Source organism: Myotis myotis, unplaced genomic scaffold, assembly GCF_014108235.1.
Source record: "Myotis myotis isolate mMyoMyo1 unplaced genomic scaffold, mMyoMyo1.p scaffold_m19_p_7, whole genome shotgun sequence".
Taxonomy (NCBI): domain Eukaryota; kingdom Metazoa; phylum Chordata; class Mammalia; order Chiroptera; family Vespertilionidae; genus Myotis; species Myotis myotis.
The window spans coordinates 81859181-82003359 of NW_023416379.1; the positions used below are offsets into that span (position 1 = coordinate 81859181).

Below are 144179 nucleotides of genomic sequence, written 5' to 3' on the forward strand. Positions count from 1 at the left end.
ACACACTCCTGTCTCCCTGTCCTGGTGGTCACAGAGCAGACCTGGGCTGGCCTGGCCCTGGGCACCGGGCCACTCCTCCTAGAATCCTGCCCCAGGACCCCGCTCTGCCTTGTCTCTTCTCTGCCCAGGATGCCAGGCCCTGCATAGGCTTCTGGGATGGAGGTTTCACTGTGTCATTTCAAGTCTCCATGCCTCTGCACACAGTGTGCCTTATGCCTAGGACAACCTTTCATCTCATTTCATGGCCAACTCCTTGTCCTCAGTCATGGTTCAACCCAACTGTCTCTTGGGAAAGTCTCCTCCAAAGCCTGAGGTGAAACTGAACACCCCTCCTTTTGCACACATCCCCCTAGAGCTCATGCCGTAATGTTGGAATCTGAATCTTCCCCTCTGAAGTCTTCTTCACCAGGGTTGACATCTGCAGTGTCTTGTCCACCTGCTCTAGCCTGATGTCAAATTGGTTCACATCCCTTTTCTTTTCCTTTGGCCGTGACTGCAGCCTGAATGGACTCTGCCCACCTCTACCCAGAGCTTCACCTGGCTGACTCATCCTTATCTTCAAGTGTCCTCCACTGTCTCACCTTCTATGACCAACCACCCTGGCCCAGACCACCATGGTACATGGTACATGAGACTGACACCACCTCATCACTTATTTTTATTCCCTTCCCCCTATCCCCACCCCTTTAGCAACTATCAGCTCATCATTTAGATTTGAGTTCAAATGTCATCTCCTCAGAGAAGCATTCCCTGATTTGGCAGCCACCATTTACCTACCCATGGTCATTCTATCTTCTTTGTTGCCAAAAATCTACACTTGATGATTCATAATGATTTTTTTCACCCATTGTGGCCACTTTTCTGGTCATTGAATTAGATGTAGAAATGGGATCATTTGTGTTCGATGAATTTTAGGGAGAAGTTAGCTGGAGAGGACTGAGCTTCTAGGAAAAAATTTTTTCCTGATAAAATGAGAGAGCAACACTAGAAAAAAGGTTTCCTTGACCCTCTTCCCCCATTTCTTTCTCCCTCTGGCTTTCAAATCTGTAAAAGAATGTAATATCTGCAGCTACAGCAACCATCTTGCAACCATGAAACATCGAGCCTGAGGAAAATGCCAAAATGTTGAGGGGAGGGGAACAAAAGGATGAAAAGCCTTGGTCCTTAATGACACCACTGAACGACTAAGCCCACCTTGGGATCAATAACCTCTGGGGGCTTTTAAAATAAAAAAATAATGCTCCTAAGACTTGTGCTACAGTGAGATCTTCTATTACTTGTGGCCAAAGTAGCTTAATTGATACTTCTAACACCCTATCAATAGCAGCACCCCAATCATTCTCTCTCATATTTCACTTACTTTTTTTATCTATATACCTAGTCAAAATGATCATGTTTGGAAAGGTTATTGGTTAATTTTATTCCCCATGGATTATGGGGACAGGAATTTAGTCAATTTCATTACTGCTGCATTTCCAGGACCTAGGTTAATGCCTGACACCTTGTGGGAGCTCAATAAATATGTGCTAGACAAGTGCTCAGAGGAGTAAATGCCTCTTGTGACAACTCTGGTTCTTGTCCATCTCACAACGAATTGTGAGCTCCTATAGGTCAGATACCCAGATTTCATTATTTTATTTCCCCCAAACCTAACATACTGCTTGGAATATAGTAGGTAAATAATATTTTATGAATGGATACACATGCTCTCTGGATCCCTTCTTCAATAACCACCTTTCTACTTAAGATACAACTTCTGAACATCCAGTACTGAACACCTTGGCAAAGGGATTCTGAACTATCATTTCACGAGAGTTAAGCTTACAAGAAAATTTTATGATAGAGTCTTAAACTGGCAAATATCATAGAGATTGGCCTTGTAGACCAAACTTCTAGATGAAACACTTCCAGTAGTATAGAGCTGATCATCTCAGGAGAATGGGCTAATAATGAGGTTGGAATTACATAAAATGTGAGTGGGCTCAGAGAACCAAGATGGTAGCATAGCTAAACGCCTGTACTCACTGCCTCCCACAACCACATCAAAATTGCAACTAAAAAACAGAACAATCATCATCCAGAACCACCTCAAATCTGGCTGAATGGAAGTCCTACAACTAGAGAAGTAAAGAAGAAAGCATATTGAGACTGGTAGGAGGGGTAAAGACATGGAATGGGCTGGTCTGACACCCATATGTGACATTTTTTTAATTGGGAGGAATATCTCCAAAGCCCCCTGTGAGAATCAGGGGTCCCAGCTGCACACCAGACCCCCAGCCCAGGGTTCCAGAGCTGGAAAGAGAAGTCTCTGTAAATTTGGGTTGTAAAAACCAGCAGGGATTGTGGCTGAGTGACATGTAAACTGCTGGATACCCAAGTGTTGTTCTTAAAGGGTCCACATATGAACTTATACAGTTTCACTTCCCTTAAACTCCAGTACCAGTGGCAGCTTTGGGGGAATCCAGGGAAATACAGGCAGGAACTCAGGGGCAGCTTTCTCCCAGACAGGGATCTCATAGGGGTCATTTTTCCTGTGCTGGGACCTCCCCCATCACAGGGTTGACTGGTAGCCACATCTGAGTTTCCATCAGTGTGGCCCACTGATGATTCCCTGAGACCCTGTCCCATCCAATTTACAGCCCCACCCAAGCTGTTTGCAGCTGCTTTTCCATATGTATGGCCTGTCCTGGCTCAGGCTTCAGACTTTGCTAAATCTCCAAACAAGCAGCTGGAGTCAGCCTGCCCCAAAACTATCAATAAAAGGCCCAAGACCCAGCACTAGCTCCAGCCTGCCTTGCTTCACTGCTGGGCTTCACCTGGGTGCTTTCAAGTCCAATATAAGTAGCAGTGATCTGCAGATCTTGAGTTCCTGCCAAGTGGCCCCAGGCAGTGGCTGACTTTGCACCTCCTTGGAGGCCCCAGTGCACCCAGCAGATAGCTTCAGACCATAGCAGATTACAACTCTACACATCCACAAGCAACACACTTAAGGGGCAGATTCAATGAGCACCAACACCCCACTGAAGCAAGTCTTGCTCCATACCAGTGGACACAGCAATTCTTCCACTGTAGTCAAAGCTGGTCCTCACAGTCAATTGGCCTGGAGGTCAATTCCTCCCAGTGACACCAACAGCAATCAAGGCTCACCTACAACAAGACTATGCACACAGCCCACACAGGAGTGCACCTAGAGTGCCCAGCTCAGGTGACTGGGGAGTCTGAGTCACTGGGTCCTACAGGATACCTATTACACAAGACCACTCTACCTATTCCAGGAGACATAACAGCTCTACCTAATACATAGAAACAAACATAGGGAAGCAGCCAAAATGTGGAGACAAAGAAACATGTCACAAATGAAAGAAATGGAAGCAAGCAAACTATTGGTTACAGAGTTCAAAACAATTGTTATAGTGTTACTCAAGGATCTTAATGAGAGCTTCAAGGGACTTAGTAACTTTCAAGGATCTTATTGAGAATGTCAAAGACATAAAAAGGACCAGTCAGAAATTAAGCATGCACTAACTGAAAAAAAGAAAAATTTACAGGGATTCAACAGTAAAGTAGAGGATTCTGAAAATCAAATAAACAATTTGGAATATGAGGAAGCAAAAAACACCCAAGCAGAAGAGCAAAAGGAAAAAAGAATCCAAAAATATGAGATAGTGTAAGGAGCCTCTGGGACAACTTCAAGTGTACCAACACTCTCATTATGGGGGTGCCAGAAGAAGACAGACAGCACGATATTGAAAATCTATTTGAAGAAATAATGACAGAAAACTTCCCCTGCCTGGTGAAAGAAATAGACTTACAAGTCCAAGAAGCACAGAGAGTCACAAACAAGAGGGACCCAAAGAGGAACACACCAAGACACATCATAATTAAAATGCCAAAGAGAGAATCTTAAAAGCAGCAAGAGAAAAGCAGTTAGTTACCTACAAGAGAGTGCCCACATGACTTGAGCTGACTTCTCAACAGAAACTTTGCAAGCCAGAAGGGAGTGGCAAGAAATACTAAAAATGATGAATAGCAAGGACCTACAACCAAGATTACTCTACCCAGCAAAGCTCTCATTTAGAATTGAAGGTCAGATAAAGAGCTTCACAGATAAGAAAAAGCTAAAGGAGTTCATCACTACCAAACCAGTATTACATGAAATGTTGAAGGGTATTCTTTAAGAAGAAGAAGGAGGAGGAGGAGAAGAAAAATATGAACAATAAAATGGCAACAAATACATATCTATCAACAATTGAGTCTAAAAATAAAAATAAATGAACAAGGAATCTAATGAACAAAATAAACTAATGAATAAAATAGAATCAGAGGCATGGAAACATGGAAGGACTGACGAATCTCAGAGGGAAGGGGGTGGGGGAGGGTGGGAATAGATTAACCAAAGATCTTATATACATACATGCATTACCTATGGACACAGACAATAGGGTGGTGAAGGCCTGGGGAGGGTCAGGAATCGAGTAGAGGGGGGCAATTGAGGAAAAAAGGAGAATATCTGTAATACTTTCAACAATAAAGATTTTTTAAAAATGTAGCCGAAACCGGTTTGGCTCAGTGGATAGAGCGTCGGCCTGCGGACTGAGGGGTCCCGGGTTCGATTCCGGTCAAGGGCATGTGCCTGGGTTGCGGGCATATCCCCGGTGGGGGATGTGCAGGAGGCGGCTGATCGATGTTTCTCTCTCATCGATGTTTCTAACTCTCTATCCCTCTCCCTTCCTCTCTGTAAAAAATCAATAAAATATATTTAAAAAAAAAAAAAAATGTGAGTGGGCTCAAATAGGCCTCTTTGTGATAGGCAGCTATTGTCAAGCTGTTATCTATTCATCTTGTTTTTGAAACCTGACCCTGAAAGAAATGCCTTCTCCATGACTTCACACAGGCAGCTGCACTTGGCAAAGATACGATTACCAGATTTCACTGATTATAAGATGCTCATTGTTTTTGGACCATTGACTTAAAAAAATACTGACAATTAAACTCTGAAACAATGCTAGAAAACTATGGAACAATATTAGAAGGTATTCCAATTTCAGCCTACGTCTTAGATTTGACCAATATAAAACATGGACGTTTTGGTGTTTTTTAAAATTAATACAGAATTCCACAGCCCTTCATGCAGTTGGGCAATCCTCCTGTGATTCACTGGCAGGTTCGTTTTTCCACGATCCTGGATGACTAAAGACATACATTTGATCTCTTCAAAGTGCTGGTAGAACTTCTCCCCATTCCTCACATTATCAACGTCACTTGACATTTTGCAGAGAAAGTAAAAACCATCCGATGTAAACTCTATCCACTCTCACCTTCACTCCTGTCATCGTAGAGAAACTGTCTGTCTTCCTGTCAAAAGTTGTCCCTTCCCAGGAGCTGTCCCCTTCTCCTCACACTTCCTCAAAGACAGCATTCCTGAAGACTTTCTATTCCTTGCCTCATCACTTTCTCCCTCTACAAGGCATCATTCCATTAACATTCAAGTATGTTCAAATAGCTTCCTTCAAACCAAACCAAACCAAACCAAACCAAACCAAACCAAACCAAACCAAACCAAACCAAAAGTATCCCTTAGTTTCTACTGACTCTGCCCCAAGGCTTACTCCTTGCTAAGCTTTCCAATTCTAACCACCGTATCTTTTAATCGGATGCCACCTGCAAACATAGCAAATGTTTACCAGTTTATCAATTCCCAGATCAGCGATCAGAACGAGCCTCACAAGCCCATTACAGGGACTGAGACGACTCTCACTGACGACAGCTCTGGAGCCCTGGGCGTTATCGGTGGCGATGGTGTGGGCACTGGCGCAAACGCGCCCACCTGTGCTCTAAACATGGATGCGCATCACTGTGCGAATTCTACCTCAAATGTAACAAATAAATAAACAAATAATAAATGCCGGCTGTGTGATAAGAAAGCCGAAGGCAACGAGTATTTTCTGAAACAGAGTTAACAGAAGAGGTCCGCGGGAAGGTGTCACTGGAGAAGGGCCCCTCCCCAGGCCTCCTCCTCCCCAGGTGCCCCCACCTGGAAGCCCCTCCTCAGGCGTTGCCTAGCAACAGCTCATTGCAATCTGATCCTTAGCTCCGCCCACATAGTGATTCCTGGACAGTTGGCCAGGTTGTCTGGTGGGGCTGGACGTTTTGGGCAGAGCGACCAGGTCAGTTCTATGACCCCCAGTGATGGCCATTCCCTGGGGCAAGTGGGCGGCTGTGTGGCTTCACAGACACAGCTCTAACTTCACAGAAGAGGGGCTGCTGGAGGATCAGAAAAAGAGGAAGAGACACCTGACGCTGAGAGGAAGGAGGTGGGAGCCACTGGGGCAATGTTAAGAGCAGAGAATGAGAGACCCGAAACTCTCTGTGGTGACCTAGAACAGACGCATGAAGCGTCAGAGCTTCAAATGCAGCAGCAACTGCTCCTTGCTGACATCAACTACAACAGAAAGACTTGGAAGTCAAACTTCTGAGAGGAAGACAGACAGAGCTAAGGTGCAGAAGCTGCAGTCAGGCCTTAGTCAGGAAATTCTGGAGCTGGGTTGTACCATCAACCCCTGCATCGCCTTCACTGGTGATGACACCAACCCTCAAGCTACCGCTGCTTACAAAGACGTAGAAATTAAACTTCTGAGAAGACAGATCGCGCTAAAGAATAAGTTGCAGAAGCTGCAGGCAGCCACTTAGGAAACTGGCACGGCGTGGCTGGTGGGGGGCGGGGGCAATGTACCTTCTAGAGTGCTTGGCATGGAGGTGTTTATTTTTTAATGCAAGTTTGGTATCTCCCCCAAAGAAAGGCAGTACAGTGGGGCCTTGACTTATGAGTTTAATTCGTTCCGTGCTCATAACTCAAATTACTCGTATGTCAAATCTGGTACGTATGAGCACGTACCAGAGCAGGCACAGCACCGCACCCCAGAGCCGTCCCGTTCAGCGCTTCCACACCTGCACCTGCGTCCCCGCTTCCCTGTACCCCTGCCATCTGCCTGGTCATTGGCAGAGGTCGGGCAACGGTTGCTAGAGCAGGCATAGCGCCGCCACCCGCTGCACCCGCCCTGCTCCCGGCCATCCTGCCGGGGCCGCAGTAGCGGTTGGGCAGGGGCTGTCGCTGGCATGTGCCCGCCTGAGAGCAGTGGCTAGTGGGGTGGCAGGTCACGCGCCAGGCGCGCAGCAGCGGTGGGAGCCCCGCGCACAGCGCCAGGATGTGGCACAGAGAAGGCGGGCGGAACGCAGAGGCGCTCAGGATCAGCTCTCGACTTCGCTCAGCAGGTACCCGAGCAGGCACAGCACCGCCGACCCCCGCCCCGCTTCTACCGCAGCTGCCAGCCATTCCAGTGAGCTTGACTTTCCCCCCCAAACTGAGCTGAACTGTGTTGCGCCAGGCCCGAGAGCTTCAGTGGCGTCTGTTAACCCTTTTCTGTGATTCAGGTCTGAGTGGATTTCTAGAAAGCCTGGAGCCATGTACTGGCGTATTTTCAACAAGAGTGCATAGTCCTTGATGTCTCTCTTTGTCAGTTACAAGTTCAGAAACCCACGTTTACGAGCATGTTTACGCTTACGGAACCTAGCAATGCATGGGTAGCTGGGACTCAGGAATGATTCGTCATCAGTTTAAAAATCCTTGTGGATTGTTTGCATCTCTGTATGCTTTATTAAGTAGGTTCTTTCAAATCAGCTTTTTCCAGGTGGCAGAAGAATATAACTGCAGAGAGCTCCCATGCTGAGTCTAGCTCTTTATGTTTCAAATATTTTAAATCTCAAGGTCTCTAAGTCAATAACACCATTTGGGCACAGTACTCTCCCTTCTGCCAATCACTGGTGACCAGAGGCGGAATCTGTGAGATGGAAGCAGCTCTGTTGTGAATATAATACAAATGAAAGGGGTATCTCCCCCAAAGAAAGGCAGTACAGTGGGGCCTTGACTTATGAGTTTAATTCGTTCCGTGCTCATAACTCAAATTACTCGTACGTCAAATCAAAAAGTGAGACACGTGATGTTGTGGCGTTCACTGTGACGTTCGCTGTGCCAGCTATAGGTGGGGTATCTGAAGCTGGCTCTTAACCCGAATTTTAGCTCGCAACTCAAAGCAAAAAAATCGATGGAGACGGCTCATATCTCGAAAAACTCGTTGGTCGGGACACTCGTAAGTCAAGGCCCCACTGTACTAGGCCTCCACATCCACCTCTCTAAAATGCTTCTGAGAAGAGTTTGGGAGGCTCCCATTAAAAAACAAACACCTCCATGCCAAGCACTCTAGAAGGTACTTTATATAAATCATTCAAATTCCCCCAATATTCCTGTGACATAGAAAACGGACTCACAAATGTTTAGTAAACATCACACGGATCTAGAACTTTTAATGCTTTCATTTTACTATTTATAGTTTCTTTTATTTACAAAACTGAAAAATAAAATAATTTTCACTGTACTCTGCACTATAAGCATATGCTGAAGTTAATTTAAAAAATAACCAAGAGACTACACGACTGGCAATAGTATTTTTTATTATTAATTTTTCTTTTTAAAGGAGAAGCATGCTTTTTTTTTTTTACAGCACCTGTAAACAAGTCAGTGAGTGTTGAGTTTCTGAGTTTTTATATATATTTTTTCCCACCCACCACGGAATGTTAGCATACTACACCACCAAACTGCATTACATAACAGTTATGCAGGCAATAGTTACTAAAGGCAAGTTAGGCAAAAACAAGGGTAAAATTTCATGGCTAAGAATATAGCAGCAACTTCTAAAAGATGATTTTATTAAATCAAGTCATTGCACTTGGTCATTTTATTGCTATAGCAAAACAAGGCCATTAAGTTTGTAACACTTCTCATTTCTGGTTTCAACTGATTGTCTCCTCTGTTCATACATTTCAAGTTTAAATGCAAGCATAAAATGTTTACCAACACCTAGAGAGCACTTGGGTTTGGTTTCAATGATCACAGTAAGAAGCATATAAAAAAGAATCTGTTACTCCAGGCCCACTTTCCTTTCTCCCATCTTCAGACTTAGATTTTCTGAAGAAGCTTCAGAATTAAATTCTGTAAAGGAGCTTTGTGGTCACACATGTGTGCACACATGTACTACTTCTAATATTGAAGCACAATTTGGAAAATTAGTAATATTGTGTGCTTCAAAGAACAGCAACCTGAACGATACATTCACAAATAACTTGGCAATGACAGATTCCGTGCTACTCACCCGTCTGTCATTTATGTTCTCAGAGCAAATAATAATGATTTACCCCCAAGTAAAGGCTGTTACTGTTACACACCATTTTGTGTTATAAACTTTATGAATAGGAATTAACAAAATTCCCATATCAAGGACAAATACTGGTAAATTGCTAGATTTAAGTAACCAGTTTTCCCTTTGAGTATGAATTTGTTTGGTTTTCTCTACTTTTTGGTCAAAGGTAGAAAAATAGAGACAGTACTTTAATTACTTTTCTATTCTGATTGAAGAAGTTTATAAGCAAACACTTTAAATGTATTTCTGGACTCATGACCATCTTGCCTTTATGTGCTAGTGAGAAAATGACCAACAGAAACTAACAATAGCCTGAAGTCCGCTGGAAACTTCCCCACCCCATTATTAGGGGGAGGAGGGGCCACTTAAGAGATTTTTTTCAGACAGAAAGCTGAGGATGATTTCTAGGACACACTGTTTGTTTCTACTTGAGGACTTTCATTAAAAGAAAGTAAGGTCTAACTTATTTAACAAGAAGGAAGTCATTCATTTGACAAGTCATTTAAAAACATTAGGAGTAAACAATTTTGTTCAGTAATGACCTCATCAGAAGAGCCCAAGGCCTTTAAAGAGTTAAAACATACATATTCAACACAGTAAGTTTGCTCCAAACACTCATGTAAGTTGTGCATCTAACATGAAGTAATTATGAATTGGAATTTCTACTATTTTTGGCTTCAGTTATTTTATTTGAAATGTGACAAAATACAAGATTTCAGAATTATAAGATCAAAACTTTAAAGGAAAAATATTGGTTTGGTGCTTTAAAATAACATAAAAAGGAAGCATGATAGAGGGTACTCAAAATCTAAGTCATTTGCAATAAAAAAAAATCTTAAAATCTAAATTATTTTGCAAATGAAGAATGTCAAATTTCTACTTTTATTATAAAAACGGACATTTTCGGACTACACATATAACACTTTAAAATATCCAACTGTTCATAAATGACTCTGAAGGAACTGCTAATTCATCCATTTTGTGAAAATGCATTTTTAATATGGTCAACTATATTTGGTTTTAAATAAGCTACGATTTAATGATATATTAACACTCTTTATGAAGCTGCTTCCTAAATCACAGTCCAAAGTATCCCCACCACTTAGTTTGATCTATTAGGTCAATTAAACATTGTAAAATCTAGCATTTACACAATGATAACTTGTCCAAGTATGAAACCTCACACTGAACTTCTGAAAGTTTTGAGTTTTGTTTACAATTATTAAAAATCAGAGGAAGGGGCATAAAGGATTAAATCACAAGATTATGAAATGGGTAATAGAGAAGCCTGTAAAATAAGCAGAAAAGCACAGCAATAAGGCTGGTGTTTGCATATCATGTATGTGCTGTAGTTTTTAGGCACAACAAGTTAAGGGTTAAATTGACATTTTTAGTTCTTTATACCCAATGAATTTAAAATATAGCTCGTATTTTTCCAAATACATTTAACAATCCAATATATCTTAACTAAATTCCTTTTATAAATCCTATAGTGCAAGCAATATGAAATATTCTAAAAGCAGAAGAAATTATTCTGATTAATTCATGAGATATTCCTATATGCATGGGTGAGTAATCTGGATACAGCTAGAAAACTCCCATTACATCGCCCAGAATATAAACAGCACTGCAAACAAACAGGCACAACAGTGTCATCCTGGGTAAGAAGCTAAAAGTGAAAGAAAAAATACATATTTATATATATACACACAAAGTACATATCCCCTAAGTATAACGTAGTGACTATAGTTACTATAAAGCTAATTTGTCCCTCTCAAATAGTATATTTTACAGATTATTTGTAAAGATATCACCATATTTATAGTATAGATCTCTTTAAAAATAATACATTTCAATAAAAAAAACTATTGTGAATTTTCCTTTTTATACAGATTCAGTAGTATTTTCAAGCAAACTAAAAAAGAAGTTTGCAATCCCAGCACGTAAGAAATAAGGCCTCTTTTCCCCCTCATATTGGCAAAGCAAAATATATAAAAAAAATTCACCCTCCCCCTACTTTTCTATAGATATTATAGTTCATATACTCATATTTCTTTACCACAACATCAGCATTTGTTATTTTTAAGTAACAAGTCAATTGAAGTTCATAGTGTTGCCTCTGAATCCCCATTTCATTATAAATACTGGGTCTGTGCCTCTTCAAGAAGACAGGACAGCTTTTTTCAGCTTCTCGATTTCTACCTAAAATACAAAACATAAATTGAGCAGCAGAGACAATATCTTTACCCTAGTCAAGTTTTTATTTTATTTTATCATATGTCATTAAGATCTGGTCATACTTTCAAGCCTACAGATGCTGATTTCCAGTCTAAATCCAATTTCCAATGGTGTGTACAAAGTTCAACAGAAGAAAATGTCACCATGCAAGTTCCTAAATGGCAGGCAACAACAACACAAAGGCAACTACAGCTGTTTCAGCCAGGAAAAGGTTATGCCACGTAAGCGTTTGAAGAACTGTAAGAAAATCAGCCCCACAAAGAACGAGGATCTTTGAAACCAAATTAAGAATTTATACACAGACCTTTAACAAAAGGGACAGTACAGAACAGCAATAATAATAATAATAATAGTAATAATAATAAAAATATATACATAAAGTACCAGTTTAGTTCTCTTTTTCATGTACAACCAATGTGATATTGGTAAATCACTTAACCTCACTTGGTCTCAATTTCTGTATCTGCAAATAACATCTTCTAAATTGTTATCTTTAAATCCCAGAAATGCATTTAAGTTTCAATGTACTGGAAATATTTTGACCTGTAGGCAAACTCTATCCTTCAATTAACAGAAGTTGGCAATTCAGAAACTTAAGAAAATTTGAAAAATTCATTAAATTATCACAATAACTACAGTTATGTAATTTTGATATATTACAACTAAGTTGAGGCTCAAAGATATTAAATACCATGCCAATGGTTTCCTGCTAGTAAGTGGCAGAGAACTTGTACTGATAAAGTCTAAGGCCCTAAAACACTGTTTTTATAGTCACATTGATATATTTTGATCATCATTCCTTTCCTGGCATGTGGAAATATTTAGGCCTTACCATCTCCTGAAAGTATCATCCCTCTACCCAAAAGTCTATACGTGCAATGGCTAACCTCTGACAAATAGTTCATTATTAAACAACTAGAGGCCCAGTGCACGAATTCGTGCATCAGTGGGATCCCTTGGCTTGGCCTGAGGGATTGGGCTGAAACTGGCCTTCTGACATCCCCTGAGGGGTCCCGGATTGCGAGAGGGTGCAGGCCAGGCCAAGGGACCCCACCAGTGCACGATGGAGGCCAGGGAGGGACATGGGAGGTTGGCCAGCCGGGGAGGGACCACGGGAGGGCTCCAGGGCGTGTCTGGCCCATCTTGCTCAGTCCCGATTGGCTGGACCCCAGTGGAGTGTCTGCCCCCTGGTTGTCAGTGCACATCATAGTGAGCGGTTGGGCGGCCTTAGCATATCATTATTGTATTACACTTTGATTGGCTGAACAGCTGACCAGACAACCAGACACTTAGCATATTAGGCTTTTATTATATACAATGAGCATTTTTGTCAGTAAAAAACTGTAATTCAATATGCTCACAATTCTCTCCAAGGGATTCTAACCATTCAAGAATGGTCTGTTGCAAGCTGATGTGGCTCAGTGGTTGAGCATCAGGAGGTCACAGTGTGATTCCCGGTCAGGGCACATACCTGGGTAGTGGGCTCGATCTCCAGTAGGGTGGAGAGGGGCTGGGCAGGAGGCAGCCAATTGATGATTCTCTCTCATGATTGATGTTTCTATCTCTCTACCTCTCCCTTTCTCTCTGAAGTCAATATAAATACAGTGGGGCCTTGACTTATGAATTTAATTCATTCCGTGACGGAGCTCGTAACTCAAATTACTCATATGTCAAATCAAAAAGTGAACGAGTGAGACACGTGATGCTGGGCTGATGTTGTGGCGTTCACTATGACGTTCGCTGCGCCAACTAGCAGTGGGGTATCTGAAGTTGGCTCGTAACCCGAATTTTAGCTTGCAACTCAAAGCAAAAAATCGGCCAAGAGACGGCTCATATCTCAAAAAACTCGTTGGTTGGGACATTCGTAAGTCAAGGTCCCACTGTACATTTAAAAGAAGAAAAAAAAAAGAATGGTTTGTTAATTCCAGGATCTTTCTTGATATTATTATTTGACTAATATGACTATTAAACATTTTAGCAGCATTTGATTGAGACAATTCTTAGTCTTCAGACTGGATGAAGACAAAATTGCTCAATGGCCTGCCTACTGTGCTATTATTGTCTCTAGTCCAAAGATACATTGACCAACCGTACCAACTTTAATGGGAGAGGAAACACAGAAATAGAAAGAAAAAAACACTGATAGAAGAGAGAGTAGGGGGTAGAAAAAATAATCCCATATGCAGTCAGTAATACTCCTGACAGACTGCATAAATTTAGATATTAGGTAAATACTTATATTGCTGGAGTTTCTCTCACCTACTTCTTTTATGTTCATTATTCATATGTAATGCTATATAATGCTAACTTCATAGTAACTCAAAGTACTACTTTTAATTTTTGGGGAAATCTAATTTCTCCTCGCAGCAGATGATTCTAAAACTCAAATGCCTAAAGAAGAGTGCTTTTACAAATACAAGTGAAAACTTTCCCCATTAGGGAAAAAAAAAAATAGTACAAGTCACTGAGCAGCTAATAGCTGATTTGGCTAAAAATAATGAGTCAAACAACTTTCTTCAAAAACTAACAGTTCTGGCCCTGGCCAGGTAGCTCAGTTGGTTAGAGCGTCACTCCAATACACCAAGGTTGCAGGTTTGATTTCCGGTCAGGGCACATACAAGAAGCAACTAATGAATGCATAAATAAGTGAACAACAAATTAACATTTCTCTCTCTCTCAAATCAATTAAAAAAACCCCAACAGTTCATTTGATTCTTGTAATATTTAAATATTTTTTCCCTTTATTGAATAAGACATTATAAATGTGTCCTTATCCCCTCAATGTCCCCTCATCCCCCCAATCCTGAGACTCAACACTATTAGTTCCTCTTACCTATTATCATATATGAATATAAATGTGTATGTATAAAATGTAAGGAATAAAAATCAAGAAAACATTTTAAAATTTCTCAATTTCTACCATGTTACACACTGGGAATTTAAGACCTTTTTAGCATGTATCCTCTAACATTTATCAATTTGACAAAAGTTGACTAGCTATCTAATATGTACATAGCACTGTGTTAGAAGATATGGGCAAAGATGAAACAGACATAGATCCTGTCTCCAACAGTCTTATAGCTAAAAGGTAGGCAAAAAGAAGTACATAATGTAACAATGATAAGATAAAATTAATTTCTTACAAAACTAAAGTATATGAACTTGGAGAAACATAAATTAATCTTAATCAGAAAAGACTGGTACCAACTTAAGGTGACTGAGCTGGGCCCTGAGAATCTGTAGAACTTGGGCATGAGAAGATGAAACAAAAGGAAAATAAACAGGCATAGAAGTTCAGATGATTAACTGTAAGGGACAATGGAGGATCAGCAAGTGAGGAAAGAGAGATAAACTAGGATCAGGTCATAAAAGATATATGCCGAGTTGAGAAGGTTAAACTTTATTCGGCAATTAAGAGGAAGTTCTTAAAAGTACTGAATAAGGAAATTTGAGATAAGAATGAGAGAAATTTCACCAAGCCAAACAGAAGATAAAGAACATGAGAAATAGTGGGAATAAGGAGATAAATGTTAGGATGTGAAGCTAACAGGCCTGAATGGAATGGAATCAGAAGAGAACAGAAGTACCATGTCCAAATGCTAGAAGGGCAACAAAACCATTGACAGAAACAAAGAATCAGAAGAGCAGGAAAGGAAGATGATAAATTTCACAGGGGACATGCTAAGTCTACATTCAAGTGGAACACCCAGGAAAACTAATAGCTAGAAACACAAGATAGAAGATGGGACAAGAAGGCTTAGATTTAGATGGAGATGCACTAGAGCTAATCAAGATATTCATGGGCTCAGAGAAGAAGAGGGAATGCACAGAAAGAAGGATCAAGGACAGTACTGAGGGAGTACCTCACTTACGCCACAAGAAAGGAAGAAGAGATGGAAAAGTTAAAGATAAAAATGCAGGATCATAAAAACCAAGCAAATCTTTGAAAGAGTGGCAATGTCAAAATGTGAAATGCCGTGGTAACTGCAGACACTTTGGAGTTGCCATCAGTAAACTAAAAATGCCAGGGGTGAATTCAATGCCAGGACTGAATTAAAAGTGAAGAATTAGAGACTGCTAATATATGCTTTTTCTTCTTCTTCAACAGATGAATCCCAAATGAAAAGAGAAAACTACAGTAGATCCAGAGGGTATCTGGACATGAAAAGGGGCTTTTGTTTTATTTAGACTAAAAATAAAAAATTAAAAAAAGAGTGTTTTTATGCAAGAAGGAAAAGAGCCAGTAAAGGGAATATCTCTATATTTAAAAGCCTAATATGCTAAGTGTCCGACTGTTCGACCAGTCGCTATGATGCGCACTGACCACCAGAGGGCAGATGCTCTGACCAGTAGGTTAGCTTGCTGCTGGGGTCCAGCTGATCAGGACTGGGCAAGACAGGCTGGACATGCCCCGGAGCCCTCCCATGGTCCCAATCATGCACCGGTGGGGTCCCTCAGCCTGGCTTGCACCCTCTCACAATCCGGGACTCCTTGGGGGATGTCAGAGAACCAGTTTTGGCCCAATCCCCGCAGGCCAGGCCGAGGGACCCCATCAGTGCATGAATCCGTGCACCGGGCCTCTAGTGTCATATAAGGGTAAAAACAAAGTTTTGATAATTGACTAAATATCTTCACATATAACACCTCAACAACCGAAACCAAATAAGGCTAAGTGACTTACTCAAGTTCAAAATGTATAACTTAATCCCCATGAGCAAAGGTTCTGAAGTCTGGCTGCTTTTGTTAAAAATTTCAGCTCTACCGGTGACTTAATCATTCTAAACATGTTTCATCCTTAAAATGGGAATAATCCTACAAGTTGTTATGTGTGTCCAATGAGATAATGTACAGGAAGCATTAAGCCTGACTGACCCATTGTTTAGAACTGGAAGTCATGAGTAGAAGCCAGAAGAGGAGCTCAAGTTTTTAATGGCAAGTCCATGTCCTCTCCATGTCTCAGTGCTAACAGAAGAAATGGGTAAGTATAATGAGGCAAGGGAAAAGTTGGGGAAAGTATAAAATAAATAGAGAATGGAATGAGCCTCTGAAAAAAGGCAGGGCACACTTTCTCTGACATATGCAGAAAAAAAGACAAATGAAGGCCAAAAATCAGTGAGGATGGGGAAAAAGTTAAGGAAGACAAAGAAAACAAGTGAAATTGTCAGTCATCAGCACAATGAAGACGATGACATTACAGTTGTAAAGTAAACTCTCAGTGAGAGATTCAAGTCAGCAAATCTATAGCCATCCCATTACCACCACCACCACCAGCTTTGTTCCCAGCAAAAGTAAGTTGAAAAAAAGAGAGCTCAGCTCCAGTAAGAAGCCGGGTTGAGTGCAAAAGATCTAGAAGTACACTCTTAAGAGGAAAGAGCCATGCACCGCCAATGAGAGGTAGTGCATAAAGAACATGTGCTCAATTACACAATGGAATGTGACAGGGAGTCAACAAGAGGTTAATTAAATGGTTACAAGCAGCAAGGAGTGTCCAGCTGAAGTAGGATAGCATCATTTGTAGTGGAACCAATCACCAAGTTGGGATGGAAAAAACATGTCTAATTTATCCTGCCTGCAATCTCAATGCTGGCAGAAATGAGTTACCTCTAGATTACTTCTCAGCATCTTCTCTTCTTCCAAATCTTTTCGTAGTTTTTCCAGTTCTTTCCTAAAAACAAAGTCTTAATTACTGTTGAGGCTTAATTAAAATATACATTTGACTAACGTCACCAGTCTCTGGGTTGCCTGACATCCCAAAACATGGGGGAAACTTTTTAAAGGAAAGAGTCATGTTAATTGAGAAAAATTTCAAAATCTCTACATGGAATGGTTCAGTATAAGAGGTAACACTCAACAAAACATGGCACAAGTACCTGAGAATAAATTTTTTTTAAGTGAATACAGAACAGCTCATGACAAAATAAATAACAACTTGTTTTTAGAAGCAATTGCCCATCTTCAGTTACCATGCATTTCCCAGGCCTAAACAACTTGGTAAAACGAATGTCAAAATATGCCCCGTATAAGGCAAATTATAGTTTATTAAGTAAGATAATCATTTCTCTATTTTTTAAATTAAACGTTACATTAAAATCCCAAAACCAAACCAATATTCAAAATAACTTCAGCCACCAATCCCTCTTCTTTAACTCATGTGTTCGTTTTGTTATGTTCTATCTACCTCTTTATAGTCATTTTTCCTTCCACACATCTCAATATATATTGTATATGTGTCTTTTTCACAAAGTATTTTACACAACATTTCCATGTTGCTAAAATTTTCATATTTCTGATGACTGCTGTTTGGTATTCAAATATTCAGGTTTTTTGTTTGGTTATAGTTGGCTTTGGGGGGGCGGGCAAAGGAAATTGGAGGAATAGGAACTTTATTTAACATCATGAACACATCAATAGATCAAATTTCTAAAGCAAAAAGTGTGGACATTATCAGCCTCCTGATATACTAGGAAAATTATCTTCAAGAGTATTGTAGAAATAGCTTGAGAAAACTGTGAAAATTCTCATGAAGAATATATGAGAAAAAAAGGAAGTTTTAAATTATATAATATCAAAACTAATTTCTTCTGTGGTTTCAATGATTATAAAGCCATATTGTGATTAAATTTTCTACCGACTAATTTTTAAAATATTTAACTCATATTTATGTAGAGTTAAGTTTGATATGTGATATAAAATGTACTTCTAAGCTATTTAACTTCCTATTTTGATAAAGTTTTCATTAAATAAAATAATGCTTCTTTTGTCCAATTATTCTATTATTCTGAATTTATTATACATTTAATTCATATCTAAATCAGTATCTACTCCTAGAATATTTATCCTGTTCTCTATATCTATACTTATAATATTGTTACATTATTCTAAGTATTTGTTTTTTATTTTGATAATTTAGAACCACTTTCACAACTTTACTGCCTTTCAAAAACACATTTACAAATATAAGCTTTTAACATAGCATTGTTTTCTCTTTACAAGAATAAGATCAAGCTACACATCTTGTCCTGTAACTTTTCTACTAAAAATATAAATTACTGACTCCATCACTCTTTCCATGGCAATCTCCCTCAGTTTTTTAATGACTTGTTCTATGTATTTGAGGTTTTAATACTGAATGCATAAAGTCTATTTATGTTTTTATAAACTATAAAGATATAATAACAAAGCAAAAAGCTAAGAACTCCAAGTCAGCTTAGGAAGTAAAATATATAATACCAGTTACCTCTGATACCCAAAAGTGACCCCCTCTCCTCAATCCCATTTCTCCCGTCTCCTTCATAGGATGAGTTTTATAGTATTTATTGTTCTTTTTCTTCTTTTTAATTCTGTTATGCATACAAATGTATCATGAAACAAAATACTGTTTGCTGTTTTATGTTTTTCAACTTTATGTAAATAAAATAATACTGTATGTCTCTAATTTACTTTTCCTGCCCCCCCCAACATTTCTTAGATTAATTCATGTTGACACATGAAGCCATAATTCATTTATTTTTATCACTGTACACTGTACAGTATTTCTCTGTATCAATACACATACATATATGGAATATATATATACTAGAGGCTTGTTGCAGGAAGATTCCTGCAAGAATATGGCTTCCTGAGGCCGGAGTAAAGCAGAGAAGGGAGCGAAGCCCACCTTGGCAGGCTTCGCTCCCTTCTCGGCTGCTTCGGCTCCCTCCTGTCTCCGCTGCCTTGGCTCCCTCCTGTCTCTGCTGCTTGCTTCGCTCCCTCCCATCTCTGCTGCCTTGGCTCCCTGCTGTCTCTGCCGCTTCGCTCCCTCCCATCTCTGCTGCCTCGGCTCCCTGCTGTCTCTGCTGCTTCGCTCCCTCCCATCTCCGCTGCCTCAGCTCCACTCCCGTCTCTGCTGCCTCAGCTCCGTTCCCTTCTCCGCCGCTTTGCTTTACTCCCTTCTGCAGCGCTTGGCTTCCGTCTTTGCTCCATGCCTGTGTATGCAAATTAATTTGCATATCGCTCTGATTGGCTGGTGGGCAGAGTGGAGGGATGGTCAATTTGCATGTTTCTTTTATGTTTAAAAATATACATCATGCCCTAATTGGTTTGGCTCAGTGGATAGAGCGTCGGCCTGCAGACTGAAGGGTCCCAGGTTTGATTCCGGTCAAGGACATGCACCTTAGTTGTGGGCACATCCCCGGTGGGGGGTGTGCAGGAGGCAGCTGATCGATGTTTCTTTCTCATCGATGTTTCTAACTCTCTAACCCTCTCCCTTCCTCTCTGTAAAAAACCAATAAAATATATTAACAAATAAATAAATAAATAAATAAAAATATATTTAAAATATATTAAAAAAACACATCATAAATATTTTATTCATTTTACAGCTAATTTAAGAGCACCTACAGGAAATTTGTATATGTAATTATTAGTTCATTAAGCACACCTGGTATCAAAAATGTAAAGTGTCAAAATCAACAAATCAGGAGAATTCTTGGCTACATGCATGGTACTCAGTAAATATTTCCTATATGAAATAACTTACAGTTTATAATGCATATATTACAGAATCTGTGAAAAAGTAGCTGAACTCAGAAGAGAAAAACTAAAGGATTCAAGAAAGAGCCATTATATATCAAATTACAAATACTCTCCCTATATGATATATATGCATAAAATAATTTAAGTAGTCATTCCAGATAAATTTTTATTTGTATCCAAGGGATGTATATAAAAATGCTCTGCAAACAACAATACATTCAATTATTCATCTCAATATTGTTTTTATTAAAGAATCGAATGCCAACTGAGTATTGGGGGAGAAATGGTACATTCAAGCTCAGAGGTAACATGATATCTGGTACGGGCTTTTACATCAGATTCCAGGAAATACTTGTAGAGGTTATAGGAGACAGTGTGAAAGGAAAGAGCACCTGACCCTTCACCCTCACTTCAGTTAGACAGCTGATCTTTGATCTGTTTAACTACTGGGCTTTTGCAGAAAACGTTCTTAACATTCACTGAGGGTATGTGTCAACATACACCATTATCAAAAACTTTCAGGGGTGGAGGAGAAACCAAGATGGCGGCATAGGTTAACGCCGGAGATTGCTGCCTCGAACAACCACTTCAAAAAACAACTAAAAGATGGAACGAACATCATTCAGAACCACAGGAAGGCTGGCTGAGTGGAAATTCTACAACTAGGAGGAAAGAGAATATCATACCCAGACTCAGAGGAGGCGCAGTGCTGAAGTGAAATACTAAGGTGCGGAGTGCACGCGGAGCGGGCTGGAGGCGGAGGGTGCGGTTGTTGTTTTCAATCAGGAGGGAGCTTCAGACTCTGAGCTCCAGATCCGGGTGAGTCTCTAGGGACCCAGAGTCAAACGGGAGAAGCGGGACTGTCTGGCTTCGGTCGGAACTCGAAGGCAGCTTTCTCTCCGAGGTTTGCAGCGGTTGCTGGGGCTCTGTGAGGCAGAGCCCCTAGGGACGGAACTAAGAGCAGCCATAACTGCTCGCTCCGGCCCGCCCTGTAGATCCCCGGGGACCCGCCCTGCCCAAGCCCTGCACAGAGCCATTTGCTGGATAGCCTCAGGCAAACGCTAGATTAGCACTGCCCTAGAGATCCAGCACAGAAGCTCTCCCACTGCAGACACAGCTGACTCTCATAGCCAGTTAGCCTGGAGGTCAAATCACCCCCGGTATTGCCAACAACAATCAAGGCTTAAAGGCAACAAGACTGCGGACAAAGACCACTAGGGGGTGCACCAAGAAAGCATAAAAAATGCGGAGACAAAGAAACAGGACAAAACCGTCAATGGAGGATATTGAGTTCAGAACCACACTTTTAATGTCTCTCAAGAACTGTCTAGAAGCCGCCGATAAATGTAGTGAGATCCTCAAGAAATCTAATGAGACCCTTGATGTTATGATAAAGAACCAACTAGAAATTAAGCATACACGGATTGAAATAACGAATACTATACAGACTCCCAACAGCAGACCAGAGGAGCGCAAGAATCAAGGCAAAGATTTGAAATGCGAAGAAGCAAAAAACACCCAACCAGAAAAGCAAAATGAAAAAAAGAATACAAAAATAGTGTAAGGAGCCTCTGGGACAGCTTCAAGCGTACCAACATCATAATTATAGGGGTGCCAGAAGATGAGAGAGAGCAAGATAGTGAAAACCTATTTGAAGAAATAATGACAGAAAACTTCCCCCACCTGGTGAAAGAAATAGACTTACAGGTCCAGGAAGCTCAGAGAACCCCAAACAAAAGGAATCCAAAGAGGACCACACCAAGACACATCATAATTAAAATGCCAAGAGCAAAAGACAAAGAGAGAATCTTAAAAGCAGCAAGAGAAAGAAACTCAGTTACCTACAAGGGAATACCCATATGACTGTCAGCTGATTTCTCAACAGAAACTTTGAAGGCCAGAAGGGAATGGCAAGAAATATTCAAAGTGATGAATACCAAGAACCTACAACCAAGATTACTTTATCCAGCAAAGCTATCATTCAGAACTGAAGGTCAGATAAAGAGCTTCACAGATAAGGAAAAGCTAAAGGAGTTCATCACCACCAAACCAGGATTATATGAAATGCTGAAAGGTATCCTTTAAGAAGAGGAAGAGGAAGAAAAAGGTAAAGATACAAATTATGAATAACAAACATGCATCTATCAACAAGTGAATCTAAGAATCAAGTGAATAAATAATCTGGTGATTATAATAGAATCAGGGATATAGAAAGGGAATGGACTGACTATTCTTGGGGGGGAAAGGGGTGTGGGAGATGCTGGAAGAGACTGGACAAAAATCGTGCACCTATGGATGAGGACAGTGGGTGGGGAGTGAGGGCGGAGGGTGGGGCAGGAACTGGGAGGAGGGGAGTTATGGGGGGGGAAAAAGAGGAACAAATGTAATAATCTGAACAATAAAGATTTAATTAAAAAAAAAAAAACTTTTAGGGGTAACAGATGGGTCTTAGAAACCACCTATCCCAACCCATTTGTTTTATAAACATGCAGCTTGGCTCTAGCAGAAACAGTGATCTAAGTCCTCTGAGAAATAAACATATAAAAAGATATACCCAGATCCAATATACAATAAGGTTTTCCTAATTTTTTAAGTTTAATTAACTCCTGAGTTTGGCGAGTAAATGTCTAGCTTTAAATGATAGGTATGGCTGTACCTTTCCTATAACTGGGCTACTTGGACAAGTTTTCTAATTCAAGTTTTTGCCAAGAGGAGACAAGCACTACTGATGGAAATTTCTTTGAAAACATACTTGTTGATACCAATAACTTGGAATACTACATCTGTACTTCATATGATTTGGAAGAATTCTTTACACAAGTGTCAAGTAGTACTCCAGGAAGCAAACCAGGGCTCCTTACCCGTGCTCCTTTTTCAGTGCTTCCACAATGCACAGCAGTTCAATCATCTCAGCTTTAATTTCATCCAGGGAATTTTTTTTCCCATCGTCTGCTTCTAATTTAGCTTTGATTTCTAATGGAGTTAAAAAACTAGCCACATTTGGTTTTGAAGGACTTGAAGGTGTTGAAAGGTACAGAGATGGCTGAAAATATAATAGAAATCATTATAATTTTATTTGTATTTAGATTTAATATTATATTTAAGTCCAAAAGGTTTTTACCACAAGGTGATGAATAAAGCAGTATGTCAAGATAAATAGTAAATTTGGAATACTAAAAGCAGTCTGGTGTTCACAACTGGAAAACACCACACCAAAGAATGAACTTGCAAATCACTAAGGTATTTTTGTGAGAAATATCAAGGGTTTTGTTTTCTTTAAAAAAAAAAAAAGAACATAGGAAAAGAATATACATTAGATTTACCATTATGAATGGTTTGCCTAGTGGAATGTCTAGAAGCAAGAATATACAGTTCCTCCTTTATCTGCAGTTTCCCTTTATGCACTTTCAGTTACTTGGAGTTAACCTTGGGCTGAAAATATTCCTTTTCTGTCTTAAAATATTAAATAAACAATTCCAGAGATAAAAATTCCTGTTTTAAATTGCATGCCATTCTGAGTAGTGTGATTAAGTCTCGAGTTGTCTCGTTCTGTCCTGCCCAGAATGTGAATCATCTGTTTGTCCTGGTGTCCAAGCGGCGTATAGGCTACTTGACTGTTAGTGACTTAGTAGCCATCTTGGTTATCAGATCAACTGGTCCTGGCAATTGATACGCTAAAGAGAAGCCATTGATGCTTCCCAAAAGGAAAAAGGTATGTATGCATATACGTATTAAAAATAAAATTATATATACCGGGAGATCTGAAAACAGATCTGCCACAGATAACGGGAGAATACCGTATCACCATTACAATATTGTTTTGATCCTCCATATTAAAATTATTATTTAGAATATCCAAAGAGCTTCACTTACAAGTAATTACGAAGTGTATATAGAGGCATTAAAATGAATACATGGTCTGACAACCTATTTTTTACTATTTCACTAAAATAACAGCAAATAAAATTTCAATGGACTGCTAACAGCTCAGAGAATCTGATAACGTGTATCTGATAAACTGGAATAGCAGCCAAATGCCCTGGAATGAATGGAAGAAAGATGACCTTCTTAAATATGATTCCATTGTAGTAATACTCCTTTAAATAAAAATGGCAAGAGTTTAGAAAAGGGTCTTAACATCATAAAATAGATGGGAGGAACCATATATTCCACCACTCATTCCAGTGCTTATTATGGTACCAAGCATCAAGCTAGATAAGAAGTAAACATGTGAATGCTTCTGCCCTAATGAGTATATGGTTCATGAAAGTAAAATAAATGTATAGATCTATGCCTTAACAAATAGAAAACATATAACATTCTTCTATTACGCCTTTAAAATAATGTGAGGTCTTTAAAAAAAAATATCTGCAGAGAATAGTGTGACAGCTTTAACAATTCAATTTTTTAGCAGGTATTATTTTATTTCTTGGCAGAAGAGATATTTCTTAAAGGACACTTCAAATTACACAGCTTTGACGTTTAAAAAGAATCTTATACAGTATATAAATCTTAGACCACAGCGCACACCTTACCTTTGGCGAGTTGCAAGAATCCTTTTTAAATTCAGATGGCTTTATGTTGGCACTATCTTCTTCTTTGGGTGACTTCAAGATTTTTTCTGGGCTTTGAGTTGGCTAAATCATTTTTTTAAAATCAAGAAACAGAAAACACCAAAGCAGGAAAAGTTAGCACTTGATAATAAAATAAATAACTTTTATCTCTGTTCTCTGCACCTACTGTTCCATTATTATTAACAGGATGTTACATAATTTCAAGCTGAATAAGACATTTGCATAGCTTGAGGGAAAAACAAGTTCCCTCTCAGCAGTGAAAATTTTCTCTAGTTAGGTAATTTAAAAGCACCACAGTGCTTAAAAACGAACATATTAGCACTAAAGTATTACTAGTATCCCCGGCAATGTATAAAAAGCATAAAAGGAAGTTCCACATTTACATACCAGGATTTGTACTACATAAATCACTTCCTACTTCAAGGAGAAAGATGTTTTCCATCTTTCCTAAAATGTATATGTACCACTCAACTCTAATTATTGTTGTTGGTCAGGCAGATTATACAATACACCATGTCCTCTTTTGAGTGCTCTGTGGTTATGGTCTCAGGACACTCTATTTCTGATTCTGGAACCTTCCATTCCCAGCTCTTTAAATGAACAGGACACATTCCCACATCTCCTTAAATACAACCATGTACCACTTAAGTGCAACAGCTATCTTCCTGTTTTTAAACTTCAGTAAAGCTATAGAGCAGTGATTCTCAACCTTCCTAATGCCGCGACCCTTCAATACAGTTCCTCATGTTGTGGTGACCCCCAACCATAAAATTATTTTCGTTGCTACTTCATAACTGTAATTTTGCTACTGTTATGAATCGTAATGTAAATATCTGATATGCAGGATGTATTTTCATTGTTACAAATTGAACATAGTTAAAGCATAGTGATTAATCACAAAAACAATATGTAATTATATATGTGTTTTCCACTGGTCTTAGGCGACCCCCTGTGAAAGGGTCGTTTGACCCCCAAAGGGGTCGCAACCCACAGGTTGGAAACTGCTGCTATAGAGCCTCCCTCGATCTTATCTTCAGAAGGATTCTGGAGCTGCTAAAGTCCTCGTTTTACAACAGTAAGTGTAACTCACAGAATGCCCGCCATTGAAGCGGCCAGGCAACCTTCTTCCAGGCATCTTCGGTCTGTTTGCAGTGAGATGGAGTAAGTTTTCTGAGGAAGCTATGTCATCAAAATTCACAATATCTGGAGAATAAAATTCAATGTATACACTAAGAGATAACTGTGCATTTTGAAAGGTAAAAAATATTTCTGGATTTTTAGCAAGCTTTAAATTAAAGGACTCACAAGTTGACCTGTGCTTTTCATATGCATTTAGAAAACAACATTCACCCTTAGAAAACAAACTTCCTCTTCACCTGATACATTTTATAGCATAAGACTTTAGTAACAATATAAAGTTCACGCTTTTAATAGACTTAGACCAGAGCAAAAAGTTCTTGGAAGATACAAATCTGTACTTGTCACAAGCTGTTGTTGCATAAAAGAGCTGTCATCTTAAGTTCTTCCTTATAAAAAAATAATTTATTTCAACTCAATTAATTACTGTATCATATAATAAAAACAAAAACTTTGTTTTAAACTTCAGGTAGTACCCTGATATTCAAATTGTAAGGACTCTACTATATCTGGGACCCACACTGCTGCTTTCCAGGTGCTTTTCTCAATGTGAAGTGAAAGTACAATTTAATGTGTTTGATATACTGTATGTATGCATGTAACAGTATACTGTAGCTGGGATGCACACTGTTTATAGTTCACTGCACTTCTGCTGAGACATCACCATGTTTAGAAGTTATAAGGTAGTTATAAATCTAAGGCAGATGGGAGATCAAGGAAAAATCCTACATAGATCATCCACTTGTTTCCCAACCATCAAAGGCTGGCTGACCTTCGATCCAGTAACAGATGTAAAGAGAAACCTAGTAATTCATATCTCTGAAACAATAATGTATAATGCCTTTACTTTTTCTACATGATCCAGAAAACCTTTCTAAAGGAGTTGATCTTTAATTTTGAAGCACAGGTATCTATAAGTATACAAAAACCTTAAGGATAATTCCAGATACTTCCACTGTCACTATTATCTTCCTTAAGCCCAAATTAAAAACTAGGGATATTAATCATAGTCAAGATCCTTGAAATGGCAGATTTCTTTGGCCTAATCTTCCAGGTATCGAATCATTCTTCATGTTATCGTTACCTGAATGTTTATACACTTTCTGTCAACTATTTAGATGCCCACCTCAGTTATACTATTTTATAAAAAAGTCTAAAGATTCTAATCATTACTGCCCTCAGCTTATTCATCAATTTTCATAGTCAAAGTAATTCATTTATATATTTTTTAAAGGGATGAAGAAAAAAAAGGTAAGGCAGAGGAAGTTAGGTATCACTGTTTGGCAATATGCATTTTGTGACACCTTTAAATGTCTGTTGACCACTTAATTCCTCTTAACCTTCACATTTTGGATTATATTCTGGGTTCTATTTTATATCTAGTCACTAGGTTAATACATCACAATAGGCTATCCAATGTGCTTGGTTTAATTACTGTCTTGAGTCAAATAATTGTAAGTCTGTAAGTAATTATAAAATATAACAAATCATAATAAACAGTGGATTTAATGTATAAGTCATTATACAGTGTGAAAGGCCTTGAGAGTGTGTGTGTGTGTGTGTATACACACACACACACACACACACACACATGTATCACTTTATCTGCAAATGTCACCAATAAAGTAAATATTTTTTAAATGTTAAAAATATACTGTAGTTTAAAGGGTGAAAAATATTTTTTACACTGATGTTTATTGACAACCTAAAAAAAAACCTTAAAAAGTACAATCCAATCATTTTGGTCCCTGGAGATTATTTTCAAATGCATATTGAAGCAACTTGCAGAAAGAAAAAGAAATAAACAGAAAACCATAGAAAGGATAAATGAAGATAAATGAAACTGAAAGGGTAAATAAAGGTAAATTATACATCATGCTCATGTAAAAAAGGCCTTTTATGTGTCCAATTTTGGGCTACAACACCGAGATAAATGATTTTACTATTCTAAAACTCTCTCAGGTCCTCCACTGAAGGCATTAGGTTAGTAAAATGAAATAGTGCACATCTTGGACTCATGATATATTAAACACTTTTCAATTTCTCTGAGTAATAACAATAGATTTAGACTGTCCACGTGGCATAAAAGGCATGACAACCACTTAACTCTTGCAATCATAATGTCACTCTGCCAGCCATTTAAATTTTTAAATACTGCCTAAGACGACATGGAGTTTTTAAAAATCACAATGAAATATCACATTGGGGGAGAAAGTAAACTGATTTTTATTGTTTTCAAGTAAACACAAAACTTTTATCAAAAAATATCTTAAACTGACCAGGAAAATCTTCCCAACATGAATTTCATTTTATTTTAAAATGGAAAACCAAAGGGTTAGAATAGACAGACAAACATGTACACTTTTAGTAAAATTACAAAAAAAATCAATGTGCACCACCTATTTATACTGAATATAATATTTTGATTTCTTTTATAAATTGTTATCTTACCAAAATGGAGAAAGGTAGAATAATTTTCTGACACGTAAGAAGGGAAACATGGCAAACAGGCTAGGAAACAAAATCTGGAAAGAAAAGTCAAGGATAGAAATGTCTAGGAAAAAGACTAAACCAAAAAAATTATTTTACAAAGCAGGAAAAAGGAACAGTTGTAGAACGAATAGAAGCAGTTCAATGTTTAGCATATACCTATTACAAATAATCTAAATTTACATAAGATGTGTCCTGGATTTTAGATTTTTTCTTTCATTTTTCAAAGGGAAAATTATGATGGGTATAAATTTCAATAGATATTTTTTAAACAAGCATTTTTTTATTACTCACTGAACACTAAGACAGTTTCCAAAAGGATGTTTTAATACTAAAATTAGTGGTCAGAGTAATAAATCAATATATTAACAACTCAATACTAGTATAGCTGTTACTAAAATTAAACTACCTTTTGATCAAGTTTTAGTCTTCAGCATATAGTAAATATGAGAAAATTTTAATTCTATGATCTAATAAAAACTATATTATTCTTTTAAAATATTTCAGTATAAAAATGCAACTTACTATAACACTTGAAATCTCATATATATGTAAGTGAAAATTCATTAATATAATAACTCTCTAGAATGACATCGAGGAAATTATTAGAAAATACAAATTTTAACCCAAGAAGAATTTACCACAGAAAAACAATTTAAAAAGATAAAATACACCATGGCCCGTGTATCTCAGTGGTTAGAGAGTGGCCCTGCATACAAAAGGGTTGCAGTTTCGATCCCCAGCCCCAGTTGGGGCATGTGGAGGAGGCAACCAATCTCTCTCTCCCCCTCTCCCTCTCTTCCAGTCTATGGAAAAATCAATGAAAAAAAATATCGTCAGATGCGGATTAACAACAACAAAAGGAAATATGCTACACTCTAAGAATACTTCATCATCTGTGCTTTTGACATAATTACATTACCACTAAATTTTCTATTTTAAAACTAATTGTAAACTGTCTGGAAAATTAACTATTTAGACCACATAAAGTTTATAATTAACCAGTAGTGGCAGCGAGATTATCCTAACCAATTTTTTATGAAGTGTTTGAAAAAGCAATATTAACATGGTTGTAACAGCTCTACAACTTGTAATATAAGAGGATATTTATAAACTTTTCAAAAGAAAAATAAAACCAAATTGACTGTTCTAGGAATGTTTTTCTTATATGTACAAAAGTCAGAGTCTGTACTCATATACATACATGTGTTTTATATGCCTTTATATACAGGAAAATCCTATCTGAGAGGAGGATCAGGAATTTACATCCTTCCTAGATAGGAGCAGAAACAGAACGAGATGGGATTAACAATGGAGGGGGGAGCAGAAAGGAAATAACTTTATACCAACTTCCATGCCAGGCATTCTAATAAGTATCATAGAAATTTTGGGCTGTTCAATTGTTACTTAAGCAAGAAAATAGATTAATAGAAGAAACATGCCAATAATGACCACCAGCTAATAATTTACAACCCACATTTTTTAATAGCAAGGACAGTGTACTTTCTACTCTTCATTTCACTTGAAATTATTTACTACTTTACATCATAATGAAACTCTAAGAAACTTGTTAACACATTGCGTACCGCATAGAAATCTCTAAGACATACGCCAGGGACCGCACGTTTTTGGGCAAACTGCACGTTATTTAAATCATCATAATGCACTTTAGGTGTTGTTTTTCAATAATTATAACATTTTTATTTACAAAAACAATTAAACAATTAAAGATCCTAGTACTTTTTTAACGTATGGTACTGCGTAAAACATTTTCCTCTATGAAGAGGGACCAAACAAAACTTACATAAGTATCTAGATTCACTCCTTTTTCCATGGGCGTGAAAAACGAGAACACTCGTGAACGGTCCTTAACAGATGGCGCGCGAAACATGAGAAAACTCCTGAGCGGTACGAAATGTGTTAAAGGTCTAGCTGATATGCTGTTTAAAAAATGTAAAACCTGAGTCAAAAATATAATTTAAAATAAGCCAAATTTGAGGCTGTATTTGATGTAGAACACAGTTTCTGAAGAAGAGGTAAAACACCTTTCTACTACACATACTAAGATCATCTGATATTTTAATAAAAAGAAAATAAGGAATAACCTGAGTTATGGTCTGAGACATAAGCTACTGTCAGCAGCTATGTCTTTCACGTTGACACACTACTTATGCCTAAAACAGTACTGAAGAGAAAACACTTCTTACTTAGTAAATATTTGCTACTTAAAAAGAGCTCAATTTCCAAAATTTACATTTTCTGAACTTTACAGGGTATAAGTGTGGTACACCTGGGGCAGACTGATAGCTTTATTCCTGAAAGAATAAAGGACAGCAGCTTGAAAGTCAGCTGTTAGTTTCTTGACCATATATAAGTCTCAGCATCTTTAAGTTACTCTCTTATTCATTTGATAAAGAAAGAAATCAGAAAATTTCAAAACCCTGTTCCACAAAGCCTTTTTGGTTTTTAATGAAGACTGAATAATAGCTATGGATGTAAGATAAGAATTGGGACCAAAAACAAGGCAAAAAGTAGAACTTTTCAACCACCAATACTTTCACACTGTTACACATCATTTTTATTAGAAATGTAGCAAAGGAAATAAAATTTACTGGTGATCGTATATAGAAAAAGTTTGGAAAACTAAAAATGATTATTTATTTAAAAAATTTTTATTTTGTAATTTTCATGACCTTGAGACAACCAAATGATGAAAAATATGCAAGAATGATACAAAGTAACAGAAAAATACAGAATATAGAAGCTCTAAATATTACTTCTTCAGCTCCCAAAATGACTCATTAAAATTTAAGACTTCTGATAAAAACTGAAGATAATTGTGGAAATTAAAAAGGTAATGTCCATGGAGTTTTTATTTCTAGAGTTAAAACTGTGCACTTAATCTTTATTTCTCCAACTATGACTTTTGAAAACACATTTCTAGCTGTATTTTACATCAAAGAGAAAACAGTAAGAACTGACAGAATCATATTTTCACCACTAACCTCAACAGAAAGGAGTATTTTTAAAAACACAAAGAGAATTTTATTTTATTTAACAGTGAATATGAATAATTTTCATCAGATAAAACATACTGAACATATTTGAGTGAATGCCTCTAAAATACAACCAACATCTCAAATTCCAGAAATTATCAATGAATATGGCTTTATCCAGAGCAGGCAGGATCCAAAATACATGATAAAAGGATCTATAAAACACTTAAATTAAAAACCTGAGAGAGGCCATGTTTAGGTTAGAGGTTTGGTATTGGCAAACTGAAAAGAGGAAAGACAAATAAAATCATCTGAAGAATTTTGGAAGTTGATAAATAGTACTTTTTCCAATATAGTGACAAAAAAAAACCTAAGTGTAACTGACCTTGAGTTTACATCAACACTGAAACTAAAAATATATTTAAAATATTAAAAATTTAAAAAAATATTTCGTAGAGTGCTTAGTATAAAGGGGATTTAAAAAGTTCCCTTCTGGTTTATGTGATCTTGAACATCTGATGTACCTTTAGCTTTCTCTGTTTAGATGTAAAATAGAAAAATTAGTATTTGCCTCTTACAGTTACTGTAAAGATAAAATAAGAACATATATGAGAAAGTGCTTTGAAAATGTATAAAAACTAAAAACAAATTCTAAGTACTATACAATAACCATTACCACAAGTGTACAACGCTTTAATAGTGAGACCTTTGATTTGTATCAAGACTTTCTCTGTTTCAAGTGTTCCATTTTAGAACTAATATGGATAAAAGACTGGAAACTAATAAAGATGATTAACAGGCTGAAAAAATCAGTCTGAAACTTAATGGACAACATTTATCTAAAGAAGTAAAGCCTGCTGATATGTAGAAAGAGAGTAAGTCACAAAAAGCCTACTTGTCTGAATTGAAAAGTATATTGGTATTAAGTAGAAAATAAAAATATTCTTAAATGTAATCTAGTGCTGGCATTAAAGTCTACATCACCTCTTTCTTTTTAAACTTCTAAAACTAAAACATCCTCAGATCTGCCTGACTTAGGTGGTGTGGTCTTTCTATTCTGAAGAGACAGAACGATAAATGGATGAACTCTTAATAGCCACCTCAGTCCTCTGGCCAATAAGGAAGTTTATGTGAATCATAAATATTCTGCCTATTTATCTTCTTTTATGTTTTTCTATTTTGGCTTCATAGATTTAAAACAAATTTTAATTAAATTCCACTGTATCTATCCACACACAAATTGAATATACAAATTTATTTTAAATAGTTTCTGAAAACTATACTGGCAACTTTTAAAATGTACCACCTTTCTACACGTTAACTTACCTGTTTCTTTAAAGCTCCTAATTGTAAATGAATCTAGATCTACTGATTTTGGTCTAAGTGGTGACTGTTCAGAATCTAACTTTGGTTTTGATACTGGCTCAGTTTCAAATTTTGATGAAATGGCAGGCACTTCCCCATTAATCCTGAAATGAGAAAATCAAACAGAGGCAAAAATCACTTGTATGTGAAACATGACTATTTTGTAACATTTTAATTTAATGGCACTAAAGATGTTATAGCATAATACCGAGTTTTCTTTCTGTTCTATAAAATGATTTCCATAAACACTGACTTCTACCTTAAAACTATAATCCTAATAAAATCAGAAATGTAGCCCTAGCCGGTTTGGCTCGATGGATAGAGCGTCGGCCTGCAGTCTGAAGGGTCCCAGGTTCGATTCCGGTCAAGGGCACATGCCCGGGTTGCGGGCTCGATCCCCAGGGAGGGGGAGGGGGTGGGGTGGTGTGTGTGTGTGTGTGTGCAGGAGGCAGCCGATCAGTGATTCTCTCATCATTGATGTTTCTAACTCTCTCTCCCTTTTCCTTCCTCTCTGAAATCAATAAAAATATGTATTTTTTTAAAAATCAGAAATGTAAAAACAGCTTAATATGAGTATAGTCACTGAATATAAGTATGAATATAAGGTTAATATTTAACAGAGGAATTATTAAAATATATAGGAAAAACATGGAAACCAAATACTTTAAAATTTTCTTTGAGATTTACTAGTAGAAAGACATTGATGTCAAAGGCAGGTAAATTAATAAACTACTTAAAACTTACCTGGCTACAGGTGGTAGTGGAGGAACTGGTTTCTCAGGTCGCTTTGGGTATACTGTTCCAGAAGATCTCAATAAATTATTGGCTTTGGTGGGTGGAGTAGGCTTCTTGGGTGGAACTTGTGGAGCAGCTGGTTTAGAAGGTTTCTGGTCCAGCATGGATTTTTCATCTGATTATTTAAAAATAGTTAATAAGTTATTAACAACGGGAACTGTTTAGGTTTTTCTAGGGCTTAAAGCTAATGCCAGGCTGGAAAAGTGTGAAACAGAGAAGAGAGACATACTAGTAAGTGAGCGTGTGCACACTGTTTTATGTTTTAAAGTTATAATAAGCCTAAATGTCTAAAAAAGTTTACTTTGGTGGGGTGGGGGCCCCCAAATGAGCCCTGATGTACAAATAATGCCTGCTTTTTATTGTCTTCTCAGCATCCTTTGCTTTTAGGAGTGGTATTCCACTCAAATATAACCACTTGTAATTTTACTCTAAGCTGAGAACAAGATTATCTAGACTTAAGTCCATCAGATCACTTAGTAAAAATAAAATAGAGGGAGCTGAAAATGAGTAGGAATTCTAGTGCCATTTAACAATTATTTTGAAATAATCACAATGACAAAAAAAAAAAAATCAGATGTTAAGAGACATTTAAGAGAAACTGATGCTAGACTGATGAAGCAAAGGTAAGAAAATTATAGGCTTGTATTTGTAATTCTCACCTTGGTATTAGGAATTTTATTAACATTTAATTTACTTACTCTATAAAATAAATGTGAAAATATGTTGGACAAAACAATATTGAGGACATTTTTAAACAATGTTAAGAAAAACAATTTTATCACCGAAAGTGCATGGTAGTAACACACTTCCTTGGATCATATGAAATATAGCTTAGTCTTTAAAACTCTGGTCATCCAAACTTAAATTTCTATAAAACAGTTAAATAGATGTTTTATAAAAAATATGAGAAAAAATGTTAAAGGATAGCAAATAGAAGTTCACTGATTAATTGAATATACATTCTTCTTTTAACAGATAATATTCATGGAAAGCAAATGTATCAAAAATAAGATTCATCACCCCTGGTATATCTGTGATTAAATCACTATAGCATACTGATTTATTATACAGGACGTCCCAAAAAGTGTATATATAATTTGGATGATTATAAAGTCAGTGTTTATTAATATAGAGTCCATTTTCAAAACTTTAAAAAATCTACAGAAATTTTTTTGTCAATGCCTGTTTTCAAACTGATAACCATTCTGGTCCAGGCTCTGTTGATAACACAAAACAATGGAATTATAAACATTAAGAATCATTTCCTTTGGTATTTGTGCCCCCTCAATTCGTCGACTGTTCCTGGTTTTGTACCGTAAACTTTATCTTTTATGTATCCCCATAAAAAAAAAAGTCTAGTGGCACTTTAGGATAAATTTTTTGTTCAAAGCTTAGTCTGGCTTCACCCATTATTTCGAATTAGTTTAACCCTGAAAGGAATGAAAATTAAGTGAGTTAGCAACTTTTAAAATGTATATACATTTTTGGGGACACTCTATATAATTAATATATGATGGCAATGTATTTGTGTACTAGATTTTAATTCAGGTAAAACTTACATAAAATTAACCATTTTAAAGTGAACAAATCAGTGCCATTTAGTATATTCACAATGTTTTACAACCACCATGTCTACCTACCTCTAAAACCCTTTCGTCTCCCAAAAGAAAACTTTGTTCCCTTAATCATTTACTCCCTTTTCCCTCCTTTACCCAGCCCCTGGAAACTACCAAGCTGCCTTCTACCTCTATAGATTTATTTATTCTATATATACATGGAATTATACAGTATGTGAACTTTTTTGTCTGGCTTAGTTCATGTAGCATAATAATGTTTTTGAGGTTCATCCGCATTATAGCAGGTATCACTATTTTTTTTCTTTTTGTGACTGAATAGTATCCATGAATATAGCATAATCCGTTCACTTATTGAAGGACATTTGGTTGTTTCCACCTTTTGGCTATTGTGAACTGCGCTGCTATGAACATTTGTGTACAACTATTTGTTTGAATACCTGTTTCCAATTCTTTTTGGTATATATCTAAGAGGAATGGCTGAAACATATGGTAATTTAATGTTTAACTTTTTGAGGAACTACCAAAAATTTTCACAGCAACTGAAACATTTTATATTCGTATCAGCAATATACGAGGGGTTTAATTTCAGCACATCCTTGCTAATATTGCTATTTTCCATTTTTAATATTATAGCCATCCCAGTAAATGTGAAGCAGTAGCTCATTGTGGTTTGTTTTTCATTTCCCTAATGACTAATGACACTGAACATCTTGTCAGGTGCTTGTAAGCCATTTGTGTATCTCCTTTAGAAAAATGTCATGTTGCCCTGACTGTCACTGTCAACATTGTTGTAACCACACAAGGGGAACCAGTTTAGAAGATAAAGTAGACACTAGGCTGGCAGAATGAAGAGAGAAAGAGATAATCCAGGTCTATCATAAATTATAGAGTTTGGGGTGAGGGAGGTCGGATGACCCCTACTTCTGGACTTCTAATTACCTAAGACTGTTTCCCAATTGTTTAAGTAAGTTTGAATGAGTATTTTATTTTCTTTGCTTTTAAAACGTCCAACTTTTTTTTATCTATACCACCACTACATCTACCTAAATAGCATGAGAACAAAGTTTCAGAAAAACACATCTAAACAGGTCACACCAGTGTTTAAATTATACAATAAATATTGTACTGTGTATCCGTATGCATTATATACCTACTGTGCAAGGACCTACAGAACCAATGTCAAATAAGATTTAGACACACACACACACTCCCTACACCTGTGCCTTTACGAAGTTTAGTCACGTGAGAAAACAAAATAAATCTAAACTAATAGGTGACATATGACAATGAGTTATATCTATTTTTAGATAGAGTAATTAAAAAAACTAATTCAAGGAGGTGACATAAGCTGGATATTATAACTGAAACCTGAAAAATAAAAAGGAATTAGCCATAAAAAGTTTCTGAAAGGAGTATAAGAGAGAGAGGATTCCAGGGAAAGAGTACTATACCATGTAACTCTGGGAAAAAAAAAAAATACTGGTATTCTAAAAACATGATATAGTGGGGGAGTGTACTACACACAGTGAGCAAGAAAAGAAAATTATGAGAAATATTAGAAAAGTCAACAGAAGCCAGATCACTCAAAACTTGCAAGGCTAGGCTAAGGCTAAAGTGATCAAGAAAGTCTGCTTTAGAGAAAAAAATATTATAAACTGGATATTTCTTCCAAATGCAATAGGAAGCATTCAAACACATTAAGTTGATGTGTTATATATAACATACACATATTTGAGGGAAAATACACTATTTCCATAGTATAAATTCTGAAACACTTATCACTACTTTAAATCCTTTTTGGAGCAGGGCAAGATGTAAACAGACTAGAGGCCCAATGCACGAAATTTGTGCAAGGGGCATGGCCCTCGCAGCCCCAGCCTTGTCCGGAAGGTCGTCCAGCTGTCCAGTCTAATTAGCATATTACAATTTTATTATTATAGTTAAATACATGCTATATCCCATACCATTGAAAGGCCTATCATGAACTACACAAATAGTTCTCAATTTTGTCTTCAGATTAGAATCACGTTATATAGGCTAATACCTGAGCCCTACCCTATAAAATTCTGTACAGGAACCTAGGCATCGACATATTTTTTAGACACTCAAGTATTCTCACATGTGACCAGGATTGAGGACAACTGTACCAAGCTACCTTTCTAGCTTAGTTCCTCAAAACTCCTCCTAGGTGCCTGTAGCCATTTCCTGAATATGCTATGCTTTCTCTTATTCTTTTCATATTCTCTTTCTGTAGAATCATCTTTGCTTTTCTAGTCAACACATTCTGCTCATTTTCTAAGTCTCTGTATAACCACAATACAGTAGTTAATGTCTATTAACTATTCAACTAGCAATGGTCAGAATATTTTTTAAAATGAAAAAGAAACTTTTTAATCTTCCTAGTAATTAGCAGAAGCAAGCTGCCTCATACATAACTGACTGAATTTATGTTATATGTTTAGCATTTGTTAAGTCTGTTTCAGGTATGGTTATAAATAAATATAGTTTGTCACTTCTTAAGAGGTCAAGATTATTTTTAGGTTCAATCTGGAGAGAGAAATTAGAGATATCAAAATGTCCTTTGTAGAACATTAGAGATAAGTATCATTTCCTTTTTGGTAAGCATGCTAAATATAAAATACAATAGAATCCTGCCACAGCTCTCAACTCAATGTCTATGTACTACAGATTGTGTCACAGATTAAAAGACACCTCTAATAATAAATGATCTTAAATGAGCCTGGTTATGTTCTGTTTAGGAATCAACTGAAAAATAAGAAGGCTGACCCCAACTTCTCAAACAGAGAAGAAATGCTCCTCAAGGAAAAGTGAGCAGATTCACTGCCTCTAATAATTAAAATGTGGAACCAGGCGAGGCTTCAGCAGCCTATTCTGTTCTTGCTGTGGATGTGCCTGGGGCCTTGGGGAGGACATGTTAAAGGTTATCATTTAATTGATTTTTATAAGCCTGATAGAGCTTTTATTATATCCTATCCTACACCTCCCTGCCTGGCACCCCAAAATAAACATCAGTTCATCCCTTCCTGTCATACATATTTCATGCCAAGGATGAGAAAGTACACCAAAAATGAAATAAATTACTGATAGGTATGTCTAGGAAAGCTTTTCCAAAAAGCAAGAGAAAAACTTACACTCAAAGTGCTGATAGTGCCAGTCTTCTGAGGCACAGCATGGCTGGCATTCAAGGTACCTCTGAGAAAATCAGCGGCATAAAACTGCTAAGTAGATCTGAGAAGATACACATGGCGTCTTGGGGCAAGGAGTAGACAGTGAAGATTTAAACTCCATTCTTAAGATTTGAAAAAGTATCCCAAGGAAAAAAGCATCCTCACTTAAGTCAAATGTAGGATGATCAGATGCATGTCTTCCAGTGGCTCTTTTTCCTCCTCCCCAACACAGCAGAGCTTTTCAAAAAATACCTTCTGCGCAATTAGGATCATGACAGATAAAGTCATGAACACATGTACTGGTGAAATATGCTTTATTTCCTGTCAGAGAGCTAAGGCTCCTAACGTGGCACTTGACATGGCTTGAAAAGGCTTGCTCTATTGACTGTGGAACAAGGATAGAACTTTAACTTATGCCTATTTTTATTTAAAAAGGGTTAAATTAATCTGCACCAATATTTAGTATCAGATTGAAACTGGCTCTCTCCCCTAGTCCATTTTCCCTATTCCTTGCACCAGATCTATCAAAGTCATGTCAAGTTAATAAAAACTTTGAAAAATATTAAGAGTTTTGTCCCTTGTTATACATTAGTCTTGTTTCACTTATAAAACAACTAGAGGCCTGTTGCACGAAAAGATTCATGCGATAGGCCTTCCCTTCCCCTGGCTGCCAACACTGGTTTTCCTCCGGCACCTGGCACCCAGGCCTTCACTGCTCCAACTGGAGCCGCCTTCAGCGCCTTCACTGCTCCGCTTCGTGCCTACATATGCAAATTAACCGTGATCTTTGTTGGTGGTTAATTTGCATATCTCACTGATTAGCCAATGGGAGGCATAGCGAAGGTACGGTCAATTACCCTGTTTGTCTATTATTAGATTAGATTCTTATATTTGCACTTAAACTTTGAAACCAACACATCAATTTTAAAATCTTTTCAGTGAAGCCCTGACCAGTGTTGCACAGTGATTAGAGCATCGGCCTGCCCAACAATGAGCTGCAGGTTCGATTCCTAGTCAAGGACACGTGTTTTGGTTGTAGGTTTAATCCCAACACTGGTGGAGGTGTGTGCGAGAGGCAACCAATAAATGTATCTCTCACATAGATGTTTTTCTACCTCCCTCCCTCTCTCCCTTTTACTCTCTCTTAAAAAAGAAAAAATCTTTTCAGTGGAATTTTGGTATTCAGATTTAAAACTAAGAGAACAAATGTCTTTTCTATTTATTTACATACAGCGGGGCCTTGACTTACGAGTATCCCGACTAACGAGTTTTTCGAGATACGAGCTGTCTCTTGGCTGATTTTTTGCTTTGAGTTGCGAGCTAAAATTCAGGTTACGAGCCAGCTTCAGATACCCCACCGCTAGTTGGCGCAGCGAACGTCACAGTGAACGCCACAACATCAGCCCAGCATCACGTGTCTCACTCGTTCACAATTGATTTGACATATGAGTAACTTGAGTTACGAGCTCTGTCACGGAATGAATTAAACTCGTAAGTCAAGGCCCCACTGTATTTACCATTTCTGGCATCCCTCATTACTTGGTGTACATCCAAACACCTACATAGCATCATTTTCCTTCTCCAAAAAATAACTTTTAACATTTTCTATGTAGCATATAGTTTGTTGGGCATGTGTTTCCTCAGATTTTGTGCAAAAGTTTTTATTTTGCCTCCATTTCCTGAAAGGTATTTTTGCTGGATGACAACTCAAGGTTGACAGTTATTTTCTTTCCAACTTTATCCGCTCTTCTCTCTGTCACTGCTTTAGTCAAATGCATTATGATATGCCTTAAGGTGGCTTCTTTTATATTTCTTCTGCTTTGCATTCATTAAGCTTCTTGGATCTATAAGATTATAGTTTTCACCAGATCTGAAATCTTTTCAACTATTACTTCTTCAAATATTTTTTCCTGTCCCCATTACTTATTTTATCAATAAGTAAAACCAACTGATATTGTCTCTCAGGGCACTGATGCTCTGTTCATTTTTTTCCCTAGTCTTTTCTATACATTTTAGATAGTTTCTACTGCTTTATCTTCTAATTCATTAATATTTTCTTCTCTATTCTCCAATCTCCTGGTAATTCCATCCAGTGGTTTTCATTTCAGATATTGTATTCATCATCCACAAAGTTCAATTTGGAGCGTCTTTTTATATTTTCCATTTCTGACACCATCGTGTTCAAATTTCTTCCACTTTCTGGAATACTTGGGATACATTTACAATAGCTCTTTTAATGTCCTTGCTGTTACTTCCATTATGTCTTATCATTTTTGGGTCTCCTTAAATGGACTGATTTTTCTTTGAGTTATTGGTCACTATTTTCTCCTGTTTCCCCCTCCCTGATACCTGATAATTTTTTTTTAAATCAGATAAAGGACATTGTGAATTTTACACTCTTTGGTGATATTGTGGGTTCAGTTCCAAACTGCTACAATAAAGCAAGTACCACAATAAAGCAAGTTGTAATCTTTGCTGGTAGAAAGATTTTGCCTTCAATTTGTAAAAGAACACAACATCTGTGAAACACAATAAAGCCAAGCACAATAATAATAATAATAATAATAATAATAATAATAAAAAGGTATGCCTGTAGGTTGTTTTTTTGTGTTGTTTTTTTTTTAATTTTGTTCTAAGATTAGTTTCATTTGTTTCCAAGATAGCTGCAGAGCACCTACGGTGAGATACTTTATTAGAAATTCTATCTAATGCCTTGAGTTCTTTCCAAGATGGCTTGTAAGAACAAAATTTTTGTGAGTTCCAGAAATTGCTTCACCAAATGCTTTTCAGCACTTATTTCTCAAGCTATCCAAGTTCTCTTACACATGTGTGTAATTCAGTACTCAGCCAAAGAAAGCCTCATGGTAAGTTCCACAGGATCTCTGAGTGCTCTCTCCTGTGCAGTTACAGCCATTCTGGCACTCTGCCCCACACACTGTAGCTGCCTTGGCCTCCCTAAACCCCAATCTCCTCAACTCTGCACAAAAACTAAGCTCTGTCTGGCTTCCTCTTTTCTGTTGCTTATTAAATGCTTTTAGACAATAAGCTGGGAATCATTTCAGGGCTTGCCTTTCTTGTTTCAGTGAAAATTTCTCAGTATAACAATCCTATGCTATGTGTTGTTCAGTATCTGAAACTGTCAAACATTTTGTCATTTCCTAGTTGTTTGACTCAGGGGGGAAAATTCAGTCTTTGCTACTTCATCATGGCCAGGATTCTGAGGAAATAAATGTAAAAAAAGCAATTATCTTTGATTTTGTTTATAAGATCAACTCACAGAGCTCAGAAAATATGAGAAGTCAGCATCTGAATTTTAACAAACCACTATCTATTTGATGGAGAGGACTATAGGAGAAATATCATAATGTAGATGAAACCAGCAATACACTTCTACATACCTGTACATGAGTTTCACGAGGGACAGATATTATAACCAAGTACTATAATGAACTGATCCAAAAATCAGACCTAACAATAGCGATACCACAAAGGACTAATCTGAGATTAAGAAATGCTTTTATTAAGTACTAGAGGCCTGGTGCAGGAAATTCGGGCACTCAAGGTGTGTGTGGGGGGTCCCCTCAGCCTGTTCTGCGCTCTCTTGCAGGCCAAGAGCCCTCGGGGGGATGTCCAACTGACAGCTTAGGCCCACTCCTCTTAAGCCGCCAGTCGGACATCCTTAGCGCTGCTGGGAAGGTGGGAGAGGCTCCCACCACCACTGCTGCTCTCGCCAGTTGTGAGCCCAGCTTCTGGCTGAGATGTGCTCTCCCTATGGGAGCGCACTGAACACCAGATGGCAGCTCCTGCGTCGAGTGTCTGCCCTCTGGTGGTCAGTGTGCGTCATAGCAACCAGTAGTTCCACAGTTCGGTCGATTTGCATATTAGCCTATCATATAGGAGATAAATTACTTTTATATCATAAATAAAATTCTCAAATGTAAAAAAAAAAGGAATACGGAAATCTTCCATATTGTATGGTAAATGGGAACATGGGCCCCTTCCCATGCTCCCCCTCCTTCTCCCACCCTGTGGGGAATATAGTGAAGGCCATCAGTAAGTGGACTGTGAGACCTTGGGAGACGAGCCAGCTTCTCAATCAGAAAACAGCTAGTATTTTGATCTCACACAGCAGCTGTCCCCCTCCCCCTGTAGGCTCTGTTTTTCTCTGTTTTCTTTACTCTTTAAAATCTTGTGTTGGGAAAGTCTGGGTGGCAGCAAAACAATTGTACTGGCTGCCTGCCCCCTGTGTGGCCTATCTGTAGGCCAGATGGGAGTTAATAGCTCAACTTCAAAAGTGGTAGCCGGTGCAGCAGGAAAAACTTTACTGCATGGCCCTGGTGTGCATGTACCAGTAAGTCCTAATAAATCCATGCCTTTCACAGCCAGTTCTCCAGGTTATTTCTTTGGAATTGGCAAGCATTACCCTGAGGTTTTACCAAACCTCAGCGCTTTGCATTACACACGCAGAGCTCAATTACTGAATAAGAGATAAAGCTATGAAGGAGCATAACATATTCAGGGAAAAGACTGGTTGTTGCATTTAATGAGTGAAAACAGTAGAAGATGGTAACAAAAATATAATTTGGAATCAGTTCCCAACAATACCAAATACTGGACAGGATACTGAGCAATAGGAGCTCTCAATCACTGTTGGTGGGAATGCAAAATGGTACACACACTTTGGAAGACAGTTTGGTGGTTTCTTATAAAACTAAACATACTCTTACCATATGATCTAATAATAACACTCCTTGGTATTTAACCTGATGAAATGAAAACAGATATATAAAACCTGCATGGAGATGTGAAGAAAGCTTTATTCATAACTGCCAAAGCTGGAAACAACCCTTCAGTAGGTAAATGGCCCCAGATAATAGAATATTAATCAGCACTAAAAAGAAATGAGCAATTAAACTCTGAAAGACTTGAAGGAACTTTGAAGACATATTACAAAGTAAAAGAAACCAATGTGAAAAGCTACACACTGTATGATTATAACTATATGACATTCTGAAAAAGGTAAAACTATGGAGAAAATGAAAAGATCAGTGGTTGTCAGGAATTCGGAGCAGAAAGAAATGAAAAGTCCTCTCAGAGAGGAATTTTAGGACAGCGAGACTATTTTGTATGATATTATAAATGTACATTTACCAAATTACACATTTGTCCAAACTCGTGAAATGTACACCAGGAGTGAACCCTAATAAAAACTATCATCTTTGGATGACCATGATGTGGCAAATGGAGGTGAACTGATTATAACAAATGTAGTACTGGACCACCCTGGTGCAGATGTTGATAGTGGGGAAGTTTGTACATGTGTGCAGGTAATTAGTATATGGGAACTCTGTGCCTTCCATTCAATTTTGCTTAACTCTAAAACTGTTTTGAGCCCTGGATGGGTTGTTCAGTTGGTTAGAGCACTGCCCCAATAAAGTCAAGGTTTCAGGTTTGATCCCCAGTCAGGGCACATACAAGTATCAATCAATGAATGCATAAATAAGTAGAACAACAAATCAATTCTCTTTCTCCCTCTCTCTCAAATCAATTTTCTTTCTCTCTTTCAAATCAATAAATTTAAAAAAACCTCTTTTAAAAAATAGTCTATTAAAAAAATGAATTCTGTAAAGATGTAAAATATAAGCAAGACAAGGAACTAAAGTAGGGGAAATCAGTTAAGAGAGGTCAGTCACACGTTAGGTAAGAAACGAAGAAAGGCAGCAGAAACAAAACCATTCTAAAACAGTATTCATGTTTTTGCAGGTAAATATAGCCTCATCTACTAGATATAACCATTCCAGATCTTTCTGTACAAAGGAGGTATATTCTACAAACTAATAATAGCCACACAAAATAAGTAATGAAGTAATGTTTTTTCTTTGTTTTTAAATATATTTTTGACTTCAGAGAAGGAGGGAGAGGTAGAAACATCAATGATGAGAATCATTGATCGACTGCCTCCTGCATGCCCCGCACTGCAACCTGGACATGTGTCCTGATTGGGACCTCCTGGTTCATAGGTGGATGCTCAACCAGTGAGCCACACTGGCTGAGTTGAAGTAATGTTTTTTAACAAAATACATACAGGTATCCTGAATAATGTTCAAGTTTACATGATAAGTGAAGTGAAAATTGAACAATACATAATTAATCACTTCCATGTTTTAAATAACCCTATTTTAACAATGTTTCTCGACTGGGGTACTATAAAAATAATAAAAGTATGAATGTTTATGCTTAGTTTTCTTATACATTATTTGAAATAACTATGAATAAATACTAAACCCTTACTAAAAAAAATGGTTTAACATTTTAATGGATATAAATTGGTAAAATCTTAACTTCTTATGGATCTTGACAAACTATTCCTCCCAGAAAACACCAAACATTGCAAAGTAAATACTAAACATTTATTAAATGTCAGTATAAATGGCTCAGTGTGGCAAGACAACAAAAGAAAGTTATTTTTTTTTAAAGTGGAAAAATTAGGCATACCTCTTTCTTCAGGCTTTACAGGAAAATACTTTTTCTCTGTAGATATCGGCTCAGGCTTTGGGGCTAAGAAAAAAACAAAGTTCATACCTTAAAAAAATCATTTTAGAGCACAAAGACAATTTTAGTACAGGTTCATTTAAAAATAACATCAGATGAAAACATGGTCAACAAAAAGAATAAAGCAGAATCATTATGCTCAATTTAATGCTAAACCTCCCACTGTTAGCATGAGTAAGTAATAACTCGGTAATCTGAGTTTTTTGTTGTTGTTTTTTTGTCAAATGAAGGTATTCATGTCCTCTACACCACCACTGTCTAGAGAACTAACTACAGTGATGGAAATATTCTACTGCTGTGCTGTCTGATATTGACTGTTGAGACTTGAAATGCTGCTACAGCAACTGTGGAATTAAGTGTTTTATTTTATATAACTAGAGGCCAGGTGCACAAAATTTGTGCACAGGTAGGTTCCCTTGGCCTGGCCAGCGATCAGGGCCAATCAGGGCCTTCCGGCTGCTGGCTGGGCCCTTCCTTCATTCCGCACCTCCCCCTGGTGGTTAGTGCATGTCATAGGGAGCGGTCAAATTCCCAAGGGGACACTTTGCATATTAGCCTTTTATATATATATAGAAGATTTTAATTAACTTTGTAGGACCAATTTAACTAGTGTCTACAAAGCCTCCAAAACTATCTTATATAAAAGTTATTTTTAACTTTTTTCCATGGTCTGGGATTAGGTCAGCAGATACAAGGCTAAAACTATAGAGCAGGAAAGGACTTGCATTATTCTATAAAGAGCAAATCTTTCAGAAAAAATTGTACTGTATTTATAAACATCAGAAATTGGATGCTTTGAAATTCACAGACATAGACAAACAGCCAGATTATAAAACTCTGGAAAATTCTTCTAGGTTTGTTTAATTCAACTCTTTAAAAAAATAAACTCTTCTAGTTTCTTTAATCCCTAACACACTCCCTTAAGGAAGAGTACATAAAAAATCAGCGTTTGTTTGAGACATTAAAAAATGGATTTCACCTGTTAAGACAGAAAAAATAATTTGTCAGGTCAATATATTAAGTTTCTCAGCAGTTCTTAGTCAATTCTCTTAATAAAAATGACAACTAAAGTATATAAATTATTTTCAACATTCCTATTTCATACCTTGTATTAATTGATATCTGTTGAAAAACACTAACAGATATTAATGCATGTGAACACTCAGTTTCTATATATTTCTAAAAATTGATACATAGCACATACTTTTTTTGCTAATGAAAATAAATGGTGTACATAACACCAAATTTCACCATTTTAGAATTTAAAGATATAAAAACAGCAAACTGAAAAAACAGTTTTCTTACATACCTGGACCCTTAGCAGGAGGTGGTGGTTTCTTTGGTTTCTATTAAAATAATAATGGTGAAAACAGTTCAATACTTATATATTAAATATACTTAAAATAAATTCTGATCATTAAAAATCAAAATTATATGAACATCTCCCCTTAATCCCTACCAGCTAAAAATTATAAAATAAAATCCTAACAACTCCACAAAAGGTCATGAAGAAAATTTTATTCTATTAGAATACCTCCTTGACCAAAATTTATCAGTGTTAGATAAAACTACGAATTCTTGAAGAGCAAAACTGTTCTGTTCTGCCTCCCCTAGTTTAAGATTTCTATGTACCATTTCACTGTGTTTAGCAATTGACACTTGGGTGGGGAGGGGTAGGAGATAAAGGAAAAGAAATACTCATTGTTTAAACAACAAAAAGAGCAGCTAGTAAATATAGGTAGCTTTCATTCTTGATTCTTCAGAATGATCAAAAAGAAGATAAAAGCAAAGGTATGTGTTTCCTTAATTTATTCAAATTCTCTTAGGATTTATAAGGATTTACCTAATGAGTTAAAAAACTCGAGACACCTTTCTAAGTATGTGAATTTGGTTTTTCCAAATTTAAAATAATAATCAATAGGGTATAAGCATCCAATAAAAGACCAAAAAAAAAAAAAAGTATTCATTAAGAAAAAGCCCTGGCCAGGTAGTTCAGTGGATTAGAGCGCCATCTCCATACACTAAGGTTGCGAGTTCAATCCCCAGTCAGGGCACATACAAGAAATCAACCAATAAATGCATAAATTAATCGAACAACAAACTGATGTTTCTTTCTCTCTCTAAATTCAATAAGCAGAAAAAAAAAGTATAAAAATAAAGCACACTGGAGGCTGAATCAATAGTGAATCAAATCCAGCTAAGGAAGGGCCTCAAACAGTGTGAGCCTCCACAGAGTAACCTCTGGTAATTTACTTAACTAAATGCGAGACTGAGAAGATTAGAGAGTTTTGCATTGCCTAAGTCAAATGTGGTAGACTGTCTTGCTGTGTATCTGCAATCTAACTCCCTTTCCCTCTATATATTTTTAAAACTCAATTAGGTTCATCACTCCATGGGGGAAGAAGGGGTCAAGGTGCACAGAAACAAAAGATTACTGATGCAACTCAGATTTACTTTATTCACCGTGAGAAAATAGATACTAGTAGATTAAATCCTATAAGGAGGCAAAGACTGCCTTTTATCCTACCAAAGAATGAACTGACAGAGTAACAGTAAGATCTACATTGCCTTATTTTCAACAAATTAAATAAAAATATAATGTCTTCCAGCTAAGTGCTAATTTATCTAACTAGAATGGCCAGCTTTTTTTCTTTTTCCACTGCATGTAATATTTTATTTTTTTTGTAATTTATTAAGGGTATCTGTTCCCATATTAAAAGGTGTGTGTGTGTGTGTGTGTGTGTGTGTTGGTGTTTCTTTTCTTCCTTTAAAAAAAAAACTTTTAAAAAATATATTTTATTGATTTTTTACAGAGAGGAAGGGAGAGGGATAGAGAGTTAGAAACATTGATGAGAGACAAATATCAATCAGCTACCTCCTGCACACTCCCCACTGGGGACGTGCCCGCAACCAAGGTACATGCCCTTCACTGGAATCGAACCTGAGACCCTTGAGTCCGCAGGCTGACACTCTAGCCACTGAGCCAAACCAGTCATGCTGGGAGCCGGTCCATCCTTGCTGCTTGACACAGTCGCTGCAGGGAAGAAACATCTGCACAGCATATGTTTCAAGGGGCCTGGCGTATATGGCATACTGTTCTTAATATGTTTGCTCACCTTGGCGCTATGTGTTTTAACCAAGGTCACCTCTCCGAGAAAGGTTGTTTCCCCAGGTAGGGATTTTTCCCTGAAGTTAGAGAGGGGATAAAAACCCTTAACTAAGTGCCAGGTGGGTAGTTAATCACTTTAACTATGAACAATCATGCTTAAGCTACATAATCTTTACTCCCTGGAATGGAGATAAGAAACGCCCTAACCTTTGGAATAGAGATTGATAGGACTGGAATCAACTGGTATAAATACAGATGTAACAAGACAACAGGACACAGAAGCTGGCTACAGAACCTGGATAGAACATGGCAAGACAACCTGACTAGAACCTGGTGACTGAACCTGGCTGGAGAACATGGACACAGAACCTGGCTGGAGATCCTGACCAGAACTTGGCTAGAGATCCTGGCTAGGCTGCTGATCAACTGAACGCTGTCTCTGTGTCATTCCTTCTTCGCCGACTCTGTCCACACCTTTGGGGACCCCTGGACCTGCTGGGGTTGGACCCCAGCACAGTCAGGGCAAAAAACCCCAAAACTTTTAATGTTGACATTATTGCAGGTATCCCTCTCCCCCCACTGCTTTTCCCATCTCCACCACCTCTGACTCCCCTCCCACTTAATTAAATAAAGTAATGAGCCCAGCTGGTATGGCTCAGAGGTTGAGCATCCACCTATGAACGAGGAGGTCTCGGTTTGATTCCCAGTCAGGGCACATGCCTAGGTTGCAGGCTCGATCCCCAGTGGGGGGGCATGCAGGAGGCGGCCGATCAGTGATTCTCTCTCATCATTAATGTTTCTATCTCTCTCCCCCTCCGAAATCAATAAAAAATGTATTTTTTTAAAAAAGTAATGAGTCAAATGTTACTCTCCAATATTATCAGCAGGGAAAGAAAACCAGGAATAAAGGACAGAACTGAAATACTGTTTTGTTTTTACTATTATTCAAATAAGTTACTTGAAGACATGAGAATCTAAGACACCCTCATAACAGTATTCAGTAACAATGTAAACATTCTGTTTTTTAAAAAATATTGAAAAAAGGTTCTTTAAACTATTATCATCATTGAATAATAAAGCTTACTGGAAAGTCCTTATCCAGTTCATTTATCTGAACAGCAAAGTTGTCCGGAAATACTCCTTCTTTACCATTAAGTTCACCCTTCCACCAGCCAGTTTCTCCAGTCTCCTAAAATTCAACATGAAGAATAATTAAAATAAGTGTTATCTTTAAATAAGAAAAAATTATAGAAAATATTGAATTCCATTATTTTTTACAAGGAAAAAAAAATACCTAAACATATCATGAGATCCTCCTAATAAAAATATTTCTCACTATTGCTTCTAGCAGCAGTTAAAAAGTTGGGTTTATAAGTCAAGTGTTTTAAATTTAATTTATAAGGATAAAAAGTTCTTGGGGAGGAGAAAGGAAAAATAAAAGGAAGTAGGAGAGGAGGGTGAAAAGAGAATATGAATTTCCAAACTGTATCTTACTAAATATTCTTCCCAATATTTTAATACTCAATATTAATCACATTATTCACTTGGTTTAGAAATTAACACGTTCCTCAATTCCTTCCAAATGCCATCCTTCCATGAGAAATTAATCCAAACTGTATGAATATTAAAAAAGGCATACAGTGAATCATCTGATCATTAATTTAAAACAATAGAAATAAATTTCAAAAATGATTCAATGGGATTACACCAAAAACAAAATATTTATAATTTTGCTCTCTTACAAAGACTAATTATAGGATTTTGCCTACATACCAATAATACTGTTTAGCTGCATTACTTTCCACAGGATAATTTTACATGTTGAGGGACATTTAAATTGTTTCCTCATTATTCCTTGTGGGGTTTTTTGTTTTTTTTTTTTTTAAATATTAACATGTTAAGCACCCAGCCTGTTTTGTCTTCCGGACAGAAAGTATAGTGTCAGTCACTGGTGACTGACTGGGCGCTTAATGTATTAAAAACAAAACAACAAACAATAGGTTCAAATAAAATGGGATGAGGCAAAAGAGAAAGTAAGAACAGAAACCTGAAGGTGGGTTAAGGTTAAAGAAAAACGCAACATGACGGTAAAAATAATTCCCAATAAGATCAATTATAACAAAGTTTCCTAAACACACACACACACACACACACACACACACGCGCGCGCACACGCGCGCCACTCAATATGTGCCAGGTTCTCAGGACACAGAAACAAACATGACAAGTCCCAGCACTTCCAGGCTCAGATGCTAGGTGGAATATAAGAATACTGAAAAAATGTTTCTATGAATAAATTACATATGATTTTCAAACCAGAGAAAGATCTTACCTTACTTATCAAGTGGATTATGTCTCCCTCTTTAAAAGTAAGTTCATCTTCATTAGTACCTTCATAGGCAAATAACGCTCTACAATATTCCTTAGCTAAAATAAAGAATGTAAGTAATATAACTTATATACATTGATTCTTTCCATAAATACTTAAGTTTCTATCTAGTGCAAAGTAATGTATACTAGAAACTATTAAAATGAATTTAATAATTTCAGCTAATACCATATGTGAAATTAAGTAATAATTTCATTAATCATATCCATTCAACTGCTTACGAAGTTCCTGCTATGCTCTAGGCACAGTTCTAACTGTCAGGGTAGAACATTAGTGAACAAAGCATATTAAAATCTTTGACCTCATGATACCTATAGCTAGCAGGATTTAATACTCTGATCAAGTGGTATGGTGTTGACAAATGCCTTCAACAAATATAAATTTCTGAGCATGTTTCAATTTTAGTATGAAGATTTTATTGAAACACTTACCTTTTGTTTTACCTTCAGTGTCTGATTTTGTTATCTCCGTGTTCTGAGTTCTGGATCCTAGTGACTGTATGATTGAGGGCTACAATAGAAAAGGATGAGATCAACTATTTTAAGTTAGAATAAAGAAAATGCTGTTAAACAAAGTTTACATTTACAGGTATCCAGTTTTCCCTAATAGTACTTAGTAACGTGACTGAAAACTCTACCATAAGAAAGAGAAAGATTTCAAAAGTGAAATGATAGCTCAGAACATCTAACTTTTAAAACTTCCTGGTTTTATGATAAAAAATACTGATACCCATAATACATTACCCTAATTTTAGAACCTCTAAAATAACAATAGCATTTAAAAACTTACTATGGGCCAATCCCTGAGCTAAGAACTTTACATTCATTATAACTTAGTCTGCAGAACACCCTGCATAAGGCAGGCACTATCATTTGTTTCTTTTATAGACTAGGAAACATTTACATAATCCGACTATGAGAAGAGTAATTTAGTAGAACCCAGATTGAAAGTCAGAAAGTGAGCTCTTAAACATCATTAAACTTCCTTCAATGAGAGAGAGAGAGAGAGAGAGAGAGAGAGAGAGAGAGAGAGAGAGAGAGAGAGAGTCTTGTTACTTCATTGCTCCTATTGCAATGAAAATATCATTAAGGTCATTATAACTATAGTCTTATTATAACTATAGTCTAGTAGACAACTTTCCACTATAATTTACTACAGTTAGGTCCTTTGCCATTTTATACCATTTCCTTGAGTCCTATTCCCAGAAATAACATTCTATTTGACCTTAGATTTCATTGCTTTAGTTAAAAATCTGAACACACTGCTAACTTACCCACTGACTTTAAAGAGAGGAAAGGGAAGGGAGGCAGAGAGAGAAACATCTATGTGAGACAAAAACATCAATAGGTTTGCCTTGCCCTAGCTGGTTTTGCTCAGTGGAGAGAGCACCAGCCTGTGGACTGAAGGGTCCAGGTTCAAGTCCGGTCAAGGGCACATGTCTGGGTTGTGGGCTTGATCACCACTAGGGGATGAGCAGGAGGCAGCCAATCAATGACTCTCTCTCATCATTGATGTTTCTATCTCTCCCTCTCCCTTCCTCTCTGAAATCAATAAAGATATATTTTTTAAAATGTCCAAAAAAAAAAAAAAAGGTGTTTGCCTCCCATACATGCCCTGACCAGGGATCAAACCAACAATCTAGGTATGTGCCCTGAATAAAAATCGAACCCACCTGGCCAAGGTTGTTCTGTTTAAATTTTAAAACACTTTAATTCCTCCTAATTCTAACCACCTATCTTCCAATCTGGTGTCATCTACAAACATAGCAAATGTGCTCCCTACTTTATCAATTCCTAGGTCAGTGATCAAAGTAAGCCTCGCAAGTCCATCATGTAGGGTGACCCTGAAACTACTATCATAATCACAACTCTGGAATAGTGGACATTATAAATGGCAATCAAAAAATCACTAGTGTTGGAGTCAATACGCAGGCACAGATATCTACCAAATATCACCCATTTATGCTCTTAAGATGAATGTGTGTCACTGTGTGAATTCTACCCCAAATGTAAAAACAAAACAAAACAAAACAAAATGGTGGCGTGGAAATCAAAAACTGCAGGACAACATGAGCTGTGTGACAAAAAAGTCAAAGGGAATGTGTAGTTTCTGTTTGCCTGCGTGTAGGGAGTGTTTGAAGGCAATGCCTTCACAGTGGCCATAGTGGCAGTAGAGTTTATGTTGGTGGAGTGGAAACAGTCACTGGGACAGAGGAGCCCACCTTGTCAGGCCCAGGCCAGGCCTTTCAGCTCCCAGGTGTTCCCCACGTGGAAAGACCCTTCCACCACTCAGGTGTGGCCTAGAAATGGATCATTGTGATTTGATCCTTAGCCCTGCCCATGCAGCAATTCCTGGACAGTTGGTGGGATTGTCCCTGGGCACTGGACATTTTTGGCAGGCGGATCAGGTCAGTCCTATGACCCACAGCAATGGCCTCCTGGTTTGGTGGCCTTGGCTCTGGCTAAGGCCATTCTCTGGGGCAAGTGGGCAGCACTGTAGCTCCTTTCAGAGACATATCTCTAACTTCACAAAAGAGATGCTGATGAAATAATTAACAAAAAAAGAGGAAGAGCCTGGCCGGCATGGCTCAGTTGGTTGAATGTTAACCTATGAACCAGGAGGTCATGGTTCAATTCCCAGTCAGGGCACATGCCCAGGTTGCGGGCTAGATCCCCAGTGTGGGGCGTGCAGGAGGCAGCCAATAAATGATTCTCTCTTATCATTGATGTTTCCATCTCTCTCTTCCTCTCTGAAGTTAATAAAAAAATATTTTTAAATAAGAGAGGAAGAAACACTTGACTCTAAGAAGAAGGAGGTGGAAGCCACTCAGGCAATTTCAAAAGCAGAGAATGAGAAACCAGAAACTCTCTGTGGTGACCTAGAACAGAAGTATGAAACATCAGAGCTTCAAATAAAACAACAAAAATGCTCCTTTCTGACATCAACTACAACAAAAAGACTTGGAAATCAAACTTCTGGAAGGAAGACAGATTGTGCTAAAGAACAAGGTGCAGAAACTGCCGTCAGACAATCAGTGAGAAATTTTGGAGTTTGCCTTGTACCATCATTCCTGCATCACCTTCAGTGGTGATGACATCAACCTTCATGCTTCAGCTTGCAATGGAGATGACATGGACTTTCCCAACCTGATTTCATCACAAGGAAATAAACTGTCAAATACAACTGTAATACTGGAGGCTGAAGTTAGCCATGTGAGGTGTTTTGTTCAGACTTCCACAGCCAACAGCTGTGATCACCATGAGTTCTACAAATTCCAATAAACCATCAAGAAACTTAAACAGAAGCAAAACAAATATATTGGTAAACATCAATTTGAAATGGCAATGCTACAGAATGTTCACAATAAGTAAGGGGTAGGTATCTACACTAATAAAAGAGAAAGATGCAAATTGACTGTACCTTCACAACATCCACCAGCCAATCAGGAGTGAGTATGCAAATCAACCCAACAAAGATGCCAGGTTAATTTGCATACACAGGTGCCAAGCAGCTGGGTAGGGCAGGACACTTGCATCATAGCCATGGCGACTATGCAGGCATTCAGCACCGCCCCAGCCGCTTGGGGCCTCTGGGCAGCATGGGAAGGTGGAAAGGCGGCTCTGGGTCTGAAGGAAGGCAGAAAGGAGGCTCGGGGATGGAGCGAAGGCGCAAAGGTGGCTCCAGCTGGAGAGCCAGGGGAAGAAAGGCCCATTCTTGCACGAATCTTCGTGCATCGGGCCTCTAGTCATAAATAAATGAATATGAAGAAAAAATTGAATAACTTGAAAATCTGTTACAGCAGGGAATCTGAGAAAGTGACCTAAATATCACGAAATCTAAAATTCATGATATGCAAAAAGTCTATTCAAATTCTACAAACAGAAAAAACAACCAAAAAACCAGTTCACGAAAAGACCATAGGATTTTAAATCAGAATTAAATTCCTCAAGAAAAAATTACCATCTGTACAAAATGAGAGATGTTTCAAAAAGAGAACAAGATGAAAAGAATGAGGAAAAGGAAAACAGCTAAAGAATGTGAATTGAAGCCTGATGTTACAAAGCAAAATAGTGTGACAAGAAAGAAAAAAGTTCTTCCCCAAACTACATTCATGGAAGAATCACTGAGTGCAACAAGCACTGTCTGCTGCTGAAAATAAAATAATGAGATGGAGTAGCTTAAACCAAGGTAACAATCTCATTGAAAACAACCAACTTTTGGAGAAGGAACCAGCATTAATTCAGCTCAGTATAAGGCAGCTCTGCTGTTTTAGGTCAGTTGAGCTTATTTTACCACAGCCCTCCACCGGGTCAATGACCACAGAATGCACTCTCTCTGAAGGCAACGAAATCTGATGAACTCAGTGAGTCTTCTAAATTGTTCTCAGAAGGGCTACAAGGGCTGAGAAATCAATGCAGGAAAAAGGAGCAACAATTAGAACCCTCCAGGAAGAGAGAAAGATCACCAGAGATTGATTCAATTGCTGCCACCTCTGAACCAGAAAGAAAACAATGTGAACAAACTGATTCAGAAATTAAGCAGCTAAAGGAGAAACAAGATGTTTTACAAAATCTATTAAGGAAAAAAGAGCTCTTATTCAAAGCAAAATGTGATGAATTTCTTTCTTCAAGTGAAAATTTTACTAATTAAGTGAGTGAAAATAAACTTCTGAGGTAGATGGTAACCAACCTAAAGGAGGAGACTACTAAATTTTGAAGTCAACATATGGATAATCTAACAGGGAAATGAAACAATAGTAGAAACTTCACAGGAAAAGCAAACAGAAAATCAAGCACTACAAAAGACAAATGTGTGGCTTTCTATGGTGAAAAAAGAAAAAGAATTGAAATATGCTGCAATGACGAAAAAGACTCTTGTTTTAGAGTAATTACTGAAAAAAAAGAACAGGACAGGGCCAATTAAATCAGCTCTTAAAGGCAGTCACATCACTCCAGGAAGAGAAAGTTATGTTTCATCAGGAGGGAAATGAAGTCCTGTTTGCACTGAAACAGAAACAAATGGAAACCTGTGCCTTATGGGAAGGAGGTTCGGTATATATGTGACAAAGAATTACACTTAAAGCAGGAGCTGGAGAGATCCCTTAACCATGCTTTAGGATCACAAGATTTCCCTTTGCCAGAAGCCTGGGCTACAGAAGATGGAGCAGCTAATCTGAGAAGGAAAGTCACAGTGTTGAAGGAAAAGCCAGATTCACCTTCTAATGCAAGCCATCGAGTCAGTCAGTAGGTATAGTCATTGCAGGAACAATGGAATGTTGTCACCAAGGAGAAAGATGAAAGTGCATTACAGCTTTCTGTCTCAGGAACAAGAAAAGCAGTGTGCTCACACATTAGCTAACATAAAGCTGGTACTAGCTGAATTGATACAGAAGGCAGACAGTCTAGATCAGCGGTTCTCAACCTGTGGGTCGCGACCCCTTTGGGGGTTGAACGACCCTTTCACAGGGGTTGCCTAAGACCAATGGAAAACACATATATAATTACATATTGTTTTTGTGATTAATCACTATGCTTTAATAATGTTCAATTTGTAACAATGAAAATACATCCTGCATATCAGATATTTACATGACGATTCATAACAGTAGCAAAATTACAGTTATGAAGTAGCAATGAAAATAATTTTATGGTTGGGGGTCACCACAACATGAGGAACTGTATTAAAGGGTCGCGGCATTAGGAAGGTTGAGAACCACTGGTCTAGATGGAAAACTGGGGCGTTTGGTGTGGGTATCTAGATAAAATGAATACTGGCTTGTATCAGAACAAGAACAAATTAAAGAATTTAACAAAATGAGGGCCAACGGGAAGTACTGGATAACATAAAAAAGAAATTAACTTACTAAGTAGCACAGAAGGAAAGTCGACAGAGTCCAAATGAGAAATCTCTTTGCAGTGGTTCTCAACCTTCTGGCCCTTTATTTTTATCTATTTATTTATAAAAAAATATATTTTATTGATTTTTTACAGAGAGGAAGGGAAAGACAGAGTCAGAAACATCGATGAGAGAGAAACACCTATCAGCTGCCTCCTGCACATCTCCTACTGGGGATGTGCCCGCAACCCAGGTACATGCCCTTGACCGGAATCCAACCTGGGACCTTTCAGTCTGCAGGCTGACGCTCTATCCAATGAGTCAAACCAGTTTCAGCTTTCTGGCCCTTTAAATACAGTTCCTCATGTTGTGACCCAACCATAAAATTATTTTTGTTGCTACTTCATAACTGTAAAGTTGCTACTGTTATGAATTGTAATGTAAATATCTCATATACAGGATGGTCTTAGGCGACCCCTGCCAAAGAGGTCATGACCCACAGGTTGAGAACCGCTGCTTTAGAGGATATTTTCAAACATCTAAACATGAACATCATGAAATGTTACAACTGATGGGAAGCACCCTGCATATCAAAAGCAAGGAAATGGAACAGTTCAACAAAGAGCAAGGCAGTGTTACTAGGTGGGTGACCCAGTGGCTTAGATCAAAAAGTGTCCGCCACATAGCTCTGAGACCAATACAGCAGTTGTGCAAAGGGTTCTTTTTCAGAACTTTTTGTTAAATATCTAGAAGCAAAATTTCATTCAGCTTTTCCAGCAGCAAAACACTCCACTTCGTAATATGAAGCCTTGAGATTCAACAGGAAAGACAAAATGAGCTAAAAATGTGCCACTACGTCTTCAACCTTCCCGAGGATCCATACCCAAAAAACAGGTGTGAATCCCTGTTCCACAGCTGTGTCTTATTAATCCACCTGAACCTGCAACTGGTGGTCCTGGGCATCATCTTCTAAATGCCATTGCTAATATTTTGCACACATATTCACCTTTATTACTCCCACCTGACAAGAGCATTCAAGCTGTCCTGAAAGACCTTCCAAAGCAAAATAGATGATTCTCAAACCAGAGATAAAATGGCACTTTGAAACAGTGGCCTTTAGGAAAAAGGCACATATTTGTTTTTGCAGTTTTACTTTGTTTAATAAAAATATTCTTAATAATTAAAAAATGTTGGTGTCGTCATTAATCAAATGAAGTGTTTCAATATAGTCCTAAACTGTAGAGTTGAAAAGAGACCCCATATCATCTATTCTAATGGCTCTCCAATGCAGACATTGCCTCTCCAACATTCCTAGCTGTTATAGCTATAGCACCACTCCAAAATCCACAAGAATTCCAATCTTTATCTTGAAAACCAAGAATCAATTAGGCCCCAAAATCTTAAGGTAGAAGTCTTATAGCTAGGAGAAGATAAGATACAAAATACAAGTTTTCTTTCCCGAACCCAAATCACAATTACATGAGAAAATATGTAGCAAGCTAAGAAAGAAAGAAAAAAAGTTGAAACTAAACATGTTAGGAGAAAACTTAAATATATATTTCACCAACCAAAACAGTCCTAAAGTGAAATACAGCTAAACAAGGCAAGTAAATACTGAAATATTTTAAACTTTTAAGAGTTAAATAAAGACATACAAAGGAGAACTAAAAAGGAAACAATGCCATAAACATCACAGGAGAGCCTCCTATATGAAACAAGTACTTCATCTGAAGCTCCCAGATATTAATTAACACCAGGAACAACAGCTTTGAAATAAATGCCCTTCAGATTGTAGCTATTTTCCCCCCAAAATAAAAACTCACAAGATTTAGTTTTAAATCTCTTATTAGAGCTTAGAATGTATGGTACATTCACTTTGACCTATGTTACAATGCCAGAGAAAAGTTAAGCAGTGCCTAATACACTTCATATCTCATTTTTAAAGCCATTTAAAAATGGTCCATTTGAGACCTACTTCAAATTAAATATGTAATTTTAGTTTTAAAAGGAAAAAAAAGACTTGCCTTTTCTATTTTTAAACTGTGACAACTAAAACTCTAAGGCTTCCACTAAGGAGAGTTTGTGTTAAATTTTACCACAAAACATTCTAATTTTATAAAACTCAAATGTAAACATTAATCACTGTAAACTTGAAAAGAGTTTTCTCAGTCTTCTTAACCAATGATCAGCGATCTCAAAAAAGAACATTTAAGAGTTGCAAAGTGATTTTTACATTTTAAAAAATGCTTAATGAGAGAAATGGTGATATTAATCTAAGTAAAGTTTATCGATATTACCTTTTCTGATTTTTTCTCTTCTGTTTCACTACTGGATGCTCTTGTCCTAAGTTTCACAGAGCCTTCTTTAAAAATATCTCCAAATCCTATCCCTCGAATTTTCTTTGGCTGTGTCACAGATCCGGGTGCAGTTTCATTCCCATTCCCCTGAGAGGGGAAAGATAGGGTAGGCCCAGTCCAAACAGATTCTGAAAGAATAATTCGTTTTTGAAGAATGACATGAAAATCTTGATACTCCCCCCGCCTTCCATAGTGTTTACATTCTATGCCTCCTAATAAAAAATGTCAAATAAAAATAATAAATTAAATGACTGAGCACTAACATATCCAAAAGAATAAGATATACTTTATCCTGATGTTTTTCTGGATGTTATGTGAAACAATAACAATTTAGGTATTTTCTTTTTTAAAAATATATTTTATTGATTTTTTACAGAGAGGAAGGGAGAGGGACAGAGAGTTAGAAACATTGATGAGAGAGAAACATCGATCAGTTGCCTCCTGCACACTCCCCACTGGAGATGTGCCCGCAACCAAGGTACATGCCCTTGACCAGAATCGAACCTGGGACCCTTGAATCCGCAGGCAGATGCTCTCTCCACTGAGCCAAACCAGTTAGGGCAATTTAGATATTTTCAATTAGTAAAATGCTAATTAAGAAATCCAAAAAATCATAATATACAAAATCCTTAACAAGAGCATGTCAAATTTACAGCTTCTGTGCCCAGCCAGTGTGGCTCAGTAGTTGAGCATTAACCCAGCGGTTCTCAACCTTCCTAATGCCGCGACCCTTTTTAATACAGTTCCTCATGCTGTGGTGACCCCCAACCATAAAATTATTTTTGTTGCTACTTCATAACTGTAATTTTGTTACTGTTATGAATCGCCATGTAAATATCTGATATGTAGGATGTATTTTCATTGTTATAAATTGAACATAATTAAAGCATAGTGACTAATAACAAAAACAGTATGTGATTATATATGTGTTTTCCGATGGTCTTAGGTGACCCCTGTGAAAGGGTCGTTCAACCCCCAAAGAGGTCTCGACCCACAGGTTGAGAACCGCTGCATTAACCCATGAACCAGGAGGTCAGGGTTTGATTGCCAGGCAGGGCACATGTCAAAGTTACGGGCTCAATCCCCAGGGTGGGGTGTGCAGGAGGCAGTCAATTGATTCTCTCTCACTGTTAATGTTTCTATCTCTCCCTCTCCCTTCCTCTCTGAAATCAACAAAAATATGTATTTTTTAAAATTTACAGCTTTGGGCAAAGATATGAAATGTAAGTCTGAAGCATTAAAAGAGATAAAGTTAATCATTTTTAAAAGTGGTAGTTTCCAAATACAAAAACTGGTAATATTAAAAAAATTTTATCTTAAAAAGTCAACAGTTCAAGATCTGTCCTTTTAACTCATGGATAAAGTAACATAAGTCGATGAAATTTTACATTATAATGGTAAAAAAAATATTAAAGAAAGTCTAATGTTATATGAGTAAAAAAGTTGTTTCTACATTCTTGCTCAGTAGCAAAGGTTCTTATTCAGAGGCCTCAATGAGTCCATGACCAGCCCCAAGGAAAACTGGATATTTTTTCAGTTCATTTTTCTGGGCAAAAAAAGCACAGCTCATAACAAATTCTCACAGGCCCTATAATCTAAGAAATTAAGTTCTAGAGTAAATCATCAAAGAAAATTTAAGAATAATTTTCCTAAATATCCGTGATTATCAGGCTCATTGATATTTAACAGTAAGAAAGCAATGAGTAATAATTAAAATGGTAGTACCATTTATTCCGGGCTTATTCTGTACCAGGCATTTTCTAAGCACTATACATGAATTGTAGCTACTTTGTATAACTACCCATAGGCTTAACATTAGCATTATTACTCCTCATTTTGAAAATAAGTAAACTAGGCAAAGAGATGTTAAGAACTTTCCCAAGGCCACGGTAACAAAGCCAACATTTGAATGTAATTCTAGATGACCCCAAAACCATTTTAAACATTTTAGTGTAATGATTCAACAACAAAACTTCTTGAGCCAAAAACTTGGTAGCCACTGGCTCTTCCTTCTCAATCATTCACAGTTCCCATCATCACATGGTGCAGTTCTTTATATCACCTATTTAGCTCCTATTTTACCCATGCTGCTTCATTCCTATGATCACTCCTCTAGTTTAAACTGATACTATTTCTACCTTAATTATCAAAACATTCTCAGCTAATCTCCGTATCTACTTTTTACTCTTCTCCAAACTACTTTCAACAATGCAACCAAACCAATCTATCTAAAAACAATCTAATCATTTCACTCTTGGTGCCTGGATTTAGCATTTTTGCATTGCTTTCTTAAACCTGACCCAATAATTTCTCCAGCCTCAACATTCACCACATCCAAGTATATACTCTACAATCCCTCCGAATTGAATCTCTTTCAGGATCTTGAAAATACTATGCTCTTTCTTTATCTTCTGTCACAAACTTGCCTAGGGATCCCCTACCTATTTTGGGATCTCAATCTGTAACTTCCTCTAAGGCGCAGTCCCTCATACCCTGCTAAGTTTGGTTTCTCTAACATACATCTATAGCACCCTAAAGTTTCCTGTCACAAACATTTCTCATGTGGAATTATAATCACTTGTTTAAGTCTTTTCTTTCTCAAAGGACTAAAAGCTTCAAATATGGAGAAGAATCATGCCTATGTTGCTCACTACTGTATTCTCAGAACCTTGCATAATATGCTCACCAATAAGCACTCAATATATTAAACAAATATATGAATTTTGAATTAATTAATATGTGAACTAATATATGAATAAACAAATATATGAATTTTGAATTAATTAAATTTATATTAGGAATTTTCCTTCACTGGCATTGACTTTCAAATGCCACTGATATCACTGCTCATAACTTGCATAGGAATAAAAGTATATGAGAAGACAATTCTACAGGCATGATTTTTTAAAATTAAAAGACAACAGGCAAACAAAAGGGATAAAATAATGAGACTCATCTAATATCCATACCCCCACATGTTAAATAGCATAGTGAATTTAAAAGATCAGAACAGAATTCCAATTGTGACTTTTACCACTTCATGGATAAATAATCTCAGAGTTACAATTTCTTCACCTTTAAAACAGGAGTGAACTAATCTCCTCCAAAGTTATGAGACTTTAACATGACAAAATGTTTGAAAAGTTCTCTGTAAACCACAAAAACCATCCATTCATTCATTCGTTGAGCATCAATGTGCCAATGTTCTAGAAACTGGATATGCAGCAATGAACAAAACAAAATGTATATTTAACACAAGGGTACACAGTCAATAAGAAAATTAATAAGGACCAATAACAAATATGTCAAAGATCAAAGAATAAAAGGAAATTAGAGTGGAGGATGGGAGCTTTTGGCTGTTTTATCCAGAGCTATTAGGAAAGGCCTAACTGAAAAGGTGACTTCTGAGCAGACTATTGAAATCAGACCAAAAGCCATAGGGAGATCTCGAAGAACATTCCCAAAGATATACAGCAAGTACAAAGGCTGTGAGACTAAAATGTTCCTGATTTCTTAAAACGCGTAACTACTAGAAGTGAGCACTTGAACATTCAGAAGGAAAGTAATGGCAAATAACAGGCTGTTACAATTATACAGCAAAATAAAACTTACACCAGGGTAGCAGCAGTGGAGGTAGTAAAAGAAAACAGATTCTGCACATTTATTTAGTAGGTGACAAATACAGTGTAAGATTAAAAAGAAGAGTAAAAGGTGAATCCAAGTCTTTGATCTAAGTAAGAGAGAGATGGAGTTGTCATTAACTTGGATAAAAAGACTGTATAGAGCAGATTTGGGTGCCAAGAAAAGGACAGAAGATCAGTTTTGACCATCTTAAATTTAAGATACTTATTAGACATAAATGGAGATTTTGCAGAACAGAACAAATTATGAATTTACCACACTTCTATAAAAATGTAATAGTGGCTCTTATAACTCCTATTCTATGGTCCTTCAATAAAAACTGAGGGCATAAAAATAAGTTATCCATGAAGGATCAGGAAATATTGTCTAGCTTTTGTCTAGAATCAGAATTATCTTCTTAACAGTAATAGCTAGAGTTTAACTGGTGAAACCAAGAACATTATCCCATTTATTTCAGTTTATTGATTAAAAGAAAAAAACAGAAGAGCTCTACTAAATGAAAAAAGGGTAAGGAGAAACTATGTAAAACAATCAAATTGTGGTGGATATGGCATTACAATACTATAGGGAAAAAATAACATTTCATAATATATAGTCAACTATAATTCCTATAACAGCTACTAGAAATACACACTACTACCTAAAAAGACTGTTAAAATACCAATTATAAACAGAGGCTATTACACTTTGTTAGGACACAGGAAGAGTGAAGGTCAATTCTTTAATGTGTAAGATCAAACTCTTAAATTAAAACTTAAAGGATTATATACTTTTATCACTAAAGTTCTAAAATCTTTATAGCACACTCACTTCCTGGCATTCAAATCAATATTCAAATACTCTCTGCCTAAAACCTAGAGTTTAAAAAAAAAAGGAATTGTAGTGCACTTAAACCGCTGTCTTACCACCCCATAATCACAAAGCTCCACATTTAGAACGCTTGTTATTGTAAATGGGTTAAACAAGCAAGGAAGTGTATTTTTAACAGATATAACTGCAAGGTTACTAAAATTCAAATAAGGCTAAACAATGCGAGAAAAATGCCCAAAATATTCACAATTATAAAAATAATAATCTATATCCAAATTTAAATTTGATTTCTTTTGCTAGTGGTCCCACTTGGACTTTAAATTTTGTACATATTTTAAGGGCTCAATTTATATAGCATTAAAAAAATCATTTCAAGATAAGTTTTAATTAATACCAAATTCTAATGTTAAGAAAAAATATCAGAGGATCTAATACCTATAAAACATAAGATATAACAATATGGAGCAAAAGTAAATCAGGGGACAGTCTGCTATGGAGTAAGTGTACCATTAAATTTAAGCCAGATGTTTTCAGGACTTGTTTGTTCTCTAATGGTTACTATACATCCTTAAAACGTAAGTTTTGACTTCAGAACTGGTACCAATCATTCTCAAATAAGTGTAACGTAAAATACTAAGTCTATTTGTTATGAGTCCTCTATTTATTCCTATCTCAATGATTTTCTAGCTTTCAATGGAATCAGTATCTGCACTGAAGACTGACTTCAGCATCTTTGACTTGAGGAATTTCTAAAATTGTGAACAGGCTATTTGCAAAATCAGATCAAAACTGTATGTAAAGCCTGGCCAGTGTCAGTCAGTGGTTGAGCATCCACCAATGAACCAGGAGGTCATGGTTTGATTCATCCATCAGGGCACATGCTTGAGTTACAGGCTCGATCCCCAAAGGGGGGTGTATCATTGATGTTTCTATCTTTCTCTCCCTCTCCCTTCCTCTCTGAAATCAATAAAAATATGTATTTAAAAAAACTGTATGTAAGCATATCTTAAGTGGGAAGAAATAAGATAAGTATTATCACTTCACAATCAGAGTACAGTACTACAGGTTTACTTCAAGCTAAAGCAGACATCAGAGGAAAAAACATTGTTATTTTGCCTACTTAGTTCATTTTGAGACCCTGTCATAAGTTATTGTTGGTGGGTTTTTTTCTTAAAGTAGATAAACCAAAGCTCACAGTTCAAAAGTAAAAAAAAAGAGATTCAAAAAAATATAAAATAAACACTAATTGATATATAAGTTTATTTAAATCTATTAAAAATTTTTTGAGTTTACCTGAATCCTCCTGGGCTTCATGAGTTTCACCATCATCTGTTATCTCTAATTCTTTCACAAAATTTGAGGGAAACAGCCCCGACTTATTGTTCAGGGTTCCACTCCACCAGCCTTCTTCTACCTGAAAGAGTTCACAACTCAAAAATTAAAAAAAAATTTCTCCTAAATGAGAATCTTCCCCCTATGGAAAAATTTAAGTTACTGAAGTGCATGAGCACAAAGTTAGTAATGCAAAATAATTCCTTTAAACCTATAAGAAAATACAATGGGAAAATATATTCTACGTAGATTAAATCTAAATAGATTGGATTAACCACATCAACAGCACTCTGCAACATTTGCTGAGAACTTGTAATCTATAAAAGTATCAGATAACCAAGAATAATGTATTAATAGCAAGAAAATAGTTTTCTTCTGGAATGTTACTCTTTTAAAGACTACTGAGCCTTGGTTTGTAATTATGACATAATATTTCAGTATTTGTAAATTTTTGATTTGGAAAAAGTTTGATGAATATTAGAATATACCCTCCTAATAGACACATGAAATTCCTCAGCCTTTTACTTGAATAGCAAGTCTTAACCTAAGTATGAAAAAGAAACATTTACTTTTAAAAGTCAAGATTTCAGGCTCTACTAAACACTGCCTCCACCACAACCAGAAATATCCTCAGAAACCAAACTCTTTAGAAAAATCTATATTCACTAACAAGGATACTAAATTTTCATGAAGTTACTTAATAGTATTTTTTTTCAGGTTAATTTTTAATGTCATGTATAGAAACACATTAAAGGGAATATCACTAGTAAAAAGTCGATCCCTTATTAGGTTTTGAAACAAGCTGTTTGGTTAAAGTGAACCATTTCTTTACTATAATTAGATATTTTAAAAAGACTAGAAAAAAAATACCAATAATAAAGGCACTTGATTCTGTTGATGAATAATTTTGAGTAGCCGACCTCTTTACCTAGTTGTAGGAGTGGGTGCTCAAAGATTAACTTGAGATCCCTGCTCGAAGGCATCCATACACCCGAAAGGAGGGACAGTTGGCTTGGTGCATTATAACTACAAGGTACTAAGAGGCACATAAGGAGGAGAAAAAGCTCAGAAGTAAACCAAAATCTAAAACCTGAGCATTTTCAGGGGGACTCAATTGTGAAAGTAGACCAAACTGAACAGGCACAACAAAGAGGTAAACATCAAAAAATTTATTATCTACACCTGGAATCCCAAATTGGCAGCAACTGGGTACTTAAGTAACTAACCCTATAATAATTTCTATTAATTAAGGAATTCTTAAGAGGTAGGTAGTATGGTGGTAAAGAACACTGATTCAAAAGCAGACTGTGTGGATTCAGATTCCAGCTCCTCTGCATGCCAGGCATATGAACTTGGGCAAAGATGTCTGAAACAAAATCTATCCCATATGCTCACCTACAAAATAAACTTAACACACTCCTCCCACCAAGAAGTGGTGGCCTTTGTCCCTAACCCCTTCAATCTTGCTTGTAACCAACAGAATGTGGTGAAAGTTAGATTATAAAAGGTTATGTCTGCTGAAATGCTTACACTTTAAGAACTCTAAACTGCCATGTAATAAGTCCAACTATCATGAGCCCTCCCTCGACTACAGTAAAAAAGGCAATCCTGATGAAGAAGCTACATAAAGGCTCTCCACAGTCAGTCCTAACCTTCAAGTATTCTAAGCACCAGACATGTGAGTGAAAAGGCCTTCCCATCATTCCACAAGCACTCAATCTTGAATCTTTCCAGTGGAGGCCCCAAGACATCAAAGAACAGACACAAGTCATCCTTACTGTGCCCTATCTGAATTCCAGACCCACACACCCATGAACCTGTCTTTACCACAACAGTAAATGGAACAGCCAATCACTTATCTTCTATGACTCCATCTCTTCATATGTAAAACTAGGATAAAAATTCCTATCTCTAGGTTGTTTAAAAATTTAAAGGAAATAATACATGTAAAACATTTTTTCAGGCATAATATAGGCTCAATAAACATTATCATCATTGCCAACTAGTAGAAATAAAACAGAATTGCCCTTTGTATAAACACATTGAAGTTAACATAAACCTAAGTGATAAACTACATTACATGTTAGGACACAATATCAATCCTTGTGGCACTATATGATATCAAAACATATACACTGAAAATGAGAATTTCAACTGCCAAGTAAAACTTTAATATTCCATTAATGGTAAAAGCAGAGATGTGAAATTATTACTTTTGTCGTTGTCATTAATCCCCCCTGAGGATATTTTTCCATTGATTTTTAGACAGAGTGGAAGGGAGGGAGAAGAGACAGAGAGAGAAACATCAACGATAGACACATCAACTGGTTGCCTCCCGCACAATGCCCCTGACCAGGGCCAGGGATAGAGCCTGCAACAGAGGTATGTGCCTTTGATCGGAATCCAACCTGGGACCCTTCAGTCTGAGGGCCGAGGCTCTATCCACTGAGCCAAGCGGGCTAGGGCTAAAATATTTTTAAATATCATTCTAAAACATTAAAATGAGGGAAACATGTTTTTGGGCAATATTTCAATGTGATAATTCAAACCATGCAAAGCTTTATAAAGATTCTTTTTAAAGTATTCCTTTACTACGTAAAAGGTAAAATTTCTTCTATTTTACTGCTTTGTACCTAAAGCGAATTCAGAATCAAAGGAAAGGTTTATTTATATTCTTAACCACTTAGATTACATTAATTTTTAGTTTAACAAGGTTTTGTCTTCCTAAAGTCAACAAATACAGTACACAAATATTAGATATAGCAAGGATGAGTGAAATTTTATTTCTACATATAAGACAATGAGATAGTAAGTCATTAAAGATTAATCTTAAAGTCTGTATCTTAAAATTTTTATTAAAAAAGAAAACCAATAAACTTGCAAAAAATTGTAACAAAAAATTAATATCCTTACAAAGCATTTTTCTGATATCCAGAGCATTAATTCTAACTGCTGCTTAATCTCGAACACGTTTTCCTTACCTCATCATTAATATCAATAATATCTCCCACTTTCAACTCCAGTTCATCATCATTTTGTGGAATGTACTCAAACAGAACCTTACATTGCCGCTTCCTGATCTCTAAAAAAAGTAACATTAAAAAAGTCAGGTTAAGAAAGATCATTAAAATAAGCAATAGCACCTTTATTTACATACTTTACATACTATGTTTGTTGTCAGAGTATTTATATACAAAAACAGAACATGTGAGCATTCTAAGCAACTAACCACAATCAGTTCTTGTTGGCTTTCCAACTTGCCCCCACGTTACAATCTACTCAGCCCCAAATAAATTCAAACCAACTACAAAAAATGTATAAGGATCACAGCAATGAAATCATTTATACAATTGATCCCACCGATTACACAAAAGTAAAATGTCAACTGCCACTTTTGAGACTAAAAATATAGAGTATAAAAGACACTGTTGGCACAAAAAATGTATCACATACAAGTCCTCCACGCCAGTGATTTCCAGACTACATCCTGATCAAAGCCTAGGAATACTTAAAATGAACTAATTTAAGAGTATCTGTTTCAAGAGATAAAACGCACAAGTCTACAATGTACTTTATCTTCTTTAATAGCCCTGTATTCTGACAGATAAAAATCAAACTCATATAGGAAATGATAAAAATAGTTTTATTTTTAGCCTGGCTGGTGTTGCTCAGTGTTGGAGCATTGACCTATGAACCAAGAGGTCACTGGTTAATTCTGGTAGGGCACATGCAGGCTCGATCCCTGGTAGCGGGCATGCAGGAGGCAGCCGATCAATGATGTTTCTCTCTCATCAATGCTTTTATCTCTCCTTCTCACGTTCTCTCTCTACAAATCATTAAAAACATATATTTTTAAAATTTTTTTGCGTTAGCTTTTCAAACAAGGTTCATTTATTCAGATAAGTTATGATCACTATAACCATCCAGGTTTGTGGTTCTCAACTTCTTTGAAACTCTTAATAATTGGGAACTCAGAATCACTCCCATCTTTAAAAGTGAATCATTAAAGCAGCTATGGGTAGATGACCAAGTATGGTTAATTAAAGGATTGCTTCTTGCTACTCAAAGAAATCAAGAGGAGGCTAAGACTTGGAAGAGTAGTAATGGAAGAATTCGGAGAAATCATGAAAAACAAGTCGTAGTGAGGATGTGGAGAAAAGGGAACCCCAGTACACCACTGGTGGAAATGCAGACTGGTACAGCCACTATGGAAAACAATATGGAGTTTCCTCAAAAATTTAAAAATGAGACAGGCATTTGACCCAGTGGTCCTACTTCTAGGACTATATCCTAAGAAATCCGAAACACCAATCAGAAAGAATACATGCACCCCTATGTTCATAGCAGCGTAATTTGCAACAGTTAAGACCTGGAAACAGCCCGAGTGTCCATCAGCAGATGAGTGGATTAAAAAAGCTGTGGTACATTTACACCATGGAATACTATGCTGGAGGCAAAAATGACAAAGCTGAAGCTGTACTACCCTGGGCACATCATGAGAAGGCAGTTACTTCGGCTCTCACATTCTATATATCTATGAAATTATCAACACAAAAAATAAATCCAATTGGACCATCAAAACAACAGAAGAACATCATAACCAACATTGTGAAGAGGTGCAAAACAGACATGACAATCAGGTAGATAGAAGAATCTATAATCTCCAAATAAGAAGCAATTACAACAACTGTTGGCGAGAAAGCGGAGGAAAAGGAACCCACCCTCTTGCACTGCTGGTGGGAATGCAGAGTGGTGCAGCCACTGTGAAAAACAGTATGGTGTTTTCTCAGAAAATTAAAAATGAAACTTCCATTTTGACCCAGTAATCCCACTTCTAGGAATATATCCCAAGAAAACAGAAACACCAATCAGAAAGGATATATGCACCCCTATGTTCATAGCAGCACAATTTACAATAGCTAATTTTTGGAAACAACCTAAGTGCCCATCAGCAGATGAGTGGATTAGAAAACTGTGGTACATCTACACAATGGAATACAGACAGTCCTCGGGTTAGTACGTCATTTTGTGGTTATGTCACTATCTCCTATTTATTTATTTAAAAAAAAAGTTCCATCATTTCGACGTATGTACATATGTGCTTTATGTAAACGTCAGGAATTGTTATCTTTCTTTTAAATTTTTTTTTACTGTTTCACTTCATTACTGTTGTGTATGTGCTCCATGTGAGTGACGTAGGTGCTTATATAGGTGGGTTCCGACTTACAGTGAAAATCGCGTTACGTCACTCTGTAGGAACAGATCTCCAACGTAACCCGAGGACCTACTGTACTATGCTACTGTAAAAAAGAAGGAATTCTTACCATTTGCAACAGCATGGATGGAACTGAAAAGCATTATGCTAAGCAAAATAAGCCAGTCAGAGAGGGATAAATACCTCATAACCTCATTAATTTGTGGAATATAATGAACATAAACTGATGAACAAAAATAGAACCAGCATCACAGAAGCCTTGAACAGACTGTCCAACACATGAGGGAAGGTGGGGGATGAGGAGGTAAGAAAACAACCAAAGGACTTGTATGCATGCATATGAGCATAACCAATGGACACAGACAGTAGGGGGGAGAGAGCATGTGCTGGGGGTTGGGGACAACCAGGGAGAGGTCAATAGGGGAAAAAGGAGACTTATGTAATACTTTAAACCAGAGGTTCTCAACCTGTGGGTTGCAACCCCTTTGGGGGTCAAACGACCCTTTCACAGGGGTCGCCTAAAACCATCGGAAAACACATATATAATTACATACTGTTTTGTGATTAATCACTATGCTTTAATTATGTTCAATTTGTAACAATGAAATTGGGGGTCACCACAACATGAGGAACTGTATTAAAGGGTCGCGGCGTTAGGAAGGTTGAGAACCACTGCTTTAAACAATAAAGAATATTTTTTAAAAAGAAAAAGAAACAGTTACATTTCAATAATAGTTTACCCCTTCCTAAAGGAATAACACTAGTTCTTTTTATGACAATACATTTTTAGCCCTGGCTGGTTTGATCAATGGTTAGAGCGTCAGCCTGGGGACTGAAGGTTCATGGGTTTGATTCCAGTCAAGAGCACATAGCTTGGTTGCAGGATTGATCCCTGGCCCATATGGGAGGCAACCAATTGATGTGTCTCTCTCACACTGATGTTTCTCTGTATCTCCCCCTCCCTTCCACTCTTTCTAAAAAATAAGGAAAAAATATCATCAGGTGAGGATAACAACAACAAAAATCATTTTTAAACTGACCTTACTTTTATAACGAGCCTAGAGTTTACAGTAAAAATTCTGCAACGAGAGATGTCTGAGATTTGACTGCCTACGGTTTCTTCTACATTTTTATGGTTTCACAACTTACATTTAAGTCTTTTATTTTGAGTTTATTCTTGTGTATGGTGTAAGTTGGTGGTCTAGTTTCATTTTTATGCATGTACCTGTACAATTTTCCCAGCACCATTTATTGATGAGATTGTCTTTACTCCATTGTATGCTCTTGCCTCCTTTGTCAAATATTAATTGAGCATAATGACTTGGATTGATTTCTAGGTTCTGTTCTGTTCCATTGATGTATATGACTGTTCTTGTGCTAATAGCAGGCTGTTTAGAATACAGTGGCTTTGTAGGATAACTTAAGTGGTATTGTGATCCCTCCAACTTGGTTCTTCTTTCTCAAGATCACTGTGGCTATTCAGAGACTTTTGATTCCACATAAATGTTTGGAGTATTTGTTCTAGATCTGTGAAATATGCTATTGGTATTTTAAGAGGGATTGCACTGAATCTATAGATTGCTTTGGGCAGTATGGACATTTTAGTGGTGTTTATTCTACCAATCCATGAACACAGTATAATCTTCCACTTATTTATATCTCCCTATATCTTTTTCAAACATCCTGTGTTAATTTCATAGATCCACAGAATGTCAGAGCTGAAGTAACTGCCTCCTCATGATGTGCCCAAAATAGTGCAGCGTCAGTTTTGTCATTTTTGACCCCAGCTATGTTTCAGGCTTAATTTGCTCTAGGACCCACATGTTCATCTTTCTGGTGGTTCCGGGTACCATACAACTCTCCTGCAATATCATATTTCAAAAGAATTGATTTAATTTTCTATCCGCCTTTTTCACTGTCCAACTTCCATATTTGTAGATAGTAATTGGGAATATGAGAATGTGGGTGATCTTAGCCTTGGTGGCTAAGGACACATCATTTGTTGATGGTAGCCATTCTGACACATGTAAGGTGATACTTTGTTGTTGTTTTAATTTGCATCTCTGATGATTAGTAACTTAGAGCATTTTTTAAAAATGTTTCTTGGTCATCTATCTGTGTCTATTTAGGTCCTTTGCCCATTTTTTAATTCAACTGTTTGACCCTTCAGTACTCAGGCTGACGCTCTATCCATGAGCCAAACAAGCTAGGACTCCCTTTTCATTTTGTTGATGGTTTCTTTTGTAGTGCAGAAGCTTTTCATTTTGGATGTAGTACAATTTATTTCCTCTTAGTTTCCCTTGCCCTAGGACAGTGATGGTGAACCTTTTGAGCTCGGCGTGTCAGCATTTTGAAAATCCCTAACTTAACTCTGGTGCTGTGTCACATATAGAAATTTTTTGATATTTGCAACCATAGTAAAACAAAGACATATATATATATATATATATATATATATATATATATATATATACACACACACACACACACACACACACATATATATTATTGATTTTCCACAGAGAAGAAGGGAGAGGGATAGAGAGTTAGAAACATCGATGAGAGAGATCGATCAGCTGCCTCCTGCACACCCCCCAGTGGGGATGTGCCCACAACCAAGGTACATGCCCTTGACCGGAATCGAACCTGGGACCCTTCAGTCCGCAGGCCGACGCTCTATCCACTGAGCCAAACCGGTTCGGCAAGACTTATATTTTTGATATTTATTTTATACACTTAAATGTCATTTAACAAAGAAAAATCAACCAAAAAAGTGAGTTCATAGGTTCGCCATCACTGCCCTAGGAGATGTATTGGCAAACATAGCGCTGCAAGAGATTTCTGAAATTTTCCTGCCTATGGTTCCTTCTAGGATTTTTATGATTTCATGACGAACATTTAACTCTTTTCTCCATTTTGAGCTTATTGTTGTGTATGGTGTAAGTTGGTGGTCTAGTTTCTTTCTTTCCTTTTTTTCTTTTCTTTTTTTGCATGTAGCTGTCCAATTTTCCCAGCACCATTTATTTAAGAGATTATCTTTACTTCATTGTGTGCTCTCGTTTCCTTTGTCAAATACTAATTGAGGATAATAGCTAGGGTCAATTTCTGGGTTCTCTGTTCTGCTCCACTAATCTATATGCTTTTTCTTGGGCCAGTACCAGGCTTTTTTGATTACAGTGGTTTTGTAGTATTACTTGGTATCTGGAATTGTGATTCCCTCCAACTTTGCTCTTCTTTCTCAAAATTTTAGAGGCTACTGGGGGTCTTTTTCAGTTTCAGATAAATTTTTGGAATATTTGTTCTTGATCTGTGAAATATGCTGTTGGTATTAATCAGAATTGCATTGAATCTATAGATTGCTTTGAGTAGTATGGACATTTTAATCATGTTAATTCTACCAATCCAAGAACACAGTAATTTGTCCATTAGTTTGTATCTTCCTCTATCCCTTTTCCAACATCCTGTAATTTTCCAAATAGAGGTATTTTACCTACTTGGTTAAGTTTATTCCTAAAAATCTTTTTGTTGTTGTTGTTGCAATGGTAAATTGGACTCTTTTTTTTTTGGTTTGTTTTAGTTTTTATTCTGAGAGTATATTATTAGTGTATAAAAATGGCATCAATTTCTGGGGGGGGGGGAATTTTGTATCCTGAAACATTGCTAAATTCATTTATTAAATATAGTTTTTTGGTGGAATCTTTAGGGTTTTTATGTCATCTGTGAATAATGACAGTTTTACTTCCTGCTTTTCAATTTAGATACTTTTTACATTTTCTTGTCTGATCACTGTGGCCAGGACCTTCCAGGACCATGTTGAATAAGTGTGGTGAAAGCAGACATTCTTGTCTTGTTCCTGCTCTTAGGAGAAATTTTAGTTTTTGCCTATTGAGTATGATGTTGGCTGTAAGTTTGCCATATATGGCTTTTATTATACTGAGGTATGATCCCTCTATTCCCACTTTGCTGAGAGCTTTTATCAAAAATGGGTGTTGGATTTTGTTGAATGCTTTTTCTGCATCTATTGATATGATCATGTGATTTGTCTTTCAAGTTGTTTATGTGATGTATCACATTTATTGATTTGCAAATATTGTACCAGCTTACATCTGTAGAATAAATCCCACTGGGTCATGGTGTATGATCTTTTCAGTATTTGCTGGATCCAATTTGCTAACGTTTTGTTCAGGATTTTAGCATCTACCGGTATATTTATCAGGGATATTGGCCTATAATTCTTTCTTTGTAGTGTCTTTATCTGGTTTTGGAATTAGGATAATGTGGCCTCATAAAAGGAGCTTCCTTCACTTCGATTTTTTAGAATAATTTGAGGAGGATAGGTATTAGTTCTTTGAATGTTTGGTAAAATTCCCCTATGAAGCCATCCGGACCAGGGGTTTTTTTTGCTACAAGTTTTTTGTTGTTGTTGTTGTTGTTGTTTTTTATTACTGCTTCACTTTCATCACTTATTATTGGCCTATTCAGGCTTTCTGCTTCTTCCTGATTCAGTTTTGGAAGACTGTATTTTTCTTGGAATTTGTCCATTTCGCCCATGTTGTCCAATTTGTTGGTAGTTGTACATAGGATTTTCTTACAATTTCTGTGATGTCAGTTGTTACTTCACCTCTTTTATTTGATTTATTTGGGCCCCCTCTTAGTTTCTTGATGAGTATGGCTAAAGGTTCATCAATTTTGTTTATCTTTTGAAAGAACCAGCTCTTCGTTTCATTGATCTTTTGTAATGTTCTTGTTTAGTCTCAGTGTTATTTATTTCCACTACTATTCTAAGCCTTTCACAAACATCTTCCACACAGCAGACCATGAAAAATGTATTATCAGCCCTGGCCAGTTTGACTCAGTGTATAGAATGCTGGCCTGTGAACCGCAGTCTCAGGTTTGATTCCGCTGTAACAGTCGCTTAGGCTTTTATATATATAGATTGCAATGAACCACTTTTTAAAACTAGTCTATTTTGTGATTGCAGGATATGATGCAAACTAACAATAACCAAAAAAAATCAGATTAAAAAAAAACCACACATAAGCTTGCTTTTCCTGGAAAAGTAATCTGAAAGCAAAAACAACCTGCATCCTGTTTTAAATGTTAGCTAGCACCAAATGACCAATTTAGTCCTTCTGGCACAGGAACTAAAAAACTAGTTATAGAAGATCCTTAGGAAAAAAAACCTAAGCTTCCTGGCACCAGTGACATACTTTCTTTTTCTTACAAAAAAAAAAGGAATTACATCCCATATGAGGAAGATAAAATTTAGTGTGTCTTTATCTATTAGGAGACAAAATAAAATACTCATAACCTTTAAGCCCTTTGTCTAGCCTTCACTTAAGAAGAAACCTATCTCTTTATAGCTCAGTAAAGCTAAAAAAAAAGAGGTAAGTGAATTTTAGAGTAAGCAGAAGTCATAAATAGTCCTTCTGTGGGCCTAAAAATTCTCCTGTTGCACAGAAAGTCTACATAGAGCTTCACCTGTAGGATGTGGACACACCGTTAATTGTTCCCAATCTCAAAACAAATAGAATTTCAAAATTCAGGACAATTAAAACTACTGAAATTGTCCATCTTCAGCCAGTGCATGTAAAGATTACAGGTAATATCTAAATATGGTTTGTACGTTGCATTTACTGGGATACAAAGGACACATAGAATGCTTTTACTGACCTGTCTCAGTGTCATAAAATTTGTTGCATTTTTATGAAAATCTGATTTTATTTTATGAAAGTAATCAAAGCGTAATATAACCCAGAAAGTACAGGTTTCCCCCAACCTTCAGACAGTAGCACAGAAAGTAACAGGTTGAAATATAAGAAGACTATAAAAGTCATACATTTTTCTTACATTTGTGAAATGCATGTAAATAAGATTTGTTTACAGTAGAGTACTTGGTACTGCAAGAGATTTGAAGACCACATATCAAATACACTAATTTAAGATAAATGTGGTTGAACACTAACTTACTACTTATAAAAGTAAATTGAACAAAGTAATTAGTAATCAATCTCTCAAGGAGCTTCAGAATTTACTATGTTAAAATGCTATCTGCTCCCATAAATGTTGCACTTCTTTGTACATGTTTAATACTTTCTGGTACAGTCTTTCTCAAGATGTCAAGCTCTTTGAGAACAGCAATATTATCCATTTTTTCTAACACTTTCTCACCAGCAACAAAATAAAACTGAAGAGTTTCAGGTTGGGAAACGTCTGGCCCGTGGGCTGTTTAAGGCCGGAGAAATCACTTGGTCTGGCCGTGCCAAGGCATTAGGGATGAGTTAATTAAATGTTTGACCAAATAGAGCAGGCTAATTTTTAAGTTGATAATTTTGTATGGCCTGCAAATGATATTATAAATATCCAAATGGCCCATGGCAGAAAAAAGGTTCCCCACCTCTGGTTTAAATGATCTAAGATAATAAGACAGACCCCAACTCATGTCTGATTTCAAATGTGGTGCTGTTTCTCTATGCTAAACTGTTCTTCTAACATATTTGCAGAGTGCCAAATATTTAAAAGGCACTCTCTTGGGGCAGTCACCTTGGAAAACTGAATGTTAATGTTCAGACGTCTAACCACTAAAGAATCATACTATCGATATCCAAAAAACCAAGATGGCAGCATAGGTAAACACTGGAATTTGCTGCCTCAAACAACTATTTCAAAAATACAACTAAAAGACAAAACGGACATCATCCAGAAGCACAGGAAGGCTGGCTGAGTGGAAATTCTACAACTAGAAGGAAAGAGAAAAGCACACTGAGACTCAGAGGAGCTGCGGAAGTAAAGTGCAGAGGTACGGAGGCGCACGCACGTGGAACGGGAGGGAGTCTCAAGCTCCCAACTGCTCTGAACTCCAGTTCTGGATGAGTCTCTGGGGACCCAGACTCATACGGGGAGAAACTGGACTGTCTGGCATCAATCGGAACTCGAGGGCGGCTTTCTCTCAGAGGTGCTTGCAGCAATTACCGAGGAACATTGAGACCTGGGGACTCTTAGGGCAGGGCTGAGGATCAGCCATTGTTGCTTGCTCTGCCCTATTGATCCACTAAGACCCCACCCCACCCAAGCTGTGCACAGAGGCTTTTGCATATGAAAGGCCTGGCCCTTTGCAATCCGAAAATTACCTAACAAACTGCAGCTGGGTCAGAAAGACCCAGAACTTCCAAAAGAAGGCCCAAGGCCCCACAGCAGCTGGCATTGCTTCACAGCTGGGCCTCATCTGGGCACCTCCAAACCCCAAACAAAGAAGAGGAATCTGCAGATCTCTCCATAGCTCCGGCTGGGTAGCCTCAGGCAGAGGCTAAATTAGCACCTCCTTAGAGATCCAAGAGCCAGTGTACCCAGAGGTCAGAGTGGGACCATCCAGATTACAACTCCTCAGATCCATAAGGGACACACTCAGGGGGCAGACTCAGTGAGCACCAAAGCCCCACTGAAGCAAGTCTTGCCCCAGAAGGGTGTCTTCAGCACAGAAGTTCTCCCACTGCAGACACAGCTGATTCTCACAGCCAATTGGCCTGGAGGTCAATTCCTTCCAGTGATACCTACAACAATCAAGGCTTAACTACAACAAGACTGTGCACAAAGCCCACAAAGGGGTGCACCAAGAGTGTCCACCTCAGGTAATTGGGGAGGCTGAGCCACTGGGCCTTATATGACACCTAGCACAGAAAGCCACTCTATCAACACAGGGAAGCATAAAAAATGCGGAGACAAAGAAACAGGTCACAAATGACAGAAATGGAGGAAAGCAAACTACTGGATATAGAGTTCAAAACCACACTTCTAAAGTTTTTCAAGAATTTTCTAGAAACTGCCCATAAATTCAGTGAGACCCTCAAGAAATCTAGTGAGACCCTCGAGGTTATGAAAAAGGACCAACTAGAAATTAAGCATACACTGACTGAAATAAAGGATATTATGCAGAGTTCCAACAGCAGACTAGAGGATCACAAGAATCAAGACAAATATTTGAAATATGAAGAAGCAAAAAACACCCAACCAGAAAAACAAAAAGAAAAAAGAATCAAAAAATATGAAGATAGTGTAAGAAGCCTCTGGGACTTCAAGCATACCAACATCCGAATTATGGGGGTGCCAGAAGAGAGAGAGCAAGATACTGAAAACCTCTTTGAAGAAATAATGACAGAAAACTTCCCCCACCTGGTGAAAGAAATAGACTTACAGGTCCAGGAAGTGCAGAGAACCCCAAACAAAAGGAATCCAAAGAGGACCACACCAAGACACATCATAATTAAAATGCCAAGAGCAAAAGACAAAGAGAGTATCTTAAAAGCAGCAAAAGAAAAAAAGTAAATTACCTACAAGGGAGTACCCATACAACTGTCAGCTGATTTCTTAATAGAAACTATGCAGGCCAGAAGGGAGTGGCAAGAAATATTCAAAGTGTTGAATACCAAGATCCTATAGCCAAGATTACTTTACCCAGCAAAGCTATCATTCAGAATTGAAGGTCAGATAAAGAGCTTCACTGATAAGAAAAAGCTAAAGGAGTTCATCACCACCAAACCAGTATTATATGAAATGCTGAAAGGTATCCTTTAAGAAGAGGAAGAAGAAAAAGGTAAAGATACAAATTATGAACAACAAATACACATCTATCAACAAGTGAATCTAAAAATCAAGTGAATAAATAATTTCATGAACAGAATAAACTGGTGAATATAATAGAATCAGGAGCATAGAAAGGGAGTGGACTGAGTATTCTTGGGGGGGGATGGGGTGTGGGGGATGTGGGAAGAGACTGGACAATAATCGTGCACCTATGGATGAAAACAGTGGGGAGGGGTGAGGGCGGAGGGTGGGGTGGGAACCGGGTGGAGGGGAGCTATGGGGGGGGGGGGGGGGGAGGAACAACTGTAATAATCTAAACAATAAAGATTTAATTAAAAAATAAATAAAATTGCTAAAAATGAAGTGTTAACAAGTCAACAGAGCCTTAAACAGTAATAAGAAAACCATTCCCACACATAGTTGTCAGCAACTCATATAAAGAATTGACTACATGGGCCAGTAACTGGTAACATGAGAGTAAGTGGGAAGTTTCTGCACTCAACTGCAAAAGGTTGAGCTAATTTTTCATAACGTAATTTATGAACAGCTACAAGACATCCTTCTATTTTGACTCAATTTATTAAAAGTAAAGAAATTATTTACATACTTTTTTTAATGTTTTTAGTTGGTGGATGTGGCTGAATTCCTCCAGCTGGAAGTCCATAGGTGCTTATTCGTTGTACAAGACTTGCTACATTCCCATGCCTTTCCCGTCTGATGGGCAAATTGTCATCCTTGGATTCTGTTTCTCTCTTAATTTCCTATAAAAGGGAAAATCAGGAAATAGGAAAATTAAGTTATTTTATTAAATTCTCTATTGTAAAATGCCAAAGCACAGGTTCAGTGATCTATAATAATAAAAGTGTAATATGCTAATTAGACTGGACAGCCAAAAGACCTTCCAGACATCATTCCAGACGAAGCCGCTGTGGCAGGGGCCGAAGAATAGGCGGTTAGGGGCGATCAGGCAGGCAGGTGAGCAGTTAGGAGCCGTCAGGCAGGTAGACAAGTGGTTAGGGGCAATCAGACAGGCAGGCAGAGTGGTTAGGGGTGATCAGGCAGGCAGGCAGAGTGATTAGGGGTGATCAGGCAGGCAGACGAGCAGTTAGGGGTGGTGAGGCAGGCAGGCAAGTGGTTAGGGGCGATCAGGCAGGCAGAGTGGTTAGGGGAGATTAGGCAGGCAGGCGAGTGGTTAGGAGCCAGTGGTTCCAGATAGCGAGAGGGTGCAGGCCAGGCTAAGGGGAACCCCCACAACCCCATGCATAAATTTCGTGCACCAGGCCTCTAGTTATTATATGAAACATGATATCAAAAGTTTTCAAACTTTTTCTCTGCCCACACAAATTTAAAGAATGCAATGCACTTCGGTAACAGTGGCTCACTATGAGTTTAGGTCTTATCAGAATTGGAGATATAGGTAAAGAAAAGGAAGCTGAAACACCACCTCCACCCCAGCATACACATGGCACCCTGAAATACGTAGACAAACAATGACAAACAATAATTCTAAGTCAGGGGTGGACAAATTTTTTCTATAAAGGATCAAATAATAAAATATTTTAGATTTGTGGGTCATTCAATCTCTGTTGAAACAATAGACTCTGCTATTTGAAGTGCAGACACAGCCACATACTTAAATGAATGAACATAACTATGCACCAACAAAATTTTATTTATGAATAATAAAATTTCAATTTTATATAATTTCACATGTCACTAAATGTCATGCTTCCTTTGGTTCTCCCCTCCCCCATTTATAAAATTCTTAGCGAGCATTCTCGGCTCATGAACTACAAGAACAGGTGGCATTCAGATTTGGCCAATGGATCATAGTTTAATGAACCATGTTCTAAGTTGGAGGCTAAGAGAAGATATGCAAACCTTCACGAAAAGAAGTATAAGAGAAAAGGGAAGTTATGCCATGTTCAGTGATTTTAAAAACTCAGTATCACAAAGATATCAAATCTTCCTAAAACTGTTGATGCAATGCAATTTCAAAAATATCTCACAGAGCCGAAACCGGTTTGGCTCAGTGGATAGAGCGTCAGCCTGTGGACTGAAAGGTCCCAGGTTCGATTCCGGTCAAGGGCATGTACCTGGGTTGCAGGCACATCCCCAGTGGGAGATGTGCAGGAGGCAGCTGATCGATGTTTCTCTCTCATCGATGTTTCTAACTTTCTATCTCTCTCCCTTCCTCTCTGTGAAAAATCAATAAAATAAAATAAAAAAAAAAAAATATCTCACAGATTTAGGAGAGCAATTTAATAAACAGGTTCTAAATTTGTATAGAAGAACAAAAGGTCAAGAATAGCCAGAACACTTCAGGGAAAAGAAAGTGAGGGGAATTCCTCTTTTTTTACTACGATATACAGAAAAACTATGTGACACTATAAATTAGTACAGTACTGGCATAAAAACAGACATCGTGATAAATGAAACAAAATAAAAGTCCATAAACAAACAAACTTGATTTATAAGAGACAAAAAGTAAGAGGAAAAAATAGATTCTTAAAATACATAGTACTTGTAAAACTAATGTTCCCTATTTAGGGTGTAGGGAATGAAATTGGACTCCTAATCTCACACATTTAATATTAAAATTAACAGTTTCTGTTCATTACAATTAAGCATTAAAAAAAGTGAATCACAAACCCAAAGACATTTTTCACATACAAAGTTAACAAAGAATTTCTGTCTCTAGGTGTTTGTGTCTACCACAATGTTAACCAGTTGTTACTGTCTAACTAGTAGGATTTCAGGTGATTTTGACTCCTTTGTACTATACAAAAGTGTTTGATGCTTGCTTTGTGTTTTTTTAAACAATGAATATCGTCTTTCAATCAGAATAAGTTTTTCATTTCGGGAAAACTGTTAAAGTTGGTGGAGAATTGTGAAAAATTGTTAAAGTACAAATTACAGAAGACAAAATACTTTATAATATAGACACTTGCTTCATTTTTATGGTAATGCAATTAAGGAAAAATACTTCAATTTACTATTAATAATACATGACATTTCAACATTTGAAAACCTTACAGTTTTCAGACTGCACTAAGTATTTTTCAAACATAAAATCTATGTGAAAACTGGTAGTTTACAAACTCAACATGCCAAACCTATTCATTTAGGATTCTCCTGAGCTAACAAGGTTTTAAACAAATAAAAGTCGTACCTCTGAGAGCTACTGTTGCTTTTTAGTACAAAAGACCAAGAATTTAGCTTGATATTCAAATCTTGTTCTTCTAAGAAAGTAAAGCTAGTTTAACTTAATATTAAGTACAGTATCAGATCCTAGCCCGTTTGGCTCAGTGGATAGAGCACCAGTCTGCAGACTGAAGGGTCCTGGGTTTATTCTGATTAAGGGCACATGCCCAGGTTGTGGGCTCAATCCCCAGTAGGGTGTGTGCAGGAGGCAGCTGATTAATGATTCTCTCTCATCCTTGATGTTTCTATCTCTCTCCCTCTCCTTTCCTCTCTGAAATCAATAAATATATGTAAAAATAAATAAATAAAAGTACAGGATCAGGAGACAGATGACTTGGGTACGAATTCTGGCATTATCCTGTATACTAGTTAAATAACTTTGGATATTTATGTTATTTTTAAGTAAAAATTATGTGAATAAATATATTCGAGACAATGTTTCCCATTTCTATAAAATTAATTTACAACATATTGCTCAAGATTTAGAAACATTTTAAGGACCTTCAAAATTCTTTGAAACATAATCACATCCATGAATACTAGATATAATAAATCTGAGGGCAAAAGATATAAAATGAAAGGGAGAAGTAAGCTAGAATATATATACAGTCTACCCTACACAGGGAAAACTCAGGTTCCAAATACAAAGTACCAACTAAGATACCACAAGTACCAAGTGACCTCCAGGCTATAAGCAAAATTACAAATAAAGTTTACACTGGGCTCCCCCTCCACCTCCTACTGATACTATCTACCGCCAGGCACTTACTTACTTCCTCTCTCTCCCTCCTTCCCTTTCTCTCTTCCTCCTCCTCTCTCATCAACCTACTAACCTAACTCTCTTTTCTAGTTCCTAGATACATAGTGCCCCCAAATTACTCTTTGGCTATCATCTTCAACAGCAATTTTATTGAGTACTTTTTTATTAGTAAGGCTTCCAGTGTTTCTTTTTCTCCCTTTACTGCTTTCTACTTAATTAGCCAGTAAATAAAATACATATTAATCCCGTAGCATCCATTGTCTACCAACTTCACTTTTTTCCTGATTTTGAAAATGACTTCAGGAGATCCAGTAACAAAAAAAACAAAAAAAAAGGAGTCCTCACTCAGAGAGTATCATGTCTTGACAAAGCAAACATAGAAAAACTCTGAATCTCATTCCACAAATGAGGAAAGCCTCCTACATAATAAGTAATCCAATTTTTCAATCCAAAATTGACCAAGAAAAAATACACAATAGGGATAATTTCCAAATAGATAAGAATGTATTATATTGATTGATTTTATTTCATAAGGAATAAAAAGTAACAATTAAAGGAAGTAAAAAGTAAAAGTAAAGGAAGATGAGAAATATAAGTAAATGAGGAAGCTAAAAAGATTGGAGAGCATATAGTTATTCTTCACCTATTAAGGTAATCCAAGGTACTTAGCTCTGATTGCACTAAGCAAAACCAGGTAACTTGAAAGATTATCAACAAAATTCACAACCTCTCCTTCATGTTGTAATTTATCTATACAATAATTTGGTTATCTGATCATGGCCAGTGCCATGATCAGGATTTGAAAATAGAAATCACTTAAGTTCCATATCATAAAATCAAAGGTCGAAAAGAATAAAAACCAGGTAAGAGCTTCTTTTTTCTTAAATGAAAGAGAGAATATCTAATCACCAAATTCCTAAACAGAGTTACAGATCTGTTTATGATAATTAAAATTAAGGAATACACATAATTATTTTAAAGTTTACATTCAGGATTTGCAAAAAGTGTTGGAAATCCTGAATGTAACCTCCATCTTTACAGAAGCATAAATCAGAAGGTATGGAAAAGTGACATTATTAAGAAAAAGAAAAAGAAAAATAAGATTAAATGTTTATTTGGTACCATATGCTGTTCTAGCTAACAAGATAATTAACCCCATTCTTAAAAATCTTATTATGAAATCTGTATGTATCGCTGAATGCTAGCATATCAGAATCATCAAGGAAAACAGTAAAAAGATAATGTAGGATGGCCATTTTGAAAGTTTCTAAACTTATTTTTCTCCTTCCCCAAATAAACTATTCTCCATGTAACCACTGTCTCTTCAACTTGGACAAAGGGCCTCCCTATTTCAACTGTCCCTCCTCCACCTGTAAAAGGGAAGAGTAGGAAAAGGGGTGGGAGGATTTATGTACATTTATTGGCATCCTACTTTCCTTTTCCTATCACAAGAATGCTAATGACAGCCAAGTGAAGTAGATTAGAAAAAAACACTATGAAGAATTCTTCTACCCATATTCTTTCAGACATACCACACTGATCTAAATAAACTGGAAATACCTCAATAATTTATAATGGTCACACTTTTCATACTAGTTTTATTAATTTTTAAAAAATGCTATTTGTGTTTTTAGCGCTAGGATAAAGGAGTTTTAGAATAAGAACAACAGGGGATGAGGGTTAGTCTATGACTCAAAAGACACCAAGCCTACATGGAGATCCTTCTCTCAAGCCTCCTAGACTCCCTTGAGGCCACAGATGACAGTGACAAGCAGGCAATGAGGAATACTGACCTAATAAAAAGCAAAACCAAGAGATATCCCAGAAGCCCACGTTCTGGCAATCAAACTTTCCTGGTTTAAATCATTACAACTTGAAATACTTTTGCAGAAACAAAATATATTAACTGCTTAAGGGAAAAAATTAGTTTTTAACTTTCCAGGTAAGTCCCAGGTAAACACTAACATGATTTATATCACAATGTCTCAACTTGAAATTTATGGTGTGAAAAATAGGAGATAAAGGGGATGAGGGTACAAATAATTCAGTTTAAAAGAGTTTCTATAGAAAACAGTCTATAAAATATCTACCAAATTCCTAAATGTAAAAGGAGGTTTTTGAAGGAGGGTTTTAAGAAAAGAAATGTATTTTTCCCATTAAATGCTGCTATACTACTTGAATTTTGTTTCAGCATGTATTACTTATTTTTAATTAAAAAAAACTTGGTGTGCCCACAAATAATATCACTGTAAGTCAAATTGTTTTAGAGCATTTAGAAATATCTTAGGTGTGTGAGCACACATTACAAAATCCAAATCCTTATACCTCTTTTCTAACATTACCTGTATTAAACTATTTCTCTAACTCAGTAAATATAGTCTATATGGAATTCAAAATATTATCAAAAGTAACCCAAGTCACAAAACAAACTGCTCTAATCAGTGTGTAAAGTATAGTTAATGTTTTACAATATGTAAAAGAAAATGTACTATGAGGTAACATGAATAACTATATACAACTTTTGCATTATATCTGCTATTTTTATTGTAATTCCCAATAAGCAAATAAAAGTTGTCTTCTATTTAATATTCTGTTATCTACAGAGTTGTTTTCTCCTCTCCTGTGTTTCCGATTTATGAAAATAAATCAGTCTTCTTCTCCTGATTTAAAGCTAGCTTTCTGAACTATTTTATTAAAGCTACCAAATCTCCTACTGCTCAACAAAATCACTGAGGTTTATCTAAGCAAATTAATAGTTTTCACAAAGTAAGGGATTTAAAAAAGAAAGTAAAATTGTCAATTCCTTCACTCAAATAGCAATTTCTCTTGTTGAAACAGTGGAATACGGTAAGATTTAAACACAATATCAGCACTCTTCCAGAAAAAGAAGTTATATTTAAAAAACAAAAAAATCTCTAAGACCCTTTCCAAAGTAGCCATGTACATCAGGTCATCTTATTCCCCATTTTGCTACTTAGTATTTTTAAAGAAGCCCTTTAAAAGGTTTTTAAATGCATTTGTAACCTATATAATCTAGAAATAAAATGAAATTTTAAAATGCAACATAAGTTGTCAAACTGCCTATTTTTTTTAATCTAAAAAAAGCAGATTCGATAATTTAAATCTTTTTCCTAAATGTGAAAAAAAAAGCCTGCTAGAAATTTAGGTCAAAACACATCCAAATGATTTTTATTTACTTGTCAGCTTTTGTTTCTTTGTTTCTTATTATATCAAAAAGCCTAAAATACTTTATAAAGTTCCAAGGATTCTTCAAAGGAGATCAAACTTTCATTTAAAATTTTAAAATATAATAATACACTTACCAACACCTGAGACATCTTCTGTAAACATATCCACTTCTTTTTTAAAACACTAAAGTAAAATCACCATAACAGTAACCGATCCTATAAAAACCTGTAGCACCTCCAAGATCAGTATAAAGCCCACAAGAAAGCTGCTTGGAAGCTGGTATCCCCAACCCAAAACTACTGTCCTAACACTCTTTAAATACAACTAATGTTTCTGCTAACCTCTTTTGATATCTCATTTCACTGATATTTCTCTGCTTTCCCCATAACCTCCTGTGCTTCAATACTTGTGAAACTACCAAATGTGCCTTCTACACTGGTGCCCAACCCCTTCCCTCCCCAACTTCCTCTGACTCATTCACTCAGGTCATCAGACTATGTACTCTACCATATATGAAACTCAATGAGCAGAGTTCACTAACATTTATTAAATGCCTATAACTAGTCAACTGCACTATTACCTATTTTCATGTGTTATCTTAATCTTCAGAAGTCATAAAAGAAAATAAAGGTATCAACTATGCTTATTACCTTTTTACTGAATGCTAATCTATTCTTGTGCTAATAATAACTAATATTCATTTTTCTTAGCACTTTATAACAATGGCTTAAGAAAAAACTATTCCTACACCACTTCCAAAAGAAGAAAGTCTTCTAGATTGTGAGATTTTAGACTGTTAAGGATGTGCATTACAATCTCTACTTAAACGCATCATCATCTTGCTTTCCCCTTACAGAAAGATAGATATATTTTCCCCTATTTCTCCCATTAAGTACAGTTAAAAACTCTAGAAACTACTTATTTTTAAAAATAGATAAAAGTATTGTGAAAAGTGGAGGAAAGAAGGTAACATAAGCCAAAGAGACCAGGTTCCTCTGAACCTGTTGAGTTCACTGGATTTTCTTTCTGCCTCATATATTCCAGACTGAGTACTGGAGGAGCTGACAACCTGGAAATGCCCATAGGCAGAGAGAAAAAAAAGCTCCAAGAAAAGCCTTCTCTCTTTAGCCAAAGGACCAAGGAAAGGATAGTATAGCACAGTGGTTGGCAAACTCATTAGTCAACAAAGCCAAATATCAACAGTACAATGATTGAAATTTCTTTTGAGGGCCAAATTTTTTAAACTTAAACTATATAGGTAGGTACATTGTTATTAACTTAATTAGGGTACTCCTAAGCTGGCCTTTGCTAAAAACATCCTCAATCTGATTGAGGTACATTCGCTGAGGTTGACCCCTTCCAACTCTCCCATCCACACTCGTCTTGTATACTTGTTTCTCAGTGATCGGCAAACTGCGGCTCTCTGGGCCCTTGAGTGTGACTCTTCCACAAAATACCACGTGCGGGCGCGCATGTACAGTGCGATTGAAACTTCGTGGCCCATGCGCAGAAGTCAGTATTTTGTGGAAGAGCCACACTCAAGGGGCCAAAGAGCCGCATGTGGCTCGCGAGCCGCAGTTTGCTGACCACTGGTCTAGCAAGACAGAAAACTCTTAGACAACAGCCACTACACTGCAGTCAAATATCACAGGAAAAAAACCTATAGCCCCATCCTCACCCACACCAACAAAGGCCAAGCAGGGAGCCTACATTTCCACCCTTAGCAGGCTGTAATGAGGTACCCCAACTACCACCCCTTCCCCATGTCCCCAGCCAGGGTAGTATCAAAGAAGGCCAAATGGAGAGCCAAAATTCCCCTCCCAACCAGGTAGGAATGAGCCCTCCTCTCCCACTTACTGTGAAGGCAGAGGCAGGCCACAAGGCAACATTGAGGCACACCTGCCCCTCCAGGAGGAGGGTATCAGTGGAGGCTACTGGAGCCTGAACTCCTACTCACCCAGAATTAACAAGAAGCTTCTCCCCCTCCAAGTGACAATGGAGACAAGTAGGGAATCTGAATTGGAGGTAACTTTTTTTCCCCCCAGCACAATTTCCCCCTTTAGTTAAATAAAGTTTATGTTTTGATCCCAGGTCCTCAACCAATATTCTGATTTTTTTAAAAAATATTTTTACCCCCAGATTTCTGCTTTCTCATCTTACAACTGAAGCAACCTTCTAAAGGCATTTTATCTTAGACCCTTATCTTCAAAGAATGACTTTTTTCCCCCAAAGGACTCAATAAAAACAAGAACAAAAAAAGATAATTTCCACCAGGTCATTTTTCTATAAATATGATTACACAGAAAAAACCTATCACAATTAGTGTTATCCTAAGGAACTATAGCTTACTCAAATCCTAACCACCAAAAGCTTTTTTTAGTGTCTAGTTTTTCATCCAGTCAGTCCACTTTTAAATAAACTTAATCTGTTCTATCGCTACTACCACCACCGAGACAAAATGATTTCCCTAGGCACATAGGCTACCCAGGCTAACTGCTTGTTCCATATTTTCTCATTTTAATTACTTTCTTCTTTATTTTCTCCTTCCTTTAAAACTATTCACTTTTTCTAAAGAGCAATTAGTAAAGTTCTACCTTATTTACCTACTTTTATTATTAACATTTACTAGTACCCGGACTATTACAGGCACAAAAACAAAACAAAACAAAACAAAACAAAAAAACCCTAAATATATGTTGACTAAATTAACAATCTAGCTGATTTTCTTCTCCCATTTCCCCTTTCCAAAATGGATGAAATAATCAACTCCATCATATATCTACATGCAAGACACATAATCAAATACCTACCAATAACCCAAACAGGTGGAATATCCCACTCTTACATAGAAAGAAATGAATGCACTAGAACAGCGGTTCTCAACCTGTGGGTTGCGACCCCTTTGGGGGTGGAAAGACCCTTTCACAGGGGCCGCCTAAGACCATCAGAAAACACATATATATAATTATATATTGTTTTTGTGATTAATCACTATGCTTTAATTATGTTCAATTTGTAACAATGAAAATACATCCTGCATATCAGATATTTACGATTCATTAACAGTAGCAAAATTACAGTTATGAAGTAGCAACAAAAATCATTTTAGGTTTGGGGGTCACCATAACATGAGGAACTGTATTAAAGGGTCGCGGCATATGGAAGGTTGAGAACCACTGCTCTAAAGCAAGCATGTCAAACTCGCAGCCCACAACAAATATTTCTGCGGCCCAGCCAATCTAACGGTATGTAAGAAACATTTTAATAAAAATTTTGTAACTTAATTATTACAATATTCTGTTATACATAATTATTAATAACGAACTACAACGTTCATTAATGACTGATTACTATAATCGTGTTGCATTCATTCCCCTTACATGCCTTACCGGCAGGCACGCCATTTCTCTCCACTAATAATAGCAGCAAATATCTTAGCAGCCGACTGGCACATCATTAGTCTTGTGCTGACTTGTTTGGTGCGCTCAACAGGAAATATTTTGTTTTCAGAGAACAAGAAAAATAGGTTTATCTGCGTTACGCTTGTTAATCTGAGCAGTTATCCAGTGTCTGGTAAGTTAATGTTCAAGAAAAAATACTAATTTTTATTAAAATGTTCTATTATTTTATGTTAACTATTACTCATTTATTTCAGCCCTTTGTATTCAGCATGTCTCTATCGAAATAAACCTACAAAAATTGAAGCTTTGTTTATTTGTGTCCCACATAAGCTTAAATCTTGTTTATTTGGCCCATGTTAGCCTTTGAGTTTGATATGTTTGCTCTCTAGATAGGTGTCTTCAGGAAGAATACAAAGCAGGTATATATGTGGCCACGTATGAGGGAGATGAAAAAAGAATCAAATCCAGGTACATACACCGTGACTCCAAAGGCCATGTTCCTTTCACAATGCCATGCTATTTTCTTGATGTACCTCTAGTACAGTAGATGGAAACCACAACCATCACATTGAGCCTACCTTCCTCTAATTTCAGGGATCTTTCTCTAAGGAAATAAATGCCTTATCTACTCCACATTCTTCTGTGATTTATTGGCCAAATAACCTCAGAGATTTTATCCCAAAATGGTATTGATAGTTTGACCCAGTTTAAAGTATCAATGTCATTTTGCATCACACCACCACTCACTTATTTCTTTCAAAGCACACGTGACTATCAAAAATTATCTTCATCTATTTCATTTACTTTTTTAAGATGTCTGTTTCCCCCCACCATTAAAATATAAACTCATTAAGAGGGAACTTACCTGTTATTCACCATTGTATCCCTAGCATCAACAAAAAGTCCTAGCAATAGAACATCTATAATAAAAGTATAATATGCTAATTAGACCGGAGGTCCTTCGGGACGACCTTCTGGACAAAGCCGGGGCTGACCAATTATGTTCCTCTCTCATCGATGTTTCTCTCTCTCTATCCCTCTCCATGCCTCTATCTCTAAAAATCAATAACATGTTTTTAACAAAGAGTAACTCTAATAATCCTATATAATAAAGGGGTAATATGCAAATTGACCCTAACAGCAGAATGACTGGGAATCACTGGTCACTATGACACACACTGACCACCAGGGGGCAGATGCTCAATGCAGGAGCTGCCCCCTGGTGGTCAGTGTGCTCCCACAGGGGGAGCTTTGCTCAGCCACAAGCCAGGCTGACCGCTGCCAATACAGCGGTGGTGGCGGGAGCCTCTCCCGCCTCCTCAGCAGCGCTAAGGATGTTCGACTGCAGCTTAGGCCTGCTCCCTGCTGGCAAGTGGACATCCCCCCGAGGGCTCCCGGGCTGCCAGAGGGATGTCTGACTGCCAGCTTAGGCCCGAACACCAGGGAGTGAGCCTAATCCAGTAAGTGGACATCCCCCAGACTGCGAGAGGGCACAGGCCAGGCTGAGGGAACCCGAGTGCACAACTTTTTGTGCACCGGGCCTCTAGTCTATATATATAAAAGCCTAAGCGACCACTCAACTGGTTGCTATGACATGCACTGACCACCAGGGGGCAGACGCTCAATGCAGGAGCTGTCCCCTGGTCGTCAGTGTGCTCCCACAGCCGCCACCTTAGTTGGGTTAATTTGCATATTTGCTCCTGATTGTCTTGTGGGCGTGGCTTGTTGGTGTCTTGGGGTACAGTCAATTTGCATGTTTCTCTTTTATTAGATTAGATAGCCTCTACTCTTTCCTCTTTAAAAACTTTTCCTTCGAAAACCAAGATGGCAGCATAGGTAAACACCAGAGATTGCTGCCTCGCACAACCACTTCAAAAATACATCTAAAACACAGAACGGACATCATCCAGAACCACAGGAAGGCTGGCTGAGTGGAAATTCTACAACTAGAAGGAAAGAGAAAAGAATACCGAGACTCAGAGGAGGTGCGGTGCGGAAGTAAAATACAGAGGTACAGAGGCACATGTGGACAGGGCTGGCGGCTGAGGACACGGTTGTCTTTTTCAATCAGGAGGGAGTCTCAAGCTCTGAGCTCCAGTTCCGGGCGAGTCTCTGGGGACTCAGACTCATATGGGAGAAAATGGACTGTCTGGCATTGGTCGGAACTCCAGGGCAGCTTTCTCTCGGAAGTGCTTGTAGCGATTGCCGGGACACTGAGAAGCAGAGCCTCTGAGGGCAGGACTGAGAACAGCCATAACTGCTAGCTCCACCCTGTTGATCCCCTGGGACCCCGCCCTGCCCAAGCCGTGCACGGAGGCTTTTGCATATGAAAGGCCTGGCCCTTTGCAATCTGATAATTACCTAACAAACTGCTGCTGGCCCAAGGCCCCAGGGCAACTTGCATTGCCTCACAGCTGGCTCCTGCTGGGTAGCCTCAGGCAAAGGCTAGATTAGCACCTCCTTAGAGATCCAGGAGCCAGTGTGCCTGGTGGTCAGAGTGGGACCATCCAGATTGCAGCTCCTCGGATCCATAAAGGACACACTCAGGGGGCAGACTCAGTGACCACCAAAGCCCCATTGAAGCAAGTCTTGCCCCAGAGGGGTATCTCCAGCACAAGAGTTCTCCCACTGCAGACACAGCTGATTCTCACAGCCAACTGGCCTGGAGGTCAATCCCTCTCAGTGTTACCTACAACAATCAAGGCTTAACAACAACAAGACTGTGCACAAAGACCACATGGGGATGCACCAAGAGTGTCCACCTCAGGTAATTGGGGAGGCTGAGCCACTGGGCCCTATAGGACACCTAGCACAGAAAGCCACTCTATCGACACAGCGAAGCATAAAAAAATGCGGAGACAAAGAAACAGGACACAAATGACAGAAATGGAGGAAAGCAAACTACTGGATATAGAGTTCAAAACCACACTTTTAAGGTTTTTCAAGAATTTTCTAGAAACCGCCAATAAACTTAATGAGACCTTCAAGAAATCTAATGAGACCCTCGAGGTTGTGATAAAGGATCAACTAGAAATTAAGCATACACTGACTGAAATAAAGAATACTATACAGACTCCCAACAGCAGACTAGAGGATTGCAAGAATCAAGACAAAGATTTGAAATATGAAGAAGCAAAAAACACCCAACCGGAAAAGCAAAAAGATAAAAGAATAAAAAAATATGAAGATAGTGTAAGGAGCCTCTGGGACAGCTTCAAGCGTATCAACATCTGAATTATAGGGGTGCCAGAAGAAGAGAGAGAGCAAGATATTGAAAACCTATTTGAAGAAATAATGACAGAAAACTTCCTCTACCTGGTGAAAGAAATAGACTTACAACTCCAGGAAGCGCAGAGAACCCCAAAGAAAAGGAATCCAAAGAGGACCACACCAAGACACATCATAATTAAAATGCCAAGAGCAAAAGATAAAGAGAGAATCTTAAAAGCAGCAAGAGAAAGACAGTCAGTTACCTACAAGGGAGTACCCATACGACTGTCAGCTGATTTCTCAACAGAAACCATGCAGGCCAGAAGAGACTGGCAAGAAATATTCAAAGTGATGAATAGCAAGAACCTGCAACCAAGATTACTTTATCCAGCAAAGCTATCATTCAGAATAGAAGGTCAGATAAAGAGCTTCACGGATAAGAAAAAGCTAAAGGAGTTCACCACCACCAAACCAGCATTATATGAAATGCTGAAAGGTATTCTTTAAGAAGAGGAAGAAGAAAAAGGAACTCTTACCATTTGCCACAGCATGGATGGAACTGGAGAGCGGATAAATACCACATGATCTCACTCATTTGTGGAATATAATGAACAACATAAGCTGATGAACAAGGACTGATCCAGAGACGGAGAGGCACTGATTGGACTGTCGGGACTTGGAGGGAAGGTAGGGGAGGGTGGGGGTAAGGGGGAAAGATCAACCAAAGGACTTATATGCAAGCATATAGGCCTAATCAATGGACATGGACAACAGGGGGGTGAGGGCATGAGCGGGAGTGGGGGGGTGGGGGGTAGAGGGTAACGTGGGGACAAGGACACATATGTAATATCTTAATCAATAAAAAACATATTAAAAAAAAGAAAAAAAAAAGAACTTCACAGATAAGGAAAAGCTAAAGGAGCTCATCACCACCAAACCAGTATTATATGAAATGCTGAAAGGTATCCTGTAAGAAGAGGAAGAAGAAGAAAAAGGTAAAGATACAAATTATGAACAACAAATATGCATCTATCAACAAGTAAATCTAAGAATCAAGTGAATAAATAATCTGATGAACAGAATGAACTGGTGATTATAATAGAATCAGGGACATAGAAAGGGAATGGACCGACTATTCTTGGGGGGGAAAGGGGTGTGGGAAATGTGGGAAGAGACTGGACAAAAATCATGCACCTATGGATGAGGACAGTGGGTGGGGAGTGAGGGCGGAGGGTGGGATGGGAACTGGAAGGAGGGGAGTTATGGGGGGAAAAAAGAGGAACAAATGTAATAATCTGAAAAATAAAGATTTAATTTAAAAAAAAAAAAAAAGAGTAGGACTTCCTTTCCCCGGCTGCCAGCACCAGCTTCCCCCAGCTTTTGGCACTGGCTTCCCTCCGGCACCCAGGATCCCCAGGCTTCCCTAGCAGCCCTGGCTTCATCCATAAGGTCGTCCGGAAGGACGTCCGGTCTAATTAGCATAGTATGCTTTTATTATTATAGAAGACAAGTCACAAAAAGTGCTTATGATGGATAGGATATAAGCAAAAAGAAGACAAAGGACTAGTATTTACAATATCTTAAGAACTACAGGTCAATGAGAAAACGTGCAAGAACTCAATTGAAAAATGTATAGATATATATGAATAAATTATACACAAGAAAATAAATTTCTAACTCCATTAGTAATTATGAAAATGAAACACTGAAAAATGTTGACTACTACTGTAGATCTATAAGATTAGTCTCCCTGCTTGTCCCCCAAAATCTGATGATATCAAATGTTAGTGAGAATGTGAGAAAGGTACTCTCTTATATTAGTGGTAGGAGTTTAAATTGGTATACTTATATAGTGAGAAATTTGACAATATTTAGTACATATGAATATGTGCATACCCTAAGATGCAGCAAATCCTCTGCTATGTAAGATGTTTATTGCAGCATTGTTTTTAATAGCGAAAAACTGGGAAATAGCCCTAAGTATTCATAAAATGAGGTACAGACATACAATGGAATATAACACGACTATTTAAAAAAAATTAGTTGTAAATAAGCCTCTGCCATAACACTAGATGTGCATTCCTAAACATCTGACATTCTGAACACAGGCACACTAAAATACCACTGATTATGTGAAAATATCTAAACCAAACACTGAAAATACTAGTAATTGTGTAAACAGTTGGGTTTGGAGAAGACCACTCTAAACCTATGCAACTTTAGAACCTGAACACTAAAAATGAGAGTAAGTAAATAACAGTAATTGGAACCTCAGAAGATAACTTAGGACTGTCCAAGCAGTTATGACAATGGATTCCTAGGGAAATACTAAAAATGCATAAAAATAATAAGGAAATGTTGACTTGTGAATGCTGAAACAGTGCATTCACTGAAGTGGAGGTGAGCACCAGAAGTTAAGAGCCCTACAATGCTAAGACTGTAACATTAAAGAGAAAAAAAAAGAACACTAAGCAGACAAGCTGACAGCCTACCCCCGTCCCTTTCTTGCTAAAATTATAATTCTACACTCTATCACATTTCTCCTTAGCTAGAAAATAAAGTAACACAACTTTCCCACTGACCTGACATCATTCCTGCATTTATCAATCACTTGTGAGGTAATTAGTTTCAGAATACAGGTGGTTGGAAAAGAGAAATAAGGGGGTAATAAATAAATTTTATCTGTAATGTGTGTGTATATACATATATATGTATATATATGTATATACACACAGATACGTATATACACACACATACACACACACATATGTATATACACCTTTTTTTTTTTTTTTTTTTTTTTTTTTTTTTTTTTACTAACAACAGAAACAGAAATTTGACAGTTTTGGAGGCTAGAAGTACAAGATCAGAGTGGCAGCACTGTCAGGTTCTGGCTAAGGCTCTCAGGTTGCAGAGTGCTGACTTCTTGCTGTGCCCTCACATGGTGAAAGAGGCATTCTATATTCTTCATAAATTATTTCTTAGATCATGTAAAGATGAACTAACATTGCAAAGGGACACTAAAATGCACGTTTGTTTTTCACAAAACAAATTTAGAGTGTTCTATAAAAGGCTGCAAAAATGACTTGACCTTTCTATCCACCTTCCAGCCCAATTTGAGTATCAAGGGTATTCAGTATAGGTATTTGAAACAATAACAGGGATGTGAGTTTTCCATAGGAAGCCTAATTCTACCATTCACTCCATAATCTCACACTTAGAAAACAGCAAATGTACCTTAATGTCCCACTGAGAAGCTCATTTTCAAGTAGACAATGATTAAAAATTACAACTTTCCCTTGAATCTTCATACATACATCTGACGTGCAAAAGCCAATTATTACTGTCAACTAAACTACTGACTTTATACAGGTTTCATTAGTTTTTCTACTAATATCCTTTTTCTGTTCCAGAATCCAGTCTAGGACACCACAATGCATTTGGTCATCATGTCTTCTTAATCTCTTCTGGTCAACATCAGTTTCTTAGTCTTTCCTTATTTTTCATGATGATGTTATTCTTTATCACTTGTTTCAGGTAGTATTTGCCAGGTTTCTTCATTGTGAAGTTACTATTTTTTTCTTCCATCTATTCTTTAGTTCAGCCCATACCTGAGGGATGCTTCTGAAGAGGGCAGGAGGTTAGGAGGGTATGGGGAGAAGATTCATCCCTTCTCCCCTAATTATGTATTTATTCAAACATTTATTTATATCAGCATGGACTCGTTTATATTTTTGTTCTACTTTGGATAATAATCAAATACTAGATTATTTTGTTGCTCATATTGTTCCTGTTCTAGACACTGGGAGCTCTTTCAGATTGGCTCCTGTATTGCTTTGACATGGACCCATCATTTTTTTTCAAGTGCTTCCTTACTTTCTGGCACTACTAGATGCTCTAGTGTCATCTTGTATTTTCCTTGCTCCATCCATAAAATCAGCCATTTCTCAAAGGACTCCTGCTTGCTTTTACTTCAGAATAATATTTAGAAATCAAGATCTGGGCACTGTGTCTACTAGCTTCTAGACCAGTGATGGCGAACCTATGACACGCGTGTCAGGTGACACGCGACGTCATTTTTTTGGTTGATTTTTGTTGTTGTTGTTAAATGGCATTTAAATATATAAATAAATATAAAAAATATAAGTCTTTGTTTTACTATGGTTGCAAATATCAAAAAGTTTCTATATGTGACACGGCACCAGACTTAAGTTAGGGTTTTTCAAAATGCTGGCACGCCAAGCTCAAAAGGTTCACCATCACTGCTCTAGGGATTGAACCTTCAACCCAGGCATGTGCCCTTGACAGGGAATTACACCCTTTGGTGTGTGGGCTGATGCTCCAAACACTGAGCCACACGGGCCAGCTTCTTTGGTTTTTAATCCCAGACTGAGTTTCCCTCTAATACCTAGCATACTCAAACTGTATCCTCTATTAGCATGCAGTTCATTAAACTCAAGTTCTAGTATTAGTTTTACTGAAACAGGAAAGTAAAATACATTTCAAAATAGAGTCCCATGAGAGGTCATCTCCAGTGCTGGGACTATACATCAGCACACAATTAGAACTATATAAAAATATATTTTTTGATTGGTTTTAACCAGTGTGCTGTTATTTCAATATTCACTGATCCTTGAACAACATGCATTTGAACTGTGCAGGTCCATTTAGACACAATTTTTTTTTTCAATAAATACTCTAACTGTATTTTCTCTTATGATTTTCATAATATTTTCTTTTTTCTAGCTTAATCTGTTATAAGAAAACAGTAATATAATATACATAACATACAAAATATGGTTAATTGACTATTCATGTTACCAGTAAGGCTTCCAGTTAACAGCAGGTTATTAGTGGTTAAGTTTTTGGGAAATCAAGTTATATATGAAGTTTTGACTATAAGGCGGGAGAGAGGGACGGAGGGAGGGAGGTGAGGGGTCAGCACCCCTAACCCTTGCATTATTTAATAGTCAACTGCCCTTGCTCTGAAATAATAAAAGCCATTTTCTGTTAAAAAGAGAGAGAGACCAATATAATGGCTTACTATGTATATAGTATAAATATACCAGTTTAAAGATAAGAAAATAGAGAAATTATGTGACATGCCCTACATCACACCACCAGCAAAGGGCAAAACTAGAACTTAACTGTTTAAATCCAATTATTCTACACCAGTTTCCATGGTATCTGTATCACACTCCATTTTAGGTTATAAAAAAGAAGTCAATTTATAAAATAAAAACAAAAGTGATCTTCTTGTTTCAAGAGATAAAATGTAGTTAGTTCACCTTCTAAAATCAATTAACAGTATAAAGTATGCATTCATACTTAAGAGGCAAAAACACAACTAAAATAAACACAAATTTATTTAGGGAACGAGTATTTACTTAACAACTACAAACAAGCTGGACAAATATGACACACATTCTAGCTTTCCCAGAAGAACTCATAATCTAATGATGCCAGGGATGTGGCTGGGTGTAAGAAAACTAATCTAGAAACAAGACAATTTAAGTGAAATGCAAATATACAAATATTCTTCATTTTCCTTTTCTTATAACTTTATCAGTTTATAATAGATGTTATTGTTTACTGGCAGAGGTAACTAGACTATTTACTAAAAAGAAATGTTTGGTTATGATTGAAGTATAACTGTTACTTTGCTAGATTAACTGTTGCAATGCTGAAAAGCAACAAGATACAACAAGACTTAAATAGAGAGGCAACAATCCTGGATTTCAGTTCAGATTCTATGTCATATTAGCTATCCAACATTGGGAAAACCATTTAGCCTCTCAGTCTATATATCGCCATATTTAAAATGGATATATAAGACACACACACACACACACACACACACACACATATAAATACATATCCCACTTATTTCACAAGACTTTTGAAGGCTCAAGTAAGAATTTCACGGTAAAACTTCTTTGTAAATTATGAAGTGCTATCCAAATGCAAACCTCTACGACCGTTCAAACCAGTCAACAGATTGACCAGTCACTATGATGTGCACTAATCACCAGGGGGCAGACGCTCAACACAGGAGCTACCCCTGGTGGTCAGTGCGCTGCCACAGTGAGAGCACCGCTCAGGGAGCTTACCGAGCAGCGGTGGCAAGCACAGAAGAGCCAAGATGAGCGGGAGCAGGCGCAGCACCCAGTCCAGGCTCCAGCTCCTCCCAGGCCACCTGCCGCTTGGCACACTACTACATCCATCAGTGGGATGTTGAACTGCTGGGAATCAGGCTGAAACCAGCAGTCCAACATCCCGCGAGGGGTCCCAGATTGCAAAGAGGACGCAGGCCAGGCTGAGGGACCCCACCGGTGCACGAAACCATGCACCAGGCCTCTAGTTAAGATATAATGCTAAAGATTAAATCCTATAAAGCCATAGCTAGATGTTTTAACTGAAAATACCTACCTTAACAAAATTATCAGGAAACATTCCTCTTCTCCCATTTAGTTCTCCTTCTAGCCATCCTTCCTCCTGTAGTTTTTTCACATTCCTGATGATTTCCCCAACTCGAATAGTTAATTCATCATCATGCACAGCATCATAGTCATACTCCACAATATAGTCAACTAAAAAAAGAAACAATAGATTAATGTCTAAAACTTATTTATATAACTTTCAAGTTTTATTATTTATATAATCATCCTTCATTGATTATCTTAGCTAGATCTCTGGATAATTTGCTGAAGATTCCACATCAGATGGCTTTTTTCTTTAAACCTCATGAACCTCTGCTAGCATCAAACTTTTCTTCTGCAGTCTCCTCTCCTCTCAGTCTTCAGATCTTGGTCAACACAACCACTGAGCCACACTGGCCAGGCTCAGTTTACTTTTAAAGTGTGAAGAAAGCAATCCAAATTGTGCACTGTTGGTAGGAATATAAATTGGTACACCCACTATGGAAAACAGTATAGAGTTCCTCAAAAATTAAATACAGAACTACCTATCACATGATTGAACAAATCCACTTTTGGGAATTTATCCAAAGACAAAAAACTAACTTTTAAAAGATATATGCACAACCATGTTCAATGCAGCATTATTTAAATAGCTAAGATATAAAAACCACCCAACCTTCCATTGTTGAATAAATGGAATTTTTTTAAAGAAAGTGACATATATACATAACAGAATTCTATTCAGCCATAAATAGAAGGTTATATTGCTATCTGCATCAACATGGATGGAACTTGAGGGCATTATGCTAAGTGAAATAAGTCAGACAGAGAAAGACAAATACCCAAATACCATAAGATCTCACATGTGAAATCTTCTGTACTGCATATTTGAAAGATGCTAAGAGAGTAAAACTTAAAAATTCTCATTACAAGAAAAAATTTTGTAACTACGTATATAGGTAACAAATGCTTACCTAGACTTACTGTGGTGGTGATTTTGCAATATATACAAATATCGAATCATGTACAACTGAAAGTAGTGTGTTATATGACATATAATAATAGGAAGAAAATTAAAATACAGAAAGATTAAAATAACAGCAGCAGTACAAAAATCAGGAGAAAAAGTATACTAAGATGGCCCTGGCCAATGTGGCTCTGTTGGTTGGAACATCATCCTGTGCACCAAAAGGTTGCAGGTTCAGTTCCCAGTAGGGGTGCAATACAGAAGACAATTGATTGATGCTTCTCGCTCACATCAATGTCTCTTTCTCTCTCTCCCTTCCTAAGTCAATAAATATTTTTTTTAAAAAAATACATGACTCAGTTTTAGCTCCAACATGTAAAAATCTTGGAAGTTGTCACTCTCATCCTTCTCATCCTTACAAGAAAAAAGCTAAACAAACTGAAAATCAATGACTTTCTTTGAACCCATCAGAGAAATGAGGACACAGAGCAAACTACCACTTCAAGACATGGAAAGATAGACATATTCAGAGAGTCACAGCCATCATCTACTAGATCACATCCAGTAGAACCACTAGAGCCATAAACTGGGAGGAACACTGTTACCAGTCTCCCAAAGCTGTTGTAACAAACTGACACAAACTAGGTGACTTAACATACAATACTGTTCTCTCAGTTATAGCTCTGGAGGCCAGAGCACAAAATCAGGGTATCCAGCGGGGCTGGAACTTTCTTAAGACTCCATGGAAGAATTGCTCCATACTTCTATCTTGGCTCCTGGGAGCTGCCAGCAATCTCTGGAATTCCCTGGCTTGCCTAATTCCAACCTCTGCCTCCATCTGCACATGGCCTTCCCCTTATATATATCTGTCTCATATCTCCCTCTCCTTAGTCTTAATAAGGGCACCAGTCTTTGGATGAATGGCCAATCCTAAACCTAGATGACATCATGTTCAGATCATTAGTTACATCTTCAAAGGTTCTACTTTCAAATAATGTTGCATTCATACTTACCAAGAATTAGAACTTGAACATTACTGTCTGAGGGACAAAAAGTTAATCCATCACAAATACTTTCATGGTAATTTCAATGAATTCCTGGAGGCTGAGTGTGGAATATCATGAGAGTGGGAAACTTCTGGGGACTGTAGTCTTAGGAGAACCCCATACTTTTGTGGGCTTTACTTCCAGGAATCCCATCCTGTTCTCACCCTGAAGAGCCCACAGATATGTCTTTGCAGTTCTGGCAAAGGGGAAGGAAAAAGTAATCACTGTGAAATAACCAAGAACCAGAGCATTCTCCATAACAAAGACCTACACTCCAAGGAAATGACCTTATCAGGGACTTACCCTACCTGTGGAAAGGGCATTTCTCAGATTCCAGTCCCTTCTCTTCTGTGTTGGGGGTGGAGGGAAAGACAACAACTAAGAAAGGCTTATAATGGTCACAGTCCCAGGACAGAGATCCACTAAGTTTAAGATTTAATTCTAAGATTATAGGATGCTTCCTCTCTCCTACACCTTACCACCACACCAATGGAGCTCCAGTATAAGAGTTAATTAATGCTGAAAGAGCTGCACAGTGCAAATACTATCTAGAAAGAGTTCTTAGGGAAACCCAAATACATTAAGAGAGACAACAACAAGGACACTAAAAGAATCTGAAGCCTCTGGCACTTACAGCTAGAGCAAATATTAAACAAAATACAATCCCGCCCTAGCTGGTTTGGCTCAGTGGATAGAGCATCGGCCTGTGGGCTGAAGGGTCCCAGGTTCGATTCCAGTCAAGGGCACATGCCCAGGTTGCAGGCTCGATCCCCAGTAGGAGGTGTGTAGGAGGCAACCAATCAATGATTCTCTCTCATCACTGATGTTTCTATCTCTCTCTCCCTCTCCCCTCCTCTCTGAAATCAATAAAAATACATTTAAAAAAAAAAAAATACAATCCCTAGCTAGATTAATATAAACCCTTACACTAAAAACTTATTTACCTCAGCTCCTATTGCCTAATACATCATGTCCAACTGTCAACAACAAAAAAAATTACATCATGCTTTTATTTATTTTTTATTGAATTCAGAGGAAGGGAGAGGGGAGAGAGAGAGATAGAAACATCAATGATGAAAGAGAATCATTGTTTGGCTGCCTCCTGCACGCCCCACACTGGGGATCGAACCCACAACCTGGGCATGTGACCTGACAAGGATCGAACCGTGACCTCCTGGTTCAGAGGTAGACACTCAACCACTGAGCCATACTGGTTGTGCCACATCATGCTTTTAAAAGGCAAGAAAAGACACAAATGCAAAGTAAGCATCAGAGCTGAACTCAAATATTTTTGGAATGAGACAGGGTATTTATTATTTTTTAAATATGTTTTTGTTGATTTTAGAGAGAGGAAGGGAAAGAGAGAGAGAAAAAATCAATGAGAGAGAAACATCTATCAGCTGCCTCTTGCACGCCCCCTACTGGGGATCGAACCCCAAACCTGGGAATGTGTCTTGACCAGACATCAAACCAGCGGCCTCTTGGTGCAGAGGACGACACTCAACCAACTGAGCCACACCATCCAGGGCCAGACAGGGAATGTAAAATAACTATGCTAATATGTTACTAGTGATAATGGAAAAAACAACAATATGCAAGCACAGTTAGTAAGGTAAGCAGATGAATAATCACGAGGAAATACAAGAAATCAAAAAGTCTGTAACAGAAATAAAGGATGCCATTGGTAGGTTCAACAGCAGACTAGACACTGCCATGGACAGAATCAGTAAGCTTGAAGATAGGCCAATAGAAATTTCCCAAAAAAATGCAAAGAGAAAAAAATAATTAAAAAAACAAACAACTACAATAGCAAAAAAACAACAGAACATCCAAGAACTGTAAAGTAATTTCAAAAAATGTAACATATCTGTAATTGGAATACCAGAAAAATTTCCACAATTAATAACATACACCAAGCTACATATCCAGGAAGCTCAGAGAACACAAAAGAGGATAAATGCAGGAAAGTCTACACCTATGCATACCATATTCAAACTACAGAAAACCCAAGACAGAGAAAATCTTGAAAGAAACCACAAGATAAAAGCCTAGAGATGAACAAGGATAAGAATTCCAGCCCTAACGGGTTTGGCTCAGTGGATAGAGTATCTGCCTGCAGACTGAAGGGTCCCAGGATCGATTCCGGTCAAGGGCATGTACCTTGGTTGCGGGCACATCCCCATTAGGGGGGTGTGCAGGAAGCAGCTGATCTATGTTTATCATTGATGTTTCTAACTCTCTATCCCTCTCCCTTCCTCTCTGTAAAAAATCAATAAAATATATTTTTTTAAAATTCCATCAGCTTCTTTCTCTTCAGACACTCAAGCAAAAAGGGAGTGAAGTAAACTATTTAAAACATTGAAAGAAAAATAACTACAAACTTAGAATTCTATTTCCAGCGAAATTAGCCTTCAAAAGTGAAAGAGAAATAAACATTTTTTCTCAAACAAAAACAAGAATTCATTGCCAGACCTGCCATGAAAGAAATATTAATAGAAGTTCTTTAAGGATCTTGCCTACCTTTTTATTTTGAGTGCTTTTGTCTTTGCTGATGGATATATAAAGACTTTAAGAAACTTCACCAAATTTAAACCAAAGTATTTACTAACAAAATAAAATTCTAACTATTTTCCTGGCAAAAAGCAATTAATGTGGGATATGACTGATTAAAAAGAAGTAGAAATGTTTGATTGTGGGGGAAAAATCATGTAATAGCTATTAACAGTCATTCAGAATTTTTCTTATCATAGAACTCACTGAAAAGCTAATAAAAGATACAATCCCTTTAGCCATAACAATTCCATCACAAAGATCTGTTCAAAAAATTTTAAATATATTTTTATTGATTTTAGAGAGAGGTAGGGAGAGGGAGAGAAACATCAATGATGAGAGAGAATCATGGATCTGCTGCTTCCTGAACACCCCACACTGGGGATCAAGCCCACAACCTGGGCATTTATCCTGACCGAAATCGAACCATGACCTCCTGGGTCATAGGTCAATGCTCAACCACTGAGCCATGCTGGTTGGGCCAAAATTTTATGTTTAAAACTGACAGGCTTCTGACATGTTTTCTCCATATCATTTCTGAGGACTAACATATCCCCAATAATTATTTGTGTTCTCCTTTTGAGCTTTTGACCAACAGCATTCATTTATTTGTAAAATGTGACTCTTAACCTTACTTATTTCTAAAGATAAGCATTCTAAACTAAAAGAACAGCTCTCTTATTATTAAGGCCAAATTACACTTTCAAGTAACAATCCAAATGCCATTCAAAGGCCTCAAATTCTCTCACACAAGTAGGCCAAGTGCCCAAAACCACATTTTATTTAGAAAACAGAATGAAATAAACTCCAGGCCTATTATATGTAATACACTAAATTGAATATTTTTTCCATTAGAAAATATACTTGCTATTTAATGATAATAAATTATCATTAATATCTAATACAGAATCAAACAAGGACAAAAATGACTTATCATTAACAAACCCTAAAACAGTACAATTCCTTATAATTTAAAGTTGTTTAATACTTTAAAAATATTTTCACATATGCTCCTTAGATTCACAACAAATCTATAAAGTTTACATTCTAAAACTAAAACTGCACTGTCCAGCTGGTAACCACCAGCACAGGTGTTTACTGAGCACCTGAATTGTGAATAGTCCAAACAAAGATGTTTTATAAAATACACAACAGATTTCAAAACCAGGGGAAAAAAGTACACTATCTCATTAATAACGTATTACATAATTTTGAAATAATGTATTAATTTCAACTATTCCTTTTTGTGTTTTTTTTAATTTTTTTTGATTAATTAAATTTTTATTGTTCAGATTATTAGTTGTTCCTCTTTTTCCCCCCATAACTCCCCTCCACCCAGTTCCCACCTCACCCTCCTCCCTCACTCCCCACCCACTGTCCTCATCCATAGGTGCACGATTTTTGTCCAGTCTCTTCCCGCATCCCCCTCTCACCCCTTTCCCCCCACAGAATACTCAGTCCACTCCCTTTCTATGCCCCTGATTCTATTATAATCACCAGTTCATTCTGTTCATCAGATTATTCACTTGATTTTCAGATTCACTTGTTGATAGATGTGTATTTGTTGCTCATAATTTGTATCTTTACCTTTTTCTTCTTCTTCTTCTTAAAGGATACCTTTCAGCATTTCATATAATACTGGTTTGGTGGTGATGAACTCCTTTAGCTTTTTCTTATCTGTGAAGCTCTTTATCTGACCTTCAATTCTGAACAATAGCTTTGCTGGATAAAGTAATCTTGGTTGTAGGTTCTTGGCATTCATCACTTTGAATATTTTTTGCCACTCCCTTCTGGCCTACAAGGTTTCTGTTGAGAAATCAGCTGACATTCGTATGGGTACTCCCTTATAGGTAACTAAGTTTCTTTCTCTTGCTGCTTTTAAGATTCTCTCTTTGTCTTTTGCTCTTGGCATTTTAATTATGATGTGTCTTGGTGTGGTCCTCTTTGGATTCCTTGTGTTTGGGGTTCTCTGCACTTCCTGGACTTGTAAGTCTATTTCTCTCACCAGGTAGGGGAAGTTTTCTGTCATGATTTCTTCAAATAGGTTTTCAAAATCTTGCTCTCTCTCTTCTTCTGGCACCCCTATAATTCTGCTGTTGGTACACTTGAAGCTGTCCCATAGGCTCCTTACACTATCTTCGTATTTTTGGATTCTTTTTTCATTTTGCTTTTCCGGTTGGGTGGTTTTTGCTTCTTCATATTTCAAATCGTTGACTTGATTCTTGCAATCCTCTAGTCTGGTGTTGGGAGTCTGTATAATATTTATTTCAGTCAGTGTATGCTTAATTTCTAGTTGGTCCTTTATCACAACCTCAAGGGTCTCATTAGATTTCTTGAAGGTCTCATTAAGTTTATCGGCGGTTTCTAGAAAATTCTTGAAAAACCTTAAAAGTGTGGTTTTGAACTCTATATCCAGTAGTTTGCTTTCCTCCATTTCTGTCATTTGTGTCCTTTTCCTTTGTCTCCGCATTTTTTATGCTTCCATGTGTTGATAAAGTGGTTTTCTGTGCTAAGTGTCCTCTAGGGCCCAGTGGTTCAGCCTCCCCAATTACCTGAGGAGGACACTCTTGGTGCACCCCCTTATGGTCTTTGTGCACAGTCTTGTTGTAGTTAAACCTTCATTGTTATAGGTATCACTGGGAGGATTTGACCTCCAGGCCAATTGGCTGTGAGAATCAGCTGTGTCTTCAGTGGGAGAACTTCTGTGCTGGAGACACCCCTCCGGGGCAAGACTTGCTTTAATGGGGCTTTGGTGCTCACTGAGTCTGCCCCCTGAGTGTGTCCTTTATGGTTCCACGGAGCTGGAAACTGGATGGTCCCACTCTGACCTCTGGGTACACTGGCTCCTGGCTCTCTAGGGAGGTGCTAATCTAGCCTCTGCCTGAGGCTATCCAGCAAAAGCCTCCCTGCAGGGCTTGGGCGGGGGGGGGGGGGGGGTTCCATGGTATCAACAGGGCAGGGCTAGCAGTTATGGCTGCTCTCAGAGGCTCCACTTCTCAGTGTCTTGGCAATCGCTGCTAGCCCCTCCAAGAGAAAGCTGCCCTCGAGTTCCAACTGATGCCAGACAGTCCCGCTTCTCCCATATGAGTCTGGGTCCCCAGAGACTCACCCAGAACTGGAGCTCAGAGCCTGAGAATCCCTCCCGATTGAAAACGACAACCGCGCCCTCAGTCGCCAGCCCGCTCCGCATGCACCTCCGCACCTTAGTATTTTACTTCCGCACCGCACCTCCTCTGAGTCTCGGTATGCTTTTCTCTTTCCTTCTAGTTGTAGAATTTCCACTCAGCCAGCCTTCCTGTGATTCTGGATGATGTCCGTTCCGTCTTTTAGTTGTATTTTTGAAGTGGTTGTGCGAGGCAGCAATCTCCGGTGTTTACCTATGCCGTCATCTTGGTTTCTCTTCCTTTTTGTTTTTTAACATAGCTACTAGCAAATTTATTGGTATGTAATTTTTCAATTCAGTATACTTCAGAGAACATATGTACACTTGCTTTGCAGCAACCAATGAAGATAGTATAATTTTACAGTTCAACGAACATTGTTCAAGTTATTAGACAAACTTCTTAAAAATATATTTAATCGATTTTTTACAGAGAGGAAGGGAAAGGGATAGAGTCAGAAACATCGATGAAAGACAAATATCAATCAGCTGCCTCCTACACACCCCCTACTGGGGATGTGCCCACAACTGAGGTACATGCCCTTGACAGGAATCAAACCTCGGACCCTTCAGTCCACAGGCCGACACTCTATCCACTGAGCCAAACTGGTTAGGGCATTAGACAAACATTTTTAAGCAAATTAGTTCTTAATGCCTAAATTTGTTTGACATAATAAAAGTCATATAGAAATATCTCATCTATAAAATAAGTAATTTTCACTTTATTTACTAGAAGTATGTAACATCAATGTAACATACTAGTACATGGAGTAGGCAATCAGCAGATCCACCTGACAAGATGCTTAATATCCCAGATCATTGATTTTCTACCAAAGGGACTTATTAGTAAGAGCCACAATGAGTCAGACAGAAAGGATTAAAGAGTTTCTTTTTAAAATGATAGACCTCAGCCACCAACTTGAAACAGGAACTCCATTTAGGCAGCATTCTGTTAATCTGGTTTAGGTGGACATATTTCAATATATTTAAATTTTGTATTGTTCATTAGATTGACCCCCCTCTCCCCAACTATTCCAAATTAAAGTACTATTGAACTTAGTGAAAGTACTATTGACGTAGTGAACACATAGTAGCCTCCAAATTTTCTGTTACTTATTAAGGGTGTTAACAAATTTTTTAAGTAGAATAAAAAAAGTGATGTAGTTTCTGGCATCAATTAGTTCAGGGCAAGTAAGGTCAGTACATATGAAAGGAAGAGAATAACAAGAGTTTTTATTTTAGCCTGGTTGGCATGGCTCAGTGGTTGAACGCTGACCTATGGTCACGTGCCGGGGTCCAACCCCAGCGGGTCCAGGGGTCCCCAAAGGTGTGGACGGAGTTGGCGAAGAAGGAATGACACGGAGACAGCGTTCAGTTGATCAGCAGCCTAGCCAGGATCTCTAGCCAAGTTCCGGTCAGGATCTCCAGTGAAGTTCTGGTTAGGATCTCCAGCCAGGTTCTGTGTCCATGTTGTCTTGCTAGGTTCTCCAGCCAGGTTCTCCAGGTTCTCCAGCCAGGTTCTGTAGCCAAGTTCCCTCGCTAGGTTCTCAAGCCAGGTTCAGTTACCAGGTTCTAGTCAGGTTCTCTTGCCAATTTCTGTAGTCAGGTTCAGTCCAGGATCTTTTGCCATGTTCTCTCGCTAGGTTCTGTCTCTAGGTTCTGAGGCCAGTTTCTGTCCAGGAACTTTTGCCATGTTCTCTCCAGCGAAGTTCTTCTGTCTCTAGAGAACGTTCTGTGTAGGTTCTGTGCCTAGGTTCTGTCTCTCTTGGTTCTGTCTTCTTACATCTGTATTTATACCAGTTGATTCCAATCCTATCAATCTCTATTTCAAAGGTTAGGGCATTTCTTATCTCCATTCCAGGGAGTAAAGATTATGTAGCTTAAGCATGATTGTTCGTAGTTAAAGTGATTAATTACCCACCTGGCACTTAGTTAAGAGGTTTTATTCCCTCCCTAACTTCAGGGGAAAATCCCTACCTGGGGAAACAACCTTTCTCAGAGACCTTGGTTAAAACACATAGTGCCAAGAAGGTGAGCAAACATATTAAGAACAGTATGCCATATATGCCAGGTCCCTTGAAACAGCAAGCATGGACCGGCTCCCGGTAGTCACGGATTCCCAATTCCTGGTCAGGGTACATGCCTGGTTGCAGGGCTCAATCCCCAGTGCAGGAGGCAGCCTATCAATGATTCTCTCTCATCATTGATGTTTCTATGTCTCTCTCCCTCTCCCTTCCTCTGAAATAAAAAAAATATATTTTTTTTTTAAAAAAAAGAGTTTTTATTTTGGCTTTAAATTATGAGCTTCTAAATTATAAATTCAACTGGGTTTTGGTCCCTTTCTTTCCAGCTCTGGCACCAGATACTACAGTCATTGTGATGTTAATGCCCAAAAAAACCAGATTGCCATTTATGAACTCCTTTTTTTAAAAAAATATATTTATTTTATATTATTTTTTATTTTTTTTAACCCTCACCTGAGGGTATTTTTCCATTGATTTTTAGGGAGAGTGGAAGAGAGAAAGACAGAGAGAAATATCAATGTGAGAGAAACACATCAATTGGTTGATTCCTGCACACACCCTAACCAGGGCTGGGCTGGGGAGAAGCCTGCAACCAAGCTACGTGCCCTTGACCAGAATCGAACCCAGGACCCTTCAGTGCACAGGCCGACACTCTATCCACTGAGCCAAACTGGCTAGGGCTATGAACTCCTTTTTAAGGAGGAAGTGACGGTGGTGAAGAATGATGTTCACATGCTTAAATACTCCCAGCTTGCAGACAACAATGTGCCTAATCTTCATGTCATGAAGGTCATGCAGTCTCTCAAATCACAAAGTTTGCCTGGAGACATTATTACTGCTACCTTACCAATTAGGGTATCCAGTATCTCCCTGGTTATCTCCACCTGCCCCCTGAAATTTTGCCTGCCACTTTGCCTCTAGCTGGCCTAAGACTGACCCGCCAAGACCCAAAGGTCTGGAGGGCATGCAACCTGCTAGAGTCACAGGAGAGGAAGCCAAGAGAGACACCTACAGACTATAGAAGGAGTGCTGTGCCTGCTGATGCTAACAAGGAAGCTGAGGCTGGTGCTGGGTTAGCAACCAAATTCCAGGATTTCGTTGTGGACATGGTCAATCACCTCAGTAAAGTTGGAGGGATTATTTTGTGTTGAATATTTAAAAATTTTAAAAAATAAAATTTAAAAATAAATAAGTTCAACTGAATTTTATAGAATACTAGAGGCCCAGTGCATGGATTCGTGCACCACGGGGTCCCTCAACCTGGCCTATGGAAATCAGGCCTGAACCAGCTGACATCCCCCAAGGGGTCCCAGATTTCGAGAGGGCACAGGAGAGCTCCAGGGCGTGTCCGGCCCGTCTCACCCAGTCCCAATCAGCCGGACCCCAGCAGCAAGCTAACCTACCAGTGAGAGCATCTGCCCCCTGGTGATCAGTGCCTGTCATAGCGACTGGTCGAATGAACAGTCGGACACTTAACATATTAGGCTTTTATTATATAAGAAATTTAGGAAATTTTCATGGCAAAGGTTTTACATTTCCATTTGATATTCATTCTGAAAATTCTGAACTGTCAACAGACCTATTTTCATTATTTAAGGTAATTTTCTTAAATTGCTTCAGAAAGTGTGCTTGATAAGAATGGTCTAATTAGTAGATAAGTAAAATGGAATCTTCATCTTAAATAGTGCGCACACATGCACAAGTGCACAAACACACATACACACTCCAATACAGCAAGATAAAATACTCATCAGAGTACAACCCACTGCAGCAGAGCAGGAATTTTAATGGAAATCTAATACAAAAACTTTGATATCAGCAAAACACAGTTCTCAATAAATTAAGTTACAAAATACAGAAAGATTATACATTTGAAAGACCAACTTTAAATGTTTCCTAAAAACATTATGAATATGTAGTCTTAATTTCACAAATATACAAACTTCTAAACTTATAATCCAAAACAAATAATTTGGCACTTGATTATTATAATGATCATGATAAATAAATACTCTAGGAATGACACTGTTATAGTTAATAAAATCAGTCTAGATGTTGGGTAAATTTTTTGCTTCCGTTCTGGGGCACTGATGGATACTAAGAAAGTTAAGACAGTTTGAATAGTTAAGTACAAGGATCTTAAAGACATCATCAGTTCAACTGAAAGTATGCTTTACTCTAAGGACTCAATGACAGGAGTAGAAAAAATATATATATTGGCTATGCCAAGTACTCACTATGTGCCTGGTCAAACTAAAGAGAGAGATGAACAAATCTTGCTTATCTTCCAATGTAGGAATCTATATCTTCATCTTCTTTATATTACTCCTAGTACATTTTAACATATCTCTTGGCATATGTTCTTTTAATGTACTATATATTTCCTCTCTTGTTTGGATTTCTAATGATTCACCTGTTAAGTTTTATTCCTATCTCAACACTGTAAACTATCCCCACACATTCATGACACTCATCAACAAATGGAGGGAAGGGGAGGCAAGAGCATTTATACCAGTTTTCAGGGGTTGTGGAATTTTTTTTTTTAATCTAGATGATTCTAATAATATACCCAACCCCTAATACTTCTGTAAACATTTGATGCACCAAAAACTTAAATTGGTCCTAATTCCCTTAATGTCTAGCATGGCATTAATCACATTGCTCATAATAACACAAATTCATCTTCATTAATCTCTCATCTAACGCTCCTTTCCTTAATGATGTGACAGAAACTTTCTCTTAATGTTGGTGGTAACTGTTTGTTACTGTTACTATGCTTACTAGTAAAGTATTTTTCTACTAGAAACTCCCAGTGGTTAGATGCCACACAGTCTCTTGCAATTACCTGAACACTGAACCATCAAAAGAACCTGAACTAAGTGGCACTAAAACAGACACTGAAATTAAGGATCCCATCTTAGTCATCTGTCTTATAAATTAGTTGAGAAACAGAATGAGACCATGATGGTATGTTTAACAAAGTATAAAAAATTTGAAAGATTATGAGATGCAAGTCTACTTGGAGGCATTGGGAAGGACTGACACAGCACAAGTAGGTTTAGGAAAGAATGAATCCATAACACTGCCATATCTGACATTAGATCAACATCTTAGGCTAGATATAAATTTAGAATAATGACTTTTTTTAAAGGAGAGTTTCTTCTTAGAGTAATAGCTTCTTTAAATACAAACAACTAGTAAGTATGTTTTTAGCTGAATGAAAACGGTGAGAGAGTGGAACATCCAGGCACCTGAGACCTTCAGAAACTAAAACAAAATCCAAAACAAAACAGAAGTAATGTCAATTTACTCCAAAGAAAGAAACATTTAGGAGCCCAGAGAAAAATGCCTACCTCACTTGGGCTAAAAGCCAAAATTATGACTGAAAAATGAAAGTATTACATATAGCAAGGTCTCAGGTCAGAGAAGCCCTAGTAAGATGATGAAAGAGATTCTATCTGCTTAATAATGGTAATAAATTACTCTATTAAGTTTAAAATCTAACATAAACCTAAAGAAAGCTGGATGAAATGATGTGGGGAAGTGCAAAGGAGGACTGAAAAGGACAAGTACAGACTACCAAAAACAAAAAAAAACAACAAAAAGCAAGAAGGTCTTTCCAATACCCGTTCAACACCACTTCAGTGAAAACAAGGGACCAACAATTAGTACTTTCAAGTTTCTTATGCTTCCTTGCTTGTTTATTATGTTGGCAGTTACGAATACTTGACACTATTAAAAATTGCGAGCTTACTTCTGAAACTGAAGGGTATGCTGAAACTTTGTAATCTGCTTTGCACTGGGTCTGAAAGGAGTTGACTCATGTGAAGAGATAGCAGCAAAAAAAAAAGCAGGCATTAAATCCCTGGGACCAAATGAACAAAGGGAATGCTAAATTGTGACCAGGGAATATCCTCAAACATTGAGATAAAAGATGATCTCATTTCACTTATCTAGCACCATTTATATCATGTTTATACATCCAACTACTAATATAGACAACTAATGTGGTCCCAAAACAAAAAATACAGGAGTCCAACATCCTGTCAGTTTTACTGCTTGGCTCATCCTTTATAATAAAAGCCTAATATGCTAAGCGTCCAGTTGTCCAGTCAACTAATCAAAGCATAATATGCTAAGGCCGCTCAACCGCTCACTATGACATGCACTGACCACCAGGGGGCAGACTTTCTGGTTGGTAGGTTAGCTTGCTGCTGGGGTCTGGCTGATTGGGACTGAGCGAGACAGGCCGGAAATGCCGTGGAGCCCTTCCACGGTCCCTCCCTGATTGGCCAACCTCCTGCGTCCATCTCCGGCCCTACTCGTGCACCAGTGGAGTTCCTCAGTCTGGCCTGCGCCCTCTCACAATCCCGGACCCCTTGGGGGATGTTGGAGACCCGGTTTCGGCCCAATCCCGCAGGCCAGGCCAAGGGACCCCACTGGTGCACAAATTCGTGCATTGGGCCTCAAGTCTTAAATAATTCCAATAACCAAGCTCATCCTGGAAACAAATATCTACCTTGTATCTCTCACAAGAAACCTAGACTCTCTCTGGTTTCGCTTCCCTATGGCTAGGAGTCTTCAAGGCCTACATACTATCAAACCCCACATCCTTCCCTTTCCCCCAAGATGCCAATCTGAACTGCTACCAACAACCATCCCACACTCACACCAAGCTGCCCTACTCCATCTATCTGTCTACACACTACCTTTTGCTACACATATCCCTCATGCTGACAAGCTGACTGTAGATATGGACGAACCTCCATCCAGACTTCCCAGACCAGTTTTCTCCCCCACCTAAAAAGACAAGTTCTATTTGAGGTCAATCTGCCTAGCAGTAGTGGATATCAAACTCTACAACTAAGCAAGTCATAGCTCCATCATCATGATTACCCAATTTACCTAACTTTCAGTCATATATTGGGTTTTAGTCACCCTTTCTTTTCAGAACACAAACTAAAACTTTCAGATCTCTCACAACTTGCTTTACCAGTTTACCTAGGAAGCAGATTTGCAGTTCTGTCCTATTTTCACCCAAATCAAGAATCATTACAGCTCTTTCCTTGCCTACCTTCAGGCCCTTGACAAAACACCATTTCTTTATATACGTTAGAAAATTAAACAGTTATCACACTTAAAATACATTTAATAGGGGAAAATGTTCCATGACTAAGGAGGGGAGAAAAAAATAACAAATTTGGATTACGTAGCAATAAAAATTTGGAGGTATTTTTTTTTTTAAAAAAAAAACCCACATCTGTATTATCTTTTTTTAATTTTTTGAGAACACTGGCATTATTTTATTTTTTAAAATATGTTTTTATTAATTTTAGAGAGGGGAAGGGAAAAAGAGAGAATTCCATGAGCAAAACGTCGATCTGCTGCTTCCTGGACGCATGCATCTTGGTGCGTGGGATGACGCTCAACCAGCTGAGCCACATGTGCTAGGGCTTGTACGTACTTTTGATTGGCAATATGGAATGAACTAAAAGCATTTCATGTTCTATAATTTTTATATTAAATGCTTTAAAATTCAAAACAAAGAAATTAAAGATTTTTTCATTTTGTGACAAAACCAAATAAAATACCATGTAAATATTTTAACCTGTCATCTGAAAGCATAAGAAATAAAGACTGCTGCCTTGGTAGGCATGTTCAATGGTTAGAGCATCAGCTTGCACACCCAAGGGTTCGCTTTCCCATCAAGAGCATGTACCTGGGTTACGGGTCCTATCCCGCCCCAGTTGGGGTGTGTAGGAGGCGCATGTGGAAGACAGCCAGTGGATATATCTCTGTCACATCAATGTTTCTCTCTCTCCCTCCCTTCTCTCGCTTTTCCCCCCTCTCCCTCCCTTCCACTCTTTTTAGAATGTAAAAAAATCCTAACTCCTGAGGAATAAAAAAAGAAAGACTGCTGATAACCAAGCAAATGAGATTTCTATTATAAGAGGAAACTCCCTTTAAATGATTTTAATAATTTTAATATGATTACTACAGGACCAATAAATTTAAAGTATACATAGATATGGAAATATCTGACAAATACCTTTCAAAAGTTAATTACAAATGCCCCAATAAATCAACCTTCGAGAAACACATTCTGGGTAGTCAAAGTGAAAGTACGCAACAATCACACTTTACCAAGATAATTTGGCAACTCATCTAACCAGAACACAATGAGAAAGTCACTAAGAAAAGACCTCTGGACAGTCAAAATAGATACTCCAATACCCAAGTATTGATACTCATTTCCTTTATACAGAACTAGAAATATGAGCAGGACCTCCACACGTGTAGAAAATTTGAGAAAACAGAGTTGGGAAGGGGGACATTGATCTTAGTGACAAGCACACCCAACAGCAAAGCAGAAAAGTACTTAAATAACATCAAAATGCAAAGGAGTCTGATCAACACTCCTATATACAATCCACAAGATAACTCCAGGCATGACAGACAGTACCTGACAGATCTGAAATAATGACCCTAAGTTATCAAGAAGATTAATTACATTCTGCATCTCCCACTCAAATGACAGAAAAGTAGTACATACTTGACTTTAGTCTGATTTTCATTCAAAGCAATTACAGTGATTTTACAATTTGGTGCTTGAAGGAACAATCCCTCGATTACCCAATAAGCTCAAAACCAATCAATCAGAAAGGAATTCATCTGCAAGTTGGAAATACCAAAGGTTTTCCTGTTTCGGAGTGTTAAGGGCACTTTGTGCGCAAAAGTCACCTGGAAGTGAGCGGGAGGCGGCGGGACGTGAAACCAGCCTCAGGAAACACAGAAGCGCACGGCGAGTTGTCCAGAAACACTATATGCTTAAAGCATTTCCCACAAAACGACGTGTGGGCCAGGAGGAGCCACATCAGCAGGATTCTGCATATGCCCTGCTCCTAACCCATTAGTTGGTTTCATACATTATTCATTTAGGCTAACAGCGTGCCCGTGTGAAGCAGCAGTTTCCAACTCCGCTCAACTACAAGCAGTGCTAGCACCCTCCTCATCGACTGTCCAAGACCAAAATCAAGGTGACGCTGGCAGCACATGCTTGTGCCTTATGGCGACGCAAACTCAGGCTTCAAAAGGTAGCACGCTTTGATTTTTTTTAAATTTTTTTAAGCAGCTCTCTTTCAAACGGCTTTTGATTTTTAACGCGCCGAGGGAGATCGTGTCTCGCCCTACGCGGCACTTGGTTATCAGCAGAACTGTCCCGCGGCTCAGCAACACTCCCTCTCACACCCGGCTGCACCCTCCCCCCTCCCCCGCTTTCCCTAACTTTCCCCAACAAAACTTTTAAAAAGCAAAACAGTAAATAACATAGGAGGCCTTGGACTTTTCCCTCCTCTAGCAAGGAAGTCTACATTCCCAAACAGGAAACTGCTTCTCCAAGGGTTTGCACACAGAAATCCTACCAAACCCCAACCCGGTCCTCGGGGATTTAATATTTAAATGCCCCCAGACCCGCCTGGGTAGGAACGGAGTCGATACGCGAGCTCCCACCCTGTCCTCGAGGCACCCCCGGCGAGTTTCTCACGGAGGGGACTGCCTTTCCTCACCCAAAATGAACTTCTTTAAAAGCCTCGAGGGAGATAAAGCAGTTGCAAGTGCTACTCTGTCAGGTTTTTCGATCACCCTTCCCCGTGGGGGGAGAGGAAGGGGCCGGGGAGAGAGGGCAGCGGGAGCTGAGTAAGCGGGTGGCGGGCGAGGAGGCGCGGCCGGGCGCCCCACTGCCCCCCACGCCTTTCCCTGCGCAGGAAGAGGCGGGGAGGGGGCGCGAGGCGCACCCGCGAGCCCTCCGGCTCCCCTCTCCCCGGGGAGAGCAAGGTGGCCGGCGGGGCGCAGGGGCGGAGGGAGGAGGGCTCGGGCTGGCCGCCCCCCGTCCCTTCCGCGCCGGGACCAAGCAGGGACGCCGCCCTCCCGAATGGGCCGGGCCGGGCCGGCGGCCGGTGGGGAGCGCACCCCGTTTCTTACCCATGCTGGGGGCCCCCGCGGGGAGAAGCCCGGCGCCGCCGCTCCTCCTCCAGCTGCTCGCGCCGCCGCTCTGGCGGCCGGAGGCGGGCCCAGCGCCCCGCGCTTGCCCCTCCTGAGCTCAGGCGGGGCGAGGAGGTGCCTCCATCAGCCCGCGGCGCTCCCCGGACAGTCCCGTCGGCGCGGCCGGCGAGGGGGAGGCGGCGGCCGCGGCTCCTGGCGCCTGGCCCGCCCCCGCCCGCCCACACAGCGGCTTTCCCACCCGGCGTGGCAGCCGCAGGGGGAGGGGACCGGCCGGCTCCTCTAGGCCGCTGGCTCCAACCCGCCGAGCCCAAGAGCCCGCCCCGCGCCTCCCCTTCGGTGCGCGCCGTTCAAAGCGAGCGCGACGCCGAAGACTGAGGTGGAGACGCGGACCGAGGCCGGGAAGGTGTCGGGAACTGGGCCCGGGAGGAGGGAAATCTCGCGAGATTCCCTCGCACTCCCAGGCCCTCCCGCCCCGCCGGGTGCCGGCTCGCCACCCCGCCCGCGGCCCGTGCCAGGTGCGGTGACGTCACGGCCGGAGGTCGCGCGCCGCCCGCGTCCAGGTGCGGCGGGCGGATGTCGGAGGCCGCCGGAGGGACTGCGGTTTACCCTCCGCGCTCGAGCCGGGACCCGCTGGGAGGGGGTTGCTCGGTGGGCGCCTCGGATGAACACAGAGTTTGCTGGGAGGCAAAGGGCGCCTGGGTTGCCCCACTTTCCGCGGCGGCGACGCGGAGCTGCAGAGAATTCCTTCATGAAAAAACAAACAAAAAAATCCCAAGTACAAAATAAATAATATTTTACAGGAATAAATTATTGGCTTCCTATAAGACAATTTTTAAACCCCTTTTCTCTTTTATAAGTATAAGTTGTTACATGATATTCATAATTTGAAGTATTGCCAGGTATGTTTTCTATCCTCAGCATGAAGAAGGGCAAAGGATTATTGTAATCAAATAGTGTTTTTTTTCTTTTTTAAAAAAATGAAACATTGGCTACAGTTACACCTTCGCTAAATCCCAGTGTGTTTTTTTGTTTGTTTGTTTTTGTGTTTATGAAAGATTCTTATTGATTTCAGAGGGAGGAAGGGAGAAACATCCACGGGCTGCCTCCTGCATGCCCCCAACAGGGAATCCAGCCCGCAACCCCGGCATGTGCCCAGACCAGAATCCAGCCACAACCTCTGACTAACCTGATGCGCGGGTCCACGCTCAACTACCGAGCCACACAGGCTGGGCTCAGTCTTTCTTAGAATTAGAAACTCTGAATAGAGGTTAAGGAAAACTAACAGGAGGGGGAAAAGTATAATTAATTCAGCCGGGTATTTTTCCCTTCTTGTTTAAGTATACCCAACCCCCAGACAGAAGTGTGTGACAGCAACATTTGTTGAATGCCAACCACTGTGCATAGTGCTTTAAAAAAAAAAAAAAAAAAGTCATTTAATTCTAACAATCATCCTATAGTAAAACTGCCTTGCTCTTTGAAACCAGACAGACATAGGTTTCTGAAACTCAGCATGGCCATTTACTTTTTGTGGAATCTTGGATAAATTAATTAACCTTCCTGGACTTCAGTTTCTTGAGTCTTTTGAAAAAAATCTTCACAATGCAAAGCACAGTGTCTGGCACAATGTAGCAGCCTTATAAATATCCATTCCTGCTGTCTCCTATAGGCCTGCTTTTGTGAACTTTTAATTCCTTTATGACTTCTAAAATGTTGCATGTGGTACCTTTATAAAAAGAATTGCCAGTTATAATCAGAAGCCAGAAAGGAGAAAAGAAAATAATTTAATATGCACACCTAAACAAGATGTACATGTTAGTTGTGTTGTATTGAAACCACAGAATATATTGTACCTTTTTCAATCAAATATTTGAGAATTATGTTCATTGTCCCCTACCAAGCAAGCAAACAAAACCAAAAAACAAAAAGCTGAAGTACAGCCCTTATCCTCAAGATTTTGCATTCTAACTAGGAAGTGACACATTAACACAGTTTATTAATAGTATGAGGTAGGGAGGGTCAAATGCCTGAGAATTTAAAGGAAAATAAATTACTATGGGCAAGGCAAGTTTCAGGAAGAAGGTATAAATAGAACCAAAGCTTGGGAGAAGGCAATAATTTCAGCCTGGAAGAGTCCTAGGAGACAAAGTGGATATGCAAAAAGAACATTCCTGAGCCTTAAAGAAGTCTATGAGGCTCCAGCTGCCCCTAAGAAAGTAAACCATTTCAGATTTAGAAGAGTGAGGATGGTGGGAGGCAAAAGAAAATTCATGAAAGGAGAGAAAGAATAATGGTATATTGGAAAAGAACTAAACTCCCAGGTCTCTAGAATCCTAGACATTTCAAGAAGAAAGGCCAATGAATAGAATTGAATAGAGGTTAAGGAAAACTAACCTCTGGAAAAAAGACCACTGGATTTGACAATACGGTTATGTTTAAATGTGTAATTTCCAAATAGATATACAGATATAGATATAGATATAGATATACTGAATATATAGAATATGTAACAGAAAAGTTAAAATTCAGTTAAAGGTTTTAGTGACTAAATGAGTGGTAAGGAGTGGAGGCCACAAAGAAATAAGGTGACCATATTTTCTTTACCAGAAGTCAGGTCATATGATCTGACAACAAGATAAAACATTTAGCCCTGCCCCCAGCTGATGTGAGTGTGGTTGAGCGTTGACCTATGAACCCAGGAGGTAACAGTTGGATTCTGATGCCCAGGTTGCAGGCTAGATCCCCAGTGGGACGTGCAGAAGACAGTTGATCAATGATTCTCTCTCATCATTGATGTTTCTATCTCTCTCCCTCTTCCTTCCTCTCTGAAATCAATAAAATCATATTTAAAAGAACAAACAAACAAAAGACATTTAGCCCTGGCCAAGTGTCTCCTGTACACCAAAAGGTGGTTGGTTCGATTCCCAGTCAGGACACATACTTAAATTTCAGGTTTAATCCTCAGTTGGGGTGTGTTCAAGGGGCAACTGATATCTCTCTCTCTCTCTCTCTCTCTCTCTCTCTCTCTCTCTTTCCCTAAAGCATATCCTTGGGTGAGGATTTAAAAAAGAAAAGAAAAGATAAAAGATTTACAATCAGTTCTAGCCTAGAAATGTCAGAATCTGTATTATTTCCATAATAAGTCATGGACTTTAGATGTTAGAAAATTAAAATAAGCAAAATCACTGCAAATTCAGAGGACAATATCCCATGAGATATTGCTGAAATATTGGATCATAAGAAAATTGAAAGGATCAGGGGAATGGGACCCATAAGAAAGGTTGAGAAAACTGAAGTAAAGTGCCCTAACCGGTTTGCAGGCTCCTCCCTGGCCTGGGCCCTTGTTGGAGCACCTGCAGGAGGCAACCAATCAATGTGTTTCTCTCACATCCATGTTTCTCTCTGTCTTTCCCTTTCTTCCACTCTCCCTAAAAAAAAGAAAAAAAATCAATGGAAAAATATCCTTGGATGAGGATTAACAGAAAAAAATAAATAAATGAAAATTAAAAAAATAAAACTGAAGTAAAGCTATAAAATAATCACAATCCTAGAGTTAATCCTATCTTCTACACGTAAAGCCAAAGGAAACCCCAATAGAAGAATGAAATCAGAAATGTATTTTTTTAAACTTATAAAATGGTATTGTTGGGGTCCAGCCCCAGCAGATCCAGGGGTTCCCAAAGGTGTGGGCGGAGTCAGCGAAGAAGGAATGATCAGCATAGCGAGGTTCTCTAGCCAGGTTTGGTTCTTATTGTCCTGTTACATCTGTATTTATACCAGTTGATTTTAATCCTATCCATTCTATTCCAAAGGAGAGTGTTTGTTAATCTAGTTCTATTGAGTTTAATCCTATCAATTCTATTACAAAGGTTAGGGTGTTTGTTAATCTAATTCTGTTGAATTTAATCCTGTCTAGGTTAATCTCTGTGTTCTATTATAAGGGCTATTCCAAGGTCACTGTTCTACTGATAAACTACAAGGAAGTGACTGAAGGAGATTATCCTACCCAGTAAAGGTTATGTCCTCCCAGCCCGGCTGCTTGCCTTCCCTGGGACTGCCCTGTGTCGGTGAGTCTCCAGGGGTATAGGCTTTGGTGCTTTCCCTGGTGGGCAGACCCCTGGGGATGTGGGCCCAACAAGTCCCAAATTTATTGCCAACAGTCTTAGTCCAAGTTCTTCATAAGTAGTACCTGGTATTTCTGTAACACTAGGGGGTTTCACTGATTTATTCTCTTTCTTAGTCTTGTTAATCCCTAATTCCAGGGAAAAATCCTCACCTGGGTAAACAACCTTTCTCGGGGAGGTGGTCTTGTTTAAAACACATAGTGGTTAGAGCGAGAGCAAACATATTAAGAACAGTACACCATATACGCCAGGTCCCTTGAAACATATGCTGTGCAGATGTTTCTTCCCTGCAGCGACTGTGTCAAGCAGCAAGGATGGACCGGCTTCTGGCAGGTATGTAAAAACTACATTCCAAATTCCAAATACTAAACAAATATTACCTATTAATTACTCCATGGAGTTCTTTTCATCTTGTCTTATCTCCCCAATGAGACCTTCAAAGTATGCACTATCTATATATATAAAAGCCTAAGCAATTGAATGACCGAACAACCAAACGACTGGTTGACTGGTCGCTATGATGTGCACTGACCACCAGGGGGCAAGCGCTCAATGCAGGAGCTGCCCCCTGGTCATTAGTGCACTGCTTAGCTAACACATGGGCGCCAGATGCAGGACTTACGGCTGGGGAGTACTGCTGCGGCGGTGTGAGCCTCTGGATCGGGACTGACTGGGCATCAGCACGCAGCAGGTTCAGCAGGGCTGGGATGAGCAGGAGCAGGAGTGGCAGGCAGGAGTTGCAGGCAGTGTTGGACTGCCGGTTTTGCCCAATCCCCCCAGGCCACACTGAGGGACCCCACTGGTGTGTGAATCCGTGCACCAGGCCTCTAGTATTTTATACATTTTTATGTAGCTAACACATTATTCAGCTCAAAACACTGGTTTCCTCAGCAATAACTATTAGACAATATGGTGAGAAAATAATCTCATATTTATCACACATTTTAGATTTAACCTCAAATTTCTTTCAGCTAAAAACAGATTATTTTTCTTTTTGCCTTTATTTCCTTTATTGTTATCTTATAATGAATTAGGTTTTTTTTCCCCATTCATGTGGCCTCAATCTTCTTTGTATTCCCAGACAAATAGACAAATACTCCCTTTTTTAAAAAAAAAATCTGCTAATGTGTCAATCTGGTATCAAAGAGAATATTATAATCTCTGTGAAAATGATACAATTTCACACCAACCTAATCATGTTAAATTGCCATAATTTCTTCCTACTATTTGCTTAGAAATTTATCAGAAGATAAATATATTGAAAAAATTGTCTACCTTCTTTCCTTCTGGTAAAAACTATTCTAACCAGGAAAATCATTCTGAAGAAAATTCAGTTAAATATCAATTCAATTGTGTTATTTTTAAAACACTCATTTAGCTCAAATTTTATAACTATATACAGGTAACTAATTGTTTTTTGTGTCTTTATTCTTAGTTTTATAGTATGATATTTCCTGGACATTTTCCTTATTATCTTGTTTTGGCTTGGCTAGTTTACAGTATACTTAAGCACAAATTACATCAATGTATAACCTGAATTTTAAAAATCATTCTTTAGAAACCAATTGCAGGAAATAATAATCTCAAACACAATGCCTATATTGTGGTGTCATTAAAGCTGGAAAATCGCCCCACTCAAACTGTCCCATCAGCTTGGGACAATATCCTGCTACTCTGCTAGCAATTTTGGGGATGTGCTCAAACAGAAAACCACTCTCAGCACTTTTCATTATTGCACATTAAGGAAAAGTTTAATTAAAAACATGATGGGGCCAGCCAAATGTCTCACCACTTTGCCAACTGAAAGGACCTTTTTAACAATGTTATTTGCCCTTTATTCTGATTGTAGTGTCATTATAGAGCTCATATATGACAGGTAAGTCACAGAGCTTTGTAGGTCCTCAAAGAGAGTCTCTTTCAAGAAGTATTACTTTTTCAAAATGTTAAAGCTAGACTCTGATGAAGTGTCATATATTTTAAGCAATCTCAAATACATTTGCGTTTTCAAATATCAGGCAATTCCATGATACACACAATATTATGTAAAGAATTTCCAGTCATGCATATACATTCATTCAACTCCACAAACATTTACTGATCACCCGGTATAGATCAGCACCTGCTCTGTGATAAATATAAAGATAGAAAATACAGTCCCTGCCTCCAAAACAGGAAGGTTTGGAGAGTCTTTGAGGGTACACTGGAGTTGCCCAATAAGGATAAGGAAGTGTATTCAGACAGCCAGGACAACAGGCAGGTGTACCACGAAAGCCCTAGGATGCCTTTTGGGGGGTCAGGCTCAGGGAACGAGAGTCTAATGAGAGGGCCCCATGTGTTAAGGGAATGATTTGTGATGTTATTCTAGAAGTTATAGGTAGTTAATGAAAAATTTTAAGTAGGTAATGGATTTGCTCTTTCAACCATGTCTACAGTCACAGAAAAAAATCAAAAATTCAGTTATGAAACATTTGGTTCAATAAACCTTGGCTAAGCACCCATACTCTTGATCAATTAGTAAATATGTTTTTACTAATATAAAAATATTTAAGCTAATATAATTAACAAGGCACTATGTATTCTGAGATTCAACACAGCAATCACAAACCCTGCTTTTAAGAAATGTGATTTCCAGCTAAGACGTTTAAGGCATGATTAACTGTTTCAAACTTATGCTTATTGACGTAAAATTCACCTCATTGCAGAGAGTCTGCATTTAGAATCATCATGGCACAATTACCAAACTAGGCACATTCTCATTTTAGTCATGAATTTTCACTATTCTTATTTAGATCACTTTGCAAATTTTAAGCTGTAAATACAAATAACCTGTTGCCCAATATTCAGAAGATATTTGAACATATCACAAGTCAATAGCCCAAAATAGCCTTTTTAAAAACAAAAATATTAGTAATGTGTGTTTTCTTCCTTTGTGAATTTGTATAAATGACAAAAAAAAGAAATTAAAAAAAAATAACTCAAGAGAATACTCAACAGAGGATTCCATCTATAATCATTATCCTTTGGGCACTACCATTTCTACATCTGGCCTAATGTGACACTAAAAGGCACTCATCAAATTATTATATTTCTGTGCTTCTGAAACAAGAAGTGGAAACTTTATTACAATCCCTGTAACTTCCTCAACTGCACAGATGACAATGTGGGTTATGTCCCATCTGACACTGGAGCCTTTAAACTGCCTGTTCTGTCACTATTTCGATGCCTAAAATTAAATGCCTGCCAAAGCAAAAGAAGCTCATAACCCAAGATGTTCTTCTCTGCATATTCCTGAGACTTCACATTCTGTCCTTCTGCTGGTTCCGGGCCACATCTCACCACTCCCCCTACTGTACCATATTGTATATGTGGCTCCTAAACAGGTCTCCTCAACCTCCTTGTCAGCCCACACCTCCTTGCCCAGTTTTGCCTTTTCTCTGATCTCCTTAAATATCTGAGGGTGAATTCAAGTGAAACCTAGAACAGTACAACTTTCTTATTCCTGAAGCTTATGCTAATTCCTCCAGTTTGCAACCAGGTAAACGAGGCATTTTAAATGATCTTCTGCACGCTCTGTCTACACCAGGAGTGGGGAACCTTTCTTTCTGCTTAGGGCCATTCGAATATTTATAAAAACATTCAAGGTCCATACAAAATTATCAACTTAAAAATTGGCCTGCTATATTTGATCAAACATTTAATTAACTCGCCCCTAATGCCTTGGCAGGGCCAGACCAAATGATTATACGGTCCTCGGGGCTGGATGTTCCCCATGCCTGGTCTACACAATTGATTCTTCAACATCAAGATGACCCCTTTTGTTCTCAGAACAGTCATGTCTCTTATTTGGACCCTCATAACTTCATAAGTTATACTTTATACCTTTTCTTCACACTTAATTTCCTAGATTGTATCCTCTTCCTCCTTTTTTCATTCTTCCTTCCCACCCTTTTTTGCTATCTTACAGCATGTCTCTACTAACTCTTTAACACTGTCCTTTGATCCTCAATCCAGTTTGCCCGGTCTAGTAACCTCTACACATGCAGCGTCTTTGATCTCCTAACTCTCCTTCACCACCACAAATCTTCTCACAGAATAATCTTGGACCTTATTGAATCTATTATAAGGTAACAAAAGTTTTTACACATTAATAGCACATAATCTCAATGTAGTCTTTTATTTATTTATTTTTTTTAATATATTTTATTGATTTTTTACAGAGAGAAAGGGAGAGAGATAGAGAGTTAGAAACATCGATGAGAGAGAAACATTGATCAGCTGCCTCCTGCACATCTCCCGCTGGGGATATGCCCGCAACCCAGGTACATACCCTTGACCGGAATCGAACCTGGGACCCTTCAGTCCGCAGGCCGACGCTCTATCCACTGAGCCAAACCGGTTTCGGCTCAATGTAGTCCTTAAAGTAAATCAGTGAAGTAGCTCATACTACTTCTTGTTTTACATTAGCATCAAAGCAGCGTGATTAACAGCTAACACGATCTGACCATTTTAAGTCTTGGGCACTGACCTACACACTTCATAGACCTCATCTAATATGATCCTCATTACAATTCTATGAGTCGTTTTTTGTATTATTGTTTTTTTTAAATGACTTTTTAAAGAGCAGGAAACTGAAACCAGTAATTACCCTGCCTAAGATCACATAACTATTAAGTAGCAGAGCCTGTACTTGAATGCAGCACTAATTCTATAGCTAATGTTCCAGCCAAACTCAAGTCCATTTGCTCCTTGAGCCATGATTTCTGCTCCCTCCCCGCCTTTTTTTAAAGAGAAGGTGGAAGAAAGAGAGAAAGGGGTAGGAGGAGCACCTAAAGGAATTCTCCTTCAGTGGCTTGTTATGAAGATCAACCAGAAAAAGACCTAAAACAGAGTAGATACTTGATACTAATTTCTTTCCCACCATTAAGCATTCATTGAGGGCCTACTCTGTGCCAGGTACTGTAGAAGGTGGGTGTATAAAGGAGACATGATCCTTACCTTCATGGAGCTTACGGTCTAAAGGAGGAAGTTGTATTTCCCAAGTATACAATATAAATCATCTATATTACTTCTCACACGCCTTCTTTGGCTCCTTTCCTCATAAACACTGTTTATAACTCTCCTAGGACATTTGATGTATTTTCTCTCTTAGTATTGTCATTATCATACGACTTTCATTTCCTGTCATGATGGTGATGGCCTTGAGAATTGGGACTATGTCCTCCCTATTTTTGCCAGTTATTAACATGTAGGAGGCTCTCAATAATTTGTATCACATTTCTCAATAGAAAGACACTGTAAAACTATTTTTCAGTGTCCTCAAGATTTCAAATCAAAGAATGGTTATTTCAGTGCTTACATCAGATTCTTCTTCTTATGAATGCTGTCTTATAAATGAAATATTTGTCACTCTTCTTGGAGTGATAAGCCAAGATGTGATTACCTAAGACATATGCTTAACTAAGGGCCCCCTTATCTTTTATAGTGAAGACAGACCTTCCCAAACAACTAAATAATAATTTTAAGTTAATTTTTGCATACCTGAATTTTCTTAGAAATATAATATCAAAAAGCTGAAGAAGTATGTTTAGAGTAAACACATTCATTTATTATGTCATATTTTTTTCTAAGAATTATAGGGTGGGAGGTGGGAGGAAGTAGTGAAATAAACACTAATAAAAGAAATGCTGGAACAATCTTCTCTATCCTACAGTCAACATCAGAGCAGTCACTCCTGACAGGTGATCCCTTGGTTTAATCCTTGGGTGAGGATTAAAAAGAAAAGAAAAGATTAAAAATTTATAATCAGTTCTAGACTAAAAATGTCAGGGTCCAACCTGAGTGTAGACACATCCTAATGTTTCTACACATGAGCATGTTCTCTTTCCACTGTGGAATCCCCCCTTGTTCTTCAAACCTCACCTCCCACCCTTAAAAAGTATATAAAGAATGTAGAACTCCAGGCTATTGTAACACTAAAAAGTTGAGCTCAAAACATATTAAAGAGTCATGACTTGCTGGTAAGGAAATTAGTCACTCACCCATGTGCACCATTTTACCTCAAATCGGGTAACAAACGAGAATCCAGGATTCAGAGATGAGCTCAATGTTTCAGAATCCAATTAAGCAATTAAATAAAATAGTTGCAAAAGAGAAAAATGCTGTGATCACCACACAGCAGAGTTTTGTTAAAAGGCCAGCAGGTTTCCAAGGCCCAGGAAAGGAAAACTGTGCCAAGAGAAAGTCTTAGAGGAATTACCATCTATAATAATAAAAGGGTAATATGCTAATTAGACCGGGCATCTTCCGGATATCATTCCAGATGTTCTTCCTGACGAAGCCAGGGCCAGAGGGAAGCCAACCCGGGTCCCAGGTGCCTGCAGGTGGCCGAGGAGGGAAGGTCTACTCTTGCACGAATTTTTGTGCATTGGGCCTCTAGTTTCTATTATAAGCTCACATACAGATCTCTTTCCCAAATGAAAGTATTAATTAATGCGCCCACTTGAATATCACTTAAACCAAATGAATGAAAGGGAAAGGAACTTCATGACAGACACTTTGTAGAGACAGGAATTGAAAACACATAGGGACAATTTCATCTGTGGGGGGAGAACCCTGAGAAAGAGGAACGTTCTTGCTGGAAGCCAGCCCATCCTTGCTACTTGACACAGTCACCGCAGGGAAGAAACATCTGCACAGCATATGTTTCAAGGGACCTGGCGTATATGGCATACTGTTCTTAATATGTTTGCTCCCCTTATTAGAGCTATGTGTTTTAACCAAGGTCACCTCTCTGAGAAAGGTTGTTTCCCCAGGTGGGGATTTCCCCCCGTAGCTAGGGATTAACAGGACTAAGGAAGGGAATAAAACCCCTTAACTAAGTGCCAGGCGGGTAATTAATCACTTTAACTACGAACAATCATGCTTAAACTACATAATCTTTACTTAGGATAATCTCCTTCAGTTACTTCCTTGTGCTTAACAGAACAATAGAGTAGTGACCCTGGAATGGAAATAACAAATGCCCTAACCTTTGGAATAGAATGGATAGGATTAATATCAACTGGTATAAATACAGATGTAACATGGAAAATAAAGACAGAACCTGGCTGGAGAACCTGGCTATGCTGATCATCTGAACACTGCTGCCTCTGTGTCCTTCCTTCTTCGTCGACTCCGTCCACACCTTTGGGAACCCCTGGACCTGCTGGGGCAGGACCCCATCACTTTCTAAACAAATTTATTGAGAGAAATGCTAGCCACAAGAGGCCTGAGGGAAAAATCTCTATTTACTCATTCATTCATTCATTTAGAAGGAGAATTTTTAACCATGACTCAGGATGGATTTTCTTTTTTAAAATATATATATATATATATATAGATTGATTGCAGAGAGAATGGAAGGTAGAGAAATAGAAACATCAACAATGAGAGAGAATCATTAATCGGCTGCCTCCTGTATGCCCTACACTGGAGATTGAGCCAGAAACCTGAGCAAGCACCCTGACGGGGAATCAAACTGTGATCTTCTGGTTCATAGGTTGATGCTCAACCACTGAACCACACCAGCCAGGTTTTGTGTGTGTGTTTTATGGTGCTTTTATGCCATTCAGAAAATTTAAATTTGCATGTAATTAAACTTTTAAATAGTTTAAATATGTTTACTGATAAATAATATACAATCACAAAAGTATGTATTAGAGGTGTTCTGCTTGCTGACTTTTTATAAACTATAAATTTCTAGTCATGTTATAATTTCACAATTTATATTTAGAGTGATATTGATTTGGGGTGTATAGAGTAAGACTGAAATTCAGATTCAGTTTCCCTTCTGTACCAGCTATTCATAATTGAGAGCAGTCAGCTATATTTCTTCTATGGATTTGTAATGCCATCTTTATCAAATCTTAATTCTGCATGTACTTGATCAATTTCTGGACTCTGATCTATCTTACCTATGTTAGTATTTACCTATTTCTTTTATTAAAATATGTTTTTATTGATTTTTAGAGAGAGAGAGGAGGGGAGAAGAATAAAGAGATAGAAACATTGATGATAGAGAAACATCAATATCAATTGGTTGCCTCCTGCAGGTCCCCTAGTAAGGATTGAGCCTGAAACCCAAGCATGTGACCTGACCAGAAATTGAACCGATGATCTCTTGGTTCATGGGTCAACACTCAACCACTGAGCCACACCAGCTGGGCCTAGTTCACTATTTCTTAATGTTTTAATGTAAAATTGTGCTAAATAACCCTCCTCACCCTAGTTACACAGCCTCAGAATATGAACTGTTTTAAATATTTACAGAAGGGCTTTGCCCCTGCAAGAAAGAATGAGCAATATCAAACACAAGCTCTAGGTCAGCTAATGTAGTTAATAAATTGTCTTGTGTAACTCTATTCAGATATTTATCTTTCTACTGCCCGTTTAGCCAGGACTTGGACCATGTAAATATTAAGTGAATAAGTGGTTTCCGAACCTGGCTGAGCAGAAAGAATACACCAAACGCACATTTTAGCTAAATTCCAACTGATTAAGTATTAAAATCAATCGTTATCAGAACTTGTGATCAGAGCTGGTCACAGACTGAATTTCTGGCATACAAGAATAAATCTGAATTTTTCATTAAAAGTTATTATCTTATTTAAAAATTTAGAAGTCAGATTTTTAAGTTTGACCTTATAGAGAAGGAACAATAATGTATCAGTGCTCATGCCAGTTCAGTTGCTCTTGTGGTCATTGTTATGCATATTTTATGATGCTAAATATATGCTCATTTTAACAGTAATCAGTGGGTAGGCAAGTTACTTTTAGCCAACCACAAAGTTTTCAAGTTTTCTTCCTTCTCTATTGGTAATGGACTAGGGCAATGTCTCCATAGCTTTATTTTTTTAAAAAAATTTTTTTTATTAATTTCAGAGAGGATGAAAGAGGAAGAGAGAGATAGAAACATCCATGATGAGAGAGGATCATTGATTAGCTGCCTCCTGCACACTCCCCATTGGGGATCAAGCCCGCAACCTGGGCATGTGCACTTGACTGGAATCGAACCTGGGACCCTTGGTCCACAAGTTGACGCTCTACCCACTGAGCAAAACCAGCTAGGGCTCCATAGCTTTAAAGTATATGGAATTATCTTCTCAGAGCATTTTTAAAATCTGGCTTTATTGTTTGATTAGTGGTAAAATTGTGTTTGTTATTTCTCATTTTTTTCAAAGTCTTCACTATGTCTGAATGAAGATAATTTAATATGAATAGCGTTGTATGTGATTTTGAAGTTTTTCCTCTCCATAGAGCATTGAAATGGTGGAATTGACAGCCTGACTTTAATTTCTTTTCACACAATGGAAAGGATTCCCAAAGAATTTATCTTGAAAGATCAATTGTTTAACTGTAAATAAATAACTAAAAATTAATATACTTCATAATGACTGTCAGCATTTCCAACACTTGTACAAAAACTGTAATTTGAAAATACAACCTCTTTTTTTATTCCTCCTATTGCTATTTAAAACTTTATGAACATTTATGGCACACAAAGGATACAGTGTTCTTCCCAAAGTCATATATATATATATATATATATATATATATATATATATATATATATATAGTTGCTGTTAATCCTTACCCAAGGATATTTTTCCCATTGATTTTTAAAGAGATTGGAAGGGAGGGAGAGAGACAGAGAGAGAGAGAAACATGGATATGAGAGAGACACATTGATTGTGTTGGGCCCCAATGGGGGCCAGGAATCGAGCCTGCAACCCAGGTACATGCCCTTAATCGGCATCGAACATGGGACCCTTCAGTCCACAGGCCGACGCTTAATGCACTGACCCAAACCGGCCAGGGCCCAAAGTCTTTTTTTTTTTTTTATGTTTCTTTATTAATTTCAGAGAGGAAAGGAGAAGGAGAGAGACATAGAAACATCTATGAGGAGAGAGAATCATGGATCAGCTGCACGCCCCCACTGGGGATGGAGCCTGCAACTGGGGTATGTGCCCTTGGCCGGAATCGAACCTGGGACCCTTCTATCCACAGGCTGACGCTCTATCCACTGAGCCAAGCCGGCCAGGGCCAAAGTCTTTTTTGATATTTATTTTTACTCTCAATTTAGTTCATTCCTTTACTAGTGGCTCCTGTCTCTATCCTCAAATCCAGCAACTTTGCATCTCTCTGATCATTTTTCAGTAGTCATATCTCCTCTGACTATTTTCTTTGCCTCCCTCTCTCACTTTAAGGAATCCTTGTAATTACATTGGGCCCACTGAATAAATTTAAAATACTCTCCCTATTTTAGCATCAGTTGATTAGCAACATTAATTCCAAGCAATTCCCTTTGGTCTATGCACAGGTGCCAAGGTGATGGCGAACATTTTGAGCTCGGCGTGTCAGCATTTTGAAAAACCCTAACTTAACTCTGGTGCCGTGTCACATATAGAATTTTTTTTTTGATATTTGCAACCATAGTAAAACAAAGACTTCTATTTTTGATATTTATTTTATATATTTCAATGCCATTTAACAAAGAAAAATCAACCAAATAAATGAGTTTGCATGCCACCTCTGATATGCGTGTCATAGGTTCGCCATCACTGGATTAGGACATGGAGATTTTGGAGGGGCCATTATTCCGCCTACTGCAGCATATACATTTACATACATGTTACAAGTCAACATTCAATTGCAGAGAGAATAATCCACCCTTGCTAGGTTAAGCAGAAAAGAACCTATTTCAATGGCATTGAAACTGTTGGTTGAATAACTAACTAGACTGCATTTAAACTTCCAGGAGTCATTTCCAAAGAGCACAGAGCAGAAGTAGGCCACCAGAGAACTGACATGCAATCAGGTACACGTGTCTATGGAATCTGGAAGCTGTGGGTGGGGTCGTTGTTTGTAAAAGCTATCAGCTCCACTACAATTAGAAAGCTGCCTCTGCTAAATTGGGAATCCAAGACTGCACTGCTGACCTTGCAGCCTCTGGCATGATTCTACCAGCAAAGTGGTTGTCGCTTGCTCTGTCTCTCTTCTTACAGTAGCTCAGTTTCAAAATCAAGTGTCATACAGTGTATCTGTTTAGAGGAACCTAAATCACTGCAGGAACTCTGGTTATAAGAGAGTCTGGGAGATTGATATTTTTAGCTTTGTAATGTCTGCAACACCAGAAGGCATACCAACAGGAAGTTGAGAATGGATATTAAAGAAATGAACCAAGATATCTGCTGGAAGTACACTGGGATAGTTCAGTAAGGAAACACAGGAAGCTGGTATAGTGGATGTTGCTCAGGTGGGCAGTTGAGTGGCTGCAGGGTGGAATGGGAGGAACACTTTATATCTACTGTATATTCTTTGTAACCATTGAAATTGGTACTTTGCATATGTTGGTTATTCACAACTAAATAATTTTTAAATGGCATAGGGCAAAATGAAGCGAAGTAAACGAAAATAAATAAAAATATCTCCAATCATGCTGATACAGCTGGTCCACAGACCAGGGTAGCCACACTAGTACTTGGTGAAATAAATGTTTTCTATTTGGTCTAGTTGAGGAAGAACATAGGTGAAGCAGTAATTGATCGTTATTGGAATTTAGTTTTATATTATTTTTTACATGAGTGATAGGTAAGAAGTAATCTTTATATATTTTCTTGACTTTGCATTTTGCTCTCATTACTTACCCGTTTGTTAGTGTGACTCATTAACAAATATATACACAGAAGACTTAATTTCAGTTATCCATCATTTGAATAAGGCTAACCATTTGGGCTGCACTCCATAGCCAAGAACCACAATTCCACTGTTAGTACCGGTAAAGATTACAGGCATAATGCCAAAACCGAACAGTTCTCTAGTTCTATAGGATCGTCTTACAAAAATAAAAGCTATTAAACTTTTATAAAAATGTTTTGAGGAGTAAATTACGTATAATGCTGAGCTTGAGAGAGTATAAAACGGATTTATTTAAAGAAATGGGGACTGAAATGGGGAATCCAGAGGAAGTGGTATTTTGTTTGGGGAAGAAAAATGAGTTGATTTATGCAGCACTGGGGTTGGTAGTTGGAGATAGTCTTTCAAGTAGTAGAGTCTGGGCAGTCTGTTGAAATGAAGAACTGGAAATTTAAGAGAGGGCAAGTCTGCTGGCCATCTGCATTCAATAATCACCCAAACCATTATGAAGGTCTTGATGAAATCTGTGGAAAACAGGTTTCCAACTTACATAGTGATCTGTGCTCATTCTCACTAATATTAAATGAACACATATCACTTCAATAGGAAGTGAGTAGAAATGGTAACCTGAGACTTCCTCTCTTAGAAATGTGGCGGACAGGCATAACTGCAATCAGTTTGTTGATCCCTCTGGCCACTTCCCACTGTATTGGCCTGTGGACTCCCATAGGCTACATCGGTAAGTTCAGTCAGCCTTACATCACTACAGGGACCCATCAGGGAAACCGTATGCCAATTTCCCTTCTATGGCAATTAAGAGATTTCTGAGAGAACAGGACTTTATTATCTCCCCACTCCCAGCTTTATGGAGGTATAATTGGCATACAAAAAACCTGCACATAATACATGTATATAATTTAATGGTGAGTCTGGACATATGTACACACTTGCGTTATCATTACCACCATCCAGGTAATAAACATATGCATTGCCTCCAAAAGTTTCCTTATGTTCCCTTCCCTCCTTTTTTTTTTTCTTCTTCTTCTTGTGGTAACATCTATCTTCTCAACACATTTTTAAGTACATAATACCTTATTGTTTACAACATAGGCACTAATTTGTACAGAAGATCCCTAGAATTTACTCATGTTACTACTGACTCAATGATAGTAGTCACAACCCTTTGAAACTGGGCCATTGATTGATAAGGAAAAGGGGAGTGTCACTCTGTGTGAAAACACTTAAAGCAGGTCCTCTATGGCCTTCACACATACACACCCCACTCATACACTTAGGCTAGCTGTAGAAGAGTTGCCTTCAAATGTTAATCCCTAGACACAAAAAAAGAAAGAAAAGAAAGTTAATCACTGACTAGAACCAGGAAGACAGCTCTCTACTGCTCTCACTATTACCAATACAAGCAGGCGGGCCCCAGAAATCTGCATGCCTCCCCCCCCCCCCCCCCCCCCCCCCCCCACTGGACAATTCACTGGGTGTGGCGGGAGAAACTGCTCCAAGCAGTGAGCTGACCTGTGACCAGAAATCTGATTCCATCAAGGACAACATTGCACACACTGTCAGATGCGACCTCAAACGTTCAGCAGGAAGAACTGTGGGAAACAGGAGAAGGGCCGCTCACCTGGGACCGAGGCCTCCACACCTCCAGATGGCTCAGGCCTTTTCTCAGGGGGACCAGAGAAATGGCGCAGTGGGACTATGCATAGAGGGGTCCGGTGACTGTAATGCCCAGTATAAAAGTAAAAAGTACTCATGGGGATATTATTGAAACGCAGATTCTGATTCAGCAGCTCAGGGAGGGGCAGCTGAGATTCTGCATTTCTACCAAGTGCCCAGGTGATGCCAGATGCTGGTCCACCCACAAGGGGAGTGAGTCCAGAGCCAGCAGGAGAATGCGGAATAACAACATTAAACTGTTCCATGAGGGAAAGTGTATGGGAAAACTATAAAGCCCCAGACACAGACCACATATTATATTAACATAACCTACCTGTTTCCTTGTTTCATTTCAGTCCCTGGACTGCGTGTCTACCTGGCAGGCATGAAACGTTACTATCAACAACACAAAACAAAGACTCATTCATACCCCAAATCCATCTGTCCCCTATCTGAAAACACACCACCCACGGAAACATTACTTGGGTTTTGTGAAGCCGTAAAAGCTGGGGTTACATGTAAACAAACACCAATGAAGACAGGTCTACAAATGGCAGGTGATGAGGAAAAGCTAACAGAAAGGAACCAGAGATCATTTGATAACTGGAAAAAATCTTATATAATAACTCATATTTGCCTTTGGGTTCAGACGGGTTACTCTGTTTAAGAAGTGTTTGTATATTTTCTACACTTGTAATTAAAGGAGCCATATGTGCCCGGCAGAGTGGCTAAGTGGTTGAGCGTTGGTCGAACTAGGAGGTTGGGTTCAATTCCTGGTCAGGGCACATGCCCAGGTTGTGGGCTCAATCCCCAGTAGGGGGCGTGCAGGAGGCAGCTGATTAATGCTTCTCTTTCATCATTGATGTTTCTATCTCTCTCTCCTCCCTTCCTCTTTCTCTGAACTCAATAAAACTAACTAAATAAATAAAAGGGTTTTTTAAAAAAGAAAAAAATGATCTGAATCAATGAATTCATAAACTACCTTTTATTGTTGGGGTGGGGATGGGGGTTGGGTGGATAATGGCTAGAAACCGTTATTGAACACCTACTACATAAAACTGATTTACACGCATCGTATCTTTTAATATCCACTCAACCTTGAGAACTAACACAGAATCAAAGCACCCATTACACAGTAGATCAATCTGAGGCTCAGAGGTTAGACCTTGCCTAAATTTATACATTGGCAGAGCCAGAATTTCAAATCCATTTTTCACGGTAAGAATTTAGAACACCAGTCCAATGTATTGAAAGCTATAGATAGATGTTTGTTTGGATGCTTGGCTAGGTATTTTTAGTGTCTAGAAGAACTAGAACCACTAGCAGTGGGGTTTGGCCAGGAAAGGCCACATTGAGCACAAATGCTTTTCAAATTAAGTTTTAAAATAAAAAATCTATATAAGCATAGAAACACTCAAACAGTCTATAAAAGTTACAAAATGAAAGTGAAATCTCCTCTGCCTCCCTTGTAGAAGGGGGATTATTGGACCAATGATTCAGAGTCTCTAGGGATGGAGCCCAGCACCGGTTTGATGTAGGAACATTCCATTTTGAGGTACAAAGAAGGTAAGGACTGTGACCTAGATCACCCCTAAAAGAAAACCCTTCACACTGAGGCTGCCGTCACACAACTTATTTGATTTGAAGGTTTGTTCTCTTTCCTTTTTTTTCAGAGTTACTTTGAATCTACCAGGATTTGTTGGGGAAAAAATGCAAATGGAATCATTTTCCACCAACTAGTGGGTGATCTATTTGAAATCTCAGAACAGAGTTGGTGAACAGGCGAGGTCTGTATCCACCTGTCGGTGCTCCCAAGCAGAAGCATCATGTGTCTGTGAGTCATAAGACCTGGCTGGCAGCTTCTGGCATGTTCACCCAATCCTAAATCTGCAGCCAGTAAATGAACAACAAATGAAGTCTTTTGCTTGTGTTTTCATGCTCCTCAATGAAAATTTCTTTTCAAGTGCTATTTTCTAGAGTCTATAGGAAAATTAACACCCACTTGCAAGGACTTCTAGTGGCCCATTGTTAGGTTCCCAAATGTCATTGACACTCTTCTGGTCTCATTTAACATTTTGGAGCTCAGTGATCAGAAACAACAATGGTGGTTTGAGCAGAAAATCATTGCCCTGGGAAAACAAGTGGAAATACGCAATAACTTCTCAGTCTCCTTGATAGCCTAAAACTGGAGATAACTTGTTTACCAGGTAATTTAGTAAGGAAATGATTCCATGACTATGTTTCTTAGAACAGCAAAGGTCAGAAAGAGCTCACCACCTTGGCTCGCAGATTAAATTCGCCTTGTTATGTGAACACTGAGCATGAAGGGGGAAAAAATGGTAGGTGATTGGCTGCCAAGTGGCACACTTTTTAATCCTGGCTAGCTACACTTAAAAGAACAGGACACGTTCTTTGTAAACCTTGTCTTCAAATATCTGTGCAAATGTGCCCCAGGATACCCAAAATTAGGGAAAGTAGGCGGAGCTAGGGGCAATGAAGCATGGACACTGTTGAATGAGACTTAGATGCATTTTCCTTTTCAGCCTTTGATCAAGTGGTTAACATTTGTTTCAGGAAAAATTTTGTTTCTTTCATGAAAAAAGAAGGCAAAGTATGTTAAAATTACAAAATCAACTTGTGCATCAGTGACCACTCATGGCTTACTTCAAAGGTTGGTGTTCTGGATATTTAGGATTTTAAATTACGAATGAAGAAATTCTAGACCATACTTTCCAGGATATTCATATCCAAGTTTTTTTGTTTTTTTGTTTTAAATAAATTTTATTGATTTTTTTTACAGAGAGGAAGGGAGAGGGATAGAGAGTTAGAAACATTGATGAGAGAGAAACACCGATCAGCTGCCTCCTGCACACTCCCCACTGGGGGTGTGCCTGCAACCAAGGTACATGCCCTTGACTGGAATCGAACCTGGGACCCTTGAGTCCGCAGGCCGACGTTCTACCCACTGAGCCAAACCGGTTAGGGCTCATATCCAAGTTTTAGACTAGAGTTTCTAGAAAGGAATAATTGGACACTAATAAAATGATAATTTTTCCTGAATAATGAGGATATGGCCATACATTTATATATAATACCAATTGTACTTTAAGGTAATAAGCAATTTAAAGTTTGAAATCATTAAAAGAAGAACAACAAAAAAAAGAATGAACCATGAGAAGAATATAAGCTATCACAACGAAAACAGCAGCAGGGTTTTGACTCTGCCTGATTTTACTAAAAGACAAACAAAATTTCTCATATTTTTCTAGTACAGAACTGTGCTTGCAACTTCCGCTTCCCTTAAGTACTCAACAGTGTGACCCCACAGCAAACTTGGAAACCTTCAGGAGATAAGGGTATCATATTCTATCCATGCCAACTATAAAAACCTAGATTGGTGTTACTGATTTGAGCTACAGCTTACAGACAAGTGGCAAGAAAGTGACATACCCATGTGTGGATGAGGACATGTAGCAATTTAGATGAATTGTAACACTAATTGTTATGCATCCTCCAGGGAGGAAAGGCTACCTTCTATGGTTCCTTGCATATTCATATCCCATTAAGTCAAAGCTTTCTGTGATATCTGTCCAACTCTGTTACTAATCGACAGGTTCAAATAACAACATAACATGTATAGCCCAACAACTTGATAGCAGAGCTTATCATTTCCTATCATATATATTGACTTGAAATTTTAAAGATTTGATATTAAAATGACCCTAGAGGTAATTTTTAAAATAAAATTATTCAACTTGAAATGCATAACTATATCACAAAGTTGTGTCAGAATCATTCATTTGAGTCAAGGGAGTAGAAACAAACACAAAAATTAAAAACAAAACCAAAAAGGAACAAACAGAAATCATTCATTCAATTATTTATTCAATGAATATTTATTTGTCTTATACTATATGCCAGGCACAGTTCTAAGCTCTGAAGAAATATTCCTGCTCTCATTATAATTATAGTATGCCTGTTAAAAATAAAATTTAATTTTGATTGATAATCCCAATTCATAATTTAATTTGCCAAGACTTAAAAGAAAAAACTTTAATCACAAAAGCATGACCTAGAATGTATAAATTGATAGTATCTCAGTGTGACATTATCCACTCTCTGGAATAGGAATGTTAATCTCAGAGAGATAGAGTGGCTTGAAACTGCCATGAAGTTTAAAGTGGCCAAATATGGCCCTGAATGGATAGCTCAGTTGGTTAGAGCTTCATCCCAATACACCAAGTTTTAGGGTTCGATCCTCAGTCAGAGAACATACAAGAAGCAACCAATGAATGCATAAATAAGTGAAACAACAAATCGATGTTTCTCTCTCTCATCAATAAAATAAAATTTAAAGGGGCCAAATATGGTAAAATGTCTACTTATCAACTGGTTAATAAGATTTCTTTACATAGAAGATCAACACAGTCTGCATTTTCATAAAACATATGTCTTAACCACTTAAAAATATGGAAGCTACTTTGAAAATGTAATTATGATTTACAGATCACGGGAGAGAATACAAATATAGGAACTCAGGTATTCAAAATTGGGCAGAGGTGCAGGTGGGCTACCCCCAGGTGGAAAAATGTTTGGAGCAGCACAGAATTCTTGAGACCCACAATCAGGAAGGCAATGAAAGAAATAGAGGGGGTAAATGTTCGCTAGGGCAGAGTCCCTACTAAAGAGACTGAAGTTGAGGCTGGAAGGAAGGACATAAGAGTCAACTTACTAATTTTAAAAAAAGCTCATTTTTATTTTTTGGTTAATCCTCACCCAGGGATATTTTTCCATTGATTTTTAAGAGAGAGTGTTAAGGGAGGGGGAGAGACAACAGAGAGAAATATCAATGTGAGAGACACATCGATTGGTTGGCTCCTGCAAGCACCCTGGCCAGGACTGGGATAGAGCCAGCATCCGAGGGTATGTGCTCTGGACGGAATCAAACCTGGGACCGGAATCAGCCTGTGGGCTGATGCTTTATCCACTGAGCCAAACCAGCTAGGGGAAAAGGCTCATTTTTAGATCTCTTTTCTCCTTTCGGATGCTTCCCATTCTCTCTTTAGCTTTCCTGGGTTGATCAGATAAACAGGAATATTTTCTTCATCCTGATCATGAAATACTTTATTTGTACACTTCTTAATGTTCCTATCAATTAAGTATGCACCCTCAATATTTAATCTGGCTGTGGTAAGGAAAGAAAATTGTTTTTAGTTATTTAATCTATGTTCTCTTTTTTCTTTTTTTTAAAGAATTCTTTATTGTTGAAAATATTGCCGAAACCGGTTTGGCTCAGTGGATAGAGCGTCGGCCTGCGGACTGAAAGGTCCTAGGTTTGATTCCGGTCAAGGGCATGTATCTTGGTTGCGGGCACATCCCCAGTAGGAGATGTGCAGGAGGTAGCTGATCGGTGTTTCTCTCTCATCGATGTTTCTGACTCTCTATCTCTCTCCCTTCCTCTCTGTAAGAAATCAATAAAATATATTAAAAAAAAAAAGAAGAAGAAAATATTACATATGTCTCCCTTTTCCCCCCAGTGACTCCCTCCAGCCCACTCCTCATCTCCTCCTCCCCTCCCCAGGCCTGCTAATCTATGTTCTGCTTCATCAGACAAGTCACTTAAATTCGAAGAGGACGCAGTCTTTCTCTGTAAAACGAAGGGGTGGGTAACATAGCCAGCTGTATTGGCTCACATGACTGAAGTCCAGAGGTTGAGCAGGCTCTGAGGTTGGTTTAATTAAGTAACTGCAGCCCCTGTTTTCACAATCCTCCTGGCTATGCTCATCTCTGAGTACTGGCTCATTCTCAAGGTAGCATCCCTCTTGATGACAGAATGGATGCAGAATGTACAAGCCTCACATCCCTGTTTTCCAACATTGTCCGGAAGAAAAAAGCGTATCTCTTCTGCTGCTCTCTTTAAACAAGAACCATTCTTCCCCTAGAGGTTACCGAAAACCCTCTCTCCTTGGCTCAAATGGGTCCCATTCCAAGGTCCAGTCCCACCTTCCCTATCTTCTAACTTCATCGGCACTGAAATCCCAAGACTGATTTCATGGGTTATTTTTGTTTGGACCTTGGGTTAGAATTTTTTTTTAAAAATATTTTAAGTATAAATTCAATGTCCCAGATAGTCCTTAATGTTAAAAAAAATATTGGCCCTAGACTCCATGAATCCCACAAGCTTCTTATAATATTCTTGTTGGTTTAGACTTTAATCTCATTTCCTTGTAAAATGTGGCAGAGATTTAAAAAGAAATTTTATCAGAATTTTTCTTCTTCACTCTGCTAAAGTTATTTTACTTTATAGAAATTGTGTGAAGAAGTTTCTTTTTATTTTTAATATCTTTCCCTCTAAACATGCATTTGGTGTATGCAGGATTTACATTGATAAGGGAAATTGGAAGCCTCCCAAGAATATTTCCTATAAGTTTCCAATAATAAAAACATTACTGATGGCTTCTCTATGGAGCAGTTTTCCAGAAGAACCTCAGTTAAAGGTTTTAAATTTATATTGTTTTATTTTACATGTTCTCAAATAAAAATATAATTTTATCTGCACAGACTCAGAAATTTTAAATTTCTTAAATTCGTGCAAAAGAGCAAGAATATTATTGATAATCAAGTCTGGGGGCAGTGCTGTTGGAAGAATACAGTGTTTACTTAAAACACAGGAGAATTTCTTCTATTTGAGAAATTAAAGGAATGTCATCTTTTTTATTTTCCTTAAGTTGACCTCTAAAAAATGTATTTTTATTATTCAATTACTTTGTTGAAGTTTAATTACTTCCATGGCTATGATTAGCAGAAGTTAATTTTTTTCCTCATACTCACAAATGTTGGCCTGCATTACAGACCACTGTGGGAGGTATTTATTTGCAATTAAATAAGATTAAGGAGAATGTTCTGAAGTTATTGCATAGGGTCACTCCCATTATCCTCCCTCCTCTGCCCCCCCTCCCCCTCCTGCCGTGCCTTTTTAAAAATTATTAAAACCAAGGCTGAAAGTTGTTTGGGTAAAGTAAAATTCTGGGCTTCAATAAATTAGTTGAAAGATAACAGAGATAAGTGTAAGTATTTGTATTTAGCTTTGAGTATGAAATGGACCTGTGACCTGAAGGTAGGTTGTTCTTTAAAAACTCTGAAGATTTTAGTTAATCACAAGCTTAAAATTAGTCAAAGTCTGATATAGCTATCCTGTACTGTAAAAACAGAAGTATAGGTTCCAGATCATGCCAAGTAATATTCTCACTGTTCTATGAACTGGCCAGGTCACACTTGAGATATCCTATTGTAGTAGGTAGTCAGATAGGCGTGAGCAGAGTAGGAAGGATAAGACAGGTGCAGAGGGTTACCAGGGCAGAGAGCTCCGGGTGCCTAGCAACAGGCAAAAGGACAAGCCCTTGCATGACCACTCCCTTAAGCATTAACCCCTGTGTGTCAGCTCCAGACCCAGAGAAGCAGCAAAATCAGACAGAGCTATGCCATGGCTGACAGACCAGCTGCATTGACGAATGGCCCCCCTATCCTGGTGCCAGCCAATCAGTGGAGACCACGACCTTGAGGTGGCACACCTGGGAGGCCGATGAATTTGAAATCCTTCCCTGAAACTTCCAGATAAAGCCCTTAAGACAGGGACCCCACACCTGCTCTCTCTCTTTTTCTGGAGGATGCCAAGCTTTTCCTCCCACTTTTGTCTCTCAGGGAGCGGCTCTCTTCCAGCCCATCAAATGGAATCTTGACCTACGCTTCTTTGCCTTTTTTTTTTTACTTGTGGGCATTTTAATGAACTTCCCCCTCCGTGTGGCTTCAAGCTCCCAGCACACAGGCCCCACCAACACCCTTAATCTTCTCCTCGGCTCTTCTACCAAAGAACTTGGCCTCCACAATGACAGGCTGCCTTGGGAGCTTTCCCTTCCCCAGAACTTTGTAGTAGCCCGATGGAACCGCATCCATCTAGTCTTGCTTTTGGCAGCCTTTCCCCGTGTCTGCTCACTGACCAGGGTGCACAGTTTATCAGGGTTGACAGTTGGGCAGAAGCTCTGTTTCCTCTTTAAGTGGTGATGCCTCCCACCAGCTTTCCCAAAGTAGCCTGGGTGATATTTGTCCACGTTCATCCTGGGATGATGCAAGCCACCAGCATTACCAGCCCCCCACCCCCCCCACCCCCAGTGCTTGTGATGAGGCCATGGCTGTGGCTCACGTGGCCCTGAAGTTTCCGGGTCTTCCTCAGTCGGGATGGCATGTCGGTGGCTCAGATGCAAGACCTCTTTGCTTCCCCCACCAATCTCCTTTGCCTCACCTCTGCTCAGCAATTAAGATTCTTGGCTTCCTGACTTTTACCTTCAACTCCGGGCCCCAAGCATTTGGCCTTCATCCTTACTTCTCTGGTATTTGGACCCTAGTTTTCCACACTGCACTCCGCTCTAATTCACGTTTCCATCCTCGGGTTATTCCATCATCTCCCGATGCCTCAGCCCAGGCCTCAGCCCTGAGTCTGAGAGCCATTCCCACATGTATCAGGGACGATTCACCCTTGCAAACAGAAACTACTCCAGCTAGTTTTGGCAAGGAAACAAAATGTTAATTTAATAAAGGATGTTTGGCATCTCCTGGAATCTCCAAGAGGGCTGGGGAGTCAGGCGAGAGCTCTGCAGCCAGGATCACTCCCACGTCATGTTGTGAGGGCTGCGGAGCGGGGAGAGCAGTACTGGGGCGCAGCACAGCACCACAGTCCCTGCCAGTGGCCCTGGGGACAGAAAATGTCACCAAGGAGGTTGTGGAAGAGTGAGCCCCTGTGGTCATCCTTGTGAAATGGAAGTTTGCAAGGCCCTGGTCTGTGTGGCTCAGTCGGTTGGGTCTCGTCCTGTGCACAGAGGGGTTGCTGATTGGATTCCTGGGTGGAGCACATGCCCAGGTTGCAGGTTCGATCCCTGGTTTGGCTCTCACGTTGTTTCTCTCTCCCTCTCTCCCCTCTCCCTTTCTCTCAAGAAAAAAAAAATCAATAAAAACTCTGTAAAAATTATTTTTTAAACCCTCACCAGAGGATATTTTCTTTTTCATTTTTTTTACAGAGAGTGGAAGTGAGGGCTGGGGGGGGGGGGGGTGTGCAGGAAAGAGAGAGAGAGAAAGAAAGAAATGTAGATGTGAGAGAGAGACACATCCGTTGGTTGCCTCCTGCACAGGCCCCAACCAGAGCCGGGACTGAACCTGCAATTGAGGAATGTGCTTTTGACTGGGAATTAAATATGAAACCCTTCAGCACATGGGTCAATGCTCTAACCACTGAGCACAACAGCCAGGGTTAAAAAATTCTTTTAATGGAAGATTGTAAGGGCTCCCGCTTCCCCAGTTGTTCCTCTCTGGTGTGGAATATTTATGATTATGAATGATTGGTGAAGGCTAAGTGCACGCAGAGATGGAGGTGCCATAGAGCAATGAAGGGTGAGCTTCAGGACCCCTCAATTGCATACCCCCTCCCCCAGCCCTGGAAGAGTCCTAGAAATGTCATAAGTTTCGGAAAATTTACAAAAGATACCATAACTAAAAATCTGCCTTCCTTGTCCCACTTACTAAATTTACATATTATCAACCATAAGCTGTGAAGTTTAAAGAAACTTTACTAAACTATCAATAATATAAAAAAAGACCAACCTTATTAAAGGAAAGAAGAAAGCATATATTTATTTTTTTATAAAAAATATTACTGTGCTGGGAGTGGGAGTGGCTGAGGAGAGGTCAATGGGGGGAAAAGGAGATATGTATAATACTTTAAATAATAAAGAATTTTAAAAAATATTACAAAATCATTGTATGTGAAGACACAGAGAGTACACAGCTAAAATAACAAAGGAAAATATTAAAGAGGTGTATTAGGCAATTACTTTTAACATTACCTTAAACATATATTTTTTTTATTGATTTTCAGAGGAAGGGAGAGAGAGAGATTGAAGCATCAATGAGGAAAGAATCATTGATTGACTGACTCCTACACACCCCCCCTTTGGGGATCGAGGCCACAACCCTGACATGTGCCCTGACCAGGAATCGAACCGGTGACCTCTTGGTTCATAGGTTCGATGCTCAATCACTGAAACAAGCCAGCCGGGCTTAACATTACCTTTTCCCCCCTAGGTTTGTGATGGTTGTAATACTGGTCAGCTTTTGAAAATGTATAATTTGTTTTATTTTTTTCTAAATAAGTACTTAATTTGTAACCTAATTTTAAATTTATAATTTTGTTGCTTTTTTTCTTAAAGAGGCCCATAATTGTATTAGCGTCAAGCCCCACACAACCAGGTTTTGCTCCTGGCCAAATCCATGAACCCTTGCTAAATAGGCTAAGAGCTATGGGAAATTCCTGAAACATCAAAAGGGTGTTTAAACATGTGGGGTGGCCCCAGGCATGATGAATGTCCCTTCCACAGTGCTTGAGCATTTGTCTGGCCTGTGGGAACAACACCTCTCTAGAGGAAATATAATTTGATAGGTTTTGGAAAAGGAATGGAAAGGCAGGAACACAGAACAGAAATATCGCCTGGATGTGGTGAGAAACTGGACTGTGCATGAGAAGAGACCCTGAGGATTAGCAGAGATAATGATCAGGAATGCGATGCTCATAATCACGGTAGAGATCTCACAGCTGATACAGGTTCAGGAAGGAACTGTGCTTTCAAACTTTCTAGGACTAAAATCAGTTTTTACAGAATGAGTCTCTGTAAAAACTAAAGTTAGCAGATCTACCACTATTAATTCACCATCTCATTGTGCTGGATGAAGGGTAGCAAAAATTACATTTATAAAATGTAGTTTAACAGCCAAAGTAGGAAAATAA

At 38.3% G+C, this 144179-nt stretch overlaps 1 protein-coding gene across 2 annotated transcripts; it reads right to left on the minus strand.

Annotated features, from left to right (window-relative positions):
- Positions 1 to 8489: 8489 nt before the first annotated feature.
- On the minus strand, positions 8490 to 116282 carry LOC118659782 (CD2 associated protein). Of its 2 annotated transcripts, none has more exons than XM_036316174.1 (18): positions 115860 to 116282; positions 98143 to 98303; positions 78557 to 78710; positions 67136 to 67236; positions 64116 to 64236; positions 58311 to 58498; positions 50610 to 50688; positions 50122 to 50216; positions 48874 to 48978; positions 45990 to 46026; positions 44624 to 44686; positions 33313 to 33478; positions 32530 to 32672; positions 25671 to 25783; positions 24542 to 24643; positions 22868 to 23049; positions 17094 to 17157; positions 8490 to 11456 (listed from the first exon to the last, which is right to left on the minus strand). In XM_036316174.1, exons 1-18 carry the CDS (start codon positions 115861 to 115863, stop codon positions 11415 to 11417), a joined length of 1920 nt encoding a protein of 639 aa, XP_036172067.1. In that variant the 5' UTR covers positions 115864 to 116282; the 3' UTR covers positions 8490 to 11414. The 2 variants fall into 2 exon arrangements, with proteins under 2 accessions (XP_036172067.1, XP_036172068.1); XM_036316175.1 differs by lacking the exon at positions 115860 to 116282 and adding an exon at positions 100113 to 100289.
- Between the last annotated feature and the right edge of the window lie 27897 nt (positions 116283 to 144179).

Bases quoted from the DNA above. Each gene is read 5' to 3' on its own strand.
- LOC118659782 (XM_036316174.1), bottom strand. The intron at 64,237-67,135 runs GTAAGGAAAACG...GAACTCTTTCAG, and splicing joins TTATTGATATTAATGATGAG to GTAGAAGAAGGCTGGTGGAG. The intron at 50,689-58,310 runs GTAATATCGATA...TTTCTATTGTAG, and splicing joins AAGAGAAAAAATCAGAAAAG to CCCTCAATCATACAGTCACT.